This window comes from Antedon bifida, chromosome 4 (genome assembly GCF_963402885.1).
Source record: "Antedon bifida chromosome 4, ecAntBifi1.1, whole genome shotgun sequence".
Lineage (NCBI taxonomy): Eukaryota > Metazoa > Echinodermata > Crinoidea > Comatulida > Antedonidae > Antedon > Antedon bifida.
The window spans coordinates 32,006,913-32,115,454 of record NC_136229.1 but is presented as its reverse complement, the minus strand read 5'-3'; the positions used below and the strand labels follow the sequence as shown (position 1 = coordinate 32,115,454).

The following is a 108,542-nucleotide window of genomic DNA, read 5'->3' as shown; positions in this document are numbered from 1 at the left end:
ATATATAGTACAGCGATTATATTATAATTTTTCAAAAATCCCTGTACAACAGTACAGGTATTTTTTCAAAAATTTACCCAAAAAAAAATGCCCAAAATATGCACTTTTCAAAATACTATTATTATGCAATAATTTTGCTATTTATGCGCATATATTGCATTATCATCATCTTATAGATGTTTCGTAATCATATCAAACAATAAAAAGGTCAAAATTTGGGCATTTTTCGAAAAAATCCCTGTACTATAGTACAGGAATTTTTTCAAAATATGCACTTTTCAAAATACTATTATTATGCAATAATTTTGAAATATATGCACATAATATTGTGTTATCATCATCTTATAGACATATAGTAACCCTTTATACCAAAAAATAAAAAGGTCCAAAATATTGGCATTTTTCGAAAACAAATCCCTGTACAATAGTACAGCAATTTAAAAAAATCCCTGTACAGCGATTATTTAAAAAATCACTGTACTGTAGTACAACGATTTTTTCAAAAATTACTTAAAAAATCCTGAAATATGTATTGAGCCAATGTCACATTATGAACAAATAAAACGGTCGAAATTTGGCAATTTTTTATAAAAAAAATTACTGTACTATAGTACAGAAATTTTATTTTTTGAAAAAAAATCGACTTTAAAAAAATTAATTTATTATTATTTGTAATGCAATAATACAATTTATTTGGAGAAATTAATTGTTTTCTGCTAATATACAGTGAAATCATGCATGTACACTTACCTACTTACAAATATACACTTAAAATAGTGGTACCCGACCCAGTTATCATTTACGGAGTAATTCCGAGTTATAAAACATCTTCAATATCACACTAAAGAGATAATCCCGATGGCCAAAACAGGATGGATAAATTAAAATATAAAATATAGAAGGAATTTGTGAGGTACTTTAAATTAAAACTATTTAGTTTCCACTTAGAATTATGTATAATAAATAAAGCTTTATTAAGTTTCTCACTCCCAATCAGTTTGAGTCTTATGAACACACTTGGAAGAACCCAGTGCATCTCTGGGAAGAGTAGGAGGCAACAAGGGTACTAGACCATCTCAGCCTCTTTCGTTGTGGACAGTCAAAGGTTAAATAATGGGTGAGCATGAGAAATTACCTAGTCTGCCAATGCACTTTGTATAAAGCGAATGTGAATCTATTTGAAGCGCTATATAAGCAATTTAATATGATTTAATTGAAAGTTTCATTACATAATAGTATTATTTTTCAATAGTAATGAGATTAGAAAATAATGTAAGTAAAAAAGTTAATGATGCAATAATGAAGATACTAATGAAAGGCCTATCTGCAACAGACTACTCTCTGAGCACATTGTACAGTGGTCTTAAGCTGTATTGAAAGCAACAATTAAGAGATACAAATACAAGTAGATAGCACAAACTTTACTTTAGGAATTTTACTTAAGATATAGTGAACATTTTGCTTAAGATATAGTAAACATTTTGCTTAAGATCTATGGCGAAAAGTTTGTTTAAGATATATTGAAAATACACTTCAGATAGATTTAAATTTTACTTAAGATGGAGTGAAATTCTAATTAAGATGGAGTGAAAATATATTTCAGATAGAGTGAAATTATACTTCAGGTGGAGTGAAATTAAAATTCAGATAGTGAAATTATACTTAAGATGGAGTGAAATTATACTCCAGAGAGTGAAATTTTATTTAAGATAGAGTAAAATTTTACTTAAGATGGAGTGAAATTATACTTTAGATGGAGTGAAATTATACTTTAGATCGGGTGAAATTATACTTTAGATAGAGTGAAATTATACTTTAGATAGAGTGAAATCATACTTCAGATAGAGTGAAATTTTACTTACGATAGAGTGAAATTTTATTTATGATAGTGAAATTGTACTTAAGATGGAGTGAAATTATACTTAATATGTCTCTTAACTAAAGTAATTTGATTTAATTCATATGTTCAAATGTAGTTCTTAATTGTTTTTATTTATTTAAATACAGTAGTAATATCAACCATGTAAAGCGATCTTTGCAGATCTCCCTCGAGGTCTTAAATAACAGGGGTGCAAAGAAAAGGGTGGGTTTACCACTAACCTATTGTGGCTACCGTGCCAAGTATTTTACCAAATTAGAATGGTAGCATGTCACGTATGTTACCAAACTAGTGGGGTAAGCTACCATACCAATCATGTCAAACTATGATAATAGCATGCCACTAAGATGGTAGCATGTCACGTATGTTACCAAACTAGTGGAGTAAGCTACCATACCAATCATGTCAAACTATGATACATGTCACTAAGATGGTAGCATGTCACGTATGTTACCAAACTAGTGGGGTAAGCTACCATACCAATCATGTCAAACTATGATAATAGCATGCCACTAAGATGGTAGCATGTCACGTATGTTACCAAACTAGTGGGGTAAGCTACCATACCAATCATGTCAAACTATGATAATAGCATGCCACAAAAATGGTAGCATGTCACATATGTTACCAAACAAGTGGGGTAAGCTACCATACCAATCATGTTGTCAAACTAATGATGATAGCATGCCACTAAGATGGTAGCATGTCACGTATGTTACCAAACTAGTGGGGTAAGCTACCATACCAATCATGTTGTCAAACTATGATGATAGCATGCCACTAAGATGGTAGCATGTCACGTATGTTACCAAACTAGTGGGGTAAGCTACCATACCAATCATGTCAAACTATGATGATAGCATGTCACTAAAATGGTAGCATGTCACGTATGTTAACTAGGCTAGCAAACTATACAGAGTTCACATTGAATTACAGGGACACTAAGGAAAGGGTTAGGTTTACTACTAACGTATGATAGGCCACATTTGAATTGTATAATATTAATTAAATGACAATAAGACAGGATAAAAAAGATGCAGTCAACTACATAAGAAACTAGAATTTTTTCCCTACTCCTTACAATTAATTAACCACAACTTTATGGTTATACATTTTCAAATACTTCTTGCAATTCACAATTTGAAGATGTTTGGAACACAAACTATTGATATTATGATGGTGTTAAAAAACAAACAAACATGGCCTTGATGGGCCCGACGCCAGGACTGGTCGCAAGGCCTTAATGAGTCCAATGCCAAGGCTGGTCGCGAGGCCCTGATGGGCCTGACGCCAGGGCTGGTCGCGAGGCCTTGATGGGCCTGACGCCAGGGCTGGTCACGAGGCCTTGATGGGCCTGACGCCAGGGCTGGTCTCAATACCTTGATGGGCCTGACGCCAGGGCTGGTCTCAATACCTTGATGGGCCCGACGCCAGGGCTGATTTCAATACCTTGATGGGCTTGACGCCAGGGCTGGTCTGGAGGCTTTGATTATCTAATACTGCTATCTATGGCAGTACTTAAACAACATTTACTTTCCTATCTTATTTTACTTAAAACACACTCCAAAATGTATAATTTATACATCTTTAAATTAGTTTACTTACATTATATATATATTAAATCTGGCAGCACCAGCTTATTTAAATATGTACAATTAAAGTTATGACTATTTATAAGATGTCTTAATATTTAATACTGTGTAAAGCATTATGAGGTCATGGATCTTAAATATTTATGAGCCTCATTAATATTCATATTATGAATATTAATAAGCTAGATCTTATTTAAATAATGCATACTGTTAACTTATTTTACTGTTGGCACCAACAACATGTGTATTCACCTAATTTTCATATTCAAATTTTAAAATGAATATTCATTCTCCAAAATAACATGTATCTCCATATGCTAACTAGTTTGATGAATATTCAGCAGTATGTCTGGTTAAGATAGCACTTCATTGAGATTCAATGATTCCTTAGAGTACTGAAACATACAAAACCGAGTGATCCACAGCCAAGAGGTTATGCTAATTATGTAAATTAGTCTTCTGAATATTCAAACAGTAATTTTGACCATGCCATGCACATTACCGGACGATGCAGATCCTGTACGGTTCATCCGTTTTGCAGAACTGAAAACAGACGGAAATGAAACAGATGTTACTAATGACAGCATGCGAACAAAATGCAATGATTATAAATGGCGACAGCTTAATTTGCATAAGGTGTCAGAAATAGAATATTAACCTGCCTAAAGTTAAAAAAGAGGTTAACTAAATTGAAAAGATGAAAATAGGGAATCTAAAATTAGTTTCTTGTTAGATAGTTTTTGTTTTCTTTTCTTAAATATGTATTATATTATTGAACATTTTGTTAAGCATACACAAATAATTGAACATTAATGTGTTAGATCATGCAAATGACAGAGTATTAGTTATATCCTAAAATCTGACAATGTTCGTGGCAGTCTTGGACTGAGTAGTAAAGCCTAGCGACTAAGTACATAAAAGAGCTTTTATTTAGACTGGGTAGTAATGTATGGGTTCTTAGAGACAACTGAATATTCTATTTTATATATTTGCCACTATTTAACAATATAAAATAATTATATTATATATATATCATGTTAGTAAATTAAATTTACATAATTTAGTTTATAAAAATAATATTTCACACACAAATAAACTCTAACAGTAATTAGACAGTAACTAGACAGTGATTTCAAATTGTAGATAACACCTTAAGATTCGGATGATTTCAGTATATATAAGCCTTAACTCTAACATAAATTTATTTTCCTATAATAATTTAAAAAGATATCACTTAATTACTTTTGAAAAACACAAAACAATTAAAAGCCTAAGAAAGTGGGTTGGCTACCTTGGAGAATCAACAGGACTGGTTGCTTTGCGAGGCTGATCTTTGACAAAGTTTCTACAAGATGCAAGCTTGTTTTCCAAGGCCTAGATAAACATTAGAGAATACAAAAAACATTTACAAAATTGTATACAATATGATACTACATGCATGGTATGTGAAAACAATTGAATGAGAGGAAAGGAGAATAAAAAGAGAGAGAAAAGAGAGAAAAAAAATGAGTTGAACATCAGATGATACTGATAGATCTTATTGTTATGTTACCTTTGTTTTCATTTTATTTATTTTATAAAATGCATAAAATATCACTTCAATCAATCAATCAAAACTTACTCCAACTTTTCGTAGTAGATCACCAACAATATTTAAAGCGGATATTCGTGCTGTAGGTGTTAGTGGCGTTCCACCTGGAGATACTAACGGACCACGAATACTTTCCAGCGGATTTCCTGCTATATTTCCTAAAAGACGGATCAAAAACGAAAATATTTCACTGAAAATTATCTAATTACTTCTTACTATTGATATTATGGTCACTGACAACATACATTACATAAAAGCCGCTGCTTTGTGTTCTGTCTGTCTGGCAGCATCAATGGAAATGCTCTGACTAAAACTCTGTCTACACTATCAAACTTTATGTGACAAAACAATGTGCCCATATATGGCCATGATGATGTCATATCACTACCATATAGGAGCATAGCACTACCTTATTTGGGAACATTTTTTGTCAAACTAGTTTGATAGTGTAGACAGAACTTTAGAGAAAGTTTAACCTATTGAAGATCAACAATTTAGGGTTCTGCTAAAAAGCACCAGTGAAGACCTCACAAATATCTAAGAACACTGTCACTGGTTCTTACCTGGAGGATCTTTCATGGCAGACTCAAGAGCTTGCTGCGCCTCGTGCAAGAGTTTGTTATCAGGTTGACTTCCTTCCACCATGTCAACTTGCATCTTTTCTTCTTTTACTCTGTTATTGTCGGGTGGCAGCTCCACAAGGTTGTCAATCTTCGGCCTTATCGGGATGTTTTCAGTCGTGGCTAGCTCTGAACGTAAATCTGTTTGTAGAAATTTATTTAATAAAATGAATGAATGATATGGCTGCCTGCCTTAACCACTTGGCCATTTGACTACAATGACATCATCTACTTGCAGGATGCCTTTTAATGATCTACTGACCTCTAACCATATAATATACTGACCTCTAGCCTCGTCTTTCAGCCGTTGCACTGTGATTTGTAAGCTTTCCTTTTCATCTAATTCACTCTCTAGAAATGCATTTCTTTCTATTGCCTGTAATACAAAAACCATAAAATTAATTCATTAATTTATCCAGGTAAGCAAGGCACGAAATAGACTTACAAATTAACAATATTTATGACTAATAATGTAGCTCTTGCATAGACATTATAAACATGTCCCTCCATGCTGCCATTATACACTACTGTACATTGTACTAGATTAAAGTGAAATGTCGTGAAAAATACTTACATGATTAAGTCTTGCTTCAAAATCTTCTAGTGAAACTACAGTGGTTCTAAAAGACAAAAAATGTTGAAGTTAAAAGTATAGCAAACAATGAATAAAACAATACCACAATGCAATGCGATTGCAACTACATTCCTTTCCTGATTTATTAAAGATTGGTTCACACATTGATGCAATGCAAGGATATGTGTGTGCATCCTTGTACTCTGTTCCAGTGCGAACCCAGCTTAAGTGGTCTATTCCTACAGGTTGACGTGCTAGCCTAAAGCTCTGTCTACTCTATCGAACTTTATGTGACAAACAAATCCGATGTGCCCATATATGAGCATGATGATGTCATATCACTACCATATTTGAGCATATCACTACCATATTTGGCCAAAATATTTTGATAGTGTAGACAGAGCTTTAGTGTAGTATAGAGCTCTGTTCTTTTGATCTTATTATACCTGCTTCTTCATATAATATGTCTTAAAATTAAATATTAACTGTAAGTATGGTAGGTATATGAATGATGATGATGAACAATTGACAAAGTTAGTATACAGTAGTACATTGACAGTTTACTTAGGGTCATCTAAAGACATTGGAATTTGAAAATTGATTTTTTAGATATTGACTTAGGGTTTTATGTCGACAAAGAAATAAACGATCTTGCCTAATTAACTCAGCTAATTAATCCAAAGTCTGAAATATAAGACTTCAATTAACGACGTCATTGTCAGTCACGCAGAAAGAGCACAAGTATTATTGATATCACATTGTTGTCCTTTGAGGCATAAAATTACACTGTATTTATATATTATTAAATTATGAGAGTACTTAATTATCAATAAATAAATTATGTACCGGTAGACATTTTTTATGAATAGTGCATGAATTATGAAGAAAATAGGAACATTTTGATGTTGAATATATTAACAACAAGTTGTTCATGAAAATAAACTAGAGAGAGGACACTACATGCAGTATGTCACCTGGGGGCCTTCTCATAGGCTAATGTATACTATTAAATAACCCATGGGGGCTTTGTGGGAGACCTTTTGGACAGCCTACAGTACATAGCCTAGCTGTAGAAAGAAAAATACAAAATTAAATAAAGCTTAATTCTGAATTTGAAAAAGCAGCAACATTTTTAAATTTACAATTTGAATATTTCTGGTGGAAATCATATTTAAGATGTTAAAGATGTATTGTCCCTTTGACTAATTCCAAAAAAATAAAAAATAACAGATTTCGAAAAAAGGTGGGTCATTTTGAAGTATCATAATAGTTATTAACTATCACCAAAAATTTGTCAAAAAAAAAATCATTTAACTGAAATACAGACGTTTTTTTGTTAAAAAAATAACTTTGACTTCCAGTCAAAGTTTTCGATCAAAACATATCCCATAATGAAACGCACTTGTTTGGCTACTCTCTGTATGCATAATCATAATACTTCCTCACGATCTGTGTGAAAATACCTTCTCAACCGTGACGAGTTGTAAACAATCCTAATTAGCATATGCATAATGCGTACTCGTGGTTTGAAATCTTTGTTTACTTTCGCTCGCACGATTTTCCAGACGAAATGTAATCCAACTAATTTACCTGCTAATTACGTAAACTTGTTGCTTTTGGCTCAAATTTTCGACTTAAAGTGAATAACTTTAATATTACTTTGATATGGCCAATTTAAATTTAGAATATTTTGACCTTCATTTTTTTGTGTTTCAAGGGACAATACATCTTTAATAACTGCAACAAGATAAATTTAACATCAAGGAAAATTCTTAATATTTCAGACTAGAGGAAATAAACAGTTTATACAATGTATTATTATAAGCAGACAGTGCAATTTATAGATGGTATTGACCTCTAGGTTAAGTATGGTAAAGTATTTAACCATTGTAAAGGTGTGATGATAAGGATAAGTTACTGTCTGTGAACTTCTTCTTTATGAACTAAATAGATGGCATGATATTTACAGTTTTTTTTTCCTACTAATAGTTACTATTATAATATATTCTGAATTAAAGTGATCAATCAACCAATACAGAAATAATAAAGGAATAATTTAATAAATAATAAGGAAGGAGAATAAAATAAAATGAATAAAAAGCAATATAATTATATTCTGCTTTTAATTAATTACAAATTTCTTAGCATTTATTAATTATGAAACATGAAACTGATACTCAGTTTGTGAACAGAAACTAAATACTGAACAACAACAGAAAAATCAAATGTATTGATTTGACGACCACAATATAATATTTCAGAAAAATGTATGTTTTGGTTCAATGAAGTTTGAATATGCAGATGGCATTAGTAAACAAATCGTATATAATATCATAGTATTTAATAAAAAGCTTAAAAAAAATACAATACATTTTGTTTTTTAATTTAGCAAAAAAAAAATGACTATTTATTTGCTACGGTTTTGTTTAAAAGTTTTGATGATAATAATTGTATACCAATTTCAGAATTGTAATGTGTACATTTTCAACCAGATTACTACAGGTATAAATCTTGGTCTTTTTTTTAGAAGGGCTGTGTCTACCAAAGCCAAGCCCTGGTTCGGTAAACAATGCTTTAAAAGACAACAATAACATACAGTAGTTTACATTGTGTTTGCATGGGAAGGGTCAGCCATGAGTTTGTCAATGGCTGTACTTTCATTGCATACCGTGTAATTCATTACGTAGCCAATATCACGAGATGCGTAAATAGACTTAACAAGGAATTAATAAGTCGGTTATTTGCAAAGCACGTATCATTGATTACTAAAGTAAATATACATTCCATAGCTCAATGACGTAGAGTATCCCGTTAGCTAATTAAACGGCTTGTGAATTTTTAAACTGGAAAATGAAGTCATACAGTAATCACATAAGTGGAGTTTGATGGTTTGGTTATGAGGCTTGCCTATGAATCGCAAGGTGAGTGGTTTAAATCAGATGCCACAAATTGGTATCGCAACAAAAATGATTTCACAATCCAAAGCACCACCTAAGTATGCAAATTGCAAGTCATAAAGACAGTTTCATAATAAAAGTAAAAGATGGCCAAAACAAAAATTGTTAGTTTAACATTCCTATCAAGATGACCTCACTAACAAATATTTGCCTTTTTTTTAATGGTAGTATGCTGTTTAAAAAAAATATATATATATTTTTTTCATTTTTTCAAAATTGCATGATCAAGCATTCTGAAATGTCTTAATGTCATTACATCAAAATAGCTAATATAATAGTTATAAAACTAAAACTCCTCTTTATGAAACAAATAAATAAATAAGAAGCAGTGAAGTGAAAATAAACGATTTTTTATAGGACCTAAGGTCAATTTCAACACATGGCTTGTGCATTACAGAATAAAAGTGCACTAAACTAGGCAACACATGGTCTAACAACAACAGACCCTGGATACAATTCCACTATTATGATGCGACAGCCTATTGTTCTTATTGGTGACTCATACATCATATGGCATCTACACAACTATAGCAATTAATTACTTACAGAAGCAAGCTGGAGACAAACATTGAAATAATTACACAAACCAAAAGTGGTGTTGGTAGTCTATAAGTGCTAGCCTACCTGGATAGACCGACATTGGCCTACAACTCAAATATAACATTTTATGAAACACACAAACAGATAATGGTAAATTTCCTGCATTGGCCTAATTCTCTCCGAGAAGAGAGCTACAACTCGAATATATAACATTTGATGAAACACCTCTATCAGATAATGGTACATTCCATGAACACTCCCCTTAAGTGGGAGCATCCCGGACACACAACCATCATCAAAACAAAAAATTGAAATAATTTTAACTGTAAAGGCTGGTCCATGCCTAGTGACATCACAATAGGTTAACCATGGGTTAACTAACCTTAAACGGATTAAATTAAGAATACAGCACTGAACTTATTTTAGTTATAATAATTGATTAACATGATGTCTCTGCTGACCTTTCCATTTATCCTAAACAAAATGGAATTAAAGAACAAAAGGTGAATACTACTGTCAGGTCATGTAATGTATAATCGAAAAGCGGATTGCGTTCAAGTACACTTGCATATGAATGGATTAAGGTCATATAAAGATCAAAAGGCAATATTTTTTTTAATGATTTGCAGTAAAAACTAAAAATTGAATATCATCGATAATAATAATAAGAATGGAGCCGGTTAAGTAAGATTATAATTAGCGTAAATGAAACATAATAATTGTGTAAACTGTTAAGTTGGCACGACATACTGTACACAAATCAAAAGTGTTGTTGGTGCCATTTACATGGATTAAACAACCCTCCCTCCTCCCCCCACAATGCAAACGTCTTGGGAATGGTGAGGTATGCATTGTGAAGGCGCGGCTCACAGACTATACCAACAATTCTTTTTGCGAATTATGTTCTCCCCTCAGAAGGAAAAAGGGTCGGTTTATCCATGCTACTGTACATCTATAAGTCTATCTATATTACAATTGCTTTTCTTTATTATTTATTCTTTAACAATAGAGTTTCAGGTTTCTGCAGTTCTTAAATGCTGAGTCAACTTAACTGAATTATAATTCAAAGAAAGATGGTTTCAGTCTTTTGTTTTTAAAAATGTGGACATTTGAACGATGATCTCAGGGGAAATACTACGACCGAGATAAAGGAAGCGTTGAATTGATTATTTTTGCAGATATTTCTTGTACGTCACACCAATGATGAGCTTTGGTAGATGCCTACCACATTTCCTGTTAATATCGTACTATCATTATTGGTCTATGCTTCCTCAAAAACATATAAAAATCTTTATAGAATAAATTAATTATTATGTACAAGAACTGTAGTTGGTCTTTCTTACAATGAAAGATATTTGGAACATTGTACACTTTCTAAAAAAATTACTTGAAAGAAAGAGTTTTATGTAAAACTTTCAACTCTGCCCCCACTCACTTTTTGGAAACACCCACCTCTGTATGTATACAAACTTATAAAGTATTTTCTACAGTATCTCAACTACCCCTCACATCCCCAAAAAATATATATATAATATCTCTTCAACATTAATTATCAACATTGTAATTTTACTGTGCTTAATTTTTATTTATTTTTTTTTCAATCCATTGTACACTGTTATATTATTGTTGAAGCATCAGAAAACAAAATATAACTGTACCTTTTAGCTCGCTCAAGGTCATCATTTGACTGTTCTAATTCACGTATATATTTTTGAAGTTCATCTTTGATGGCTGTGATCTGCGCTAATGTATCTTCTAATTCGCTAATTTGTTTTAAAAAACCTCTTTGTGATACCTCAAGTCTTTCCTAAAATAAAGAAGATAAATAAACAGGAATAAAAATTAATGTTTTAATTTGATTGAAGTCCAAAAATACAGTAGGAGAAAAATGACACAGACATTCAAACATGGAAGCCTACAAGATTCTCTGTATGTAAGCCTACATTTATTTCCGCACCTGGAGTAAACAGACTATTTCAAACTTAAAATTTGCGATTTCATTATTCAAGAATAAAATTAGAAAAAAGGTTTCCTGTCAAAACACAAAAGTTCCACCAATCAATATTTTTTTGTTTACTTCAAATTTATTAAGTACTGCTGAGGAACTGTGTTTTATAACCAGGCCCGTACAGACAAGATGTTTTTATGGTTGCCGCCACTTTTCAATGACAATGTGACAGTCTACCTTTAATGATTCTACTTCCATCTGCTGTCTTTGGTTGCTGGACGTAAGATCTTTGATTTTAGCCTCTGCGTGCTCCAACTGAGTCTCAAGTTCAGCCTCTAACTCTCGACTGCTTATCTGATATTCTTCAAAATCTTCTTTCGTTTCTTCAAGACTGCAAAGATATAAAACAGTATTTTATGAAGTATTATATAAAATAAACTTGGTATCAAAACTCTGGTGGAAGGAACAGAGTAATATAAAGACAAAGATAATTTCTGGGTTAAAAACATGTGAGTACAGCAGTAGTACTGTACTCAGCACAATTCTGGTGGAAGGAATAGACACATGTACGGTAAAACAAAGATAATGTCTGGGTAAAAAGCATGTGGGTAGTACTGTACTTTAGCTCAATTCAAACTACGAAATTCACAACCAAGAGACTGACTTCACTCAACCCTAAAAATCTTCTTACAGTATTTCTTCATTCAACATCTGAGGGAAAAAACACAGTTAGTCCTAGAAACAAAATTAACAGTTCGTAGTATTAAAGGTATGGATTTAAAATAAACATTTGAAAATCTTTTTGAAGCATCCAACAATATTGTAGACAGAGTTGAAATCACACTGATCAGAAAAAATGAAAAATAAAAAAAAAACAACTGATGAAAAGAGAAAATATGGCTAACAATATAAACCAAAGATACTGTACTTGCAACTAATGTCTAGAGCATAATTACAGTGACACAGAAAGATAAATGAGAATCCTAACAATAGAATATTATTAGGAGTCGAGAAAGAATCATCAATAGAATCGACTAAAAAACGAGACAAGACGTAACAATGGCAACTAGGAATCTTGGTAGAACCGAAATAAATGACAAACTAAGTCGGCTGCAGATAGAATCAAAATTCTAATCGGAAATAAAATATTCAGGAATAATGAATATATTATTAGATAATATGCACTGTGAAATTGCAGGCATGAATCAATATACTGTGAAGACTTTATTTTCGCGGCCTGAAATGTTAAAGTATGGTAATATGTTGAGGCCTTTAATTTTGGCAAAGTACCGTCATACTGTACCTGTACTTGTGTGTACAGTGTGACTACTGTCATTACCATATTATTATTATTATTAATATCATAAGCATAATGCAATTACTTGTTATTATATGTAGAAGTGATTTACAGTAATGTGTGGCTGTACAGAGTGTATACAGTTATGTAAAGTAGGATTTCTAAATCTGGTTGCTTTAGACAAAACAAAAAAGCATACGACAAGCGCAGATTACTGTAGAATAGGTGAACTCAAACATTAAAAAAATTTGATGAAATAAACTAATTTACCGTAACTTTTACTTCTTAGTCTTAAACTATATAATTAAAAATATAACTACTTTAACCTGTACAGTATGTTTCTATACAGTAGTTATATTTACTATACTCGAACAGTAAATACATTTTAATAAACTAATTAATTCAAACTGTTAAAATTAAATTGTTAAAAAATAGTCAAACTGTATTAAAAATAACCTAACACAATAGAAAATAGTTAAATTAAATTAGACATAGACAAATTAATTACAACTGGGACGACGATTACACATGCAAACAAAAAATGAATAACTGACCTACGAGAAATCTAAGATCAAAATCTGTAAACTAATCAATGAGATAACATCGACGTCTTACGGCAGCTACCAAACATCGCGTTCTAAAGCATCAAATTTTCCTTAAAGAGCAATTTCGTAGCGTGATATTTTATCGGTGAATATTAGCCAGTGTTGAGTATTAGAATATGTAAGCAATGCTGTCATGTTTTTATGCGAATGTGTGAAAGAATGAAAAGAGCGAAATAATTGATGGCTGGTAACAGACTCTACAGCCGTCGGCAACCACTTAATGTCATCATGCATACAATTTCTAACGAGCCAACAAAAATTCTGCATAATTTGACCTAATTTCATATTCTTGTTTTTATTGATTGGTAAATAATATTGTAAATAATATGATTTGTTGTAGAAAATGTTTGTTGTTTTTACATGTCATACAGTACAGTATCAATCAGTATCTCAAAGAAAAGTACAATATCGTAGTAATTTTTTTATTTATGAAAATATGTCTATCAAAATTCGAATTTTCGTCTTATTTACATTTATAGCAATACAGCAAATATTGTAAAATCATTCAATTAGAATTTCATTTCTTTGTTATTAATATTATTGATTGAAAAATAAAATTTAAAGTTGAAATTATTGTACACTTGCAAATTACTGTACAGTAAAACTAGGTTAGTTTAATATGGACATAAAATACACTTGGTCAAATATAGAGCTGTCTTTGCGTACCACTTAGTATTGTACATAAACACACCAACAACTGTATACAGATGATCTCCAAAAACAGAGGTATAAAGAAAGACACAGTATGACAAAAATCAAACATTAATTAATTGACAACCATCAACAATAAAAAAATGTTACCAAGTATAACATTGACCTCAGCCTGACCCTCATTCTATCTAGTAATGGACTGGGGCTTTGGTGCTATGATTTAATCTAATATTCACTCAAAGTAGAGGAACACTAATTTATACAGTATAACAATTTACATACAGTAAATCAGTATTTATCGCTTACCTCTAGTACTGTTTTAGAAGATTGGCAAAAAAAACTGTGCCAGTCCGTTGATCAAACATAAGTCTAACAATATTCAATAATAATAAGTCTCTAATATACCACAGTTAGAAATTACTCAAGTGCATCAAATGACAATGTTAATCACGAATAGAGTTAAGAAATGCCAATGGCGCTTTTCATTCTTCTCTCCGGTCCCCCTCTCTGTATCATCACTAGAATGAGGTCATTCATAAAGTAGTAGTAGATGGCTAGAATGACCTTAAAGGCACTGATGCATACAGTAAGTTATTTATTGAGATGCATTCCTTAAATTGCTATTAGTTAGAGGCTGAGTGTGAAGTATAGCCATGCTATGTAATTTGTCTTGTAGACAAGAGGACCTGCAAGGGTGTTTATTAAAAGAACTTTTCTTATATTTTGCAATAATACACAGAACATGTACATTTACCATACCAGTAAAATGCACTTATTTTTGTTGAAATACTGCATTACAGTAGAAGCCCTACCAAGGGGACACCAACAAAACGTCCCTTGAATAGGGATGATGTCAATTGAATACGGATTGGTCATAGTGAACATACAGTATTATTTACCCTTGTTTGTTTCATAGGAAAGTGTCCCCTCTCAAAGCAGTCTCCTCAAAATATTTCACCCCTTTACACAACATTAATTGGAATTTTAAAATATATATAGAATTTATTTAGAAAGTATCTTACTGTAACTGTACATTACATGTTTCTACTAACAGTAATAGGCCTACAGTAGTAAAATAAAATTTCATTACAGTAAAGAATTGTCATAATTTAATTTATGCATTCAGATCATTATGAATATTTATAAAGTAATCATATAATTATGATTGACCCGTGGGAAGGTCAAACCATTCATGTTATTGTCACTACTATTATGACTTATTACTAAATGGTTAAATGTGTTGTCATTAGTATTGTTTAAATGTGGGATAGTTAGTATATTCAGGTCACAAAGGTCAAATTCATCAGGAAGTATTATCATCTATAAATAAATTACCACTATGCTAGATATTTCTCAATAGGACAACGACATGTGATGTGGCAAGTGTGTATAAATGATGCAATCAACTCATGGTGTATTCCTACAGACAATAATATCCAAGACATCATTTTCTGATTTTCTTAATCTAAAATTTTCCAGGAAAAAAACATTCTTTGATTGAAATACACAAGCTTTATAATATGTAATATATACTGTAGGCTGCTGTAATCAGTTGCCATGTTTAATGGGCAAGCACTGATCTCAATTTTAGGCATACTGCACATACAACATACTGTACAGTAATGTACAATAGATAAAATTGATCACTGTAAGATTGCAATAATACAGTAGTGTAAATCTTAAAAGTCAAAACGGAAAGAAGGAACCATACCCTGTAATTCGCAAACCATTCAGACAATATTAGTCCACACCATATGATAATCTGCAGCAAAATTATAGAATAGAATAGGTAGTAAGTATAGTGAATAGAATGTCATTAAATTCTATTGTGCTACTTGTTAATAGTGCTACTTGTTAATAGAACAACTTATGAACTCAGGGCCAGACAAAATCAATTGAATGACTACAATCAATTCTATTCGTTCTAATGTGGTTTATTAGTTTGTTTATATTATCATCCAGACTGGGGATTTTAAAAATTCTGACTCAGTTTGTTTTTATTTCGAATCCATCTCATATATAAAAACAGTCTAAAATGAAAAACATCAGAGAAAAATAACAAAGAAAAAACATTTGATGATGAATTCAGGACAACCCAATTAATCCTAAAAAAAAAGACTTTACTGGTAAGAAAGAATTTCGGACCTTTTGGACATCAAGAAAGCGCTGGGTTTCAGGCAACACACTTAGCCTACAGTACTTTTAAGTAATTAGCTGCTTCCAGAAATGTCTAAGGCTACTGTGTACAGTACCGCAATTAGGAAATTAAACTATATTACTGAACAGGTTGGACATAAAATCTGAAAAATTGATACAAAAAGCAGTTTGAACTGTACCATCATTTTCAATCATTGAAATGGTAGAAAATTATGCATAGCATTATCAATCAATGGACAGATTTTAATTAGTTTTTAAATGAGAAATTTGTTATGTAATTAACTTTTATATGGAAACATATCTTCAGGCACAATATTTTAGGATTACTGCAGGTACAAGTGTACAGGATCTTAATCTGGTGGTTAAGAAGTGATGGTACTACTTTACTCCTCTATCAGCAGGCATGCAATTGTGCTGGGTAAAAAAGAGGGTAGGGTCACTTTTACTGGGTGTACAGACCCTACTCTGTAGGCCTGTGCACAGTGTGTACAGTAATATACCATGCATATTGGCAACCAAGGGAGAGTACAACAAAGCAAATGCAGTATCATACAGTATAATATTACTATGTAGATGAAGCTGTAAACACAGTTCTTCCATCTACAGTATCTCAAACATATTTAATATGCAAAAGCATTTTTATCCTTTCACAAAGAATATTGTGAAATGATGACAATATAGTACTATATTTTCGTCTTGTTGCGATTTTTAACAACACATGTTATTCATTTACGGGAATACCATTTAAAGTACATTACAAATTACAGTACCATATTATAAATTAAGTATAAAATTGTAAAATTACAATTATTATAAATATAATATTAATAATAATTATTACACAACATAATACTAGACAGACCTGCCTACTGTACTGTCAACGTGAGACAATTTTGTATTGTAGCTGTTCAAATAATTTAATTTATTAATACATTATTTTAGCCAAAAATCAATTCAATGAAAGTAAAAGTACAGAATACAATTTCAAAGAAAAAATAAAACAACTTCCAAAAAAAGTTAGTTCAGTAAAATAGATAAAAACACACACACACAGATATACTTTAACTTTATTTCATCCTTTGCAAGAAATTTACAAGAAAAAAAAATTAATGAAACACTGAAAAGGTAAAAACAAATTGGTGGTATTACTAAAATTAAAAAGCTAAGAATAATCAACATTTATCCTACCTTTGTTTGAAGTTAAATGATAAATTTCTCCAATATAACGCCTCTTCTTCTATAGTGGCAAACTTTGGAATATCTACTTCCATTATTATTTTGTTTTATTTATAAAATATCCATACAAAAAACAACCGCCAAAATGAGACGTACTGTTGTAATTCAGTCAGTGAATTTGATTAGAATATATATAGGTAAACACAGTGCTGTACTATTGTTCTTTTCAATACAAATTCTGGATCCCAAATGTACATGAACATGTATCCTTCTTTAGGCCTAACTAGAATACCACAATGTCCTGCCTCCCAGTATATCGATACGCTCGCCTTCCCCTACACAGCCGATCGTCACCTTTCCCTTTTCGGTCAAAAACAAGAAGCAAGCTAGCCTAGCTAGCGTAACTTTGACAACCTAAATACTCTGTTTAACAAATACTTTCAAATTTTAGTCTTGAAAACAATACCAACATACACTTCCAAAGATGATCAAAATCAACAAAACACACGTCAGTTTAATGTATATAAAACTATAACAACTTATTTAGGCCTAGCCTCCTAGGCCTATTCCAAAAATATAACGTATTACCAATGGCGGATATCGACACTTTAAATGTAAAATGCTGCCACCACCGAAGAGAGCCGACGATCGATATAATAAGGCCGTTTCCCGGAAGTAAATTACAATAGGCACCAACTGTCAAACTAAACAAAAACAAATAAAAGACCTTTTAGACCTTTTATTTGTCAGAGCTTTTATTGAAAAAAAGAATACAAACAAATTGGTAGTAAGAAAAATAACAATTAAGCTATTACACTCCTCTAAAGAAAGTCTTCTTAATAATAGATAATAGCACGCGCGCATGTTTGCTATTAAACTTTATTTATAATATTAGTTTCAACTTTCAACACATAATCCTCCAAACACATAAATCAGACTTTGAATATGCCATTTTTAAGTAGCAGTTTTAATAAAGTTATTCATTTCCCTAGAAAAACAAAAATAATAATTTGATTTACAAAAAGATAAAAGAAACGGTTAATTTTAACCCGAATCCCATCTGTTTTCCCGTTAATGTTTTCCTATTCAATCTTTGGTTAGTGAAATACAGTACTCCTATTTGTCAGTAGCATATTCAACAACAACAAAAATAAAAATATTTTTTTCAGGAGGACAATATTGTAACTAACGTCTCCTCGCAATCGGACGCAATTTTCATATTTTTCGTGCCACTAAAAATATGGTAATTCCCCGGGTGGGTATGAAATAGTAATGTGTCAAAATAAAAATACTATGGTTTTTTTTTACTATACGAAAATTCTTAGTTCTTGACTTTTCAACTTAATATTGATAAAAAGATAATTGGAACACACAGAAATACACACTCTGGGGCAAGTCGTGGGGATGATACGCAGAAATTTAAATCCTTGCGTTCAGAGGCCAAATGACATCACAAAGCAGACAGTATTCATATCCTTTAATATTAATTATTAATTCTTTAATATTATTATCATATTCAATAGAAAGTTTATTTTGTCTGATATTAATATTCATTGATTCATTCAGTAACTCACTTATGCATGCTTAATATTTATTAATTTATCTTGTTTCTATACATTTAATTTAGTGTATGATTCAAAATATATGACGTAATTGTTTTATTAGAGTTATACTTTGTGCATACATTTATTTTTTTGACAAAAAAACAATAAACAGTCAAACTGCTAAATCACAGAGACCCTTGCAAATGCTATATTAAAACAATTCTTTTCTCTTTTCCACCAGTATAATTAAAATAAAATACAACATAATAAACCCAAAGAATTTTCATTGTTAGGCCTATGTTATTTTGTATTTTTGCTGGTTGAATAAATAAATGTAACAAATAATCGTATTCCATGTTTATTTGTTGTCACTGTAAAAATTTAGCCTACAACAATTAAACTGTCAGTGCGCCACCTTTAGTAAGATTAAACAATTGAGGGCAGTATTTCTAAACTTCCGAAAGGCGCGCGCAAAGAGCACCACGTTGTCACTCTAAGGTTTATCGTCTGCTCATCAAAGGTGGAACTTCTTTTCTCACAACTTGTCTTTATTTCGAGTTTAGGTTTTCGTGGTAGTCATATTTATTCTATAATTTAGATTATCAGTATCGGTTGGAGGTGACGTATTGTTGAAGGCAGGTTTTAATTAATGGCTCTACACTCAATTTAACAGGCATTATTAGGCCCTCTGACACTGTGATAGGTCGGATGCCCGGTCGGATGAGTGTGTGAGAGTGGGGTGCGACAGTTAGGCCTAATGGTAGAAAGGAACATTGATAGAAATGTGTTTTATGTCACTAGAGTAAGCGGGATCCGATTAGATTCAAGATATATTAATTAAATGTTTGTCAGACAGCTTAGTAAGCCTACGGAGGCCATGTGTGTCGATGCCAATGGCCAGGCTTAGTTCTTTCAGAAAGATCTACCGGGCATTGTAGGCCTATAGCTGTTGTGTATCAGTACACACGCTATGCTAATTACAGCTATCATTAGCCAGATACGCATCCCACGATGTTGTAAAATTCCTATGGGGAGGTACTGCAACTATAGGCATCGGCCTACTGTATTTGTTAATCAGCCAGTTTTGTTGTCTAAATATTAAACAGATTGGAAAATGATGTGCTTAAGTTCAATATTTTCCAACCTGTTTAAATAAAGATTGATATACTGTACGAATGATGAAAACGAGAGAAGTCATGAACAGTAGGCCTATCTTAAGGGCTAGCTAAATCTATCTTTACTTAAACATTGTGTAAATGTTGGAAGATATTTTGTATATAAGACAATGTGTGTTACTCTAACAATTGTGGAGTGACTTGAGTCAATGGTAATATCTTGATTGATGAAGTTAGTAAAAGATTGTGTGTGAATTCAGTTGCGTTAAATGGATTTGAATTATGGAAGATGGGAGGTCAAAGGACAAACTAATGAGCAAAGATAACGGCCGAGGATCAGCAGTAGACATACTAGAAGTTAGACGTGAAGGGTAAACTATGTGAATTAAATGACTTTCAAAGTATTCATTTTCATGTACCCTTCAGATCAGGTTGTCATGGCTGTACCACCAAAGGTACTCACGCTCGTGTTGATTCGCGATTTGACCAAAAGACGCATACTATTGGGAATGAAGAAAAGAGGGTTCGGGAAAGGCAGATGGAATGGTTTTGGCGGGAAAGTGGAAGTTGGTGAAACTATATGTGACGGCGCGAGACGGTAGGTAGCTAGTATAGTTCTTGATTGCGATGGTGTACAGTACGAAATACCTTCAATATCATTGGATTGGAGAATATGTACATCAAAAATGAATGACTATAGGCTACTAACTGTAGTTAATAGAGAGCTTTCGATTTAAGAGATTTCCTCACTTTATTCCTCAACACACAGTTGGTGGATTTTCGGTCCAGGCCACGAATAACAATGCATGACGTATAAATTAAATGAGTCCTAAATCGAAGATCCCTTTAATGTTTATTTCAAGGGAAGTGCTCGAAGAATGTTGCTTAAAGTTGGATGAAATCACCAAAGTAGGGCGTCTTGACTTTGAGTTTATTGGTGACCCGCAAATACTAAAGGTTCACGTGTTTCAGGCGACAGAATATCACGGTAATGCCGAAGAAACAGAAGGTAAGTATTTCATTTTTTCATCATGCAACGAAATTTAAAATATTGTTAGGCTTAATCGTGGTAGCCGCCTCACTAGTTGTACTGTTATTATTGTTTCATTACTATCTTGCCACGTATGCCTACTGTAGTCTAAACAAACTCCTTAAACAATCGTCTACCCGCCGTATAATATTGCGTTTGTGCGTTTATTTCAGAAATGCGTCCTCGGTGGTTCCATGAGAATGAAATCCCATTCAGTAACATGTGGCCCGATGACGTCATGTGGTTCCCATTAATGCTATCTGGCAAAAAGTTTTATGGATATTTTAAGTTCAAAGGTCATGATGATATCGTAGAACATACAATATCAGAAGTGGAACACTTGGATGATGTGTAGTGACCAACCTTTTCATTGTAGAACTAGGTTCAAAAGTCACGATGACATCGTAGATATGCATAATCAGTGGAACAACTCTGTATTGCAAAGACTATATTTTTGTATTTTAGGCTAGATAGGTTCTGAACTTGGTGAACCTTTTTACATTTTTCCTCGCCAAATGTATAAAGCCATTTTCTTTTTTGCTACCTTTTATTTGTATACGTTTGGAAAACTATGTACGTTTTTATCGAGTGACTACAAAGATTATATTGGTACAATGGTGGAAATAAATATGTAGGACATAAAGAAATAACCGTGTTCCCATGTACAGTATTCTTTCTTTCGATAATTATAACCGAAACGGTCGCAATTCTTTTTAAATCAGTTGAATTATACTCTTGAAATTCTCTCCCACTCCGCTACTTTACTGAGTCGTAATTCAATATTGACATTTGTATATTGTAATTGAGGCATATGTAATGTGACGTAGTCTATGAGGGGAGTGACTTTATTTGTAATCCGGATCTAACTTCATTTCGTCATAAAACTGAAATCCCGTGTCTGACGGTTGAACGCACACAGATCAAAGTGTAAGCACGGATCATGTGATGTTGATAAAGTATTACCTCCTAGTGTTAGGTCGTTCTATGCAATCGTCGGAAATAGGAAACCATTCAGGAAAACCGGGTTTTCTGAACTTATACGTAATGTACCGGTGAGACTAGTAGGCCTAAAATTACAGCATGAGTTCAACCTACAGGTCTGAATCCAGAGCACAGGAATGGCAGGGATACGAATGGCAGATTCACCTTGATGATATAGTTGACTGCGATAAATGTTCCCCTGGCTGTCGGTCGTGTTATTACAAGTATAGGAATCTATCTGTCGCATGCAAAGTTACATTTATTGCCGCCTTACTTTCGGCCATTGTCGTTATCACAGCTCTCATCATACGATTTGGTTCATTTGGTCCTGACAGATATATAGTGGGAAATGGCGATCAGATTATGTTTTCGGATGGATCATCTCAAAATGATGATAATTCGTATTCACGACTGTTTTGTTCGGGATTAATTCTGACGTCGAAATCAACACCGCCTATTCGTTTCAATGCATATGCTGTCATGAATAAAGCCAGGACGCCAGCGAAGACAAGATACGCTTTAAATGATACCTTGTTCATCAGTTATGGCTCCTACGTTAACATTGTACATACTTTTCACCAATCAGACACTCTGGTTATACGCGGTTGTGTGCCTGATTACTCAATGGACGCGAGCTTGTATATAATTAGCGGAGAAAAAAACTACAAGAAGTGGAGCGATAATACATGTTCTTCATGTTACGCCAAAGAAACATTCAAACCGTGTAGTTTGGACGAAGTTACTGAGGTACATTTGACTTTTCCTTCAACAGATATAGTTTATTTTGCTTACACGCTAGAGTATGGATATCCACCAAGAGCTCACTTAGACCTCCAATTTACATTCCACAGAACGAAGTATCTCATCGAGTACATCGCTGACGCCTGTTTTGGTGAAACATCTTGTTCACTTTCTTTACCGCTACATACTGCCGACATTGTCATTGAACAAGAGGTACGCGCGAGTGAACAAGTTAATGATATTCATACGCAATGCGAAGCTCGAATAAGTATTTACTTTGCATTTTTCGTCGCTGTTCCAGCAGCATTCGTGCTCTTTTTTACCTGTTGTGGATTTATGTTGAAGCGGTGCCAAGATGACTTGATTAGGGACATGGAGCGAGCTGACAGGCGCAGGGATTATGCTATTTATGGTAGAAGACCTACTTCGTCTAGGCCTAGACCTCCATCAAGAACAACTATGGACAGAAACAACCGAAGCCATGGTATACCCACATTCAGTTCGACTAGTCTGTCTGCTAACCGTGCTGTTTCAATATCAGCAACAGTTCCTCTGCTTGAAAATCAACAACTTGTTGGAAGTTTACCGCCAGATTATAACAGTCTGATTATAAATCAGACGAACGAAAGTCAGACAGCAAACGAACCACCGCCTCCAATGTACAACGAAGTGGGTTTCGGAATTATTGACCAATCAGAACACGAGCAACCTCCACCTGCTTATGATGACGTCAGTAACGCCTAAAATGGTTAAACCCATTGAAGAGAATTGTCATATAAATTCTTGATTACAAACATTTAGGAGTCAGCCAATCAGACAACCTCCACAGTAGTTTTTCTTTATTGGCAATTCGTACTTAAGTATAAGGCGACCGCCAACACAATTTCGGAAACCGTGCTCACAGAGTATGATGTGTATGTACTTTGACTTGTGTATTGATACCTTTTAAATAAATGATATTGTCAGTAAAACGTGTTAGTAAGCCTACCTGTAATCATTATTTTGCACGTGTGAGTACAAGCTATCGTTTTTGTACGCGTACCAACCAACGGGTTTTCTTGTTATCCTTTTCTGTACGCGTGCATAATACAAAGGGTTGTACTGCTATGTATTTTGTTATCCGTTTTTGTACGCGTTCATACGCACGGTTGCACTCGCTATTCGTTTATGTACGTACGTGTGCGTGCCAAAGGTTGTAATTGCTATCCCTTCGGATCGTACAAACGGTGTTGTACTTTCCATTATTTTTTTTAAAATTTGATTCATATATGCTAAACATGAACGTGAATATTTATTAAGAAAATAATTACTTAATAATAATAATTACTAAATTTGCTATCAAAATAACTTAATAATGCTATGGGCATTATAGAATGTAACACCATCATTTATTGCGCTTAATTCGTTCCAAAAGATCCAGTGCGACGTTAATCACCAAAGGAGGAAATAAATGTCAGCAGTACAGATACACCCGTTGATCTCCAGAGCGCAGAATCCTGTTAGATTGTCTTGCTTTTAGTGCTGTAAGTGATTCACATATGATAGTGTGCCCTGTCCCCATGTCTTATTCACTATATGCGATCCTGAAATGTCACCGTAATTGATGTGAAGAGGGCTCTAAAAAATAAATTGAAAACATTGGACAAACTAGCCACGTAACGGGGGATCGTATTATACCTTTTATCATAGATCACCGAACAGCAAACGCAGAATCGTCATGGGCCTGAAATGCTTAAACAGACGTGTTTAGTGTACCTCTTGATGTAGCCACAACTACCGGTATGCTAATGTCCTTTTCGGCATATTCAATAATATCTAGAAATTGTTTTATTATTGAAAGAATGATTTAGTCATTCACTCGATGTTCATGGCTGTTGCTAAGCAATGAAAATACTATAGGAATTCTAGATTATAAAGTAATTATTTCTTCAAAAACTATAATTTACAGCCGGCCCATATCAAAGATCATTTCCTGTAGATAAACTATTAACAAAACAGCCAAGCCTCGCAAAGATTCTTAATTTCCTTTACATTAGCAATTTCATGACGGGTTAATGTCCCTTAAGATATACAGAGACTACTAGAATTAACCTGTTGGTGGTTAATCTATTTGAGTTTCTGCTGCTGCAGAAAAACAACCACAACAATTACAAACAAAGACCACTACTACATACTTTGAAAAAATGGTTTATCTTCAAAAACTAAACACAGCCTACGCACTGCAGCAAAGCATAACAACGGGATAGTCTGCCCATTCGGTTATATGGGTAAGAATCGAAGTCTGACGTCACAACACTGAATGTGGACAAACAGTAAAACTCACCTACCAGGCTTCAGGAAGCCCCACAACACTACCTTACACGTAGGGCCTAACACTAAACAAATACAAGCAGTCCATGATGATCTTCAATAGTAAAAGTTTTTGAAAAATGAGGTAGTTGCTTCATACCTGGCCTGAGGAATGCGATGTACACGTGCAAATGCAAAGTGCCTTGATATGACGTCACAGTTCCCCAGGACCGCAGCAATGCATCTGTAGCTTGGTGGTGATGTACAAAGAAGAGTTCGTTATTTTATTTTCATCGATTCACTAATTTGTCAATGCTATCAAATACACAAAGTAATACAGTGTTTTAAACAGTGCACTTTTATTCACAATTTACAAATTAAACATACAGTGACTGCACAGCAATTATTATGTTCAATACCACAATGCAATGCCTACTACAATCAATATATACATTATATCTTATATATTTCATGATCAGTTATACCACGCGCGCGTACAATTCAGGGTACCATATCATCATTTGTACGCACACGACAACAGTTGATGAACAGTAAATGAACTATTATTTGTTTTGTTCAAACATTTTGTTCTTAGATTTTGTTTCGTATAATATTGCAAATAACAAAGCAAATTTATATTAAAGATCAAGCGAAGCTTTCCTTATCAAAGGTCAAGATGGTATTCGATTTGTATTTACTTTGTTCATCCATATTATCTTAATCTAAAGCACATAGTTTGATCATTTCGATGCTAAATGTATTTAAAAGAACGGTGATTGCTCAAGGCTGTTCACAAATTGCTATTTTGTTTACATTTTCTCATTTTTAACAATAATATACACATTTATAACAACATTATTAGATACTTATAAAAATATACGATCGAACCTCAGAAACCTTATTAAAATTACAAAAATTGGACGGATATCTGACAACGGACTACCTTAACATTTTACAATGCTAACATAATAAACTTAATTATATAGTATATACTTTCACTAATACAACTAATAAGTTTGGCTATATTATGACGTAACATCAGGTTGCATAGAATGAAACAGTGCTATAGTGATTCAATAAGCTAACAGTCATTGTGACGATCAATAATTGTACGCGCGCGTTAGATGTACGCGCGCGTTAAATCTACGCGAGTAAATAATGCATGTAAAGTCAATAAAATTATCTTATTTACGCTTAATTAAATCCAGGATAAAATACATTGCAAAAATATTCTTTTATAATTGAAAAATATAATATACTATAGAAAATAAATTGATTGTAGAATATAAATTAGAAGGGGCCTAAAAAACATGGTTTTCTAGTATAAACGGAAGCTGATGGGGTTGCACAGATAATAATAACGTTTCCGTTTTGGTGACCTAGCTTGACCTAATAGAATTAAATATACAGTTATAATATTAATACTGATGTAAATATTGAAAGCAACGAAGTACTGATTATAATCACGCTAGGGTTAGTACGTATACGTAGTGTTATTTAAATAAGTGGAAATACAGTTTGCCGTAACATGTGTATGTACCTACGAGACTCTAAATTACTTTTCGCGATTTGTTAGCACAGTAAATATCAACTTAGAGGTAGTCACTTATTTTATAATATATAGGTTAGGAATATTAGTATGCGATATCAAATGTATTAGTGTATAAATATAGTAGGAACGTGTGATGCCAATGTTTGGTAAAGTATAAAATTACTAACAATTTTGAATATAGGCCCACAAAGAAGATTGTAGACAGAATAATAATAACATTATAGACCTGGTAAAAAAAAATTACAAATCAATAAAGATAACAATGATTTTGATTCACTACATTGCAATTATAATTTTTGGTATCATGTGACTTGGAATGCCTATTCATTTTGGTTCCCATGGTTACTCTGGGCGCGGCATAAACAGCACCGTAAAAACCTTTACCATTTCACAATTTATCTTTATTTAAAAAAAGTTTAGTAAACAGCATTGGGACCTGATCCCATGTAATTTTTGAGTGAAATTCGAGGAACAACATTCCTTTTGCTTCATAAGCTGGCCAATGAGTGTGTCACACGAACATTACACGCGTGTGTCATGCGAGGAATGGTAAAGGATTTCTATCAGTACCGTGGGACTCGGTTCCAACTATGACATGTGTTGCTAGATACTGATATGCCATTTAAAAGTACATTTCACAGCCTTCAGATCGACACTAAAATACGTGAGAATAGCAAGCTCAGTTACAAAATGTTTTTGTCTAGTAGTAGGAACCAAGTAGGCCATGTAACCGCCGCGCCCCGCAAACGAACATTCGTATTTTCTCCAACGGAAACCATGTAGCGTTTTACCGCCATTTACTGTCCTCGATAGCCTGCAAGTCTGGCGGTGGTTGGGTAGGTTTTTCGGACTCCCATGCATTTTTCTTTGTCTATGTACAGACTGTTGTTCTTGACGGACAAGTCATGTTCTAGAGTCGACTTGGTTCGTATGAGCTCACTGAGTGCACTCTCCGCTGCTCTTAGGCGGTTCTGAAGGATATCAACTGTCTCGTATAGTTCACCAACCTCTCGGACAAGCCTGTAAGAATCGAAAATTTGGAGTACAAATGATAATTTATTTATCACCAATGCACAAATCAAGCAAATATCTACACATTGTATTGTGCCTAGACCTATCTGTTGTGTTGCTGTGTTGACAAGATGAGAGAAAACTGAAAAAACTCACGAAGTTCGCACTACGCGAGTAATTTAACCAATAATAAAAAATTACAGTAAGGATTAAATGGATGATACGTCGCTTGTGATTGGTCATTGGGCCGACATAGTTAAGAATCACACATTATTAATGTAAAGGGTTGTATGTACGCTTACCTGTGTTGAGGTTGATCACGGCAGAGCTCGACATTTGGTCTCCTTGTTCTACTATCAAGACGAGTCTGTGCAACCTGTAACGGGGCTTCTTTGTCTTTGATTGCTTTACGAAGTACATGGATGTTGTTTTGCATCTCGTCCATCTCTTGAAGAACCTAATATGAACAAAAGATCGGTTATTTAAATGAAATTTTCCTATCGACGTTCATGGAGTATTTTTCATTTGTTGCCTATATTACAATCGCGCGCCATCTCCCAGAATTTAGTGTTATTACCCAGAAAAACTGTACCAGTGACGTAGTATGTTTTGTTATATATTGCCAAATATTGTTTATAACTGAATTAATTCACTACATTCTCAAAAGTTCACAAGACAAACTAAGCTCTGTCTACACTACCAAGTGGACATGACGCTGTCTAATCACTACCATATTTGGGCACATCACACTTTTTCCAAACTAGTTTGATAGTGTAGACATAGATCTATATAAGCACAGTTTTGAAAGTCGAGTTGTTGGATGTAAAGGACGACGGTCAATCAAAGGCCTATACAACTTGTTTTGGGGGCGAACCATCTCTTAATAATCTCCTAATACTTACCCTTGTAAGATGGCTCTGAATTGTGTTCCTTGCGTCCATTGTTTCTGCAATTCTACCACTGAAGCTGACGTTAACGTTGTTGTACTGTGTCCACATGTTGTTAGATGTTTCCTGCATGGTGTTGTCGCCGTTTCCTCTCAAATGCGTGGAATTGTTACGCTCGCGTTGGGAACGCAATATGTTGTCGCCGGTAAATTTAGCCCAAGACTCCGGCAACGATACCCTAAAAATAAAATATAATACATATTTAATTTGTATTTATTTAAAAATGTGATCCCCACTTCGACGCAATGATGCGATGGATCATCCCCGAACTGTTGCTTTAAGCTTGGTTCCCACTAGGACGCAACGTAAGGATGTAAACGCAATGTAACCGTGTTGACCAATGACAAGCGACAGTTCGAATAATCCATCGCTTGTGATTGGTCAACTCACTTACGTTGCGTCCTTGTGTTGCGTCTCTAGTGGGAACAAGCATAATTGTTTTAGTTTAAATTGCGCGCTGACTTTTTTTGCGTGAATATTACAATGCGTCCTCGTGTTTTGCAAAATTTATTTTTAAATTTAGTAAATGTAGCTGGCCTACTGTGGGCCTTGTCTGAGAATTAAGAAAAGAAAGTACATTGTAACATTGAATGAAGGCAGCAGTGAATGAGAGATAATTCCTTCACGTAGGCCTAGTATTTCTAGCTTGGAATGTTTCAGGCATGTTTCAACAATATTGCGGTATTTTCTACAATAAATAATTCAGCGGTCTTTTTTCCTTAAACAAGACCAACATAACTTGAGATTTATTACAAGTCTCATACGCTGCATGGATAATATTCGTTGTAAGTTTTCTTCTAGGGTTTCTCATACAATATTCATAGACGACGAAAACAGACATATGTTTACTTAATGTATGTAAGAAAATAACAGTATTTGACATCGATAGGAGGCGAGTAGCCGTGCGTTGATCTTTGATGGTTTAAAAGTTCTGTTATCACTAAGCAATGGTTTCCAGCCTTTTTTGATCAAGGGACCAGTTTGGTGAAGATTACTGTACAAATGTTTTGTACCGCTTGGAGGACATTCTTTAAGGGACACCCCGGGGACACCTCTCCAAATGTATTTTAATTGGAATATTACTTTCTCTTTTTTAAATTGTATGTATATGTTTCATATGGACAGTTTGTCTGAAATAAAGTTGAATTGAATTGAAAAAGAAAAAATGTAAGAAAAAAATGTAAGATTATTGTAGACTTGTGTCAATTCAACGTGAAGAAATAATTCTATTCTTATGCTCTGTCAATATATCTATAATTTCGAATTCTTTCTCAATTAACTCTCGATTTACACAACAGCACAGTGTAAAAAATCAATATTCGAATTAGGATGAAAGGTTTACAATAGTCTCTCTAAATACAAAATACAATAGGCATTCAATATTGCATGCAGAATAGTATGGTCAGGTAATATGATACACAGTGCTATAAAGAAATATTACAATGAGCAAAAGAACACAATTATACACACCACAGAAAATTATAATTTATGAGTTTGTGTTGTCAGTTTTGAAAGAGAAAGAGAAATGTGGTATTCCGAAGAAATAAATAAAAATACCCTTATTTTTATATGATTATAGTAAACAAGGGCATGCACATACGTTCTGCTGAAACATTCCAGTTTATGGGCTACCTCTCACAAGATTTTCTTTTTTTTTGGATCTTGCACCTCTTAGTAAATAATTTTTTTATATTTTTTATATTGTTATAAATTTTAGAGAAATAAATGTAACCTTTGACCTTGACGTGATGCTCTGTTTTTGGACGGTAGGCCTACTTGAACCATCCTCTTTGAATTTGAGCTTCAGAATATTTAAACGGAGCTCAAAATTCTGACCGTAAGCGGTAATGACAATTCTGTGATGTAGCCTAATTTCAGAATGTCCTACAAGGCCATTATAACATTCGCGATTGGGGCGGCCTTTAGATGCCCGTTTCATTTATCATGTTAAATAGTGTATTCATCGATAGTATACCGCAAACATGAATAAGGTAACAATTACACCCATGCTGCAAATATACTTTTTTTGTCATTAAAACCATCCTCCACTACTACTGTATTTATTAACTATTAATTCAGTACTATACTGGGCCACTTGGCTTACTTTTGAAGGTTTCTGTCATCACTATGTTATTGATCATCAATGAAATTAGAAATATATATTAGTTATTTATTTGTATTTTGATAAATATTTTATGTAACGAAGGAGACATCTACCCCCAACATCGTCTTTTATTGACCACATCGATATCAAGATACAATTTATTGAAACGCATTGTCATGGCAACATTGTCACGCTGATATTACACAAATTCTGTCGTTATTCAACATTGATTTTCTTTATTATTATTATTGAATTAAAGTATAAAATCGACTTTATTCATAGTAGGCCACCTTCGAAAATTAATTTGTAAAGATTTTATGCTTGTAAATTGAAAACGTTGTTACTGTCTCCCTATCAAAACGTACGAATTAAGGACCACAAAGAACGGAATGGACATTAAAGTGATCTTTAATTGAAAATGTATGTCAAATTCAGAGCGAAATTCAATCATAATTCAGTAGGCCTACTTTCCCTAACTGATATATTTGTTCACATCACCAAGGAAGCGCTGTTTATAGCTGTCAGTTTGAAGTTACTAAACATAATAATTCAGCTAGGCCTGTTACTTACGTCTGATCAACTCCTTCTACTCCACGATAGAAGCCTGTACCCTGGGCGTTGTTATGTAATTGATGGCATCTATTGTCTATGTTAAACGCTCTGAATTTATCGTTGACATCTTTCTCTAGTTCATGCTGAGCTGCACGGTTCATGCTGTTAGGAATAATAATAATAAAATAATTATCAAAAAACCCCCAAATTTTCTAAAGCGCGAGTTTTGAATACCTAGTGACGACACACATTTTAAAACTACTTGGTGCATTATAGTAGGCTTATGATGACGAATACAAAAGTGCGTATTTATTCTCTTCTTTGCATTGATCATGATGATCGGTCAGCACCTCCGATGGGGCACTCTCCTTTGCGTAAATAAGAAGCAACATATGAATATTATTTATAGTTGCCGCATTTGTATAAAATGGCACACGTTTAATTTGACAATTTTCCAAATTCATTTCGGACAACATTGGTCAGAAATGTATACTTGTCTTGATTTGAGGTAAACAATGCAACATACCTTAGTTGTGCGTTGGCTTTATCAATCGAATTTTTCAACTTATCCTGGCTTTGACGTATCGTTTCTACTTCCTGTACAATAAAACAAATATAATTTATTAATACCAAATAAAAACTAAACTAACAAACTTTAATCAACACACTATTTTCCACCTTTGACTGAGTTTTGTACTATTTTTTTTTTGTCAAGCAGCCGAACACAAAAATTTATATTTTCCAGGCCGCTTTGGGCAGTCGTAAACTTTAATGTTACAGCCCCCTTGGGCAAGGAGTAATAAGTGTACCAATCACTTATTATATACCTTAGGCGTAAAATATTAACGTACTTTACCGCGGATAAATATTACTAGAAATCGCCAAATCTCTCCATTCAGCAGATCTGCATCGAATTGCTGAGGTGACGATTGAGTTTATTTTTATACAAATGCGTACACTTTTTGATAAACACAGTAGTGATTTAAAGTTACTACTGTATAAGGATAATTGGAGCTTAAATAATGTGTTGTTATTAGGGCAACAAAGACTAATATTAGAAGTAATTAGAACTTTAAACTGTTTTGACTTGACCTTTATCGAAAGTTACTGAACAATTAACGCAACATATTGTCCAACAATTGCATGCATTATCTACCACAACCAATATTTGCTCCCGGATTATATTAATTTTTGTTTACTAACTGTAACTATGGCAACTTTAAAATATTGAAATAATAGTAATCGTAAATGTCAATGATTCAATAATGTGTGGCTGCGCTGCATGAGGTTTTGAAATTATTGTTCTATTTGCTATTATTCTCTTATTAGTATTTGTACTTTTTGTTTACGCCTACGTATTGTGTATTTTCTGTCTACTCATCTGTTTGTGGGTGGTGGTGGGTTTGTTACTCGAGTCTCTATCTAACCAATACAAACAAATAAACAAATTAGCAAGCATGCGTACGTCTAGCTACGGATAGTACACTCTAAAATAAAACATTTGATTTTTTATATTGGTTCGTCATAAATGTATTAAGATATCCGATGCAATTTTTATTTTTAAATGAAACACCAAACGTTTCAGTAAAATTTAGGAACATTCAACACATCGCCACTACGGTGGGCTAATGGTCATAATGAACATTCAACGCCATATGACCAGGTTTGGAGTTGATGTGTTTATATTGTATAGGCCTCATATTCAATGTATTATTTGTTATTGAAAAAAGCATGATTTCTAAGACCTATGAAATCAACATTATCTCGAATGAGAATTTGCCAATACATGGTGAACATAAGAATGTATTTATTCTGTTGCTAAATAAACAAATGAGGTATTATTTAAAACATGGTAGTCTGTATATGGTTCAAGGTACAGAGACACAATATATTACTTAGCAGCTACAGGGTCACAACATCGATTTCAGGTTTGGATTTATGTTTGTAAAAAAACAACAATTGAGTTAATTCTAATCCGTTTTTCCTAAAGGAACTTTTGTCATTTACTGGTAGCATCATTGTGATTGTTTGATTGTACTGTATAGGCGACATAGATTTGTAGTATTATACTATAATGCACAGAATCATTATGTGCCATAAAGGCTTTATAATCACTTTGCACAGTTTCTCCCATTTCTATCCTGAATTGTTTGGTTATACTGTACAGTATAATTCGTGTCTTCCTTTACCCTATTAATGATTAATAAATTGTTACAACATTACTATTGTTAGTACCGGCAGTAACATATCAAGAAAAACATGTAATACAACCAGACATGTTTAAATAGTAACATACTACGGGACATACTGCATAAAGTAAGATATGTTGATCACAGAATCCATTTGAAATGTATGTCATGTCGTATAGACACGTGACAATGGATGCCATGGCGACGGTAAAACACTTTTACTGTTCTTGTGTGTACAAGAGCTGCATAATTAAATATAAAGCGATATTAATTTGTAATAATCAAGCTTTAATTAGATTATAAATTATATCATAAACCAATTGTGTCTATACTAAAATGTTCGTTCCAATTTGGCAGACATCCGATAAAAATGTATAATATGATAATCGACTCGGTAAGGTTGTTAGGCTATCCAATAATTTAAGGTAGAAAAAGTAAATCCTGATGACGGATTGTCATGACATAATAATGTCGAAATATTCAACCCTATGACGATTTTGCTTGGAAAATGTATTTATACTTTTGAAAAAGTTTCCTACTTTTCACAGTAGGCCTATAGTAATTATACTCTCTGCTGGACGAGCGTAACTTAGAAGCGTCAATCTTATTAATAATGCCATGACAGGGATCGATCGATATAAGTGCAAATAGAAAATGTCTATATAATCTACGCAATATGTACCGTGTGTTAATTTAAACTAGTGTAAGTTAGTGAGAATAAAAGGCAGGCATGTCCAACATTCTGAACACGGATGTGTTAATTTACAAAGTGTAAATAGACATTATCTGTAGACACGTACACCCATTAGATATAATAATCGTGTGAATAGAGATTGTTCTAAACGTGTCATGGATGAATGTTTGATCAAGGGTGCTGTTGCTATGGGACGAATCTTTGTGAAAGTTTAAGATAAATACCGCCATCACTGCTTTGTAAACATTCAATTATCGTCTGCAAATAACCAGAGGCATAAAGTGAAAGTCATCATAGAAAGTCAAAGAAGAAAAATGTACTTTACGACTTAAGTTGTTTTGATCTTCTTTTAATAGTTTGACGTGTGTACTTTGAGTGGTGGTGGATTTTGTGTAGGCGATTAGGTAACACGCAGGTTATCAACAATTAATCAAAGGGTCATGTTTGTTAGATATTTTTTATACTATAAATAGGCCTACTATGATTCTAATTTGCTCTTCTGCCCATGTACCCTATCAATGTTTGCAGTGACGGATCCAGAGTGGGAGGAATGCATCCCCATAATCTGATTTTATTTTATCTTACACTTTCGATAACTTTTATTTATTCGATTGTTTAGATGTTCTTAATAGTATATTATCATATTAATGTATATAGCGTTTTACTTATATGTATATTATTTTCATTACCCTTTATGTCTGGGTGTATAGGACAAAGAGTGTGTCCTTTCCAAAATCATTGTGTTGATTTATTACAAAAAGAATTTTCTCAATGAAATGAAATAAAACTAAATTCTTACCCGTAACAGTTCTTTTTCCACTGCATCATTGACCAGATCTATGCCTTGTCTGTTCTCCCTGTTAAATAGGCACTCTTGAGCTATCTTAAGCGGGCCTTCTGTTTCCTTCAGTGCCGTCTCCAGCCTGTTCTTATTTTCAGTGATTGCGTTTATCTCTTTACCCATCTCATCCAGTTCATGATTTAATTCTGATTTCCAGAAGTTTATGTCACTGATTCTATTCCCAATACTTTTACTCGATTCCTGTTGCGTCTTCACCGTGCGTGCGTCTGTATCGTAGCAGATTCGCGCGTTCTCGTCACGTAGTTTCTGCGCCGCGCTTCTCGTCATGTCGGATGTCCGGTAATTCTGGTTGTTACTTCTAAACCAATCTGTCGGGGTGTACTTTGAGAAAAGAGCGGTTCTGGCAGACGTTGAAAGTGGTGGAACTCTAGACACAATATCATCGCGGTATAAGGTGGTAGGGTTCATTGTTGGTGCACTGTACGACACTGGCATTGATTTCTCAGCCCCACGATAGTACGTACTTGGCTTCCAAGGCAAGTTTAGCGATTGGCTTATGTTATACGGTGGGGCATAACTTTTGTAGGAGGCCTGCATTGTGCTTTCTAGCGGTGGGAGAAAGCCTACCCCTGTTCCGACTCGTGGGGCTGAAAAGTAGCTCGAAGTCATCGTCTGGCCGTAATAGTCCTGCATGTTGAAATCGACTCTACACTCAATCCGGAAATAAAGTTAGAACTTCAATCTAAAAAACTCACTTATTTTTTCACTGGCTTTTAAGCCGGCCAACGCTGCCTACCAGAAACGATTACCAGTCTAGACGACAAACCGGCTGAGGTTGATTCCACACGTTTGTGTTTATAGAAACGTCGCAGTCTGCCAGTATTCCTATATATTCAGCGATGCATAACACGGTTGCTATGGACGCCACATGGCCCTTGTTCTATATACGTGCTACTTTTGTATTATAATCCCTCACGTCAATCAACGGAATGGGCCATTGAGCCGTCACAATGGGAACTGCATTGACCCGCCCCTTAGAAACAGTGTTGGTAACAGTCACACCGAACAAAGTCCGTAATAGAACAAGCTTGTGAATTTTAACATATACCTTTATCGCTGTGTCTACTTTGCATTGTGTTAACAACACTAGTTCCTTGTTGATTTCTTGAATCATTTACCACTGTAATGTTTACCAACAAAGGTTATTGACTTCCAGTCTCTATCCAAGTTGTGTACTACACATATCCCTCCACAACCTTAGTGTTTGTCATTTTATTATAGGCCTACCAAATTTTATTAAATTAATTAACACTATACTAATTGTAATAATTATGCACTAATTTTAATGAAGTGAAATTCTGATGATGCTGTAAAAATCTCAAAGACAATAAAACCGCACACAATTTGGTAAGGTATGTATTATTTATTTAATCAATATCCCATTTAAAACTGACGATAAAAATAATAGGTATAACTTTAAACGTACCATAAAAAAACCCCGTAAACTTTAACGTCTAAATCTAAACATGTAAAATAATTATAAAACATAGATGCAAACTGGAAAGTAGGCCTACATTCTATGTGCATTTGTAATTGTACATGACTTAACATATAAAATATATTTGAAAAAAAAAATGAATGGAAAAATACGTTATTAAAATCCATCCTCTAACAATATTATTGTATAGTTTTATGAAGCTCAATCATTTTGAATTTATTCCTCATCAAATATATTTCTTTCTATTCTCGCAATAGTGTTCATTAATATTCAATAAAATCTTGTTACGCATGGCACAGAAATCTATATCTAAATCAAATCTTTACTATTATGAAATTCTTCAAACAATTAACACATTTTTATGTTGTCATACAATTTTTATTTCATAATACAAATTTAATGTTACTGTATTATATCGTTATTTATAAAAACTTTGGTCTCAGAAAAAAATTCGTGGAGACTTTATTATTGTTATTGTTATTACTGTTCTGTATGGAGGCCTACAATTCATATCATATAGATTGAACTAAAGCAATTTATCTGTATTATAGTTATTGTATACTATCTATCTAGTACAATTAGTATTACCAAAAATCCCTTACTGTAGAATCAACCCAACTAATCTATTATAATACTTTATTTTCATGTCATTTATCAACGCACATGACAGATTGCAATTAAGCATCTGAAGTTTAACCAGTTTTGGAGTCATATTTATTAAAGAATCCAGTAACGTACCATCAATATTACTGATATCATTACCACTGATATCAATATCTTCTAATGGTAATTTCACTCCTTTATGAGAACATTCTTTGATCATTTCATTCATTATATCACCTGATAAATTGCAATTATGCATGTCGAGTTTCCATAGCTCTGGACACATATTTATTACAGACCCAAGTAAAGTACTATCAATGCTACTGAGATTATTGTCACTTACATTAAGGCATTTTAATGTTAATTGAACTCTTGCATTTAAACACTCTCTGATCATGTCATTCATTATGTCACCTGATTGATTAGAATGACACACGTCAAGGTTTTCGAGTTTAGAAGAAATAATCAATAAAGAACCCAGAAAAGTACCATCACAGTTGTTTAAATTATTACCGTTGATATGGAACGTTTTTATTGATAATTCAACTTGTCGATTACAACACTCTCTAACCATACCATTCATTGCAACACCTGATAGATTGCAATTCTCCATATATAAGTCAGACAGCTTAGGAGACATGATCATTAATGAACCCAGTAAAGTACCATCAATTTCATTGAGTTGATTACCACTTAAATCAATATGCCTTAATGATAATTTTAATCTTCTAGTAAAACATTCTTTTATCACATTATTCATTACAGTTCCTAAAAGATTGCAATTGCTCATCTTAACTATTTCAAGCTTAGAAGACAAAATCAATAAACTACCCAGTAAAGTACCGTCAACTTGGCTGAGATCATTACCACTAATATCGAGACATTTTAGTGATAATTTTACTCCTATATTAGAGCACTCTTTGATTATGCTATTTATTGCGATACCCGAAAGGTTGCAATTATGCATGTCTAGACCGCGTAGTTTTGGGGACATAATCAATAAAGAAGCTAGTAAAATACCATCGATGTTACTCAAATTATTATCACTAATTTTGAGCGTTTCAAATGCTAGTTTTACACCCTTATCAAAGCACTCTGTGGTCATATCATTTATTACGTTACCGGATAGACTGCAGTTACACATGTCAAGTAACCACAACTCAGGTGACATAATCAATAAAGTACCCAATAGCATACCATCAATGTTGTTTAGATCATTGCCACTGATATTGAGTTGTTTTAGTTTTAATGAAATTCCCCTATCGGAACACTCTGTGATCATTTCATTGATTACATCACCTGATACATTCTGAAGTGTCACTAAGGGACATTTTGTATCGATGCCTAGAATGTGCGAAAGGACCCTGCCATTGCGAAAAACGGACATTTTACTGCAAAATGTGTTTAGATTATTGTGAGAATACACTGTAGAATAAAGTGTTTTAATAAGATGTATAAAATGTGTATCTCCGTTCAAATGTACATCCGTAATATGATGTATAAACATTCTTAATGAATTAGATATATCATGAATATGGTGCAATATTTCTAAGTCCGCCTGAGTCATGTAGCTAATTAGTGCATCTGTCACGGCAACTTCGTGTTGCTTTTTAACAAACCTCAAATTACTTGTTAAAGAGCGATATGTGGATAAATTATTAGTAATCCAATTGTTTAGGAATGTATCGGCATTGACACCAAGAAAACCAATTGCAATCTCTCTTGCCATCTTTAAATGATCACTTTCTCTTATTACCTGCCATTCATTACTATCTAATGGTGAAAGTAATCGTCTTACATCTTCTGTGCATTCATCCCCCATACCGTCACACAATTTGTACAAGTAAAATCCAACCAAAGACTCTACTATTAATTTATGAGGAGGCATGTAAATTTCTTCAAAGCTCGATTTTAAACTGGATGCTTCTTCATAAACAAATCCAAGTTTTAGGGCCAGGTCAACCATTTCTTTGTTACCTTTTAAATCCGTTTTGTTTATTGAAAGCTGGTTTAATTTCAAGCTTTTATACATACATTCTCCTAACAAAATCATAGCATTGACATACTCGGTTGGAGCGTTTTCAAATTTAGAAATCTTTCGGTATGTTTCTTGTTGTTTGTTGAACTGATTTAAAAAACATCGAAAAATTTCATAAAAAAGATCAGCTTTATCATGAGGAAGATTTTGCTGTTCTTCCCACATAATACAAACAGAGAGGAGTAACATTGGGTTTTTGCACAATGATAGTATCTCTGGATGTTCACGATAGAAATAAAACTTGTCAACTTGCAATTCATTTCTGAGGGATATTCCCAATTCAGGTTTTCTAAAATGCTTAAAATGTTGGTCAATGTACTTCCCTATTCTCTCCTCATTAAATCCATTAACTCGTACATGTACACTACACTCTGTAACGAATTCATCTATGTTTTCTGATCTAGATGTAAGTATTACAGTACTTCTTTCAAATTCGTTGTTTTTAAAAAGATTAATTATGCTTCTATTATTAAATATCAATTCATCCAACCCATCAATCAACAATACTATTTTATCGTCATGATTTATTATGAATGTTTTGATTAATTTTATATCTTCTGGAAGGTTAGTTCGTAAACCAAAATCTTTTATATCCAATTGCTTTTCAATAAGATCTAAGATACCATCACCTTTATGTAAATCTCTTACATTTAAAAGAAATACTATTTTACCTTCAAAGACTCTAAATGATTGGGAAGTACTCCAGTTAAATGCTAAGTGCCTTAAAATGGTCGTTTTACCAATACCACCTTCGCCATCCATAAGTACCTTACATGCAGGTATGGACTCGATAAGATCTAACACATCTTCCAATGTTATCGGGTCTTCGGTCCTTTTCTCATTTTCCTTGAGTAGTTGAAGATCAGTGAAGAGGTCAGAGATATCAACTTTGTATTTTGTGTTCATTGTTGCTGGTGTAAATGCGGCATAATGTCATTTGTCTTCTAAGTAAATAACTTTCTATCTTTCCTATAATTGAATGCAATTAATAAAACTCATTGATAATTTATTAAGTGTGATCGATTATTTGCTCTAAATCTTTTTTTCTCTCTCAAAATAATATATCGATGAGGAATTGAGAGATATCACCACAATACCGTAAATCTTCTAATAGTAACCCACACTCTAATAGTAACCCCCCTCTAATAGTAACCCACCTTATAAGTCAATCTATAATAATAACCCACTAATCTAATAGTACACCATGGGGGTTACTATTAGAGTCACACAAACTTATGATGCAGCTGTATTTTGAAAATAAGGAGATAATGCATGTTGATCTTGGGAGTGGGGGGAGGATTGAGTGTTTTTCAGTTTATAAAATAAAGTTAGAGTTCAACCAAATTTGTTTATTCATACTGTTTTATTAGTTTGCTATGAGTTGCTGACCGGAAAAGTTAGGGGGTGGGTTACTATTTTCAGGTGCCTAATTTATGTTTAGTAATAGTAACCCACTACTCTAATAGTAACCTCCTTTCAAATTAACCCACCCTAAAAAACAATCAAAGAATAATAACCCAGGGTTACAATTAGAAGATTTATGGTAATATTTTAAACAGATCCTGCATTCATGTAGACATATTATACTTTTAACGATATTGTGATAGTGTACAGAATTAACATTAACCCTGCATTAATTTATGTATACAACATTAAACCCTTTGTAAGATGTCCACAAACAGTACATACCTTGGCTGTGATGTTGTAGGCCTTTTGCTGGTGTTAACAAAATATCTGAAAATATAGAAATAACACAAATCAGATATATAATTCAAACTGTGTAATCATTATCTTTTGCTGTGTGAGTGTTTGTTATATATTTTCAATCCGGAATCTTGATTTTGCTTCATCTTATGCAGATTTACCAATGGCTTACAGTTTTTTAATTTGAATTTTTCAATTGATTTTTACTTCCTGAGGTTTTTTGACTTTTATAGTTATTACAATTTAATCACCATTTATTATACATTATGATTTATTGTTATTATTTCTTTATCAAAAAAAAAGTAAATTGTGTAAGAAATACTGTGTTTATTTGAAAGACATTTTTTATTTGATGTTATGTCTAGAAGCCTACTACTGTACCTAATCATTGATTATAATTTTCTATTTATGCACAATATATATAACATATGAAAATCCACTGACAAGACAAACATACATCAAAATATGCATATCTTTTCATCAGCTTTTAAAGAATATTTAAATATATATACCTTGCTCCAGAAGATTGCCAAGAAGCTTATGACATAAATCATCTTCCCAACCATTGAACAGTGGTAATGTTCCCAAAAAAGGAGGTATCACAGCGTCTTCTGTGACCTTTACAGGAATCAGTTTACCCTGGTCTAGGGTGTTGTCATCCAACATTCTCTGTATAGCCGTTGCCGACACATAGTTGAGTTGGTCTGCTAGTGGTTCAGATGTAAAACCTACTACAACTTTCTTGCATCTGTGCACTGGTTCAATCAAATTTGTTATTGTGAATTTACCAAGTTGCCAGTCCTTTCTACTTATACATTTAACTTCTGGATTCACCGTTTTTAAACCTTGCAACACTTTGTTTTCTCACTCTACATCATCACTTATGATGTAGAAATCATTTTCTGCAAATAAACGAACATTGATTAAGTGTCATGGCCATTCCTACTCCATCTCCTGGATGTCGGATTTTTTAAACATGATTGTGATATAATGATTGTGGTTGGAGGAACCTAGCAAATCTGAGATTAAACTGTTTGCTCTAAGTGTGAAACATTTTTACGTATACAATAACCACTTTAGTAAAATTAAAGTAAAATTAGTAAAAAGATAAATATTTTGGCACATATGGCGTTTCATACGTATAATACCTGAGCTCACCATTTCGACAAAATCAAACCTTATTTAATCAAAATATATAAATACAATGAATGAAAAGTCCTTTTTAACTACGCTAAACAACCCCCCCCCCTCCTTCCCCCAAAGAAAAAATCAGAGGGCGCTATTACTTTATCCTACGATTTTTACAATGGAATGGATTTTTTTCTCTTCGAAACGTTGGATTCGCGCGAACAAATTCGCCTAGTGGAAAATCGGCTTTAAAAATACAATAATTACAGACTTGAGGCAAGTTTAGTAGCCACTTGCATAACGATTATTTATTGACCTTGACAGATGCACATGAATCATTGGCACTTTATGTTACCATGGAGAAATACCTCCATGACCATTACTGGGAGACAACATTTTCGAATTCAGTAAGGGTAAAAAATATGTAGTTTTACCTAATTTACTAGCCATATTTAGCTTAAGTTATTTTCGGATACTCTTCTAGCGTCCAATACCTGAAATCAAATAATACGGTAATGAAATTACAAACACCATAAGCATGAAAATAAACACAAAAAAATATATATATAGGCCTATATGGTTATACATAATATTGATTTTTAATTGTGCAATAGGATAAACAAATAATAAATATTCATATATCACAATTGAAAGCTATGATGTTATGTTTAAACAATTGGATATTTAAATTGTTGTTAAAACCTATACAATTGAATGCTGTAAACCAGGTGATAGATATTGCAGCCAGATTTGTTGAAGCATGAGCTTAAAATGTTATGCCAATGAAGCTTGACAAAAGGGGTGTGAGAAATGTTGGTATTGATCTCAAACATGGCGCCGCGCGTATGTAAACTGACTGACGACTTTGCAATAACCACAATCCCGCCATGTTGAGGGAAAGATCTGTTGTACATGATGATGAGGGCACAGATTAAAATGTCTCCTTGCCTCTCAACCTGTAAGCTGCATTCTCTAATCAATTTAAAGGTTAAATCAAAAGTCTAAGCTAAACTATGAATAGGCCAAAGTAAATACATATGTTACGTTAAAATGCCCACTTTCTTTCGGGGCTAAATCTAATTCTTAAAGAAATTGTAAAGTTTGACCTATGAACTAATAGTTCAATGCCGTCGAGTAAAAGTAATAATTGAGTTTAGTCGAATTGCTCACAATGCGCCTATTTATTTTACCTACCTCTGATGCGAAATTCACCATGTATAGTCAATACAGGAAGGCTACAGCTACAACTAGGGATGCACAATTCAATCTTTTCCAGAAATGGCAAGAAATAGGCGTATGATGGTAACTTGAGTGCAAGCCGTATGGTGCTGCACAACTTACGCACTGGAACAAACTATTAAATAGGCTTAAATATTTTAGTTCCTGTTTCAATAGGGAGGCTCGATCGACTATGCAAATGACATGAAGGTCACCATCATAACGTAGTTTCACTTTCAAAAGAATTACCAAAATAAACAATGACGCAATTAGTACTTGATCTGAGCATGGATTAAAGAATAGAAGGATATGCATCGACGGTGACATCAAACGATTTTACAACGCGCTTGCCTATACTAAAGCACTGCTGCCAATAAAACAAACACGCTCATTGAACTCCGTGTCTCTAACCGCGGCCCTCTGTAAAACGCTGCGAATCAACTGTTACATTTTTTGAGACCAAAACGTAACCATGTAGAAATCGTATGCGCAGTCTGAATGTTCTATTGACATGTCTGCGTCGATGATTAATTGACAACAAAAATATATTGCTGAACAATTCTGTTTCAGTTTCATCACAATCGGACTACGAAAAGTTCACTTTCTTACGACTGGTAATTTTAAGTAGTTGGTAATAATAATAAAATATGCAATTTTTATATTTGAATTATCATTATTTGCCTGCCATCTTCTGTCATTAAAAATTGCGTTAATCTATAGAATATTAAATTATGCATTTGACCATGTATGTTGTTAACGTGGCCGGTGTTCACACATACAACAATCGTGTTTTTAATATATGGCTAAGCAGTGGTTTCTTCATAAATCTCCTTAATTATCGATGTGATTATATTTAAATTGTAGTGCCTGGTGATTGGTTAGTGGTTATGTCATCCACATCACATCCAATCACCGGGCCTAATTGAATGAAAACAGCGATCCCTGATCCGGGATTGGCTGGCTATGTATAGTTGCGATACGTTACCTAGCGGTCGTTTTGAAAAGTACACGCAGGGCAAACTTAATCACGAACAAACGAAGTACCTATTATTATTCACACAAGAAGTAAGACAACGGTGAGTATATAGATCATGATTACACGTTGTATCTACTACACTTAAGATTAGCAGTATCAATGTCGGCAAATCATATGGTTTACTAGTAAGCCTAGAAGGCCTAGGCCTAGTATTCTTGCTGATTGTGTAATTTTACATGTAGGCTGAGACAACAAATAGTTATTGTCTCAGATGTAGGGCTCCTACAGGTCATAAAATGCTACTTTAATGTCATAAACATTAGCGAAGATCAATCGCGGCAGAAACCTATACTAATTACAATTATAGCATCTACAATTCTAAGCCAATAACAATATAGTATTGTTTTTATCTGGTATATTGATGAAGTAGGCCATTACAATTTGTTTTATGTACCCAAAAATCCGGGCGATTTCCGCTAAACGGCACGAAATCACCGAAAAACAGCTATTTTTTGAAAGTTTTTTCAATGTAACTTTGTTATTAATTGACCGATTTTTATGGCTGTTTCGACATTGTAATGCCTAATTAAGTACCTACAATGATTAATTTAAAAAAACTTAAAACGTCGTCGGCATTGATTTTTAAAGTTAGACGATTTGAAAATTGCCCTGTGTTAAAGAATAGGCTTGTTTTGCAAATTTGTTGAGATCTTTACAAAAACGTTCATAACGTTTGACCTAGTTATCCAATGATATTGGCTGTTCCACCATGCAAAAGCTAATCAATCAAGCTTTCTAATGACCTAAAGTAAAATTTGATTGGTTCAGATACTTCGTCGGCACAGCCCCTTTTTTGAAGCAGTGTTTTAGTTTGTCAGTGACCGGCTAGTGTTAAAGGATAGGCGAACATTTTCGAAGTCGACAAAGCTTTCCTTAACAGTCAGAACGTAACGTTAAAACTAAAATTACAGTTGCTGAAAAACTACTTATCCAAAACGCTTAATTTTTTCACGAAAGTTAAGAGTTATTATCCCTTATTTGTAATATGTAAATATATTTAAGATTAGGGTACAGGATTTTTTACATAAATAGTTTTAAAACACTTGGTTTATTTGAAAACCACCAGCGTGGTTTTGCCGTATTGGCGGACTCGTCCATTTTACTAATAGGACAAGGATTGTAGCACATATAAAACGTTGAATTTGACCTATGTGGTTTCCATTTCTGTTTTCTAATGTAAAATTAATATTATATTATTAGTATCTCTATGTAATATATTATATATTCATATTGTACTAGTTAGCATCTACATACTGTTATACTGCACTTTGTTTTGATGATTTTTCAACACAGGGAGTTGGTATACCCTTAGTTCTACTAAAATTATTATTACTTTTATTTGTTTGTGCAATATTTGAAAATTGCTATAAAAATAGAAATAATTTAAATATAATATATTTAACAGATTAAGTGTACGCACTATGCCTATGGACCAGATTACCTATTGGGCGTAGTTCAGTATGACACATCTGATGTTCTATTATTACCTTCTGTATCAGCCTCCGCCCTTTTGGGATTTTTTTCTATACAATACTTATTGTTAATGTACCATAGTTATTTTAAGGGGAATAGTCTCCTAGTAAATAGTTCTTAACACTCTAACATTGTTCTTTTGTACCTATTGTATTGCTTTGTTTTCTTGTATTAAAAACTTGTGTTAACTGTCTGAAAGTTACCTCCTAGCAAAGTGGGACGACCCAACATGGTTCATTAACCACCACTGTATTAGGGAGCAGATTGAGATCAACTGATAAGAACCCAACGCACTAAAATTAAATAGGCCAAAAAAACAAAACAAATTGTAATGCTACACTAGGGTCTTCACAATAACATACAATGTAATTTAATAACTGTTTTCAATAAACATTATACTCAGTGACGTGAGGCAGAGGCCTGAAGCCACTTGTTTAGGAAACATAAGTGGCCCTCCAAGTTTCAAAGATCGAGGCCTGGGACGTTTTTAGCATTTTCGACATAGTTTATGCCTGTTCCTCTGGGCACTGCTCATGGGCCCCAATCTTCAGGGCCAGTGGGTTTAGCCAGTGAGCGCACATAGCCGTTACGCCACTGATTATACTGTTCAAATATGTACGAATACATACAGTGCAACAATATTTTCTATTTTCTAGATAGAAAATGAGCAATCACCAGTTGTGTCTGCAAACGATTTGTAGGCTATGTGGTAGCAGTAAAGTTTCTATGAAGGACCGGAAACCAAAGAACGCGCGAAAGAAGCGTAGCCAACAAGGTTAAATGTCGTTGCACATGTGCAGTAAACAATATATTAGGCACGCGACCGTTTCGTTGTTACCATGCGGTTAATTAAACTGTAACATTGTGGGCGGTCCGCGGTCTGTCGGCGAGAGTCAAGGAACCCTTGATCTCACGTCGATGCATATCCTTCTATTCTTTAATCCATGATCTGAGTAATTGATTCTCGAAATAGACTCCAGTTCGTCTGCACACCAACACAATAAACATTGCTCCGGACGTATTTAGTAGGCCTACATTTGAGAGCATTTGAGAATATTCGGGTGGGATTCGAATCCACCTTCAGATCACAACCTAGCATTAGTTATAACAGGGAAGAGTTAAATTACAATTAAATTGTAATTTAACTCTTCCCTGGTTATAACAATTGTTATTGCACTCAAAATGGTAAATTATTAAATGAAACAAATGTAAATTTAACACAATTTCACTGAGCATGATATGAGGCTTGTATTAGGCTACACAATCCACGAGATATATTGATTGTATCGAACGTAATTTTGGAAGTACGATCAAACAAAAAACAACAGACAAAACTAAAATCACCTGAACTTCTATGCAATACATTTTTATTTCGATTAGGTAAAGGAAGAAATACGTGGTCACCTAATCTACTTTAGAACAATACTAAGTCTAATTCAGAATCAATCTAAAAATTTGAAAAAGATTCTCAGGAAAACGGAAGCATTACTCATTTTAAAGCGTAGTCTCGGTTACAAAGTTTCTATTTAACTAACTGGCAATAACTAAACTTTGATAATATACTATACAGAACGAGCATCATGAAATAATTTTTGTTTTATGAAAAATAATGTGGTGTTACGGGCGTTTTTGTTAATGGTGATATAGAGAAGAAATTCACAAAAATTGACTGTAATATATGCAAATTTAAGGAAGTTTTCTTTCTTTTTCGAGGACAAAAGTATATAAATCGAAACAACTATCAATTTGACACAGGAAAAATCTTTATTGAAAATTGTTATCTGGTGCGGCGTTTGTAAGTAATTGAAATCAGTAAAATTCATTTTATAACATTACAAAATTATCACTTTTAAAGATAGAGCTATTTCATGATGGTCATTCTGCAAATGCTGACGAATATTAAGTGGGGTAATTATCAATGTTGTTGCAAAATTTTATTATATTTTATAATGAACGATACAAATGTTCAACCAGGAGCTACCCTTTAAATCAGAAAAAGCTAAAGCCTTGGCTATAATGTAATTTGAATAAAGAATAATTCACAAAGCTCTTAGAAAATTTGAAAATATTAAAATAGCAAGATTGTAATTGTAATGAGTTATTGTAATTAATACAACACTATCTTTTACTGAAATTATGGGTTTTCTTCAATGTTTTCCTTTATCCAATTGATGTAATTTGAAACTTTGGTGTACACTCCAGGAAAATTTGGAGTAGCACATCCGTAACCCCAACTGGTGACCCCCACAAGATACCAATATTCCTTGTTATCTTCCTTGAGAGAAGTGCACACGAGAGGTCCACCAGAATCACCCTGTGTAAACAAAGGAAAACATATTGGTTATACATACCCGTAATCAAAGAAATATGACAAAATAAAACATACGTGTGCGTTAGAATTGTGCCTGTGACAGTGCGATGGGCAGTGCCAATAGGAAGTGCAAATAGGCAGTTCCAATAGGACAATAAAAGCCTGCTATCAACACGTCACCATTATCAATATTAGTACGCGAATAGTGATGACGTTGCCGTTGACGGTGTTGATATTTTTTTAATTTGCATTTTCCAACTTACTTGACAAGAGTCTACGCCACCGGCTAAGTACCCAGCGCAGATCATGTTGTCTGTTATGTCACTGCCGTAGGAATCAATACAATCATTCTGGTCGACTATTGGTACTTCCGCTTCCTGAAGAATCTCTGCCACATTTCCTCCGCCTGTAAAAAAAAAAGGTTAAAATATAGAAAAAAAACTACTCTGTTTGTACCCATGTACATTGAAAAGCCTATAACTTTACACATTTTCATTTCCTTCTTTGATTCAACTTCATTACTACGTTACTAAAGAACACCAGCAGGCCTACACAATTTAAAATTCCTTACGTTCGGTTCTTCCCCAACCAGTAATGACACAGGATGACGTTGGATCGAATATCCGATTACCAGAATAATCAAGACAAGCTGTGTTGATGACATCAGAATCGGTTGGCACATCTTCCTCCAGAACCATCAGTGCTATGTCGTTGTCATATGTCAAAGAGTTGTAGTCGGGGTGAATGATAATCTTGCTTACTTTTGCGCCATGTTCTCCATTTCCCTTAAGTACTCTCTTGCTAAGCCGATTCTTACCGAGGTTTACTCTCCATAGCTTTGGATTTTCGCTGAAAAATAATTAAAATGACTAATGGCTAAATATCATAGTACTATCTACTATGATATTAATTTAGTTGTTTTGGCAGAAATAATGAATAATGCATGAGATTAGAGTCGACCTATTTTCTAAATATAATTGAAACTAGCCCTCTAAATAATCTCTATCAACTAGCCAAAAAACATCAAAGATGGCTTGCAGAAAACTTTATATATATAGGCCTACATACATACATAGGCCTACATACATACATAGGCCTACATACATACATAGGCCTACATATGGGATGCTCTTCTTAGCTTACAGAGCTTGAGTCAATAATTAGCATACTATATTTTCATTAATATTTGTTTTCGATGTTTAAAGATGTATTGTCCCCTAAAAACATGAAAAATGAAGATTAATTAAATCAGACTTTGAATAGGTTATTTTGTAGTTTAATAAAGTTAATCACTTCCGTAGAAAAAAAAACGGGGGAAAAAATATTATAAAATGACAAAATAAATGGTTAAATTCAACCAAAAATCCATTGGCTGGCAGCCCATTAAAAATTATTTTCGATCTAATTTTTGGATAAAGTGGATAACTATTATATGACATGAAAAATGGTATATTCAACAACAAACATTTAAATAATTCTTTTTTCAGGGGGATAATACATCTTTAATGGCTTTGGCTTGCCTGATTTCTAATTTTAAAATAATAGATGGATGGTCAATCAGAACCATACAATCCACAATGAACCAGGTTTTGTAAATATCTTAGGAACAGTAAAACCCGTATATAAATATATAACAGTTAAGCTTACATACCTCCTAAAACAATGTGCTGCCGAAATAACGTATTTTCTACCAATCAACGTTCCTCCACAAGTGAAAAACTTCTTGTTGTAGAGCATAGCCTGCCAGGGCCATCTACCAACGGCTGCATCTTCACCGCCAACAATACGAGATGACGGCGGTTCCTGTTCTTTACGTGTGCCACATCCTTCGGCTGTGAACATAATTGATAGAATAACAATTACTGCAGACCAAAGCTAGCCTAAAGAGTTCATTACAAAAAGATTCAAAGGCACATTTGTTTAATAACGCTAAAGATGTTGTTGTGCATTCTTGTGGAACAAAGGGGTCATTGGTTCTTAAAAAGGTAATATTTGGAGGGAAACCGTTCAACTCACTTGTGAAAGTTACGAAGCCCAGTGGTTACAAAATGACCTTTAATTGTACAGAGCATTCTAAGGTGTATACTTCTTTCTATATACACTAAACCCACCACCAGTAACATAAGTTGTCTTTAAAATAGAACCCAACATCTGACATTAACACTTACTTCCTTCCGGATTGCACGTAAGCTTCGAACAAGCCTCCACTTGAGTGTCTTCTCCGTCACAGCCTGCCGCACTGCTGCAAGAGCACATCCTGGTTCTTTTACGAACGCCAGCATTGGTACAGTTGGTATTACACTTAGACCAAGGTGACCACTCACCCCAAGAACATTTGTCTAAACAAAGTGAAGTGAGATTATACGCTTCAAAAAACTATTCTAAACTTTTTTTTCTTGTTTTCACTCACTGAAGTCCAACCTAGGTGTGATGGATTCCTACTGTATCTAGGGCCTATAGATGAAGGAATGACTCATTGAGAAATAGTGGCCTAGATCGCTTTTGTTTTTCCTGACCTGTTCCTATTGTTTTATTTTTATAAATGATGAAATGGTACCAATTTTAGCGATGTTTTTTAAAGATATATTGTCCCCCTAAAAAAATATTTTTTAAATTTGTTTTGTTGAATAAGCCATTTTAATATCATATAATAGTTATCCACTTTGACCAAAAATTAGATCGAAAAAAATTATTTACCTGAAAAAACTGTAATTTAAAGCAAAAAATAGTCAAATTGACTGCCAGCCAATAGATTTTTGGTTAAATGTTACCATTTATTTTGTCAATTAATAAGTAAAACAATTTATTCTCGTTTTTTTTCTTTTACGGAAGTGATTAACTTGATTAAAACTACAAAATAACCCATTCATGTTTTTTGGGCACAATACATCTTTAATATGTTTTTAAACATTTATTTAAAAGCATTTCTATAAACATGTATATTTTTAAATAAAAGCTTTGAACGTTTAGTCTTACCTGGACAATATTCTTCATCACTATTGTCGCCACAGGTATCATAGCCGTCACATAGAAAGCGAGGTTGGATACAGTGGCCATTAGAACATTTGATTAGGTTAAAAATCTGACACACTAATAATAAAAAAAAATAATAATCATTGCAACAGTAATATCCAAAACCAAATCAATTTTAATTGAAATACAGTTGTGCGATTGAAACCCAAAATCTATAAGATTATAAAAAGTGCTGTTAATTGCAAATAATTGTGTAAATTATTGTTGGCCATGTTGAACGTATAATTTAAGTTATTAATAAGCTATTCGAATCCTACTTGACCAGAAGACTGTATCTCCACATAACTACACAATTTTATTCGGTAATACAGCATCCTATTTGTATTACATGTGGTGCCTGTATTATGCAATGTTAAGAGTTAGGTTGGTATATGATACTAGGAGACATCTGAAGCACATGTGATGTTGTATTACCAAATATGATACTGGAAAAAAGAAGTATTGAGAATCGGTTGAAATCCATGGGCATAAAGCTTGATTCCCACTGAGCGCAACGTAATCACGAACTGTCGCCTATGATTGCGTAGTAGCGTTAGGTCCAAGTGGAAACCAAGAAAACTCAAATCTCAGACGTAAATGATTTAAGCCTGTTTTCCTGTCGATCGTTAAGTTGCGTTGAGTTTAAAATCGTAAACGATTAACAGGAAAAGGGGTTAAAAATCAACGTTAAAAATCGTTAAAATCTGCAATCGTTACTTACCATTGAAATAGTCATCTTCGATAGCACTGCCTTTGAAAACCAAGAGAAGAAATAACAATTTAGATTTTATACCGCTCATCGTGTCACTCGCTTGGAAAGCTACTATCAATACACAGGGCGTTCTACTCCCTGTCATCTTCAGTCCTACTTTATATATCACTTAATTTATTTCCTTAACAGATTTTTCCTGGATTTGGATCCAATCAAAATTGATCATAATGCTGCAGAATGAAGCAATAATCTTAAAAGGCGCGTCCTTCCTGATAATTAAATAATATGTAAAAACAATGTTTAAACTAATATTCTGTGGTAAAATGCAGTGGAAATAGACAAAAAAAAATTAAAAGGAGTGCTACAATCTTAAATGATGTTTGTTTGTTTTATTGGTTTCTCCACACATTTTAAAATAAAAAAAATAATAAGATACTGTGGTAATATAATATCAGTTCATAGAGTTTAGAGAATAGACAAACAAAATCAAAAGGAGTGCCACAATCTTAAATGATAATAAGATACTTATACAGTAGACGAGAAAAGACCCACAATTTTCAATTGTCTTTGTAAGTGTATTGTAAAAAGAGCGTCTATCTCACTTACGTGTCTAACTTTCTTCCAGATTGTAATATGTTCTTGCTCAGACAATTATCTTTCAACATGGTCACCTTCATGTTTCATTTTGATGACGTCATTATGTCAATAATTAGACTATACGTGGGTGCCGTTATTCACATACTGTTTTATTGACGTGATTCTGTTACAAATATTTAATTTATGCATATCTAACAAATATTATATCTGAAACTCATGTCTGTAGCTAAATAATGTCAATTATAGGTCTAATGGGTATTTGTTGATATCCAGGAGGTTCGCCATGTGAAGAAGAATAAATGAATTCTTTTCTAAAATATCAAATAACTTTACAAGGAGCGTCTTTCTTCCGGTTACTGTTATCAATAACTAATATTTATTATTTCATCGAAATGTAGAATAATGTGGTTTATTGTGGAATTAATAGAAAAAGGTGTGCCACAATCAGAAAAAATACGGAATCATCTACAAAAAAAATGCATTATTAAAATCACAATTAAATTTGAATCTTTCAAATCACTACTTTTGCTTGTATTATGGGTTTTCTTCAATGTTTTCCTTTATCCAATCAATGTAATTTGAAACTTTGGTGTACACTCCGGGGTAGTTGGCAGCAGCACATCCGTAACCCCAACTGGTGACCCCCACCAGATACCAATGTTCCTTGTTATCTTCAGTGAGAGACGAGCACACGAGAGGTCCACCGGAATCACCCTGTGTAAACAAAGGAAAAACAAAACACATTCCAAATAATACGTAATCAGAGAAATGTGGCGCGCGAAGTAAAAACATCACGCAAGGATTATATATTGTTCGCTTAGTGGCAGTTAAGAAAACAAGCAAATAGAAAACAGATTCATCCACACTGTGCGTGCTAACAGAAACATTTGCCTGTACGATCATGGAGGAAAAAATAAATATATTTTTCCTCCATGGTACGAGTGTCCTGTCGGCATTGGGTGCGCATGAATATATTTACCATAGGCCTATATATATATATATATATATAGTATAATACCTATTTATTTAGCTCTACGTCCGTGTATCGAGCACTCTATCCAGGTGATCTGAATTATTTACATATTATATATATATATATATTATATATTACAAAAGCCTCATTCAGGCATACCCGAATCCGTCGCACATTATACAAATGGTTATCACCAAGCCTATTCGAGCTACGTTATCTTTGTATGCCAAATAGCTGACGTTGATGTCCTGTACAAAAAACATAACTTACAACTGTTTTCCAATACCAAACTTACTTGGCAAGAGTCTACGCCACCGGCTAAGTACCCAGCGCATATCATGTTGTCTGTTATGGAGTTTTCGTAGGAATCAATACAATCATTCTGGTCGACTATTGGTACTTCTGCCTCTTGAAGAATCTGGGCCACACTTCCTCCGACTGTAAAAAAATGTTTATACTATTATTTAAAACACATTCGAGGTGTTATTCTATATCACCCATTGAACAACGTAGGCTTAATTGTTGAATTGGGAGAATCTTCAACAAATATTAAGAACAATCTGAGAGGTGCCACCTCCGTCAAGAGTAAAAAGAGAAAAGGAATCACAATAATCGTTTTGACGTTGGCCTATTATTAAAATAAAAGTGGTCCAGAATTGGTATTCCTCCAAAATTGAATGGAATTTTCCGTGACCACATATCTATCTGTGGTTTAAATTTGATAATGATCGTTCCTTAGTTTTTACGCTATTCTGCTAACAGACCAACGCACGAGCACAAATATAACTTCCTAGGCGGAGGTACGACAGTAATAACTATTAGTACAGGGCCTAACTGTAACTGTTTTCCCAATAAGTAGTAGTAAGATTAACAAAGGTAAACCAGGTTATCTACTGCAGCTACCTCTTAAAATAACGTTGCTAAAGAACAGCAAATAAATTAATGGTTCCTTACATTCGGTTGTTCCCCAACCAGTGATGACACAAGATGACGTTGTATCGAATATCCGATTACCAGAATAATCAAGACAAGCTGTGTTGATGACGTCAGAATCGGTTGGCACATCTTCCTCCAGAACCATCAGTGCTATGTCGTTGTCATTTGTCCCAGAGTCGTATTCAGAGTGGATGATAATCTTGCTTACTTTTGCGCCATGTTCTCCATTTCCCGTATCTACTCTCTTTCCAAGCCGATTTTTACCTAGGTTTACCTTCCATGGCTGTGCATTGTCGCTAAAAGAAATAAAAAGTTTACTCTTTTGTGTTCTTTTTGGAAACACCGCCGGCACAAACACCTCCTTTATTAGTAAATATCTTGGAACCCTACAAGACCAAACTACTGTACATACTTTTCAAAACAATGTGCCGCCGAAATAACGTATTTTCTACCAATCAACGTTCCCCCACATTGGAAAGAGTTTCCGTTGTAGAGCATAGCCTGCCAGGGCCAGGTGCCATCGTCTGCGTCTTCACCGCCAACAATACGAGACGACCGTTGTAGATTTTTACGTGTGCCACATCCTTCAGCTGTGAACATAATTGATGAATTGTAAAAATAACCTTATACTATTTTTACCGACGAGTTTGTTACAAAGAGAGATGGTTTTACAGTTTTTAAAAGCAATATAATATTACAGTTGATAATTTATTATATTGGTATTTATGTTACAATTTGGATTTGTGTTCCAAAGTAGATCAAATGTACTTAAAGCTAGAAGTGGTTCCCAATTGGACGACCGCAGCACAAGAACGTCGCAAAGGTAATGCAACTTGATGTCGTAGACATGATACCATGACGTCGTAGGTGCAATGCAAGGACGTCGTAGGTGCAATGCAAGGACGTCGCAAAGCCAATGCAAGAACGTCGTAGGCGCAATACAAGGACGTCGTAGACGTGATACCAAGACGTCGTAGGTGCAATGCAAGGACGTCACAAAGGCAATACAAGGACGTCGTAGTGTTTGTGTTCCAAGGTAGATCAAATGTACTTAAAGCTAGAAGTGGTTCCCACTTGGACGACCGCAGCACAAGGACGTCGCAAAGGCAATGTAAGGACGTCGTAGGCGTGATACCAGGACGTAGTAGGCGCAATGCAAGGACGTCGTAGACGCAATTCAAGGGCGTCGTAGGCGGAATGATGACCCATCGCATCATGATCGGTCAAATGACTTGCGCTGCGCGTAGGTCTTTACATTGTGTCTAAGTAGAAACTGATCTTAAAGGCCAGATAAAGGCCATATTATATCTGAAATACAGGCATGCATCTGAAACTAATATATTATTACTTTCTATATAAGTGGTCTTTAATAGTAACCAAACTTTTATTAATTCCATAACACTTACTTCCTTCTGGATTGCACGTAAGCTTCGAACAAGCCTCCACTTGAGTGTCTTCTCCGTCACAGCCTACCGCACTGCTGCAAGAGCACATCCTGGTTCTCTCGCGGATACCAGCATTGTTACAGTTGGTATTACACTCAGACCAAGACGACCACTCACCCCAAGAACATTCTTCTAAACAAAAAAATAGTAAGTCATTATGATGTCCCTGTCACAGCGTCATGATTTAAACAGCATCTCCCTGACGTCGTATGGCCAATTTGTACGCGGAGTACGCTAAGGTGTGTGACCAGAGCCATTGGTGACAAAAGTACATATGGTGCACCTCACATTTTTTATGCAGTTGGACAATTTGTTGAGCTTCTGAATGTTGTTACATACCTAGATTTAACTGCAGTGTGTTGATTTGTCCTACACCAGGTGTCAAAGGTCATAAATGAGTAAACAAATTATTTATTACCAAATACAGGTGTAAACTTACCGCAATTTTGTTCATCACTGTTATCGTCACAATCGTTGTAATTATTACACACCAATTTGTCCTCTATGCATTTACCATTGTCACAGGTAAACTCACTGTCACTACATGATGACGACGACGATGACGACGACGATGATGATGATGACGATGACGACGATGATGATGATGATGACGACAAATGTGCAACTGATGATGATGGAAGTGATGAGAAGGTGTATGGAAACCATGATGGTATTGAGAATGATGATGATGGTGGTAATGGTATAAATGATGATGATGATGATGAAAAACGTTCAACTGATGATGATGGAAGTGATGAAAAGGTATATGGAAACCATGATGGTAGTGATGATGGTGGTATAAATGATGAGAAAGATGATACAAATGGGAAGCTGGCTGATGACGATGCTGGACATATAAAAACAGTAATACTAAATAAGTAATAACATCATTAATAATAATTAAGCCTAACAAAATGGAAGGAAGATGACGAAGTTTTAAATAAATATAATGATTAAAATAGTAATATTAATATTGTTTTGATGTGCGTCGACAAAGAACCTACTTACATTATCAAAGAAACTAGTTACATCATGTTTGTGCGCATGCGGAGACATTTGGATGTGCTTTCTAACTCGACTACGACACCGATTTGGCGTATGTTAGGTCCAGGTGTACTACTGTAGGTCGTGAATCAAAGGGTTCAAGATAAAATAGTAATGATAATTATAAACTATTATGTGAAAGTGTATTATTACCTGCACAGTTTTGTTCATCGCTATCGTCGCCACAGTCATCATAATTATCGCACTCCCAGTAATGTGGAATGCAGTCACCATTTGAACAGACAAAGTCATAGTCATTACAGGCTGCAAGATATTGAAGTTTAATAATTTACTGTCTGATTACAATTATAGTCACAACAATAATGCATAAAAGTTTTAAAGAGAGTATATATATATTTATTTATTACCTGCACAGTTTTGTTCGTCGCTATCGTCGCCACAGTCATCATAATTATCACACTCCCAGTAATGTGGAATGCAGTCACCATTTGAACAGGTAAACTCATGGTTACTACACCCTGATTATTATTCAAAACAGATTATAAAATCAGGTTAGTGTAAACAAAATGTACGTTAGTTACTGCAGGCAGTAACTGCAGTAGAGTAATTGTAACATGGTACTTTAGACATTTTATTTCTCATTTTTCAATAACAACATTTTGCAACGTCGAAATTGATGATAATACTGATTGTGATACACTGGTGCTAAAATGTTGATGAACTAATTATCCTTACCTGCACTTGCACAGCTTTGTTCATCGCTATAGTCACCACAGTCATCATAATCATCACACTCCCAGTAAAATGGAATGCAGTTACCATTGGAACAAGTGAACTCAAACGCGTAGCAACCAGAACCTGTAAAATATTAAATGATAAACAATCCGACCACTCAGTTACAGATAATGGCGTCTCAAATCAAAGACGCTGGGTTATAACAAATATTACACCAATTACAGGCTGTTTATATTTCTCTTTCTGTAGCTGCAGTTGATCATTTTAAATGGAGATATTTCAAAATGTTTATAGTTCAGCGTCTCATTCATTTATAATGTTCAAACTTCTTACGTTGTTCAATACTTCCTGCTGTCTTCTTTATATTCTTTACAATCTGTTTCTATAAAAATAAATCAAAATGTTTTTATCATCAGGATGGGTTAAAAGTGGTCATGCTTAGGCCTACTAACTGTAACTAACTTCTGAGCATATCTAGTAATACATTCGTAAGTTTCACTTTTATTTCTACGAATATTATGCTTTGTAAAGAAAAAACCCCAACAAAGTCTGTAAACGCTCAGAAAGACTGTTTCCATCAGGAGCAATTATTCACGCAAATCGAAAGCGTTGACTATTGCGCATGCGTATTAAAGTATTAATTCGCATTCGTTTGACGCACAGGAATTTAGTATTGAACAGTGTTTGAAATGAATAGAAATTGCATTTATGCACCACTTCACTTAGTTAAGTAACTAAATGCGAAATATCTGAAATATTCTTTGATTTAGGTATATAAGCATAAAAGTATTGTTGGCCTATATTCATTCATAACGGCTTGATTAAGCAAAATACGTCTAGTTGGCTGCACATTAGGCCTGTAAACAAGGTTAGAAAACATCATTCAATGTTTTTGATGATATTAAATAAAACTTGCATGAATGAATATAAAGAATAATAACTTCAATGACTCGTAATTTCAGATACATTGAGGTTCGAGGATGATACAGAACTGAGTAAAACTCTGTTTTCCTTCTCATTATAAACATTCACCACGGATCTGCGCCGTGGAGGAGTATGAGAAAGAGAACCAGGGTATAATGTATAGAAACAGAGAGAGCGTAGAAACAGAAAGAGGTAGAAACCGAAAAAGACTTGAAAAGCATTCTACTACTTTGTTATGCTTACTTACATCCAGCACCGCATTTTCACAGATGTAGGCCTACCTAGAGGAGCTGCATAATATTGTTCTTTTTATCGGATTGTTTAAGTGTAGACTTACCAAATGATGTTTCTCCTTAGCTGGCATTGCGTCACCGAGTATTACCAGTAATGCTGTAAACAGCAAGTAACAGATCACCTTCATCTTTTGATACTGCTGATGTCCTAAAAATAGAATGTGTATATTAATAAAATTCAGTAAAAAATGACTACTAAACTAGGAAATGTTACTGAAGTTGCATACTTTTCTTTATAGTTTCGACTTTCTTAACTTCATTATTCTAAATCTTTATCACTTTCAAACTTTCTGCTTTCGTTTATCAATCCAAGTTTTAATCTTTGATTATTTTGTAACAGTTACAGCACAGACATGATATGTTGTTGAGAAGACTAGAATTATGAAATAATAAAGTAATTATTAAGATTAACAACTTACTTCTGGTAATCCTAAATTGTTCCTGAAACCACTCGAATACCTCGTCTGACGTTCTGTACGCACCAACACGAAGTGACCAGAACATTTCATCAAGTGTTATAAAAGCATTTGATCACGGTCCATTATTTTTGTTTTCTTAACTAACGCATGGCTATCTAATGGAATAAAGAAGCGCATTTTTCTACTATTGTTGTGCCTAATTGAACGTATAGTAGGCCTACACACAAAGTATACTCTTCGCCACACCCTGGTGGTTAAACTATTTCTCTCTCTTATTCTCATTTCCATTATCTACGCATATTTATTTCATATCGTATTACATTTTTAAGACTTAAGAAGCTATAAGCATGGACTTCTCCATGGATGCCTACCCTTTAATAAATAGTAATTTATAATTAATACAAATTAAATTCAGTAATACTTTTAGTGGATATTGATAATATTCTGAAAACCCTTAATTTGCATATGTTCCCAAGGTGTGAACGAGTTGTGATTTGTGGAATTTCATTTAGACTTTTGGGTCTTCTTTCTCTTCTGTGTTTACTTTTATCGAAATTGGTGAATGGTTAGAGTTATTTTGACTTTATGAACTAGTGTAGTAGACATTCTTGGACCTGTATTTTACCTTTTTCCCCAGAAACTAATTAATGGTTTGAGTAACTATTACCGTTGTGTTATTTTAGCAGATTCTTGTAGACATTGCTTCTTTGCAATATGCTATTTACTTTTACAGAAACTGATTTCTACAACTCAGCATCACCAACACACAGACATAACTCAAGAGTGAAATCGATTGCATACGCTGTATTATTTTGTTTTCTTAACTAAGTTGTATGACGTGGGGATATCTAATTTTAAATTGGTATCTTTACTTTACTACTTTTGACTATTGCCTGATTAAACTGCTTATACAAATCAGCATTTAGGCCTACGTCCGGTCCATATGGTGGTGTTATCTTAGCAACTTCGACTATTCACTAAGTTTTACCTTCGTCACAACCGGCCAACGGATCGAGTTACTTCATTCATAACAGAAATTTATAGTACTATAGAAGCGCGCAATAAATAAGTATCGCTTACTGCCACAGTATTACGTTTTACATAACTAGATAATCAAATTCCTCGATGCCAAGATTTTTACTTTGCAAGATTCGGCAGCGAACGTCGTGTTCCTATCCGTGTTTTCTTCATAAATTTCAAGAATAAATTTAAAGCTTTAGATTTCTTTCAAGATTAACTGAGCAACTTTACAATTGGCATTATATATCACCATTTTGAATGATTTATTGTGTGATTTTTTAATACAATACAATATAGTAACATTTTTTCTCTGCTATACATCCACATGGAACTTTTTATTAATTTTTACTTAATATTTTTATTATCATAGTAAACTTTCCTATCTTATTGCACTTTAGTAACTAAAACATAAAAAATAGTGTATTATCTACAAACCCCCAACCGCCCATCTCTTCCCCAAGCATTATCCAACCACTGTAATTCTATAGATTATATCTATGTTTTACACTAGACTGACATCGGAGATTTAAAGTGCGTCACTATTACGTACTTCACTAAATAAAGCAATAATACTCGCTTTACGGTTTACATGATTACAATTATTCTGTAGCTACTAAACTTAATTTATACATATATTTATGCAATAATATTGATTTTGTGAAAAGAAAGGAAATGTTCCTACACATTCACCAAGGGGAAAACATAGCTGGGGAGATGGGACTTTCACTACTGGAACCATCCACTGTTATACATCAGACATTCGTCATCACCTTGTTCAAGCAATGATTGTTGGGCTGGCGCTATAAAAATGGAACAATTTGTTGTCTAATTTTTTATACATGGACCGAAATACCACAAGATCCAGAATAATGTATTTTTACTAAGGATAATACACAGAGTAAACTCAATAGTTTTGTTTCTTTTAACACTATTTAAAACTATTTAAAATAAAATATTGCATAAAATGATTTTAGGGAATTACAAATAAAAAATATTCCCCTCTTTCAATATCATCTGAGTAACAACATAGTACAACCATATATTTATTAAATACAGTATTTACAATTTATATATATTTTATATATTTGTATTTATTTATTTTTTTTTATAATAAACAAAGATATGTATTGAAACATACTGTACATATATTATATTTTTTCAACATGTGAAGATTGATTCCTTTTTTATTTTTATTCTTTCTTTCATTTATTTCAACATCAGGAATCATTATTGTAATCCTGAAAATATTAGTATTGTAGGGCTGTGGTGAGTCTATTGTTAATTTTAGCACACAACATTACACATAGAAATACTTGAGGGTTTTTAAGGATTCCAGATGGCTTTAAGTTGGATGGAATGTTTCAGCATTATCTAACTTTCTTTAGATTGTTTTTGATTTGAATGACAATGACGGTGCCAACTCCTGAAACAAAATAACAAATGGAACATTCAAAATTGAATTGTTAATGGTATTATTGTTTTGTTAGTCAGCGAGTTAGTTATCAATGTAAAGTTCAGTCTACATATCAAACTAGTTTGACAAAAAAAGTGTGATGTGCCCAAATATGGTAGTGATATGCTTAAATACAGTAGTGATCTGACATCATCATGTCCATATATGGGCACATCACAGTTTTTTGGTCACAAAGTTTGATAGTGTAGACAGAGCTTAAGTCAGTCATCAAAAGTAGTCTATTGTTACTTATCGTTAGTTAGTAATCGTTAGTTGTTAGTTTGTCAGTGTTACTGTTTGTCATTGTCCATTCATATTTGGTTTCAATTGGTTAGTCAGTATGTATGATGATTAAGTGTGGGAAAACATTTTTTTTTTCCATTAATGTTGTTTCAGACACAAATTGAAACATACCTCATTTAGTTCTGGAAATAGATCCAATATAACTGTATCTAGTAGAACGTATGAGAGTTGTTTGTTTAGCTTTGGGTACTGTAAAACATCAAACACCAGTTTGAAGCCATCATGGAATTTATCTTTGCCTAGCAACCATGGTAGTACACCTAACAAAGAAAATCAATTATACGATATCACAAATATAAAAACTTCCTTTGAATAATCAGTTTATTAAATTTGTTATTTAAAAATGTTCTCCCATAGTTTAACTTTAGTAAATTGTAGTGAAATATATTTAAATTGTATTTTGAATTAGTAATTATTAATGCAAATTGTAGAGTTTTCTTTTTTTTTTTCAATTTGTCAATATTAACTCTGTGGTCTATTTACTAGTACCAGCCTTAAAACTATTATAACCTATAAACTACTATAACCAATCACTTTTATAATTTCTATTACAAAAGAATAATGTGTCTTTTCAACAAGGTCAACAAGTTGACGCAATTTGACCTCATTACCCAAACGGTTTGTAGATGATAATAAGATGATGACAACAATACCTGGGAAGAAGTCCATCATTTGTTTAAATGTTTCATGTTTTCTCTCTAGTTCTTGTTGCTCTGTAAGCGGTGGGTCATCATCAAAAAACAAAGCATCTAAAAAAAATATAATCAATGTTTATTGTTTCTTATGACTGATTGATAAAAATTGATTTAGAAGTTATTGATTAAAAGTTATTGGGAAGTTATTGATTAAAATTATTTGGAAATGTATTGATAACAATTGATTGAGAAGTTATTGATAAAAATTGATTGAGAAGTTATTGATTAAAATTAATTGGAAAGGTATTGATAACAATTGACTGGTAAAAATTGATTGAGAAGATATTGATTAAAATTGATTAGAAAGTTATCGATAACAATTGATGGATACAAATTGATTGAGAAGTTATTGAATAAAATTGATTGAGAAGTTATTGATTAAAATTAATTGGAAAGGTATTGATAACAATTGATTGAGAAGTTATTGATTAAAATTGATTAGAAAGTTATCGATAACAATTGATGGATAAAATTGATTGAGAAGTTATTGATTAAAATTGATTGGAAAGGTATTGATAACAATTGATTGAGAAGTTATTGATTAAAGTTGATTGGAAAGTTATTGATAACAATAGATTAAAATGGTTTTGTAAATATATATATTTTAAATCCACTGCAAATTAATACTACTAGAAATACATTTTAAGTACAAACTTACCTCTGAGAAGATGGATAATTTTTTCCATTTGTTCTTCACTTTTGACTTGATCAAGTTTCATGCCCAGGTAACTGTTATGAACACAATTGTAGAAAAAAGAACAAGAAGTTATTAACAAATCTGGTTAGTGTAAGATGATAAACAAGTGATGATACCATTTAAATAAGCATCTTTGCTAAAAAGATGAATAGCACAAATGTTGAATAAATTAACCAGTCAGAAACTGAGTATAATATTTGGCAAATGCAGAGGGTATGCTGTTTAATATAATAGAGATAACACAAGTATATAATATGCAAAAAGAAAACAGAAAACGAAACTAAAATAAACAGGATGACATGTTATTTTTATATGCATTTAATTTGTATTTATATATACTGTATATAACTTGAAAGTTATGGACTTTACAAACATCCATACAATATATGTGTAAAAATAATTGTACACACATAAGCAGTGCATATTTAACAGTTATGTAAATTAGCAAATCACCTGTCAATGAAAGCTTCTAGAAGATTTTTGAATATCTTTTGTAGAGTGACAAGACAATGATGTACTCTTGCTGGCACCTCAAACACAGAACGAGCTGGAAATAAAAACAAACGATACAAAATAATCGAGAGTATTACATTTTATACCTAGATAACGGACAACTTTAGCGGGAACCATATTTTGACAACGTATTAAGGATGTACATATGATTTTGGAAGAATTGCTCGCGCTCGCCACACAGCTGTTGAAATCATATGTATATCCTAAATACATTGTCAAAATATGGTTCTCTGTAAAGTTGTGCTTTAAGGTAAAACTACCATATATACTTAAGACAACTATTTATACTGTGTATGTTTGTAATTTAATAATAATTTTTATGAAAGGGTATTAAATGAGTCTTACCTAGATACAAAATGTAATCAAATATGCCGTCCAAGTGTAAAATGTCTGCTTCTGGGTTTGAGCATTGTTGTAAGGTATCCTTGTCAGCGAGCATGTCTGCATTATTGCCAAACATTGTGCCTGTCAACTAATTTAAAAACAGATTATTGCCAGCATATCGTGCTACTCTGTATAGTACAACCAATGGACGATTCAACTAAAATAGTACTTCATTGTACATTGTGAAGGTAGTCCTGAAGGTAATACTTAGTTCAAATGCAATACAGTTTTCAATATTTGTCTATAGTTAAACTTTTTATTTAAACCAATCACTGCGCAATATATTAAAATATGAAATCTTACTTTACTCTGCATGTCAGAAGCATTGGGCTCTGTCACTTCTGTTTTACTGAAATTACAAAATATAGTTTAAAGTAAAATTCAAAGTTATTCACATGGCTAAGGTATTGTGATGGTATATATGTATATATTGCACCTTCTATGCTAGTGGATGAGCTCGGGTTATTGGGAGAATTTCAAATACATAGTGGAAAAACAACAAACATTAAAAAGACCAAAATATAAAAAACAACTATATTACACAGTATAAAAAATTGTTAGTATAGTTAAATAGAGAGTAATATATTATTATATTGAATACATACATTATCAATAAATCTAAATAGAAATATTTACATATTAATTAGCATATATAAATATATTCAGTAAAAAGACATTAAAGATACACAAAAATATCAATATAAACACAGAAAATATTCATTCTTTGATATGAGAGCATAGGTCCCCATTTAGAGTCTGCTTTGAAATCCAGGTTTAGTGGTGTTAGTAGCTTTGGTTGCTAATTAGAATAATTTTTATTAAGGTCATATTCACAAACTGTTCTTTACTTGAACTTCTATTAAAATGATCAGACATTACTTTTTTCCAGTAATTGAAGGTGAGCACAATTCATGCTTTTATGGTAAAATTACAGTGCTATTCTTTCATTCTTTTCTCAGAATGGACACCCCTCAATAGGAAATGGAACAATCCTAATACTTATTATGCAGATATGAAAAAAAAAATGGATGTTGGGTGTACTGATAAAGGTAGACACTTATGAAATATACTACAATTACATGCAATATATTTAATCACAAACTAGCAACACTGTTTTACAACAACAAATGCAAATTTTTTTTTAGTTTGAAAGGAGTGGTGTAAAGATGTAATCAGTTTATGAAGAAGGTCCTTTCTTTATACAGTTTGATTTTATATCATAAAAATGTTAAATATTATTTTATAATCCTAGTTTAGAAGGTTGTTTATTATCTGTCAAAAGATTTCAGAGAGAGAATGTACTATCTGATACCAAGCATTTTTGTGAGCTGAAAAATTAAGTTAAGGAAAGCTTTAATTTTATAATAATTTTTAGCAAAAAGAAAGAAAAACTGTGGAATATGTGGATATGTACAACATTATATATACTGTATTACATTTAATAAATGCATGAGCGTGTTTTTTTGTTTTTGGTATATAGTGGATAAAATCAAATAAACAAATTAACTAAATTATTTCAAAAATGAATTTAAGCAAAACAGAAAAGTCTGGAATAATAATATAAATTTTTTTTAAAAATATCATTAACTGTACTGGCTTGAATATACCATTATAAAAATATTATTATACTACATTTCACTGAAGCTTATAACTGTGCAGTCGATAAGAAGGAAACATAGTTAGCTGACAAAAACTGGTAATTTCTCGCACGAGTATTGAGGGCTGTATTCAAGCGAATACAGAATAATGTTCTGATATATTTCATTTCAAAAATTGAAAAATATTATAAGGCAAGGCAAAAGTGGTTAGTTAAGACATAAAATTAAAATATATACAAACAATGGTGAAAATTATTATTAAGGACATCGCTAACAATTGAGTTTACCCCATAAACTGGCCAAATAAACCACGTAGGGCTTTAAAAGCCTCTAAATTCTGAAACGGTTTCTGTTTCCTTCAGTGTCCAGAGGCAATTAAAATAATAAGAGTAAATAATGTTTAAAAATTAAATTAATATTAATGAAAAAACAAAAATGATATTTAAATAAAAAATGATTTATTTATATTTGTAAATAAATCATTTTGTTGCAGCACTAGTGAATTATTACAAATTTAAATATTAATAATTAATGAAAAATGATATTATTATAACAAAAATGATTATTCAAAAAAAATGTTCGGTTTATATTTGTCTTTATCTATAGTATTTGTAAACAAAAATTGAAAGTATAAACACAAATTAAAATTGTTAAGGGATGACGGATGAAAGTAAAATCATTAATAAAATAAATATATGCAGTTCCATTTCTACATTTTTTTTCAAATAAAAACAACACTATATAACTAACGCCACAAATTTAGCAGGTTACTCTTGAGGGTTCTATTTGGATTTAAGGCTACAGGTATGACAAGCCATCAGGTTTGTTAACAAGAAATTGGCTGGCTATCAAAATAACACTTTTTCTTCCTTAAAATAATTTTACCTTATAGATTAAGAAAGAGATGCTTTTATAATTTTCACTGACTGAAACTAAATTATATTATTATATTATATTATTTCATGCAATGCCACACTGGCCATTAATACATTTCAAATCAATTTAAAGTTGAGTCGCCTGCTAAATTTATCTATACTAAACAGGAAGTAAAACAAACACTTGATAATGACATATTTAAATTTCTCATTCTAATTTGCATGCCTATTTGCATAAAATATAATAACATAACTTCATTATTTATTGACAATAACATATTGACAAACATTATTACAAGGGGGTGACATGCAAGTAATGATTCACAAAGGAAACAGAGGATGAGAGTTGGAGGGAACATTACTATAAATTTTTTTTGACATAAAAAAATTATTTAAAGTTTTATTGTAGTATTTTCACCAGTGTAAAAATTGCGATAGGCTTATTCCACTTTCTGGACAATTTTGTTTAAGGGTGTAAAATAGGCATATTTTATTTTCATATTTAACTATAAATTAAAAAACTTAAGACTTAAAAAAAACTATTTACGCAAGTGTTAGAAGCTTACCTTGGTTTTGGCTTTGGGGCTTCTACAGAGTTTAGAAATGATTGTAGAAATGCCTCTAGATGTTGCCCTTTCTAAAACAATAAAACAAACATCATAATTATTGTGAATATCCCTTTTGCTATAAAATAGTAGTAGAGTATCATACAAAAATAAACCATACCTCTTTCATTAGCCTTTGGGGTACAGACTTTACCATCCTCCCTGAAATCGAAACATAACAGAATTTAGTATGGAAAAGAAATAACATAATAGACAGTTTAACGTGTGTGTGCATTTGATGACACCTAAAGGTAAAGATATAAAACAACTATTTCTCCTTTATACTTCCACATCTAATAGTGATAAAGAACAGATATACAATACATACTGTTTAACACCATATTAAGTGAAATTAATTTGAAAACTTACCCAGATTAACGTCACTAAGGAATTTAGTGACAAATTCGGTGCCTGGAGTGAGGAAACTATGAAGGAGTCCACTGCCACGTAACACTGGTTTGGTTAAAAGGTTCTGAAAAAAAAAGAGAGATTGAATTCAGTCCTTCACGACGTAACACTGATTTTTGTTGAAAGGTTTTAAAAAAGAAAACTAGAAATTGAATTACCTGTAGATACTTTTCAAAGCAGTTTCTCTTGGAATCTATAAACTCTTTTGATTTGTTACCAAATGGTCTCTTGGATGGCAAGGGAACGTCATCAAACTCCCCTCCTATATAAACAAAGTAACACTTATAAACCATCTAATTTCAATTGGTAAATGTATACATTCAAACAAAGGTGCACTTAATTTTATTATTTAAATGGTTGTATCTTGAATCAGGAAACTAAAGAAAAAAGTCTTACCATGAAATTCCTTTAGTTTGCTATCAAGAACATAGAACTCCTGATAACGTCTAGAAAGATAAAATATATATTCATTGTTTACATAAAAATGAAGGAAGTAAAATGAATAGAACTAAATTGATTACACTTATGATACCATGTCTAAAAGATACTTTAAGATAGTCAGGGCACTTTGACCTGACATATACAGTGAAGTGAATAATTTTACTCTGTCACATCCATCACAGAATGGGGTATTGTTGTGTAGCCAAATGTCTAGGTTTAATTTTTTGCGTGTGTAGTGCACAAACCCAAGAATTATTTGGGGAGCAATTACCTAATCCAGAATAGAACACAAATTTACCTTTGTACTTCCCAGGATGTCTCACGCCCCTGCTCAGCCTGGATGTCAATTCTCTCAACCTTGATAATGTACACATACACATCTTTATTTCCCTCTGTTTGTATCATTAGGCCTGGGATCTCAATACGCCAGGCTGTCAGGTCTCTGTTAGGTGAGGCAACACTCTCTGGCAGGCATGTCTCATCATCTGAAGACTGCAGATCTAAAGTCTCAAGGCCTTGGTTCAGCTGGATAAGACATATAATTAATCATTAAAAGTGGGCATATCTTTAAAGGTCTATATTTAAATGCAGTAATATATGATGCTGCAAGTATAGCCATGACTATTGTTAAGAGGGACAGAGGGAAAAGACGTCATTTACCATGTGAGGTATTCTAAATGTGTAACTACAAAGTGAAATATGGGTTACACAGCAATATTTGGATTTTCTGTTATAAGTAATACTTGCACTGCAATGACGTTACCTACCTAAATGTAATGCAAGTTTATCTGGCTGCAAAATACCCAGATGTTAAAGTCATGATTAAAGGGTCTTTCACACTTGTTTCAGCACGTTTCTGGTAGGGCACCAGCAAATCAAATCAAACCTCAATGTTTCATTTTCACATGGATACGCACATATCAATTAGCACATATCGGCAAACCGTGCAGGTGTGAAAGACCCTTTAGTAATGCATTATGCAGTGATTCCTAAATCAATGCAATAATACAGTTAATTGTTTATATATTTTATTCTCTATTTTGTTAATATTAAAAATTATTTTCCTCATAAGGAATTACAAAGATCATTGACTTACACTAAGTTGACTTCCCTCTGGTTCTACTGGCATCCCTTGGTCAGCATTATTACTACGGAACACTCCCTTTAACTTGCTACCAATCTTGTTAATCAATGCTTCATTTGAACGCCTGATGTTGGCCCTACCAAAAAAAACCCCCAATTATTACAAAAGAGAAATTACATTCAAGATAACAGTCAAGAGTTGCATTTGATGGACAGACAGACTGACTGACTGAACAGATTTAAAAGTGCACTAAATGGAAAAAAAACATTATACATGTATAGTAACATAAAACAATATTCAAAACAGGACAATTTTCAATTTACAGTCAACTCTCTCAATACTGGTCACCTTTGGGCTTGCCAAATATATCTGGTTTTCTGGAAAGTCTGGTATTCGGAATGTGTTTTTAATGGTAAAAATAAATTTTGACCATTTGAAATATGTAGTATGGGAGAGTTTCTGGTTTTTAGAGTGTCAGGTATGGGGAGAGTTAACTGTACTAATACGAACACACTAGGAGACAGACAAACAAACTGACAGAACAGATTTGGTAGCATTTCACTCTATGATGCCTACTAAACTACAAAGAAAGTAAAAATTCCCAAATGTATGACCACAAGCACCTAACAGGTACGTACTGTCTAGAAACAGATCATTTCATAAAAAAAAAAGCGACTAGAGATGGATACAAAATAGCTTCCTATTAAAATTAAAAGTAAAAATACAATATCAAAAATAATATAAAAAAAAAAAAAAATTTGAAGAATTTGTACAAATAATTAACTGCAAAGACAGACCATCTCAAATAATGTAAAAACTTTCTACAATACCACCAAACCTCATGGGAACAACAACATTATGGCAACACATAAAAAACATTTTAAAAAAAGTTTAAAGACAATCAATGCATGATAAATGAAGATGATTTGAGCTAGAGGTGGGGGGAGGAGAGGGATGTTTATAATTACCTGGATGGTGTGGCTGGTAGGGGTAAGGAAAGGTCCTCTGATGATAAACTAAATCAAAATTTATTATTATTTCATCATTTATCTATTTAATTAATTAACAAGACAACAGGGAATGTTTCCATTATCCATCCATTATTTTTACCTTAATGTCACTTTATATGTGTCAAATCTACTCCCTAAATTAGCATACAGTATTATGTTGAGGAATTCAAATGCGGATATAAGGTTATATTTATCGACTGCAAATAGCCATTAAATCATCAAAAGACCTAATCATAATTTTTTTAAAATCTTTTAAGATTCATCATTTAAGTACAATTTGAAATGAAGTGAATTAAAGTGGAAATATGTGTGTCAGGGGACAATCCTTCTAGAGGGAACACTTTATTCGGTAAAAACACAACATACTTTGATGATGACCGCTGCAATGACTTCTGAAGTCGCTCACCACAGATTCGTGCATAATGCTGTATAAAGTAAAAGATAAATTGTTAAATTGAGGGTGCTTTTTGCATGAAAGGGTTGATAACTCGGTGTGTGTAAACACCATATGATAATATCAATAACTTTCTTAAATGTTACATAAGTAAATTGTATATAAATTATAGCAAAAATGCACAATAAAATCTAATTATTTAACATAAAAATAAAACAAATTGTTCATTGTCTGATAATTATTAAAATGTTATGTAACTTACCGCATCACTCTGATAAAACAAAGGTAAGAAAACAGTCTCCAAAACAACATAAGCCTGGCCATAAGCTCTGTAAAAAACATACAATATATACTTCAGATACAAGAAACTCCATACCATACTTCAATCATACTACATACTCTTACTATAAGGAGTATTATTTGGTTTTTAGCTTGCATGTTTTTACCTGAAAAGAGCAGTATTTGCTGGTCTCAATTTCATAACATCTTCATATGGCCCACTAATAACTAAAAGAATAAGATTTTATTACTAGCCATTTAAATTCTTATTATTATTTTTCTGTACTTTTTTACTATTTTTAACATTGTTGATGCATTTTAACTGCAGTGTATTCAAACAAAGATTTCTGATTTTATATAAATTAGACCAATAAAAGATGAACTGAATTTATCTTTGCTAAAATATAGAGTAGTATTATATCTCAAGCATACAATCACCAGATTCAAGTAAGTCAAATGGCCGAGCAGTTAAGGCAGGGGCACTGTTTACCATACTTAAAGAGTCAACAATATCGGAGAGGGTTCAAGGCCGACCCGCTCCTAGTTCTGGTAGTGGAAAAAGTCTTCTGGGATAAGGACTATAAACCGTCGGTCCAGTGTACACAGAACCCAGTTCATTGTTCGATATGAGTAGGGGGTTACCACGGTGAACTGGTTCACCAAATAGCCCCTGTATCAGGGGATTACCACCTATCTGATAGGACAGTGATTAATACTATTACTAATGGCAATTATCGGCCACATGTGCCTAAGGACAAAACAAAAAAACCCCAATTTGTTATCATCACGATCACCAGAATACTAATGACTTACTCTGTTTAAGTTCTTGTTCAATGTCCTCACCAAATGAGATCCTATCACTGGCATCTGGGGCTATGAACATGTGGTATGTGTCTTTTGCTTCTTTGTGGAGAACTTGAATCTGGTTCTGGGTTAGGTCAGAGTTCATTATACGCCGGTTGAATTCCTCTGATAAAAAATAAACATTTATGAATGACAAATGATGTCTGTGATGAAGATAATAATAAGCATGATATTTATATGGTAATTCTGATAATTAATGTTACGAAAATTATGATAAATGATGTTAAAAAGAAAAAGAGAAAATTATAATTTTCTTTTTACTAATAAAACAACTCACCAACACCAAGACAAAAGTTGAGAATATGTAGAGCGCCCTCAGTTTTCATGAATTTCACAAACTCATACAATGTGTTGTCTTTATTAGAAAGCAGTTCAGATAAACCAGTGCGCAAAGGCTGAAACACAATGGCATTATTTAAACTGTATTTATTTTTATTCAAATTTTTGCCGATTACAAAACAGAGATATTAAAACCAAGGAAAGATCTAAACCCCTATGTTAGTAACCCAAAACAGACAAATAAAAACAAATTAATTACAATCTACAATTACAACATCTACAAAAATTGAACAACTGCAGACATTTTCAAAATTAAAAATATTGATCCTAGCTAAATATATTATATATTATTGCACTTTAAAGTAAACTTGTTTTCCTTTCCAAATTTGTGTTGTCAAATCCATATAATTGGCCCCTCTATTGACTTAACCTGACCGGTATAAATGTAGTATAGTATAATATCTGTATGGATACACTTACTGATTGGATTGTTTTACTGTTAGTTGCACAGAAAGCCTGCAGAATAAGAACAGGTTCAGTTGGAGGATCAGTTGATACTGCCATCTACATAAAATGAATATTCATAGATTATGTTAATTAGCCATAATGTCAGAAAACAACAGTTTATGTATTCTTGTACACCAAATGAATCTAAAGCTCTGTCTACACTATCAAACTTTATGTGTCAAAAAAATGTAATGTGCCCATATTATATGAACATGATGATCATATCACTACCATATTTGGGCATATCACCACCATAGTTGAGCACATCACAAACTAGTTTGATAGTGTAGACAGAGCTTAAAGAGAGTAATAAATAATAAATAAACTCACTGGTTCTTCATCAAACAAAAGCTGTAGCAATAGATTCACAACATTCTAATGGTAAACAAGACATTTAATTATTATTTTATAATTAAAAACTACAATTTTAAGCAGAAATAAACCACCAAATGAATACAAATGTTTTGGTTGTATCTATATAAGACTAGTTATGGTAGAGAAAATATAAATTACTAGAGTAGAGCCCTTGTCTCAAAGTCCTTATTTGGAGGGAGATATGCACAGTCAATAATTGAGAACTTTTGGTGAATGTTTGTTAAGTTACAAAAGAGAAAAACTCACTGGATTCGCAAGAACATCCATTGCTGGTATAATAACAGAGCCTGCTAAAAGTTCCCGCAAGAAATTTTTTGTTCCTCTGTAAAAAAAAAATTGAAAATATAGTATTTGAATTTTACAGGTTTAATAATTTAAATATGAAACAAGGCTTTATTTTGTTCATTAGTGGACTATTCCATTTTCATTTGCAGTGTCTTTTTTGGACAATAATGTCATATTATAGTAGTCCATTCAGGAATAACTCTGTTTATCCTGGTAAGTAGTCACAAATTAAATTGTAAAATAATTTAATTCAACTTACTGACAGTTAATTGCATGCTTTGGAATAAGCATCGGAAATATGGCATCCAGTAAATGGCGAACATATCGCAGTTCATAATCTCTACTTCTTGCAGCACAGTGAAGATTGGACCCATAGGCCTTCAGTATTTCCACATCAAAATTTTCATTTGAATTTACTAAACGGAAAACAATAATGTAAAGTTAAGCACTGTCTACACTATCAAACTAGTTTGATAAAAAAAGTGTGATGTGCCCAAATATGGTAGTGACATTCCCAAATATGGTAGTTATATGACATCATCATGTCCATATATGGGCACATCACATTTTGTGTGTCACATAAAGTTTGATAATGTAGACAGAGCTTTAGAAACTGCAGTGATATGTTAAAATGAAATATATAGCAAGTTTAGAAAAAAAAAACCTACGTTTACGTTTAGTTCGTAGGATTAAATCAAGATGTGACAAGCCGTTCTTAACAAGCTTGTCAAGAATAAGTGTTGGTAGATCAACCTGTAAAATATGAATTTATATGATTTTAAAATTTAATGTATTGTAAATATTGATACCTTTAATTTTCACCACCGGAAGTGCAAAAATCGTAATAGTTTGGATTGTGCCGGCCACCAGTTTAAAACGACACCCCTTATAACATGTAATCACGTATTATTATTACGTACAAAGTAATGATACATCTTAATGTTTCACTTAAGAATTTCAATTCAAAGAAAATACCTTTTGTAAACGTTTAAGAAGTATTGCTGCTATATATCTAATGCCAGACCTCAGTTCATTCACAAATTCTTCATCTTTACTTACATCCCTGTAAATTCACAAATAATATTATTTTTTTGAAAATCTATTTTTAATTAGTTAAATAATGGATCCTAATGATCCTAATATTTGGGATAATTAAATACATACATTTTCCGTATTTGTTGTACAGTTTAACTTACATAAAGCCGTGTATACACTATCAAACTTAATGTGACAAAAAATGTGATGTGCCCATATATGGACATGATGATGTCATATCACTACCATATTTGGGCACATCACACTTCTTTTGGTCAAACTTGTTTTTCATTATCATACTTACTTATACCAGGAGTAGACAAAATCTTTTAGTATCAATTCAAAGAGCTGAAATTGAAAGTAAAAGATATACAATATATAAATTATCATTGTTATTATAGAAAGAAATTTATTTCAACAATATTTTAAGGGGTGTCCATTCAGCCATTAGGGACCCTCACAAAAATACAATTTGACAAGACAATAACACACAACAATTAAATAGATAGATGGATAATCTATTTGTTTTTTATATTAAAATCCCTTTGTATAAAGAAGAAAGTCAGGCTTTAATAATAACTTATTAACCGATATATCAGAAATCCCATAATTCTCCTGCCAGAAGGGAAACAAACCTCCGACAAAGCTTTATCAACTCTTTGTGGAATATATACATCTGTCCACGGCTGTGTTGATGATATGTCTACAAAATATCTGTATTTAATAAAATAAAGAAAACCATATAGTTATACTGTACCATGATTATTATTAATATTATATATATATTTTTTTTTTTTTAAAAGAAAGATTTTTTTAATTTAAAAAAAAGTGATCATTCTCCAATAACTGACATAACATGACATAAAATTGTTTTTTTTACATAGGAAATATTAATGAGCTTTTGGTCTGGGAGGGTGGACTGGAAGACAAGATTAATCTTCATGTCCATATATATAAGCCCTGTATGCACCACTTCGTTCATCGTCAGGACCGTATTTAATAATCATTTTAATGTTCGCCCTTCTTCGACCGTTGAACTTGCTACCAATTCCTTAAAATATTTAAGAAAATGTTAGACTTAATAAATTGAGAAAAGTTTACCTATGTCGACAACACTGACTGTCTGTGCATATACCACAAGCATGTGCTTTAGATTTGAGTGACTTGTTTCCTGGAGTCTTCTTGCGCTCAAATGCAGCAATAAAGTTTGGTAAAACTGACACGTAGTTGAAGATAATGTAAAAGGAACCAATTCCAGCCAGAAACGCCCATGCCACAAACAAAATATGAAGGTAACTAAAATAAATAAAAGAAAAGAAAAACAATTATTGATTACTTTATTGATTGTGCAACACTGCATGCTTGCTATGTTAACAAGCAACAATGATTTTACCCCTTTCAAAATTTGGATAGTATATGATCACTTCCTCTAAATAGACGCTATGTTATTTAAGGTGGATAAATCAGTGAAATCTGAAAGGGTGAATAGAAAGAGTAGGCTAGGCTAGCTAGGCCTAGCTTCATTCGAGCTAATTATTTTTCAATTTAACCAAAATATACTAACCTATACAGAATAATACTAAGCACTAACAAAGATACAGATGCAACAGTGAAAGATGAGTGTTGTTTTGATAATTCGAGAATTTTACGAGCAGTAACTTCTCGATTTTTTACACCGGGATTCATTTTTGACATTTAGTTCGCCATTAAAATTGTGAGGGCGCTGTTCTTCATTCTTAGCCTTTAAAAAGTCGCTGTGCACACATAAACAAAACAAATATATTTAAAATTTCATAAAATGTTTAAAATTTACATTATTAGACCATTCTTAAACATTTAATAACATATATCTATCCATTACCATTATAATAATGATAGTTTTACTACCTATATTATCATTATTTTGTTTTCCTACGGCCCCAAGTAACGACTGGATGACATATGTATCTGCAATATTTATTTCTCTCTCAAACTCCACACTCCACACACAAGATAAGTGGGTTGGGTTCAGTCGTCGTCGTGTAACCGGTGCTTGATTTCTCTATTCATACAACTTACCGAAGTTTGTTTTCAAAGTAAACTTCTTGTAGTATCAACTGATTTTTAAAATGACTGCAAGGGACGAATCTGTGTGTTTTCTATTTGATGTTGACGGAACGTTAACAGCACCTAGACAGGTAAGTTAGTCAGTGTGGTAGGCCCACCATACAGAATACCGTATACGTAATTGCACGCACATTGTGGTGTTATTTTAGGAAGGAGGATATAGGCCTAGACTTGCTTGAGTACTAAAAAAGTGATGAATGATGCAATAGAGATAAACATCTATTATGTATGCCCCTTAATACAATAGTAATACTACTACCAGATCACACTTTAAAATAATTAGGACAACAATTTTACTAAATTACTAACCTTAAATAAAATAATGTTCTATAAAAATGTAAATATTTAAAAAAATAGTATACATAGTCCTTACAGTATAGATAGGCTAATTTGTAATTATTCAATAAACATTATCATGAATGCTGTTTGTTCTTGAATGTCTATTATGTAAAAAATTAAAAATAAATTTAAAAAAATAAAAAATCTGATATTTTTAAGTTCAATAATTTATACATACGAAAATGGTTGTTTATAAATTATAAATGTTTTTTTTAGTAGAAACATTTTTTACAATTCTTATTAACTAATATTATTATAACAGTATTTATTTCTATTTGTCACTATATTTGTATTGTTTGTAATATTACTATTTTCTTTTATTTCTATGAATCAAAATGACAATTAAATTATATCCTTGTTATCAATGAGATCATTTCTTATTATTTGTGCTAATTCATAAAATACTGGGAAATTATTTAGCAATTTCCCTAACAATTGTGCCTTATCATGCATGATAATCAGCTCTTGGATTTACTGCTGTATGACATGGCATTCATCAACCAATCAGAAGCCTCCATTTGGAGGTGTGTCAGATACAATAGATAATACTTTTCCTGATAATAGTTTTGTTTACTCATGAAGGCTTGTAAACAATACACTGTGTGTTGTTGCAATTCCTTACTTTTGAAGGTCAATAGGTCAATTCATGCCCTTTGACATTGGAAGAAATAATTCTGATAAGAAATAAAATCCATTTTTTAACAGAATGCAACACTCTAAACATTTTATAAACTAATATTTGTTTGTTTTCCCCACTTTATTATAATATATAGAGAATAACAAAAGAAATGGACGACTTCTTGTGTGATCTACGCAAAAAAGTATCTGTGTGTTTGGTAGGAGGATCGGACCAAGACAAAATTTTAGAACAGTTAGGTGGTGAAGAGGCACTGAACCATTTTGACTATTTCTTTTCTGAAAATGGTCTAGTTGCTTACAAAAAAGGAGAACTTCTGGCTAGAGCGGTAAGAACTATAAGAAAATTTAAACTTGGAGTAGCTCCACTTGAGTATCCCAGAGACGTATTGTTTCGCCCTTGTTTTAATTCATTAGAGTCGCCCTAAAATTAATGATTAGCAATATCTGAGTTTGTTTATCTGATATAGCACCCATGTCTTTAGATTCGTCTTAGCAAGGCCATGTAAAAGTATCGTGGTTGGTAATTAAAAGCCTGAATAATATCTTGGCAGGGGGGCCAAACTTACACCCTCCACAGATACAAGTACACATGGTGTTATCTCTTTATAAGTATGCAATGAAGTATGTATTTCAACAAAAGAGTATTTTCAATAAAATGGGCATTACTAGAGTACAGTAGATATATATTATTACACAATTTTCTTAAAGTTTTTTATTTTTGTTTTTTATTTTTCAGAATATACAGAAGCACCTCGGAGAAGAACTTGTCCAAAGATTTATTAATTACGCCCTAGCATACTTGTCAAAATTAGAACTTCCAGTTAAAAGGTAATCCTCCCCCTCTAGACTAGTCCAGATAGTCATATTTCCACTCTAATAAGATGCTGTAGGCATTTCGTGTTAAAAGCGAAAAAATATGTGTTTTAGGGTAATTTTGGGGTGCTGAATTCAAATCTGCTGTTTACCCGGCTCAATTTTTAGATCTTCAGCCTTAAAATGTGAAAAACAAAATGGCCGCCATTTCAGACTTATTTTGGCTTATAACTTGACTTTTAAGTGACGTAGCAAGTTAAAAATGGTTTCTATACCTATGTTTGTGATACTGAAGATTCCAAATATATTGATATTAAAGTTGTAAATATTCTTTTTCGGCCGTCATGTTGAAATCCAAGATGGCTGCCATAATTTTAAACGTATTTGGGCTTATAACTTGACTTTTAATTAACATAGCAAGTTAAAAATTGTTTCTATACCTATGTTTGTGATACTGAGGATTCCAAATATATTGTTATTAAAGTTGTAAATATTCTATTTCATCCACCATGTTGAAATCCAAGATGGCCGCCGTCATTTTAAACATATTTTGGCTTATAACTTGACTTTTAATTAACATAGCAAGTTAAAAATGGTTTTTATACCATAGTCCAGTAAAAGTATGGTTGCACCTAGAACAATTAATTGCAACAGAATTTCTTTTGTTTTTTCTGGTTGATATGGTCCAAATTAACATCATATCCAAAGTTTACCAAAATCGGACATCGGGAAGTGGGTTCATTAGCATAAATTAAAAAGGCCGCCATTTACCATTTTGAATTCTTGTATATTATCTCCTTAACGGTTTAACTTATAGACCACCTACTGTAAGTGCATTACGAGTAGTTATAAATGTATAGTTTACATTAGGCCTATTGATTGATTGATTGAAATATATATTTATACTGGGTAACCTCTTCAGTCAAAGACTGGTCTCACAGAGGGCCCAGTTGGTGATCAGTGGCTGTGATGTACTAATACACCGGGGTAACCCCCTACTCGTCTCGAAAGATGTACTAGGTTCTTTAAAGTGCACACGAGCTAGATGTGTACACTGGACCTACGGTTTATAGTCCTTATCCGAGAAGACTCGTTCTACCACCAGAACCATGGAGTGAGTGAGCCTCGAACCCGTGCCGATGTTATAGCATTCGATTATTTTTTTCTAGACCACCAGCCGATACGTAGGCCTACTCAACTGTATTAATACCACCTATTTACATTGATATATTTAAATATAGATAGAGCTATCAGGGGCGGTCGCAAGACTATTTTAAGAGGGTTGCCCAAAGACTCCAGGGCTGTAGACACTGAGTATTTGAGCAAGCAAATTGTTAAATGACACCCCTACATGGCCGCAAATGGTACTCTCGCACGTAAAATTCATGATAAATTTTTTTTTTCGTTCAATGCGAACGTCACGGGGAAGTCCCTGATGAAGGTACTTTTGGTACGGTAATACATTCTAATAACTGTACTCAATTAATGTAAATTAATTATCAATTAATAATTTTAAAAAGTTATACAAAAAATATGAAGCTGTTGCTATAAATATATTGAGCGAAAGGTTAAATTGTATAATTTGGAATTTTAATTCATTTAAAAATGCTAAATAAAGTCAGATGTTAAAACCACAATTTCCAAAAATTCATTTTTATTTATCCACTATAAACTTTACAAAAGTGTTGTTTTAAACCACACTCCAAATAAAACAAAGAAAATAATGATAGGACATTTGCAGAAAGAAGCAAACTTTGCTCTGCTACCTGTATAACACGGTTCAAATTTCGGAACGTCTATAAATTACTACGGAAATTCGGCCTAATATTTACGAATGTACGGAAATGAAGATAAATAGGGTACTACACGCATCGGAAATACAAAACTATACGCACAATTATGATTTGGCCTAAAAATTGGCCTTAGATTATGGAAAACCCCCGGCAAAATGCTATAATTATGGACAAATCGATTATTAGCCTTGGCAATATGCCTAATATTTAAAAGGAATGAATATAGGCTATATTTCGTTTGTCGATAAATTTTTGAATTCATGTGTGAATGATTGATCCATTAGAGGTAATCTGTGATGGCTCTAGTAACACTGCTATGCGTGGGTACTTTGTGACTAACGTAGTATGCTACATACACGAGCCTAGAAAGGGAAAATGTAACAAGTCAGAGATGAAATAAAATCACTAACATTTAGCTGATTGTCGTTGTTTTAGTCGTCGTCAGAAGTTTATCGACCGACATCTATTTCTCATGTGTAGTAGAGCGTTTCTTTGATTGAATAGTGTTGTTTGTATTATAACACAAGGTCATTTTGGATTTTCAGTAAATTACCAATGGTTTATTCAAAGTCAAACTGTAACTAATCCCTCACTATTCATTCAAAATGTTATTGTTATACTACTATATTGTTGAAAAATGGATTGCGTGATATGAAAATGGATTGATAGTAAAATGTAATAAAGATACGTTCTTGTCTGGTTATTAGGTATTCATGCTCTGATGAAGCAGAGGATTATTTTTGTAGCGTTCCATTTAAAATAAATTTTATTACAAAGAAATATTTTGGTTGTGAAGGTCGTTTTAACAATTAGGCTAATATCAAAACATTCAATAATAATAATTTAATATTAGTGATATATGGGAAAGTATTTCTAGTAATATCAATTTTGCAATTTCAAAATCTGTACCAACTAAGAAATGTAAAAAATCGAAATCTTTTCCCTGGATAACTCCAGAAATAAAAAAGCTTTGCACAAAGAAAAGAAAGTTGTACAAAATTGCTAAACAAGTAGGAACTGAAGAAAGCATAAATAAATTCAAATCTTGTAGCAGGGAATTAAAAAAGTCAATATATTGTAGCCATCGGGATTATGTTGTAAATATTTCAAACAAAGCTACAACTGATATAAAACAATTCTGGGCGTATATAAGGTCTATAAAAAATGACTCAGATGTTAGATGTTAGCTTTAAGATAAATAACACAATGGTATCTGATGCTAAGGTGTTGGCTAATCTTTTCAATACACAATTTGTAAACAACTTTTGCATAGATAATGATCAGCATTGTGATTTGGATACAATAGATTGTCTTACCAACTTTGAATGTGATGCCTGAGGTATTTTATGCCCTCTCACAGTTAAATGTATCCAAATCACCAGGACCTGATTGTTTGCTTCCAATATTCTTAAAGTCATGTAAGGCACATTTGGCTAAATGTTTTATGTACATTCTTTAATTTAACTGTACAAAAAGGTATTTTACCAAAACAATGGAAGGATGCAAATGTTGTACCTATTTTCAAAAGAAATGGAAAACCCAAAGACGAAATGAAAAGCCATCGTCCAGTGTCTTTAACTCCCATAATTTGTAAGATTATTGAGAAATTGCTTTGCTATCGTTTAATATCTAGAATATAATAATATCCTTTCAGAAAATCAGTTTGGGTTTAGACAAATGTATAGTACTGAACTTTTACTTTCAAAGGTTTTTCATTCATGGGCACAGAGCTTAGAACTTAAAGACTGTAAAAATATTGATATTATTTTTCTTGATTTTTCGTCTGCATTTGATAAGGTGTCTCATAAAAGATTAATTAAGAAACTTAATAACTGTGGCATTGGTGGAAACACTAATGCATGGATTACAGATTTTCTTTCAAATAGACGCCAAAGGGTTATTTACAGAGGAGAAAAGTCAGAGTGGGTAAATGTTACTTCAGGGGTACCACAAGGGTCAGTTTTGGGCCCTCTTTTATTTTTGATTTATGTAAGTGATATTGTAAATAATATTTCTTCTTCACTTTTTCAATTTGCTGATGATCACACATTATCACGTCCTATTTATAACAATGATGATTGTAAATTGCTTCAAAAGGATTTAGATTTAATTGCTAAATGGGCAAATGTAAACAAACTTCCCTTAAATCCTGTCAAATGCGCCGTAATGCATGTTACAAGATGTAAAGAGATAGTTAACTGGGATTATACCATAGAATCAGACAATATTCCTAAAGTTACAGAATTCAAATTTCTAGGTGTGTATGTAAATAGTTCGTTGTCTTGTCATACACAAGTTAATTATATATGTTGTAAAGCAAGCAGATTGCTTGGTTTCATTTCAAAATGTAGTAAAAATATGTCCTGGTTAGCTATGTTGAACTTATACAAAGCTCTATTACTTCCAGTGGTTACCTACTGTTGTTCAATGTGGGCACCATTTGAGAAATCATATATTAATAGAATAGAAAGTATACAAAGGAAAGCAACGAGGATAATAATGTTTAGAAAGGAAGGTTCCTGGGACACATCTTATTTTCATAGGTTGAAAGTGCTTGAATTATTATCTATTGATGACTTGTTTAAATTACATAGACTTTCATTAGGATTTAAGGTGTTGAAAGGTTACTGTCCCCATTCTTTCAATGAGTATATTAAAAGTGAAAGATGTCCGGGTAGGCTTTTACGTTGGAATTCCAAAGGCAATACTTTTCATAATTCTGTATTTGTTTCCTTTCCTAGACTATGGGAGCAAATACCAAATGACATAACTGATTCACAAACAATTTCAATATTTAAGGCTGCTCTAACAAAACACTATATTTCATGTTATGTATAGTTTATTTGTATTTTTCTTGTATATGGTTTTATCTTAACTGTTTGTATTGTATGGAGTGAGTGCAGAATCTGTTTGGGCTTTAGCCTATTCTCATTCCTGGTTATTTTTACATTGATGACCGAATAAATATTATTATTATTATTATTATTATTAACAATGATAAAAAGAAACATAAGTGTGTCAAATGTGAGCACGTACCATTCAGCGGTTTCGGAGGAGATACGTAAAATTACTCGACAAATTTAGTAGCAGCAATATATATATATCCACCAGTATACAGTAGGCACAGCTATGTACAGATACATTCAGCCATACCCCACCGAGAGTCTGTCCAATCGAATTGGAACACTACAATGAAAGCCCCAGTGGCCTAATGGTTAGAACATCTGCATATCAAGCAGAAGGTTCCGGGTTCGAATCTCAGTTAGGGCTTTCTCTCATTCTCACAGGTTTCGTCATTTTTATTGTTTCTAATTAATTAAATTTCATTATATCACCGGGCGGATTAGAATTTATTCTGTGCCTATATATATATATGTGTGTGTGTGTGTGTGTGTTTAAAATAGGCGTCATATTGGATTTCAACATGGCGGCTGTTTACAACTTTAATAACAATATATTTGGAATCAGTCTCACAAACATAGACATCGTTTTTAACTTTCTATGTTACTTATAAGTCAAGTTATAAGCCAAAATACGTTTTAAATGGTGGCCATCTTGGATTTCAACATGGCGGCTGAAATAGAATATTTACAACTTTTTAGTAACAATATATTTAGAATCCTCAGTATCACAAACATAGGTAAAGACATCATTTTTAACCTACTATGTTACTTAAAAGTCAAGTTAATAAGGCAAAATATGTTTAAAATGGCGGCCATCTTGGATTTCAAACATGGCGGCTGAAATAGAATATTTACAACTTTAATAACAGTATATTTGGAATCTTCATATCACAAACATAGGTATAGACACCATTTTTAACTTGCTACGTCACTTAGAAGTCAAGTTATAAGCCAAAATAAGTCTGAAATGGCGGCCATTTTGTTTTTCACATTTTAAGGGTGAAGATCTAAAAATTGAGCCGGGTAAACAGCAGATTTGAATTCAGCACCCCGAAATTACCCTAAAACACATGTTTTTTTGCTTTTAACACGAAATGCCTACAGCATTTCATTTTTCTCAAATCTGGACTAGTCTACTCTCCAATCCGCTAAATTTAAAGATTTTCTTTGTAATTAAGTTTTCTTATCCAAACACTGTTATGTTCCAAAATAAAATATTTCAAAATATCTTTTTTCATTATTCAGAGGGACTTTTATTGAATTTCGTAGTGGTCTGATCAACGTGTGCCCAGTAGGTCGAAGCTGCAGCCAGGCAGAAAGAACGCAATTCTTTGAGTTTGACCAGGTCAGTTGGACAGTTTATCCAAAACAACTACTGATTATTGTTGTTATTAAACTATAGATAGCTTTCATATTTACACTTTAAATAATGTATGTGTTTTTATTTAAACAGTGCCATAAAAAAAAGTCCAATAATAAGCAAATAGATAAAGCAAATTAAAATTTTTAGTAAAAGTATATATAAAAATAATATTTGCACTGCACTGATGAAGGGCTAGTGTTGCCCGAAAGCTAACTTTTCTGGCTGTTTTACTTTATTGTTTTGATTTAGCTTTTCGCTTTTTTTTTGTATCTCCATTGAGATCCAGCCACTGATACCCACAGCATTGTCAATTTTTTTGAGTAGTTTGCCTTTGGATTTATATAAAAATAAATATTTATATTTTTAATAGAAACACAAAATTAGGGAAAATATGGTGGCGGCAATGAGGAAGGAGTTTGCAGATACTGACCTTATATTTGCTATTGGTAAGTGGCAACTTAAATATGTCATTTAAACCCCTATCTCAACCTATCTCCCCATATAAATGAATATTATCAAAATGAATAACTTGTGAATAGAATGTCAAAGGTCACATATTTATTTAAATCAGATTTACCATAATAAAGACACCATATGTTGTATATACCAGCAGGTTATAATGTAAAACATATGTAGCCATTTTTATGTTGTGTTCCAAAACACAATTATATTTTTGTGTACATGCCTACATACAAAGGTTTGAAAAATACAATACAAACATTTTAAAAAAAAAATATTTAAAAAATGTATTTGTTACCTAATAAGTGTTTTTGATGGTGCTTATTCAGACCTAATATGGAAACTATTGTAAACTGTTTTTTAATTTGTCTATAGTTTTTCATTTGCATATTATTATTTTTGCAGGTGGTCAAATCAGTGTAGATGTGTTCCCAAAAGGCTGGGACAAAACATATTGTTTAAACTATATAAAGGAATATAAGACAATAAGATTCTTTGGTGATAAAACAATGCCTGTAAGTATACTATGACGTCCAGCTTGAGCGTGTACTGACTTTCTTCCCAATAGCCTGATGGGTTGCATAGAATTTCTATTACAATTCTGATATCCGGACCCTCCATTTAAACATGACAAAATAATGCAGTGCCTGATTTTATTGTCTCACCTCTAAAACTAAATGCAGATCCAAGGGGTCGGGTAGCCACTAGGGTCATGCATTCCCCTCTTTTAGCAGCTAGAATTACATCATGAGCTACTTTTCTAACTTCTTTTGACACTGTTAGCACTCCATAATCTGACAATTAATTTTTTATTAAAAAAATATTACAATACTTTGTGTTACAATGTTTTTATTGATATTATTATTATTATTATTATTACAAAATCACTATTTTCCCAGAGGAAACTCCTTAGAACTTTTTAAAATTTTCAAACAACAATTTTTCAACCACCATTTTTTTTATAGGGAGGCAATGACCATGAGATATTTGAAGACCCTAGAACAATTGGATACACAGTGACAAGTCCAGAAAATACAAGAAAACAAGTAACAGAAGTTTTAAACTCTCTATAAAGGCTCGCAAATATGTTGCAATTTTAATTCAGTAGAGGCTAATATGATTGATTGATTTTATTTGATATTCATACATAAAAGTTAAAATATACAATGTATAAAAAGAATACCTGGATAACCCATTAAGTCGACAAAAAAGTAAACTTATTTCCAATGGGGTCCAATCCGTAATGACTGAAAAGTGAGTGGTTGGGCCTAGTACAATTATCGTTAAGTATGACTCAGTAAAAATGAAAAAACAAGAAAATACATACAAGACAAGAAAACATCAAAAAAACAATATTAAAAATAGCTTAATTAAACTGAAATACCAAGCTGTTCATTATTAAAATATTCTTTAAGTTTTATTTTGAAGGTTGCATTATTTTGTATTGATTTGAGTGAATTGGGGAGCCTGTTCCAGTCACGGATACCTAAGAAATAAAAAGTCGTATCATTAACGCCAGTAGCCTTAGGAGTGACAAAATTAAATGTTGTACCCCTGGTGAAATGGTTGTGATGATCAGAAATTAACAAAAAGTTATCCTTAAGGAAAGAAGGCGTATTAAAGTTATAACGAATTTTGTGAACATAATTTAATCTTAAAAACTTATTTCTGAGGCTGACATTAAGAAACCCAAGATCGGAAAGCTCTTTGGCACCTATGTGAGACCTCGGACCAACATTTAAAATGAAACGTGCCATCTTGTTTTGGGCAGTTTGTAATTTATGTTTAAGATTCTTATTGACACCGCCGTACCATGCCGAGGCAGAATAGTCAAATGTACATTGTATTAAAGCAGTGCTTAATAGTTTACGACATTTTTTATTCAAGCACGAACTTTGCCTATGTAAAAACTTCAACCTTGACTTAACTTTACTGATAACACTAGTTGCAATGATATCACATGATACATATTGGTCTAAATCAATACCTAAATATTTAACTTGCTTAGTACTTTTGATTCTACGGCCCATTAATTCTACAGAAAACTCTTTTACTTTGTTAAGCTTCGCTCTGCTACCAAAGATAATACTTTCGGTTTTGCCAACATGTAAAGATAATTTGTTTTCAGTTAACCAGTCCTGGCACTTAGCTAGGACAGTACTTAATTTATGAGCGATTTTGGTGGCATCGTGATGAGAATACAGAATCGTAGAATCATCAGCATAAAGCAATAATTGAACATCAGAATCAATACAAGAAGCAATATCATTTAAATAACATAGAAAAAGAATAGGGCCCAAGATGCTACCTTGCGGTACACCATGAGTAACTATAAGAGGTTCAGAGCAGGTACCATTCACACTGACAACTTGTGTGCGGTTAGCGAGATAAGATTGAAACCAGTCAGTACACTTAAAACCCATGCATTTTAGCTTGTTAATTAAAATCACATGATCGACGGTATCGAAAGCTTTTTGTAAGTCAATTAGAACCATTCCAGTAAGAAGGCCTTTGGACTTATTGTTTTTTAAACCGTCGATGAGATTTATGAGGTTGCTTTCAGTTGAATGGGCCTGCCGAAAACCGGATTGATAGGCATAAAGTATATTATTTTTGGAAAGATACCTTTCAACTTGTATAGCTACAGATTTTTCAAGAATCTTAGATACCGTAGGCAGAATACTAATCGGCCGATAATTCTCAACATTTGTTCTAGTATTTTTCTTAAATAGAGGGGTAACTTTAGCAATTTTAAGATCATGAGGAAAACAATTAGTTTTAAACGAAAGGTTAATGATATGAGCTATCGGTTCAGCCAAGATTATCGCACCGTCACGTAAGAATCTTGAGGGAATATTATCTAGACCGACGCTTTTGTTTACATTTAGGCTTTCGAGTTGAGTTTTAACAAATTCTATGGTAACAGGCTCTAGCTTAAACATTTTTCCTTTTAATTTAACGTAGTATTTAAGAAGATCGTTAGTGGACATGGTGAAAAGACCTATGCATTTTGGGAGTTTTTTGACGAGTGTTGACGCAACATTCGTGAAAAACTCATTAAAACGAGAGGCAACGCCTTTTGGACAGAAAGTTTGTTTACCATTGTCATCGAGAACGATTTTAGTGTTTGTTTTACATTTCTTCTCGTATCCGAGCTGTTTGAGGGTTTTCCATAATTTTTTAGGGTTGTCTTTATTTTCATCAATCTTATTGAGAAAATAATTAGATTTAGCTTTTTTGATCAGCCGCTGAGCTTTGTTCCTAGAGGCACAATAATATTTGTATATATCTAGATTAGATTTATCTTTCTTGAATTGTTTTAAAAGTGTGTCTCTTACTTTGATTTCATCGGCAATTTCGGAGGTAAACCAGGGTGCTATGTTTTGTTTAAGTCTAACTTTTTTTATTGGCGCTATTGAGTCGATCACCTTAATGATGATATCTTTAAGAGTTAACCACGCGATATTTACATCGACATTATTAGTGACAACAGACCAATCGATATCGTTAAGTGTTTCAAGATAGTTATTTACATTATAGTTTTTTAAAGATCGTAATTTTGCGGAGTTGTGTTCATTTTTATGAACATGAGACTTAGGTATTTTTCTAGTGCAATAAATAAGAAAATGGTCACTAAGGCCAATGTTAATTACTCCAGATTGCTTCACATTATTTTGTACATTAGTAACAATGTGGTCCAAACATGAGCTTTTTTCTTTTCCTATTCTAGTTATATCCTTAATAACATTACTAAAACCATTTCTTATAAGGCAATCATTATATCTTTGCGATACTGGATTAATATTTAAAGTACATATGTTAAAGTCACCAAGAATATAAATTTCACTACTCTCTTTGATTTTTGATACAGTTTCTTCAAAGTTGTTCTGAAATAAAGTTACATTCTGTTTTGGTGGGCGGTAGCATGTACCAATCACAATTTCCTTTGAACGAGGCAGATATATATTTATCCATATTGCTTCAAAATCGTCGATATCCAGATCATTTCTACGTGTGAAGGCGCGTTCATTTTTTACGTAGATACAAACTCCACCACCAGACCGGTTTCTGTCCTTCCTGAGCGCTGTATATCCATCAATTTTGATCTCGTTATCGGTGATGGATTCGTCCAGCCACGACTCGCTGATGGATATAACAGTAGCTTTGGTCTTCGATGCGATGTGCCTTAGTTCAGACATTTTATTAACTAATGACCGCGCATTAAGGTGAATAAAATGTAGGCCTTTGTTAAACACGTTGAATTCCTCGCTTAAATGCTCGTAAATGTCTTCTGTACATGTATGTCCATCTTGTTGGGTTTCATTCACATTATTTGTGTCGGCAATAAATTCGTCATGAATATTAATGTCACTGATGCATTCATCATTCGGAAGCTGATTGAAGAGGCATTCTTGACATAACCAATTATCTTTCGAGTTCCGTTGCTTATCATATACAATTTTATTTATTCTTCCGCACTTGATATGGTAGTTACATTTACATTCAGTGCATTTCATTGCCCTGTGCGTTTTCGCAATCGGTTTTTTACAAATTGAACATGGGTTTCTGATTGGTCCTGGGTTCGGAGAAACGTCTCCAGCGATAATAATAAGTACCATCAGGAAACTTGGGTTTTTTAAGTTTAAGCGGCAAACTGGATACGGTTTAGAAGATCCGTACAATGTCCATAAGGGAGACATTATATTCAGGTTATCCGTATGTATCTTCGGTTGAATTGCCCAGCTATCATATATGCTGGAGTTTAACGTAGAAAAAATGTCTGAGTTTAACGTTGGGCGGCAGGTAAAGTTAATTCTCACTAGAAGGCATAAAATAATAAGAACATTTGTAGTAATCGCTGCCATTATTAAGAGTGATTTAATTACCTTATCAGTGGTTGAATGACGTCCAGGAGCTTAGCAAAGTCAATCAAACAGGTAAACAAGTGTTGGTCAGCTGATTAAAACTTCCCGCCAAGCGCAACGAAGCAAATCAAATGTAAACAGGATAAAAACGGAATAAAAAAACACCAAAATACATCAAAAAACTGTACATATCCATATAAAACTTCTTTAAAAAGTATTTATGATGTCGTTGATACTTAGATCGAGGTGATCAATATTGCACTTAGGCTTAAAAACAGCAAAAAGTCGAGCTAGGCTTAGGATGAAATCACCGCCCAGACCGGGCACCTCTCCTTTGATCGTTGCCTGGGTCCGACTCGCCCTCGTCGTAGTATGGTCTTACGAGGATTAAAACTGGATAAAAACGATTAAAAATTTCAGATAAAATAGTTAAAATACAGGCTGAGCGTAGATCCAGATCTTACTGTTCCATATGTTGTTCAATTATTCTGGATCGGTGTCGATTTAAGTTGAAAAACACTGGCGAAAAACCAGTTCACGAGAGAGAGTAATCGAGACACGTCTTATCTACTCATAATATATGACACTAATAATTGTACATGCCTTGAATCAGGTAATAATGGTGATTAGGATCTTTCATATTTAATCAGTGCTTTAAATATTTAATAAACTATCATTAAAATACACCACTCTATCCCTGTTTACAGTTGACATACCTCTAATATTTTGGTTCCCATCTCTGTATACCTCCTAACACTATTTCTACTAAAATTTCATTATTTTGGTTCCCATCTCTGTATACCTCCTAGCACTGTTTCTACTAAAATGTCGTTATTTTGGTTCCCATCTCTGTATACCTCCTAGCACTGTTTCTACTAAAATGTTGTTATTTTGGTACCCATCTCTATATACCTCCTAGCTCTGTTTCTACTAAAATGTCGTTATTGTGGTTCCCATCTCTGTATACCTCCTAGCTCTGTTTGTACTAAAATGTTTTTTTGCAATAATGTTTTTTATTGCAGTGAAACCGATATTTGTTTTTTGTTTATAAAACAAAATGTATTCCTTACGGCAATAAACTAGTACTAGAATTGATTGCTAACTGATAAATATTTTTATTCCATTGTAATACAGTATTGTTTTAATATGATTCCAGTTTTAGATATTTTATATTTGACAGAAATAAATGAACTTTGTAGCAATTTTACAGTAAGTTTGATAAATATTATTACAAATTAACAAACAAAATGGTTTTTATTGAGATCAAGGTGGAAGCTCCCACTCCAAAAGCTACTCCTTCAAATAATAGGTTTGGATCACAGCACTGTAATATGCTTCATCAACATACAGTATAATATGATCTTATCTAAATAGTTTTACTACAGTAACAAATAAAAAACAAAATTAGGATATTTTTTTACAAAGAGAAAAATCTATATTGATGACAAATTTAAAAACTTATATTTTTTTACAATTTGTCAGTCTTTTTATTCGTTTAATAGTTGAATTTGTTCAAATTGTGCCTTTTAAGTGATTTAAATTATAAACAGCATTGCTTTAAATTAATTATAACTTTTAACGTGTTTCATTGTCTTACGGAGTAATTGTCAAATTGTACAGAAACATGCTTTTAAGTTGAGTGTACTATTTAGAATATTTTAAATAAAAGAATTCCAAAAAAATTATCTAGTAATCAAGTGCTTTTAACCTTCATATTTTCCACAAAAATCCAACTTTCCACTTGTACTTTCAATACCATGTATGTGATTACTACTTCTTGTGTTTGTGCTGAGATATGTGTCTGATCAAATTTTAATTGTATTAATCTATTAATTGTATTGTAAATTAGATTAACCAGAATGTAGCTCAGGTGTACAGTAAAATTAGTGACCAAATAATATATATTTACTGTATGTAGTTTTAAAGGAACTAATTAATAAAGATGTACAAGAATATGGTGATAAAACGTATCGTTGTTTTCTCTTTCTGTATAGTTCTATCTACACTATCAACTAGTTTGACAAAAAAAGTGTGATGTACCCAAATATGGTAGTAATATGCCCAAATACTATAGTGATATGACATCATCATGCCCATACATGGGCACATCAAAATTTGTTGTCGCATAAAGTTTGATAGTGTAGACAGAGCTTTAAAATAAGTCTGGAAACCTGTCCAGATGTAAATGAATGTAGTCTAGGGGTTTCCCCAGTGATTTGAAGGGCCCCTAGATCTTTGCATGTTATTGTTACTCAGATAGAAATCTGTTTCAATTTAGTTTGCAAGAAAAGTTTTCCAAAGGTTGCTAGTGTAGATTGTAGACCAGTTGAGAAACTTTGGCAAACTGCAAAAAGCTAGTTGGCTGACCTTGGGTCATGCACCTTCTTGAGTTGAGGTTTGTGAACTCTGTGAATCAAATAACAATCTATGTGATGTTTGTGGTCATGTGATCTTGGCAGTCGCGTGATCTTTCAGATAACAGTCTCTGGTAACTAGTGTAGACAGGATTCACAACCTTTACAGTGGTGCAAAAGTTTAGTTTGTGGTGTAGACATATAGGCTAAAGCTAAATGGACACGACGATGTCTTAATAACTACCATATTTGGTCAAACAAAAACACTTCGGAAAAAAACAATTACAACACTGTACTGTATCTGGAATGAAAATTTAATATAAAGAATGTATTTCACATTTCATTTTTTAAACACTATAAAAAATATAAGTATGAAAATTGGTTATAAAAATATTTTTATGAATATTTATTAAATGAGGTTTTTGATAATGATTAATATAAATGTATTCTCTACAGAATATTTATATCTTAAACAAATACAACTTGCTTACTTAGTAATGTTTAAGTTCAATACATTATGCCCTCTACCAACACACCAAATTGAACTGTTTTTTTTCCTCTACATGTTGAAAGACAAACGTATGGTAAGTGAAAAGAAGAACATTTAATTGTGCAAAAACTTTGACCAAATAGTCACCTACAAATAAAATATATAATTTACTTGATAACTATATCCTGTAAAAAGCTTATTATAAAACCCTGTTTATTTTGATTAATTAATATTAAATGTATACGTAGCATATATTTATAACTCGTTACGACTGTTGTAAAGTGGTAGACATTTATTCTGGTAAAGGACGCCACCAGGGACGCACCTCCATGGGTCATCAGTAGCCTCTTGCCAATTTGCGAGGTCTTCTTTCAGGTTGTTCAGAACATCCTGATGATCAGCATCTTTTGCGAGGTTCTTAACTTCCAGAGGATCATTATTTACATCAAAGAGCTCCCATTCGTCTCGATAGTAGTACTGCTGAAGAGTTTTATACCAGTTAGTCGGTTTCTTCTCTGCCGTTCTTTGCAGAGTGTCGTTAAATGTCGGGCTAACCATGATGTCTAGCGCTATTGGGTAAGGAGCACCATGGTTCAGGTTGTGTATCAAACGATACTGCTGATTTCTGATCACACGCATCGGGTAATACATCGTGACCTCATGAAGGTCATGACTGGAGAATACAGAATTCCAACCAGATGATGGCTCGGTGGTTAACAAAGGAAGCATCGACAAACCAGTTGGTTTGACCTCTTTGCTAAAAATCTTGTACTTTGGAAAGTCTACGTTGAACCAGTCCAGTATCGTAGGAACTAGATCAGTAGTACTGGTCAACGAGCCACTCACTTTTCCCCATCGTTCCGTATGATACGGACTGGAGATCAGCATCGGTTCCCCCATTCCTGGTTCGTAGAGATTGGTCTTGGCATTTGGGAATGGTATGCCGTTATCAGCGGAATAGATAACCAAAGTGTCATTCAAGTGTCCAGTTAACTCTAGCTGTTTCATGATTAATCCAATTCCTGTATATTAGAAAAAAAATATTGTAGGCAATTGACAAAGTAGACATGCCACAAGTTTGTGGGGCTTTAAAAAATAGATACCAGCTCAAGCATAGTTATGACATGCCATTTGTGCAAAAATAGTTTTCTTTTATTAATGTGAAGTCAAATTGCTGTCTAGAACCTACATTCAACTTTCCCAATACCGGTCTCTCTGAAAATATGAAACTCTCTCAAAACCAGACTTTTCCTGAGGTCCAAGAGGTCCCAAATTGTGCTACTACAGTATTTAAAACACATTTAGACTTTCCAGAAAACCAAACATATCAGGCCAGTCCAAGATTGTCCAGTATTGGGAGAGCTTTTCTTAAATCTCTGATATAACTTTTAACCTTAACAATTTTATGAAGAAAATACCTTGGTCTAATCTACTGTAAGTCGTATACTGGGCTGAGATATCTTTACGAGTCTCTGGTGTGTCTGGTAAATATGGCGGCACTGCCACATCCTCTAGAGCGTAGTACGTTGGTTTCCAGTCTTCGATTGAGCCAAACCCTGATTTTCCATCGCCAAATTTTTCGCAGAATTGTCCATACTTACTGCCAGTGCATCGATGTGGGTCGTTAAAAGCTACATACAGAAAGAAAGGTCTGAAAAACAATAACATATTTTAGGACATGTAATGTGGCTGTGGTTCTGGAAACAGACTGGAAGGCAAGACATGCAGTAGGGCTGGCTTAAGTGGGCCTACATTTCAACATGTGAGTTGGTTACTTTAAAGACCTTGTTTTTGTAAGAAAGAGGGCATGACCAGCAAAAAGGTCAGCACCATAAAAAGGCTTCCACCACTGGGAGGCTTTCTTGAATAACCAACAATATCGTACATTTTATAATGGGCTTTTCTAGCAAGGCAAGAAGGGATGTCACTATTAATGTATTCTGTTATTAAAATGTATTTTGTCCAAAAAAGGTGTACTTCAAACTCACTCAAATTAGGATGCTCAGCCAACTACTTCTATTATTAAAAATGCTATTAGATTTAGATTGTTCAACTCACCCTGTATCCATTGTAAGGAACTTGTGAACTAGATTTTTAATGTTGGTGATATTTCGACCAACTTGAAGCAATGAGTATTCTTCTTCTGTCCACTCATGGTCAAACTTGTACACAGTGTCTGGTCCAATGTGCTTCTTACCAATAATACCTTTAAACATATTTAAACAAAATGTGTTATAATTATTCTTTGAAAAAGCAAAACAAATCTTAGTAATAGGTGAAAATGAATTAATAATATTGGTAGTTTGAGGTTACTAATTATAGAGAGGTAAAAGACTTTTAGGGGAGAGAAGAAAGTGAGGGAGGGAAGAAAGTGAGGGAGGGGAGAAAGTGAGGGAGGGAAGAAAGTGAGGAGAGTGGAAAAAGTTTATGGGAGTGGAGAAAGTGAGGGGAGGGGAGGAGAGTGAGGAGAGTGAAGAAAGTGAGGAGAGTGAGGGGAGGGGAGAGAGTGAGGAGAGGGAAGAAAGTGAGGAGAGTAGAGTGAAGAAAGTGAGGGACAGACTCGGGAGAGAGGGATGATTGGGTGGTTGGTAACTTTCCCTCTTTTTAATCAAATTTAATTCTTCACCTGTTCTGATACCGCTACTTTTCAACATGACCGGCAAACTCTTGACATTGTCAAAAGACTGGAAATGATGATACGAATGATGCAATCCATACTGGCCATTTTGATGTTGTGGAAGGCCAGTTAAGATGGCAGATCTGCTTGGTGAGCAACTGCTGACACTAGTGTACGCATGTTTGATGATTAAGCTTCTCTCTGCAAGTTTGTTGAAATTGGGAGTCTTACATGCTGTGTTGTTGTACACTTGCGACTCAAAGCCGGCGTCATCACCTAATGAAAATCGAAAGAAAATAACATGGCTTTTTCCGGAAAAAAATTTTTCATCCACGACAGCTAGACATACATATTATATTATTTTGCGATACTGTATAAATTAATTAGGCCTAGTAGTAACATGTTATGAACAATTTGTGCAATTAACATATCTATTAGTATTATTACTTTCATATACAACACTGAGTCCTATTTTCATATTTACATATTATTATAATTAAACAAAATCTCTCAGTCTCTCTGTCTAGGCTATAAGTATACTTCTATTGTTGAAAACTGATGTTAATTTTTACCAATAATAAGAAGAACGTTCCCTTGCCGTGCTTCAGAACAGAGCAAACAGAAGCCAACTATAAAGAAGATGGGATGGATCACCATTTTGGTCAGGTACAAAATCTGTTGTTTTTGCACTTGACACCTGTATTATTTTGGCAGGTTCTTTGACGAGGTATATTCAGAGTGTCATTTCGACGATCGAGCATTCTCTACTTCTACGGAGCGCCATTTATGCCTTTATTTACTTCCGAAATAGAAATAGTACTACGGTAACTGGTTCAGTGGACCAAATTTAGCACCAGTGGAGCACAGTGATTATATATAAAATAGAAATAAGTCACTAAGTTTAATATCTTTCGTATGTTAATACACTGTGCTCAAGTGGACCCAATTTGGGACCAGTGGAGCTCAGTGATATAAAATAGAAATAAGTCACTAATTTTAATATCGTTTCGTATGTTATTACATTGTGCTCATGTGGACCCCTTGAAGCCAGGGGAGCATAGTGATATAACATAGAAATAAGTCACTGAATTTTAATATCTTTTCGTATTTTAATACACTTTGCTCAATTGAACCCTATTTGGAGCCAGGGGAGCACAGTGATATAAATTAGAAATAAGTCACTGAATTTTAATATCTTTTCGTATTTAATACACTGTGCTCAAGTGGACCCAATTTGGTACCAGGGAAGCACATTGATATAAAATAGAAATAAGTCACTGAATGTTAATATCTTTTCGTATTTTAATACACTGTGCTCAAATGGACCCAATTTGGCGTCAGTGGAGCACAGTGATATAAAATAGAAATAATTCACGGAATTTTAATATCTTTTCGTATGTTAATACACTTTGCTCAATTGAACCCTATTTGGAGCCAGGGGAGCACAGTGATATAAAATAGAAATAAGTCACTGAATTTTAATATCTTTTCGTATATTCGTTACGTGTTTAGAAGAGAATTAATTTTATGTCATCCTAGTTTGGTATGCCGTGCGTTTGTTATGCAAATGAGTGTGCACATGTGCTGTGGGAAAGATGGTATTGTTAGTCATTCGCGATCAACACACAACACTGTGCTCAAGTGGACCCAACTTGGCGTCAGTGGAGCACAGTGATATAAAATAGAAATAAGTCACTGAATTGTAATATCTTTTCGTATTTTAATACAATGTACTCAAGTGTACCCAATTTGGCACCAGGCGAGCACAGTGATATAAAATAGAAATATTCACGAAATTTTAATATCTTTTCGTATGTTAATACACTGTGCTCAAGTGGACCCAACTTGGAGCCAGTGGAGCACAGTGATATAAAATAGAAATAAGTCACTGAATTTTAATATCTATTCGTATTAAGCATATTTGAATACCTACCGGTATGGTACCATACATGTTCGACAATACAGTGTCACATATCTCTATTAAAAAAAAAAAACAATATTAAAAAAAAAAAAATATCCGTCGAGGTTCGAACCCCAGCCGATAGCACTCAAAACTGAGCATTGCCCGTTACGCCACCAAGTACATGACTGAAAGGCTGATAATAGTCTATTTATACGTGTATTACGTAATTGATCATTACGTCATAAATATCCTATTAACCTTGCTTAAAACCAAAATGATCAGTTAGCTCAGTCGTCTGAGCGTCGTGTTAACAACACGTATGTCGTGGGTTCGATTCCCATGCTGGTCGGTGGAATAGAGTTAAGGCTATGCGAGCCACTGTGTTTGGGGTTCACAGATCATACGTCCCCCTTTCCACCACACATCATGAGGCGACAACATCAATGCATCTGGTGATGTGGTGGAAACGACCCCAAAAGGCTGTGGCAGGGCCTTAGTGCTGAGGCAGGGAGAGCACATTTACCATCTTTTTTTTTGGCTCTCGCAAACTGCTTTGGTGGTTTAAATTTTATGTTTAGCGCCCTCAATTTATTTTAATGTAAAAAAAAAGGGAATTAATTCTCTTCGTTACGTGTTTAGAAGAGAATTAATTTTATCTCATCCTAGTTTGGTATGCCGTGCATTTGTTATGCAAATGAGTGTGCACTAGTCTGGGCTCCAGACGGAGTTTTGTAAAAATATAAATATTTTTGCACATATGGCGTTTCATACGTGTATTACTTCAGTTTGGATACTCCGTCTGGGGAAACACGCATAAGTCACGTGGTTTGACACCAAGAATTCTTGGTGCGTAAATTATCCAGTTGACTAGTTTCAGCCGCATGCCATTGGCTACTCACTCGTACGTCGTTTTAATATTCATATTTCAGACTTTCAAAGACTCAACATCTAAGACGATGCGCATGCGCTATGTTACGTTTAGACAATGTGTACTTGGTTGGGTACATTGATGAAAGTTTCTGAAGGCTAGAAATGATTTTATATGCCTAGTAGTCTGGTAAACATTTGATGAGATTTTTCCCAAGAACATGAAAACTCGTCTTGATATGATAGGCTAGCTTCTCCGCCAAATCAAACTTTGAATGGATCATTTATTATGCGGAGAAAATTTGATTTAATTCCCACCCAGACCCTGTCCTGTTCTGTGTGGTGGTGTAGCCCTGTTGTGTGCCGGTCGGTATCCCGTGGTATGTACCTTATTGGCGTTTTATTTGGCAGGTCATACGTACGAGTTGAGTAGCCCTACGAAGGAGGCCTAGGCCAGGACTAAACAATTAATAAACAAAACAACTTGGCAACACGATTTTATATTTCAACAGTTGTTCAGTCTCGATCGTACATTCAGGACTGTACGTACGTACTCGATCTTTTTCATTTTGAAACAAAATGATCATTGGTTGATTCGAAATCCATATTTACATACCGCCCGCCCCATATAGCCAAATACGGTATGATAACCTACGTCATTCTTATCGGATGTTTGCGGTCTGCAAATCGATTTCTATACGTGTTTCACAAGTCTGTATTTTCAGACAAAAATCGCGGTCGAAATAAAAACAAATAAATAAAAAAAAAAAGACAATAAATACAGACTTGGGGCAAGTCTAGAGTGTGCACATGTGCTGTGGGAAAGATGGTATTGTTAGTCATTCGCGATCAACACACAACACTGTTCAATTTTAATTTTGTTAATCTTTTAAATTAGAATTGTAATTCTACCGTTACACATTATAGTGTATTTTTAAATATCCGTTTCATGCAAGATATTGTATTGTAGGCCTACTAATATGTTGTGAATAAAAGTTTATGGTAGAATAAATAAATAAATATGTTTTAAGCAGATCTTCGAAATTGAAGCATAATTATGAAGTCGAGTTTTTAAAACCCAACCTAAAATTCGCATCTGGATAGTTGAAATTTAACATTATAATTGTTTTCTAAATTACAGAAATATTAAAATTAGTAAGTAGGCTTTTGTGTGCTAGCTCTGTTTGTATTTCATAATTTTGTTTTGTTGAATTACCGTCACGGCCGCGTGCATTGCATGTCTCACACTTGGGAAACAATCACCATTGTATGGCTGGTCCTGAAGACTTTTATATTTCGTTTCATAATTTCCGGGGACTAAGCTTTCATTCTTAGCTCTGCCCCAACCATGGTGGGCTTAACTGGAGACTTAATATTTAATTTCATATTTCAATAAATATTTTTTTCAAAATTGTCTTTGCTAAGCCCTAATCATGGTGGGGTAGTGAAGACTCTTATATATCATGTTTCAAAATACTATAGGTGTCATTTCTGGGGACCTTGTAGCTATTTTAAACAGTTTGGTAAGCCCTGCGTTGTTATGCAAATGAGTTTGAGCAGGTGTAATGGGAAAGATGGTATTGTTAGTCCTACGCGGTGAACACGCCACAAAATTAAATTTAAAAGTTAAATTTTGATTTTGTTAATCTTTATTAGAAATTCAAATCATGTGCTGTGGGAAAGATGGTATTGTTAGTCATTCGCGTTCAACACACAACACTGTTCAATTTTTATTTTGTTAATCTTTTACATTAGAATTGTAATTCTGCCGTTACACATTATAGTGTACTTTTAAATATCCGTTTCATGCAAGATATTACATAGGCCTACATACGAAAAGATATTAAAATTTAGTGACTTTATTTCTATTTTATTTTTTTATCAAACAAACTAAACAAACTAAACAGCATATGCAGACAGTCAAAAACATATATGAAAAAACGGATGAACTATGTTAAAAAAATATAAAAATATATAATATATATGTATTTAAATACAAAAATATAGCCTACAATACTATACAAAACGTTGAGTTTTTTCTTTTGGGATTAAATATTTTTTTAGAGCAGACTTAAAATTATTTATTGTTACCGCATTTCTTAGTTTGGTGGGTAGAAAATTCAGGTATGTTGGTGATCTATAGATGAAGTTTCAGTTTTAGGGAAAAGTACGACAAATTTCCTCTCATTGACACTACTTCGGGTACATCGATGATTTGGAATTCTGGCAAGACGCAGAGCAAGGTATTCCGGAGCAAGACCATTTGTAGACCTGTAGGCAAGGCAGCCTAGTTGTAGATGCATGCGATCTTGGACTGTATGAAGATTTAAGGTGTTGTAAATGTTAGTCGTGGTGTGAGAGGATGAGCTTTAAGGATAATGCGAAGTGCTCTATTTTGAATGGTCGGTATTCGGTCAATATTCGATCTGATTCCCCAAACACTACATCAATAGTCAATGTGTGGGGGGATTATAGTGTTATAGAGGAGTATGGATGTGTGTTTATTAATGAAATGACAGCACGCGATAAGATGGAGATGGACAAGCCCAGTTTGGAACGGAGTTTATTTACATGAAAAGAAAAAGATAAATTTGAATCAATGTAAATGCCAAGATGTTTCTGTTATATACGAAACGATATTAAAAGTAGTGACTTTTATTTCTATTTTATATCACTGTGCTACCCTGGTGCTAAATTGGGTCCACTTGAGCAGTTACCGTAGTACTATTTCTATTATTGAAGTTAATAAAGGCATAAATGGCGCTCCGTAGAGAAATAGAGAATGCTCCAGTCGTCAGAATGACGCTCTGAATATACCTCCTTTGACACAGATGAAGACCACCAATAACAAACATGTCATGTGATGTGTGTCACCTGACTAGCCTGGATAAAGGATCTATTGGATCTATCTAGCTATCGGCACGAACGTTCATGCCACTATGTTTTTAAAGTTTTATTGACATGAATGGTTCAGTAAATAAATAAAAACTACAAATAACCATAATTAGTCTACGAATTAAATGTTAATATTTGCAAGCAATTATATTGAACGTACATGTTCAATCTTGAATAGTTAGATTTTAAGAGTAGAAAAATCTTACTCCATGAAAAATCAAAACATGGTTAAACGTGCCAATAGCCAAACTAAATCTTATTTCCCACGCTCGAGATAATTTTCGCGAGTCGAGTTAAAAAAACGAATCAGCGTTCAGCGCCACCACATCAAACTCGCCATCCCAGCGCCAGCAGAGTGTGTGTGAGAACTTTTCAAAGGTAAAGTCGTCCTTAAAATTAAGAATGGTATAAAAGTATAAAGTTTTGTGTTTGTCATTTAGTTACTAGGCCTCCTCCTAGGCCTAGCCCTAGGGGACTGAGAGTAAACTTTTAGTAGGCCTACTTTCTACTACTACTAGGAGGGGAGGCCTTCGCTAGGCTAAACTTTACCTACCTAGCCTAGGCTAGGCTATACTCTACTCTACTGTACTCTACACTAGCCTGCCCCTAGAAGGCCTAGCTGGGCCGCTATAGAGGGCATACTTAGGCCCACTGCGAAACAGGTAGGGGCCGGCCTAGCCTATATTTAGTAGCCTAAGTAGAGGCAATCAACCAGACGTATTGGCTTCATGAAACAAGGGACGTGGCAGCTGGACTAACTAACTTTTTCACAATTTATTTGTTGCATGATGACCAAAATTTACTTTTAAGATAATAAACAATAATACAAATTTATATGACATGAGATTTATTATCTCTGCTTAGGCCTATCTATACGATTACAAATATTACCGATCAAATCGACTGCGTTTTAAATTTCTGCTTTAAATTACAGTTTAAATTCATGATTGCATTTACCAAAAAATACTGTGATTTACTTAAACTTGTGTTCATCAGCAATTCGACCAAGGGATTGTAACATGGCATTGTCATAACTATGCTTGTGAGCAGTTTTCGTAAAAAAATGAAATGCCTGCTGGTGGCACAAAAAGAAACAATAACTATGGTCTAGAATTAGAAGAATATTAAACAAAGCTTACATTATTTATTTATATCGAGTCAAATGGCTGAGCGGTTAAGGCAGGGGCGCCGTTTACCGTACCTAAAGAGCCAACAACATCGGCAAGGGTTCGAGGCCGACTCGCTCCTAGTTCTGGTGGTGGAACAAGTCTTCTCGGATAAGGACTATAAACCGTAGGTCCAGTGTACACAGTTATAACCTGTGTGCACTTTAAAGAACCCAGTTCATTATTCAAAAAGAGTAGGGGGTTACCCTGGTGAAATGGTTCACAAAATAGCCCCTGTATCAGGGGGATTACCACCTATCTGATAGGACAGTGATTAATTCACTATTGGTAATCCTTGGCCAAATTGCCTAAAGACATAAAAAATAAAAAAAAAGCTTACATTACTAGAGACACACAAATTAGTTTGTCTGTACAGTGTAGACTTAATTACCAATAAACCATACAGTAAACTTTTATAATTATTGGCAAGAAATTTGGATATTTAAATGGTAAATTAAGTGGATCCACACTGTACAGACTTTTATTTTATAGTATAAAGTGAAGATATCAATTTAAAAAAACTAAAAAATGCTAAATGAACAATTTATATGTAACATTGGGTCATTCTTATTACCAAATAAATTAGTATATTAATAATAATATTATTTATTATTAATATTATTATTTATTATTAGGTAAAACGGTATCATTAACTACAGGTTTGAATGACCATTAACCTGTAGCTAATACATCCTACTGTACTATCATATGTAGAAGATCTCTATAGCCAAAGTACCAGCAAATATCCTGAAAGTATATATTATTTAAAAAATGCTAGGTTGGACTACTGCTGCAGTGTTTTATGTGTATGACTATTAAAATCTATACTGTATACCGAAGATTCAGCGAGTTCTAATATTTTAGTTTATCAACAGACCACAGACTCTTGGATTTTTTGGCACAAGAAACTGTACAGTATCCATATACTTTATGTATCTGTTTAATACTAAAGTAGTTTATTTAGTGAAAATGTTGGTATGTAGTATGTATAGTCAATCAATATTTTATTGTTGTTATATGTTTAGTTTTTATCAATTACCATTATATCTTTATGGAATATTTTCAGTTAAGAAACAGATTAGTTAGTAATAACTGAGCACTATCAATCAATTGAGAGTAGGAAATATAGCATTTTTTACATCAAATGTGGTTGTATTGTATAACATTAGGCAATGCTATACTGGTGAAAATGTTCTCCAATATTTTATTTCTCATATTTTACAGCCACGATTTATTTATTCCCTACAATGTATACAGCTTAGCTACCACTCTATACAGTATATTTCCTTTGTCAAAACTCCTCCATGTTTGTCAGTTATCATTATCAACATATGGTTTGTTAGTGATTACTCCATGTTAGTGACATAACTTTTAAATGTTATCATCATAATTCACTATTCATTATTAATATTTTTAGGCAGTAATACACAATGTGTGCATGAAGTGATATGATCGGGTAATAGTTAGTCATGAATATTATACTATTTTAGTGAATTCAGAATAGGCTTCAACCAGCAACCATTATCTGTTGAGGCTTAATAGGGTTTTGTTTTTAGAACAAATCTGTTTTTAATTAACAAAACTTGACAGTAAAAATCTTGAATTATGTATTATTATAAGGACTTAAATTTTATCTCCTACTTTATTAATTCGTTTATTCACTTTCTATTTGCGTTGTACAGTAGTAGTATTATTTTATTAGTGTATTTGCTTCTGTACTGTGGTACTGTAACTGCTTCACACATTGCAGGTTCAAACTGTGTCAGTAACTCTGTATTCTGCAATCAGTTCTAGACATAAGTTGAAAAGATTGATTGAAAACTAAGTGTGCAGTGTTTTAATAATCGTTACAGGGGACTAAATAAATAAACTATTTAATTTACTCATAAAACTATTATTGAATAACATTTTTTGTTTAATAGGTCATGACGATTTTAACGAGATGAAACTAGAGGGCGTAGTACCCTCATAAACGGAGATATTATAGGCCATCAATTCCATAATCATACTACTCACTCGCGATGGAAAAGCAAGAGATAAAGGAGAAGATCTCTAACTATTGTTCCAAAGACACATGGAAGGCGCGTTTTCCAATTTCAATCTGGCTGCCGACTTATAAAATTGGATATGCAATCAATGACTTTGTAGCCGGGATAACCGTTGCGTTGACTGTTCTTCCTCAGGGACTCGCGTATGCAAGTATAGCAAAGCTCCCAGCCCAAGTAAGTATCAACAAATACTATATGCAATCATTTTTAACTTTTCAATATTGTTATACATTGTCTATGTCTAATAACCTTTTCACATCTGCATAAATTTGTACAACTTGTATTGCTATACATTGTATATGTCTAATAACCTTTTCACATCTGCATACATTTGTACAACTTGTATTGCTATACATTGTATATGTCTAATACCCTTTTCACATCTGCATAAATTTGTACAACTTGTAACTAGGTTTGATCACCAGATTTATTACATGTTTTCATACACACATATGCGAACCCTGAGAAATCTCTGAAGGAAAGCATAGTTGCATGCTATTTGATTACTATAATTTGTCAGTTTAAAACCAGTGCAATACACGTGTGCATAGTAAGAACTCGGAACATCTCGGAATAAAATAAATCCTCTCATCAGTGTTGTATTCACACTATGCAAACCTGGTTACAAGTTGTTACATTTTGCAGTGTGAAAAGGGTATTAGACAATCTTTGACACCTCATAGTCATGGCCATCCATGACTCCCAGGCAATCTGGGACTGAGGGAAACTTTATTAATATTTATCACCCGTGAGAATTTTGTAGATTTGAAGTACAATATGAATGGTAAACAACATGACAATTCTTGTCCAAGATCATTCTACTACTGTTACTGTTTTCAATTTTGTACTAAACGTATGATTTATTTTATAGCCAAATAATAAATATTTGTTTGTTATTTTTAGTATGGCTTGTATTCCTCCTTCATGGGATGCTTTGTGTACTTCTTTCTTGGAATGTCCAAAGACGTCACCGTTGGTCCGACAGCTATTATGTCGTTGCTCGTGTCCTCCTATGGAACGTCTAACAGTACGGATGATTCTTTGAATGATCCAGCGTATGCAATAACGTTAGCCTGTATATGCGGGCTCATTCAAATTGTTCTTGGAGTTTTACATTTAGGTTTGTACTGTATATAAATATTGAATTTAAAAAAAGAACAATTTTGGGGAATCCATAGCAAATCTGGAAGCATGACACTGGGAGGGAGACTTCATGGCAATTTGGGAGACTCCTTCCATGTCAATCTGGAAATTCCATGTCAATGTGGGAAACTCCGTAGCTTTCTGGGACACTCCATGTCTATCTGGGAGACTCCCCGGCAATCTGGGCGACTCCTCGGCAATCCGGGAGACTTCCCGGCAATCCGGGATACTTCCCGACAATCTGGGAGACTCCCCTGCAATCTGGGCGACTCCTCGGCAATCCGGGAGACTTTCCGGCAATCTGGGAGACTCCCAGGCAATCTGGACGACTCCTCGGCAATCTGGGAGACTTTCCGGCAATCTGGGAGACTCCTCGGCAATCCGGGAGACTCCCCGACAATCCGGGAGACTCCCCGGCAATCTGGGAGACTACCCGGCAATCTGGGAGTGAAACTCCCGTAGTTGTATCCACCACTCATGATCATTTTTTTTGGATTTATAGGAGTTTTGCATAAGTACAGTATGAATGATGAATATGGGAATAGGACAATTTTTTTCAATTTCACTATATATTTTAATTAATATGAACGTTCATCATCATTTCTTTGTATTATGATAGGTGCCTTGACAAGCTTTATCTCGGCTACTGTAATCTCTGGATTCACAACAGCATCGGCTCTTACGATAGGAGCTGGACAAATAAAAAATCTCTTCGGTATAAGTTACGAGGGAGATGCTTTCTATGAAGATATTATTGGTGTCTTTTCAAATATAACAGACACAAAGTAAGTATTTTGTACCCCTGCCACCCACTCCAAAAACTTCTTTACTTGACATACTAAGTTAAAAAAACAACTGTATAAAAAATGTAAAAAATAAACTGTAATTCATATTTATTTGTTAAAATAATCTTCACAGTAAAACTAAATGTACAACAATAGATTTAAAAATAACTATAAAACCATAACTAGAATTTAATTCGTCACTTTGACGAATTATAGGTGATCATTTTTATCATTTTACTGAAATTAATTTGTTTTAAACATACACGTACGTTAACATACGATCGGAAAATGTTGATGTATGCCATCCTATTATATGCTTATAGTGCTGAGTTGTGCCTATATGCCATATACAATATGTACAGTATATACTGTATATCTATATACAGTGTAGCATAGGTGAAATTACGGGACACACATGTTCTAATTTTTTGGCATGATGACGTTATCAAACTAAACTTTAAGATGACAATTTCGAAAGATAATTAATTGAGCAAAAAAATATAAGATTTGGAAAAAAATTTGGCACGTAGAATCGCTGTGCGCGCTCTTTGAATTGTGTATAACTTTGACAAAAAATATGAAAAAACTACTTTTTCACTTCAACTGGCCATATGTTAACGTCACAACATCCGATAGGCTTAATTTTTATATGAATTAATATCTACATTTCATCAGCTTTCATAATAAATTATAATCATCAAGGTAACCTTCAATTCTGAAGAGCTGTAAGATATTCAAATTTACTGCGAAGGTGAAATTACACGGCCTACGTTATTCAAGTTTTTACGCGTGATGACGTCATTAAAATAAAAATAGTGTCAACTCATGATAAAGATAATTAATTTTTGCGAAATTCGAGCACACATAACCAAGATACGCTCTGTTGAATGTGATAATCTACACAAAAAGATAACAAATCCTAATTTTTAAATTCAAGTGGCCATTTGATGACGTCAAAACATTTTGTACGTAAAATGTGTACATGAATTCATATCTACAACTCAATGGCTTCCAGAATAAGTTAAAAAAATCGGGGGTCATCTTGCATTCTGAAGAATTATTTTCATTTTAAAAAAGACCTATTTTTCACCATTTTCAGAACTTTTGTAAAATTAATGTGCGCATTTTGTCATTTTTAACGTGCTCGTATAGCGTTATTTTAAGTCGGAACTGACTCAAATTTAGTGAATGTACTAAGGATGGTGAGTAGAATGAGATTTGTAAAAAAAATTTATATTTTTTACGCTTTTTAAGTATCGCGCGCGCAAAAACGCATTTTTGCGCAGTAATTTTTTGAAACACGCAAATGGCCTAATTCATGCTCTAAATTGATCAAAACTTAATTTTGAGCGTTTTAAATTTTTACGCGCGATTTCACGCGCATGACCCTACGTGCGCGTGCGTTTTTATTTGCTAATATTTTTACCCTTGATCTGAAGTTTACGTGTAGTGAATTTCATTAATATGTGATAATGAATTTTGGAGATATGATTGATAATGTGATTTCGCAAAATGGCGTATAAATGTCGTCACGGATGAGTGATCAGGCTGGAAAGCTTATTAGGATTAAGTTATATTATTTGAAAGATATTCTGAAATTTTGGTAATCATTGACATTAAACTTTTTGAGATAATTGTTACACAAAATAGTGTACAGAAACAATAAAAAGAAAAAAAATAATAAAGATTTTATACAATAACAATAGGTGATCATTTTATTCTAAATGATCACCTAAAAAGGTGACAAAGTCCAATTTACATAAAAAAACAACACAGAATCAAATTACAAGGCCAGTCTGCCATACAAAGGGAGTGGATTTAAATGTTAACAACAAATTATAGAATATACAATAGATATTATATCATGAATTATTATTATCTATATTATAATAGCACTAAGCTAAAATTTGTTCCTCTATTTCCTTCTAAACCGCAAGTCCGATATTAGCGATTAATTACCTTTTATCCATTAAGCTATGTTAAAACGGCCAATTTGTACGAAAAATGTGTTTTGTAACTGCTGAATATTGCGTTAGGTAATTCACGGCTTGTCACCTTAAATTACCTTGATTGTACTGTTTTTATATCTGTTAAAAATGTATAATAAAACTAAATATAAAATAAATGTTGGATCTTTCAGCGTGTGGGATCTGCTATTAGGTTCAGTGTCTCTCATTATACTTTTCCTATTAAAAGTAAGTGACTTTATGTTTTGATAGCTACCAGCATTATGTTATTTGTGTCACAGTTAATGATATATTTTAATTGCTTATGTCATAAAGTAGGTTAATAAAAGTGTTTGTCTCCAATTTACTTTAATGAATTCATTATGTAAAGTTAGTCTTGCAATAATACACAATGAATGTTTACGAGTGCGATGGTAAGAATATTTCATGAGTTGAAAGATTGATTGCTCTATTTAACAAGGCTTGTTTAATGGAGCAATCAATATTCAACTAATATATAAACAAACAAAATATAACAATATATAACAACATTTTCTTTCCATTCAATGAATACAAAACATTCATTATTTGTTTTTTACATAACCCCTAAATAAATTCCTGTCGTTTGAGTGGACGATTGTGGGTCACATGGCATTCAATAGTACGTATTATTTAACGATTGTGTAATAGTACTTTTTCTTAAAATAAATTTAAAAAACTGAATTTCAATAGCAGCACCGATGTAC

General features: G+C 33.3%; 11 protein-coding genes across 16 annotated transcripts in view; 4 read left to right on the top strand and 7 right to left on the bottom strand.

The window, feature by feature from the left end:
* Window positions 1-1,406: 1,406 nt before the first annotated feature.
* On the bottom strand, window positions 1,407-18,200 carry LOC144840883 (nuclear distribution protein nudE-like 1-A). 2 transcript variants are annotated; one of them, XR_013611967.1, is made up of 10 exons: window positions 17,600-18,200; window positions 11,939-12,092; window positions 11,412-11,560; window positions 6,257-6,302; window positions 5,968-6,058; window positions 5,626-5,823; window positions 5,093-5,220; window positions 4,763-4,845; window positions 3,294-4,014; window positions 1,407-3,118 (listed from the first exon to the last, which is right to left on the bottom strand). XR_013611967.1 is itself a non-coding variant. In XM_078696961.1 (9 exons), the coding sequence occupies exons 1-9, from the start codon at window positions 17,680-17,682 to the stop codon at window positions 3,939-3,941; spliced, it is 1,008 nt and encodes a 335-aa protein (XP_078553087.1). In that variant the 5' UTR covers window positions 17,683-18,200; the 3' UTR covers window positions 1,407-3,938. The 2 variants fall into 2 exon arrangements, 1 of the variants encoding a protein (XP_078553087.1); XM_078696961.1 differs by having other exon boundaries at window positions 1,407-4,014.
* Window positions 18,201-19,601: 1,401 nt separating this feature from the next.
* On the top strand, window positions 19,602-21,920 carry LOC144840895 (oxidized purine nucleoside triphosphate hydrolase-like). 2 transcript variants are annotated; one of them, XM_078696979.1, is made up of 4 exons: window positions 19,602-19,651; window positions 20,673-20,844; window positions 21,110-21,255; window positions 21,450-21,920. In XM_078696979.1, exons 2-4 carry the CDS (start codon window positions 20,684-20,686, stop codon window positions 21,629-21,631), a joined length of 489 nt encoding a protein of 162 aa, XP_078553105.1. In that variant the 5' UTR covers window positions 19,602-19,651; window positions 20,673-20,683; the 3' UTR covers window positions 21,632-21,920. The 2 variants fall into 2 exon arrangements, with proteins under 2 accessions (XP_078553105.1, XP_078553104.1); XM_078696978.1 differs by having other exon boundaries at window positions 19,636-19,766.
* Window positions 21,921-22,158: 238 nt separating this feature from the next.
* On the top strand, window positions 22,159-23,963 carry LOC144840878 (uncharacterized). The gene has a single exon (XM_078696953.1). The coding sequence runs from the start codon at window positions 22,357-22,359 to the stop codon at window positions 23,740-23,742; it is 1,386 nt and encodes a 461-aa protein (XP_078553079.1). The 5' UTR covers window positions 22,159-22,356; the 3' UTR covers window positions 23,743-23,963.
* Window positions 23,964-25,585: 1,622 nt separating this feature from the next.
* LOC144840876 (tektin-3-like) lies at window positions 25,586-36,048 on the bottom strand. The gene is made up of 6 exons (XM_078696951.1): window positions 35,136-36,048; window positions 31,980-32,050; window positions 31,472-31,615; window positions 28,753-28,975; window positions 28,153-28,307; window positions 25,586-27,859 (listed from the first exon to the last, which is right to left on the bottom strand). Exons 1-6 carry the CDS (start codon window positions 35,829-35,831, stop codon window positions 27,637-27,639), a joined length of 1,512 nt encoding a protein of 503 aa, XP_078553077.1. The 5' UTR covers window positions 35,832-36,048; the 3' UTR covers window positions 25,586-27,636.
* A 504-nt stretch (window positions 36,049-36,552) lies between these two features.
* Window positions 36,553-43,441, bottom strand: LOC144840863 (NACHT, LRR and PYD domains-containing protein 12-like). Of its 3 annotated transcripts, XM_078696929.1 has the most exons (5): window positions 43,304-43,441; window positions 42,544-42,603; window positions 41,494-41,883; window positions 40,967-41,011; window positions 40,031-40,246 (listed from the first exon to the last, which is right to left on the bottom strand). In XM_078696929.1, the coding sequence occupies exons 3-5, from the start codon at window positions 41,645-41,647 to the stop codon at window positions 40,161-40,163; spliced, it is 285 nt and encodes a 94-aa protein (XP_078553055.1). In that variant the 5' UTR covers window positions 41,648-41,883; window positions 42,544-42,603; window positions 43,304-43,441; the 3' UTR covers window positions 40,031-40,160. The 3 variants fall into 3 exon arrangements, with proteins under 3 accessions (XP_078553053.1, XP_078553054.1, XP_078553055.1); XM_078696928.1 differs by lacking the exons at window positions 41,494-41,883; window positions 42,544-42,603; window positions 43,304-43,441 and adding an exon at window positions 37,562-37,681 and having other exon boundaries at window positions 37,873-40,246; window positions 40,967-41,013; XM_078696927.1 differs by lacking the exons at window positions 41,494-41,883; window positions 42,544-42,603; window positions 43,304-43,441 and having other exon boundaries at window positions 36,553-40,246; window positions 40,967-41,013.
* A 3,778-nt stretch (window positions 43,442-47,219) lies between these two features.
* LOC144840881 (trypsin-like) lies at window positions 47,220-52,005 on the bottom strand. 2 transcript variants are annotated; one of them, XM_078696957.1, is made up of 7 exons: window positions 51,881-52,005; window positions 51,124-51,237; window positions 50,316-50,486; window positions 49,799-49,979; window positions 48,719-48,996; window positions 48,411-48,553; window positions 47,221-48,150 (listed from the first exon to the last, which is right to left on the bottom strand). In XM_078696957.1, the coding sequence occupies exons 1-7, from the start codon at window positions 51,957-51,959 to the stop codon at window positions 47,971-47,973; spliced, it is 1,146 nt and encodes a 381-aa protein (XP_078553083.1). In that variant the 5' UTR covers window positions 51,960-52,005; the 3' UTR covers window positions 47,221-47,970. The 2 variants fall into 2 exon arrangements, with proteins under 2 accessions (XP_078553084.1, XP_078553083.1); XM_078696958.1 differs by lacking the exon at window positions 51,124-51,237 and having other exon boundaries at window positions 47,220-48,150.
* A 310-nt stretch (window positions 52,006-52,315) lies between these two features.
* LOC144839342 (uncharacterized) lies at window positions 52,316-59,283 on the bottom strand. Its single transcript, XM_078694658.1, has 12 exons — window positions 59,199-59,283; window positions 58,824-58,927; window positions 57,896-57,944; window positions 57,563-57,685; window positions 57,235-57,345; window positions 57,020-57,130; window positions 56,262-56,669; window positions 55,784-55,954; window positions 54,790-54,967; window positions 54,396-54,673; window positions 53,737-53,879; window positions 52,316-53,182 (listed from the first exon to the last, which is right to left on the bottom strand). Exons 1-12 carry the CDS (start codon window positions 59,281-59,283, stop codon window positions 53,003-53,005), a joined length of 1,941 nt encoding a protein of 646 aa, XP_078550784.1. The 3' UTR covers window positions 52,316-53,002.
* A 1,256-nt stretch (window positions 59,284-60,539) lies between these two features.
* Window positions 60,540-76,143, bottom strand: LOC144840866 (sorting nexin-14-like). The gene is made up of 29 exons (XM_078696931.1): window positions 75,867-76,143; window positions 75,404-75,598; window positions 74,938-75,016; window positions 74,607-74,650; window positions 74,243-74,330; window positions 73,936-74,020; window positions 73,527-73,683; window positions 73,229-73,304; window positions 72,938-72,982; window positions 72,581-72,664; window positions 72,099-72,216; window positions 71,771-71,926; window positions 71,125-71,185; window positions 70,941-71,007; window positions 70,651-70,709; window positions 69,287-69,410; window positions 68,489-68,715; window positions 68,146-68,195; window positions 67,908-68,011; window positions 67,711-67,813; window positions 67,463-67,503; window positions 67,303-67,373; window positions 64,567-64,612; window positions 64,225-64,351; window positions 63,820-63,913; window positions 63,328-63,398; window positions 62,628-62,723; window positions 62,086-62,234; window positions 60,540-61,641 (listed from the first exon to the last, which is right to left on the bottom strand). Exons 1-29 carry the CDS (start codon window positions 75,995-75,997, stop codon window positions 61,600-61,602), a joined length of 2,790 nt encoding a protein of 929 aa, XP_078553057.1. The 5' UTR covers window positions 75,998-76,143; the 3' UTR covers window positions 60,540-61,599.
* Window positions 76,144-76,288: 145 nt separating this feature from the next.
* On the top strand, window positions 76,289-90,464 carry LOC144840887 (phosphomannomutase 2-like). The gene is made up of 8 exons (XM_078696968.1): window positions 76,289-76,479; window positions 77,521-77,712; window positions 78,123-78,214; window positions 84,141-84,240; window positions 84,629-84,704; window positions 85,123-85,232; window positions 85,683-85,835; window positions 90,163-90,464. Exons 1-7 carry the CDS (start codon window positions 76,411-76,413, stop codon window positions 85,788-85,790), a joined length of 747 nt encoding a protein of 248 aa, XP_078553094.1. The 5' UTR covers window positions 76,289-76,410; the 3' UTR covers window positions 85,791-85,835; window positions 90,163-90,464.
* A 1,765-nt stretch (window positions 90,465-92,229) lies between these two features.
* LOC144840877 (N-sulfoglucosamine sulfohydrolase-like) lies at window positions 92,230-95,770 on the bottom strand. Its single transcript, XM_078696952.1, has 5 exons — window positions 95,616-95,770; window positions 95,053-95,319; window positions 94,485-94,632; window positions 93,845-94,077; window positions 92,230-93,448 (listed from the first exon to the last, which is right to left on the bottom strand). The coding sequence occupies exons 1-5, from the start codon at window positions 95,698-95,700 to the stop codon at window positions 92,682-92,684; spliced, it is 1,500 nt and encodes a 499-aa protein (XP_078553078.1). The 5' UTR covers window positions 95,701-95,770; the 3' UTR covers window positions 92,230-92,681.
* A 5,240-nt stretch (window positions 95,771-101,010) lies between these two features.
* The window catches only part of LOC144840868 (sodium-independent sulfate anion transporter-like), a 19,414-nt gene continuing 11,882 nt past the window's right edge, over window positions 101,011-108,542 (top strand). Inside the window, exons 1-5 of the mRNA XM_078696936.1 lie at window positions 101,011-101,086; window positions 103,797-104,096; window positions 104,826-105,042; window positions 105,685-105,850; window positions 107,991-108,045. Coding sequence (XP_078553062.1) covers window positions 103,896-104,096; window positions 104,826-105,042; window positions 105,685-105,850; window positions 107,991-108,045 — 639 coding nt within the window. The 5' untranslated portion in view covers window positions 101,011-101,086; window positions 103,797-103,895. The remainder of the gene's footprint in view (window positions 101,087-103,796; window positions 104,097-104,825; window positions 105,043-105,684; window positions 105,851-107,990; window positions 108,046-108,542) is intronic.

Excerpts from the sequence above, each read along its gene's own strand:
- LOC144840866 (XM_078696931.1), bottom strand. The coding sequence starts at position 75,997 with ATGTCAAAAATGAATCCCGGTGTAAAAAATCGAGAAGTTACTGCTCGT. Across the intron at positions 71,927-72,098 it reads CAACTTTTGTCTTGGTGTTG|AGGAATTCAACCGGCGTATA; the intron begins GTGAGTTGTTTT and ends ATTTTTTATCAG. Across the intron at positions 61,642-62,085 it reads TATTTCCAGAACTAAATGAG|GAGTTGGCACCGTCATTGTC; the intron begins GTATGTTTCAAT and ends ATTTTGTTTCAG.
- LOC144840878 (XM_078696953.1), top strand. The coding sequence starts at position 22,357 with ATGAGTTCAACCTACAGGTCTGAATCCAGAGCACAGGAATGGCAGGGA.
- LOC144840877 (XM_078696952.1), bottom strand. The coding sequence starts at position 95,700 with ATGGTGATCCATCCCATCTTCTTTATAGTTGGCTTCTGTTTGCTCTGT. Across the intron at positions 94,633-95,052 it reads AAGTAGCGGTATCAGAACAG|GTATTATTGGTAAGAAGCAC; the intron begins GTGAAGAATTAA and ends ATATGTTTAAAG. Across the intron at positions 94,078-94,484 it reads TTCCTTACAATGGATACAGG|ACCTTTCTTTCTGTATGTAG; the intron begins GTGAGTTGAACA and ends ATTGTTTTTCAG.
- LOC144840876 (XM_078696951.1), bottom strand. The coding sequence starts at position 35,831 with ATGCAGGACTATTACGGCCAGACGATGACTTCGAGCTACTTTTCAGCC. Across the intron at positions 32,051-35,135 it reads TGGAAAAAGAACTGTTACGG|GAAGTAGAAACGATACGTCA; the intron begins GTAAGAATTTAG and ends TTTATTGTACAG. Across the intron at positions 28,308-28,752 it reads TTCAGAGCCATCTTACAAGG|GTTCTTCAAGAGATGGACGA; the intron begins GTAAGTATTAGG and ends TGTTCATATTAG.
- LOC144840883 (XM_078696961.1), bottom strand. The coding sequence starts at position 17,682 with ATGGAAGTAGATATTCCAAAGTTTGCCACTATAGAAGAAGAGGCGTTA. Across the intron at positions 12,093-17,599 it reads TCATTTAACTTCAAACAAAG|TCTTGAAGAAACGAAAGAAG; the intron begins GTAGGATAAATG and ends ATATCTTTGCAG. Across the intron at positions 6,303-11,411 it reads GACCTTGAGCGAGCTAAAAG|AACCACTGTAGTTTCACTAG; the intron begins GTACAGTTATAT and ends TTTGTCTTTTAG.
- LOC144839342 (XM_078694658.1), bottom strand. The coding sequence starts at position 59,283 with ATGTTCTGGTCACTTCGTGTTGGTGCGTACAGAACGTCAGACGAGGTA. Across the intron at positions 57,686-57,895 it reads AGCAGGAAGTATTGAACAAC|GTTCTGGTTGCTACGCGTTT; the intron begins GTAAGAAGTTTG and ends AATATTTTACAG. Across the intron at positions 54,674-54,789 it reads GCGGCACATTGTTTTGAAAA|CGACAATGCACAGCCATGGA; the intron begins GTATGTACAGTA and ends TATTTCTTTTAG.
- LOC144840895 (XM_078696979.1), top strand. The coding sequence starts at position 20,684 with ATGGCTGTACCACCAAAGGTACTCACGCTCGTGTTGATTCGCGATTTG. Across the intron at positions 20,845-21,109 it reads ATATGTGACGGCGCGAGACG|GGAAGTGCTCGAAGAATGTT; the intron begins GTAGGTAGCTAG and ends GTTTATTTCAAG. Across the intron at positions 21,256-21,449 it reads TAATGCCGAAGAAACAGAAG|AAATGCGTCCTCGGTGGTTC; the intron begins GTAAGTATTTCA and ends CGTTTATTTCAG.
- LOC144840887 (XM_078696968.1), top strand. The coding sequence starts at position 76,411 with ATGACTGCAAGGGACGAATCTGTGTGTTTTCTATTTGATGTTGACGGA. Across the intron at positions 76,480-77,520 it reads CGTTAACAGCACCTAGACAG|AGAATAACAAAAGAAATGGA; the intron begins GTAAGTTAGTCA and ends TATAATATATAG. Across the intron at positions 84,705-85,122 it reads TGACCTTATATTTGCTATTG|GTGGTCAAATCAGTGTAGAT; the intron begins GTAAGTGGCAAC and ends TTATTTTTGCAG.
- LOC144840863 (XM_078696927.1), bottom strand. The coding sequence starts at position 40,183 with ATGAACACAAAATACAAAGTTGATATCTCTGACCTCTTCACTGATCTT.
- LOC144840881 (XM_078696957.1), bottom strand. The coding sequence starts at position 51,959 with ATGAGCGGTATAAAATCTAAATTGTTATTTCTTCTCTTGGTTTTCAAA. Across the intron at positions 51,238-51,880 it reads CGAAGATGACTATTTCAATG|TGTGTCAGATTTTTAACCTA; the intron begins GTAAGTAACGAT and ends TTTTATTATTAG. Across the intron at positions 50,487-51,123 it reads TGATGAAGAATATTGTCCAG|ACAAATGTTCTTGGGGTGAG; the intron begins GTAAGACTAAAC and ends CACTTTGTTTAG.